Source organism: Lutra lutra, chromosome 16 (genome assembly GCF_902655055.1).
Source record: "Lutra lutra chromosome 16, mLutLut1.2, whole genome shotgun sequence".
NCBI classification, from domain to species: domain Eukaryota; kingdom Metazoa; phylum Chordata; class Mammalia; order Carnivora; family Mustelidae; genus Lutra; species Lutra lutra.
In genome coordinates this window covers 26,019,458-26,138,023 of record NC_062293.1, presented here as the reverse complement: position 1 = coordinate 26,138,023, position 118,566 = coordinate 26,019,458, and the positions used below count along the sequence as shown (strand labels likewise).

The window sequence follows — 118,566 nt, the reverse complement described above, 5'->3', positions numbered from 1 at the left end:
AATATACATTAGCCCGTGCTTACTGGTTTGATGTCTGTCTCCACTGGACCACAGGCAGCATGGCCCCTTCCTAGCCAGTCTCCAGAGACAGGCTGCCTGGATTCAAGTGTCTGTTCCTCCCATTTAAACCTGTGTGAATTTGCAAACGCCACTGAACCAACCGGCCTCAGTTTCCTCCTTGAAAACATGGCAACAACTTCAAGGGCGAGACCAATGAGATCATTGACATAAAGCACTGAGCTCGGTGCCCAGGCCTTCGTTCCACAAACGTTAGTTATTCTGCTAGCCATGGAAAGGAGCCTATTGTAAGAATTATCTAGAAGCACGTAGTCTTGTTTACATGATTTAACTATATTTGGCAAGCTCTCTGAGCGGCATAAACAAGCAGCACTCCAGGTACAGACTGCCTAGATGAGGCAGGTTTGAAATTGCCTCTTGGCAAATTCCCATTTGGGGAAATGAGAGAGATGTATGTCATTTGTTGTTTTCGGTTGCTTAGCATCCAAATACCCGTGTGGGGAGTGGGGCACGAATCCCTAGAGGGGCAGGAGGCAGGGTTCCCCTACGGAAGCCCAGTGAGGCCGGACTCCCTCTCCCAGATCACTGCAGAGAGAGTGTGGGGCACTTAACCTGGGCTCATCCCACCCAGGATATTGTCACTGACTGAGGGTCATGGAGAAGCTCGGACCATTGAGATGTCATTCCTCTGGTGTCCGGGCACCAAGGGGCAGGGGGTGGCTGTCATTCTCATTAGTCCTTCCCCGTGCTTCTGCCTCCCGGCCTCCTGCGTTCCTGCCCAGATGATGAGCCTGGCTCTCCAGCCTGCCCTATGATTCGATGGGCCACCCATCATCCTTCCAGAGAATTCCTTTCAGGCCGTCATTCACTTGAGTTGTTTTCTATTGTTGCAAGTAGGAATTCTGACTCGTCCACCCTCCCCAAAGGGGCTGAGCACCAACCCTCAGAAAACCTCCACCGTCCCCCTGGACTCCACCCCACACATTACCAGGAGCACAAGACTCCCCGGGAGGGCTCCAGGCCGTGAGTCAGTCTGTACAGTACTCAGAGTCCCCAGAACACAGGGGAAGGGGTGTGGCAGGCTGATATTTGGAAATATCCATCAGACTTCTTTCCTGGTACATGAACCCACCCTGGCCGGCTGCAGATGGTAGCGAGGATGTCTCCAGGGCAGGGCTGTTCCCAGGAGACGTAGAGAGAAGCGCAAGCAGCTAGGTCTTGAACCTTGAGCTTCAAAACCAAGGTCCCGGCCTCAGGAACAATAGCAACCCTGCAAAAGCATTCTCTTCCCACCCCACTCCATCCTGTCCTCTAGGCCAGAGTGGGGGGCACACAGAACTCAGGCAGGAGAGGGGCCTGCTGCCTGGGTGAGGGCGTAGAGCTGTCACCCTCTTCAAATGCCCGACATGTATTTACAAGTAAAGCAGACGTGGTAGCGTGGCTTGCCTGGGCAGAGAAGGCCCGAGGCGGCCCCCTCCCCCGTTTCCCACAGAAGTGGCTGAGAGAGGGTTCTGGGGCAAGAAGAGGCCGGGAGTCTGCAGGATACGATGACAAAGGGGGCTGGAGAGAGCACGGGCCTTCTTGGTGAATGCTGGCAGCTGTGGGCACCAACGGGGATGGACACCAGCATGGACAGACACCAGCTCATACAGGCCAGTGGGGCCAAAGCCCAACCGGTTAAACCAACCGGTTAAACCAACCAAACCTGGTTTTGGCTCAGGTCATGGTATCAGGGTCCTGGGATCGAGCCTGGCGTGGGGTTCTGCCCTCATTATGGGGGGAGGGTCTGCTGGAGATTCTCTCTCTTCCTCTGGCCCTCGCCCTCCTCGTGCATGCTCTCTTTCTCTCAAATAAATTAACTAAAATCTTAAAAAAATAATAAAAATAAAGTCAGTTATGGGAAACAAAAGGGTCCACACATTTGACTGCAAAGTCCCCCCGCCACGGAACCTCACCACAGTCACTGCCCACAAGAACAAAGGGAGAACAGATCTTCCCGTGGGCTGTTTAAGGAGAGCTGTGGAGACATTCGACAGACTTTGAAGCCTTGATATAAAGACCTCGCTTTTATTAAGCTCTTACTGTATGCCAGGCACCATGCTAAGACTGTCCATGTTATTTCTGAACAAGGTGGGAAATCATTCCCATTCCACAGATGAGAAAACCATTGGCACACAGGTATTGCATGAGAGAGACAAGATGCAGCGGGCTGATCTCCCACAGGACGGTTTTCATCGTGGCAGCTGCAAAAGTGGGCTCCGGGGGTAACCGGGAAAACTGCTCTGGGGCTTTAAACCCGAAGGTGTTGCTGGGAGATGGGAGGCCTGGGAGGGGCGAGGTAAATTACAGCGCAGGGTCTCGGAAGGAACTCTGGCAGGAGCGGGGCGGCCCCTGGCGGACGTGACGAGAACAGCAGCCCGGTGGCTCTGACCGTGCCCAGGACCCTGAGCGGGGAGTAGAGGGGTGGCTTGGAAGAGGAGCGGAGACAGGCCACATGTTGGGTGCTTGTGGGGTCTGGACATAGTGGCTACTCCAGGAGGGCCCGGTCTGGGGAGGGGCATTCTCTGAGGGCAGACAGGAGGAAGGAAAACCACCTTCACTGAGCACTGACCGAAGGCTTCGATACACAGGCGCAAGAGAACCAGAAGAAAACCAAGGTCACGACCCGAAGATCCAAGTTGAATTCAACTCAGAAAAAATTACATGTGACAAAGTAGATCTCTTTATAATGCTGAGGGGGGGATAAGACCCCCGAGGATGCACTGTGCACCAAATAACATAACATAAAAACATACGTCCATCAAGATAGCAAATGCCAACCCACAGGATGGGAGAAAATATTTGCAAATCATATACCTGGATAAGGGACTTGTGTTCATGATGCATCCAAAAATCTCTCAAGACTCAACCATGGAAGGACAACCCAATTTAAAAATGAGCAAAGGATTTGGATGGCCATTTCTCCCAAGAAGATATATGATGGCCAAGAATGCGAAGTGATGCTCAAAGTCATTTGTCATTAGGGAAAAGCAAAACCACAAAGAGGACAACCACTTCACACCCACTAGGATGTCTCAGACAGGTATGCACAAGTATGAGCGAGGATGTGGATAAATTGGAACCCTTTTACATTGTTAGTAGCCGTGCAAGATGGAGTGGATACTGGGAGAACAGGCTGGAAGGTCCTCAAAATGTTAAACATTCAGTGATCTAATGATCGGGCACTTCCACTGCTGTATATACACTCAAGAGAGATTTTTTTTTTTTAAGATTTTGTTTATTTATTTGACAGACAGAGATCAGAAGTAGGCAGAGAGGCAGGCTGGCGGGGGGGCATTGGTTTGCGGGAAGGAGGCTCCCCGATGAGCAGAGAGCCCAATGCAGGGCTCAATCCCAGGAACCTGGGATCATGACCTGAGCCGAAGGCAGAGGCTTAACCCCCTAAGAGAGATTTTTTTTTCTTTTTCTGAGAGAGAGCGCATGCCCATGAATGCACAGATGGAAGAGAGGGACAGGAAGAGAGAGAATCTCAAGCAGGCTCCATGCCCAGCACAGGGCCCTGAGATCATGACCCAAGCCCAAATCAAGAGTCGGTGTTCAACCGACTGAGTCAGCTAGATGCCCATGTTTTGTTTTGTTTTGTTTTTTAAATTAAAAAAAAAATGTTCTGGGGGGTCACCTCAATGGCTCAGTCAGTTAGGCCTGCTTCGGATTCTCTCCCTGACCCTCTGCCCGCCCCCCGCCCCATTTGCACATGCACAAAGGCACTAAACAAACAAATAAAACCTTTTTTAAAAAATTAAAATAACACAAAATAAACACATCCACACAAAAACTTGCGCAGGAACGTTCACAGCAGCATGAATTCATAATAGCCGAAACCTCACACACATCCGTGGTGCGCTGGTGAGCACGAGTGCCTTCTGCAATAGCTGAAAAGTGGAAGCACCCAAACGCCCGTCAACTGATGAATAAAATGTGTCATCTCCACCCAATGCAAAATTACTCAGCAATAAAAAGGAATGAAGGGCTGATACATTCTATAATATGGATGAACTCTGAGAATATTGTGCTAAGTGCAAGAGGCCAGACGCGAAACACCACATATCTCGTAGCTCCACTTAAAAGAAATGTCCAGAACAGGTACAACCATAGAGATAGATAGAAAGTAGCTTAGTGGTTGCCAGGGGCTGGGAGAGCGAGGAGCGACTGCTAATGGGTCCCGGGTCTCTTTTTGTAGGATGGAAATGCTCTGAAATAAGACTGTGGTGATGGCTGCACAGCCCTGGGAATTTAAAAAAAAAAAACAAAAAACCCTGAATTATACACTTTGAAGTAAGTAAATATTATGGTGTGTGGATTATCTTTTAATAAAGCTGTTACTAAAAAACATATGTGGGGCACCTGGGTGGCTCAGTGGGTTAAGCCTCTGCCTTTGGCTCAGGTCATGGTCTCAGGGTCCTGGGATCGAGCTCCACATCGGGCTCTGCTCGGCAGGGAGCCTGCTTCTCTCTCTCCTTCTGTCTACTTGTGATCTCTCTCTGTGTCAAATAAGTAAATAAAATCTTTTTTAAAAATAGGCAAAGAAAAACTATAGAAAAAGCATGGAAAAATTAATAAATGGAGACACCTCTCAGCCCTTAACAGATCGGGTATTTGAAAAACAAAGAAAAGAACCATGCTTCTCAGAAGTTAGATGTTGCAAAACCCATCCACTCTTTTTTTTAGTTTATTTATTTCTTAGTAATACAACCAACCAATTACTTAGTAATACGACCAATTACTAAGAAATACAACTAAGTTGTATTACAATTACTTAGTAATACAACTTAGTAATACAACCCAACGTGGGGCTCGAACTCACAACCCAGAGATCAAGGGTTCCCCATTCTTCCAACTGAGCTGGCCAGGCGCCCCTCATCCAGTCCTTTATTCAAAAAAATTATATTGACCATCGATCAGGTACCATTCAAAGCCCTGGGGATACAGCTGTGGGGGGGGCAGTGTGGGGGCAGGGAGGGGGGGTCACTGCTCTGGTGTTGTTTACATTCCAGAGGTAACATAATATTTATAAACATGTACAAAAATTGACTTGGGCTGCAAAGGAAATCTCAATTGAATCCAGAAGAAATAGTAGAGACATGCCCCATTGTTTATCACTGCAATTGACTACATGGGGAATAAATAATCACAGTAGAAATAAAATCCTTCAACTGCTTAGAAACGTTAATGCTCTCTTGTAAACAATCTTATGTTCAAAGAGAACATTAAGACCCCATTACAGAGCACTTGAAAAATGAGTTTATATAAAAAACATGCACATACATATCTGTGGGATAACAGTTTTTCTAAGGACACAGCCAATGTCAGAGCCAAAAGGGGGCTCCTGGTGATTGCTGCTGTTAACATTTTCCTGGAAGGAACGAGCCGTACGATTTTAGAAGAGAATGAAGTCAGAAGGGCTGTGGCTCACAAACAGCATCAGACTGGCAAAGACTGGAAAGCTGAATCCCACTGCTGCTGAGCACAGAGTGAAGTGAGCTCCAGCTCCGGAAAGGGCAGTTCCCTGCAAGTGTGCCCTGGCTTCAGATCAGCAATCCCACTTCTGAAAAGCTTCCTGCAGAAACACACAAGTTCAGGTGGGCCTCTTGCAAGGGACTGAAAACAACTCAGCATTGCTGACAAATCAGCCAAAAAATTCCACAGCCCCGCTCTAGAAGACTCTGAGACCCAGCCAAGAAAAGAAGTGAGGTATATAAATCTGTTGTTCTCTGGTGGAGGCAATTTTGCCCACCAGGGGACAGCTGATAACACCTGGAAGCCTTTATTATCATCAGATAGTGGAAGGTGTGGTTCTCCAGTCTTGTGGGCGGAAACCAGGGACGCTGCTCTCCCTGGGGAGCACAGGACTGCCCCCCACAAGGACTTACTCCTGAATATCCATAGGGCCAAAACTGAGAAAGCCTGGTATAAAGTCACAGGGAGAAATACCCACAAGGAATTGTTTCAGTTTTTTTTAAAGTTCAGAACCGCACTTCTACCATGATCCCATATTTTTTTCTAAGTATATTTATGCAGGTACGCACATGGAAAGAATATTGGAAAATTCATCCCTAACTTCTCATTCATTCATAATTCTGTCATTCATTCAACAAACACTGGGCACCGAGAGGGCTCCCAGGCACCGGTCTGTCCTATGGCCTGGGCACGCATCAGGGAATAAGGCAGAGGAAATGTCTTCATGCAAACCCCGGGGTTTCTGGGAGGTGCCCGGGGAAGACTGAATTTTCTACTTTCCAGGCTTTTGAGGTTTTCACTTTTTTTTTTTCTCTTAAAAACCAGGAGCATTATATTACTTTGTCAGTGAAAAAAAACAAATACTATAGCAACCAGCACACACACAGATGCGTAGGGGAAGATAGGAGTCGGGCAGGACGAGTCCTAAATTCAGAACAGCAGGTGGGCTGGGCAGGTGCCGGGACGCTCACCCCCCAGCTCTTCAGGCTGCCTCTCCGAACCTCCTGGGAGGAGGGAGACACCCACAAGCCGAGAGAAATGCAGCCGGGGCCACACCATGAGGAGGGGCCACGCCGTGGGGAGAAGCCCGCAGAGGGTCTGGAGTTCTCTTCCGACCCGCTTAAAAGTTATCTTGTGCTGGCGCTGATCGAAAATCCCGCCACCCCAATGAGCTAAACTCTTGGACTGGCCCTTGTTCCCTTTGCCCTAAATTCAAATCCCCATGTCCTGCAACCCCCCGCCCCGGATGACTCCGCTCTTCCACCCTTGGGGTTCAAGCACTGCAAGGTAGTTAAACAGCCCGCATGTCTGTCCCATATGAAGTCAGCTTCTTGCTGATTCCAAGACTAAAGAAAAAACCCATACGGCCTCAACAGTGCCCCTTTTCCCCCAAGAAGACAAAACCAAAGAGCTGAGGGGAGGTGGGGCCTGCAGGTCAAGGGTTGTTGGAAACAAACAGGTCCCTGGACAAACAAAGGCCCCTGTGGCCTCCTGTCCACTGGTGGGTACCCCAGGCCTTCGCAGGAATTGGCTTAGGGCCACCAGGACTCCAGCCAGCGGTGACAATAGACAACAACAGGTATGGAAAGTATGTTTGCATATTCTATCCTTGAGTTGTCCCTACAAGCACAACAGATGGAACCATGATTGATGCCCATGGTATAAATGAAGAAACTGAGGCTCGGGGAGAAGTTAATTGTCTATGGCCCCCCCATTCCCAAGTAACAATGACTCCTCCTCCCACCGCCCCCTCGGCCCTCCCTTCCCAGTGCCCAGGCCCTTTTTAGAGAGCCAAAATGAATTTTTAGCTGGGTCTCCAATCCTACTAGCCAGCATGGATTTTTCCTCGTTGATTTGACAGATGCTTATGAGGGCCTACTAAAGGCCAAGTGCTACTTAGTGGGGCCACAGTCTTATCTGCCAGGAGCAGGCATGTCCCAGAGCGAGCAGCCGAAGGGCATGGGCCTGGGCCCTGGATCGGTGAGCACAGAACGTGGGCGTGCTTCCAGCCTCCCGCTGCCTTGCAGCCTCCAATCTGTGCAGGCCCGGGGGTGACACAATAGCCCTGGGTCTTCTGAGGGTCCCAGGAGCCCCCCACTGTCTTCTCCATGGCACACAGGTGTTGGGGGGGCCGGGAGAAGCCGCATGAGGCTGCCTTCTGCAATGCCTACCTCCGTACCTTCCTCAGCCACTAAACGTCTTTCTTCTTGTTTTTCAAAGTAATATACACAAATAATAATAATAGAAACAGCTTGCAAAGGAGGATCTCCAACCTCAGGAAACCAGAATTTTTTACAGTAGCCCCGCCTGACCTCAGCTGCCGAAGGCGTCCTTACCTTTATTATACTGGGCAGTAAAGAAAGCCGCCCCTTGATGTGGAGAAGCGCTGTCCCTGCCTTCCAAGATCCTTCCCTATACAAACAGCCTTGAAAAGTCCAAAGGCAGCCCACACCTGTGCTCTACTCACAGCATGCAAGAGGGCTGTGAAGTCTCTCCCAACAGTGAGAAAGGCCTAGAAAATGATAAAGCCCAGACAGTAGAAGAACGCAGGCCTGGCAAGGTAGCAAGCTCCCACACTCGGGGCCACTCTCCACCTGCCCTAATCAACCCCGGGCTGGGGAGCAGATAATCAGGCCGCCCCACCCTCCACCCCGGAGCCCAGTGAAATACTAGCCCATCCTAAACCTGTTAGCCTTTGCTTCCCATGCAGTAAAGGCTCTTGTCTACATTTCCCGCTCACCGCCTCTGCCCCCGGACCCTGGTGCTCCTTTGTGTGGCTTCTTCGGCACATCCTGCCCCTCCCCTTCCTCTTGGGAACTCTCAGTAACTCCGTTCTTCAGGTGTTAGTGGTCTCCTGATCTCTTGGCCACCCCTCAATAATCATAAAACCTACGTCCCAAGAGTCCATCTCTCACTGTCCAATTGGCAGAAGGAGCAAAGCTGGACAGCACCCTGTTTGGGAGGCCCTGGGGAAGCAAGTGCTCGTACAGGTGGCTGGGGGTTGAAACGCGAAAGGGTTAAATATTAGTGGGGGAATATGTGGTCGTGTCTAACAAAAGTACGTGTGCATTTACTTTTTGACCCACCAATCCTGCTTCTGGGAATCTAGCCAGAATATATACCTTCACCAATAAAACATACATAGGCAGATTACTAATCATGGCATTGGTGGTAATTACAAAATATTGGACATAAGCTAAATACCTGTATCCAAGAATTTGTTCTACAGACTACAGAATACCCACCCAGAGAGGGGGATCTCTATGAGCTGATATCAAATGCTTTCCAGGGGTGCCAGTCCAGCTCAGTCAGAAGAGCACATGACCGTTGGTCTTGGGGCTGTGAGTTCGAGCCCCATGTTGGGTGGGTGTAGAGATTACTTGAGAATGAAATATTTAAAAATAAACAGATGGGGGCACCTGGGTGGCTCAGTCGGTTAATCATCTGCCTTCAGCTCAGGGTCCTGGGATTGAGCCCCACATTGGGCTCCCTGTTCAGCAGGGAGCCTGCTTCTCCCTCTCCTTCCCCTTATGCTCTCTCTCTGGCTCACTCTCTCTCTCTCACTCAAGTAAATAAATAAAATCTTAAAGAATAAAAATAAACAAATAAATAATTTCCAGATGGAGCGTTTAGGGAATTAAAAGCAAAGTAAAAATAAATAAAAACACAACAAAATAATTTTTAAAAAGATTTTATTTATATATTTGACAGAGAGATCACAAGTAGGCAGAGAGGCAGGCAGAGAGAGAGGGGGAAGCAGGCTCCCTCCCGATGCGGGGCTTGATCCCAGGACCCCGAGATCATGACCTGAGCTGAAGGCAGAGGCTTTAACCCACTGAGCCACCCAGGCGCCCCAATAAAATAATTTATTTAAAAAAGCAAAGTAGAAAAGAATATATGTGCTACCTTTTCTGCAAGAAAAAGAAATAGTAATAAAATAGACATCCATCTGGTTAATTCTGCAAAAAGAAACCTAGAAAGGATAGCTCAGAAACTAAGGAGATTAGTTTCCTACAGGAAATAGATGAGAGCAAAATGGAAGGAGTGGGAATGTTGGATGACACTTCTATGAATATAAATTTCTGCATAATTTTAACTCTTAGAACCATGTCCATGGTGGGTTTTTTTTAAAGCTTTTATTTATTTTATTTTAAAGAGAGGGAGGAAGAGCTGGAGTAAGCGCAGAGAGAGGGAGAATCCCAAGCAGATGCCCCACTAAATGCGGAACGCAACATGGGGTTCGATTTCACGACCCTGAGATCACGACCTGAGCCAAAACCAAGAGTCGGATGCTATACCCACTGAGCCACCCAGGCGCCCTGAACCATGTTCAAATTTTACATACTCAAAAAGTATAAATGAGGATTGGGAAGAACTCTTAAGACGCACACACAAACAATGAACCCGTGTTTCAAATGAGTGGTGCTGGGACCATTTTCTGCGTACCATAGGATTAGCAGAGGAGTAAATATTTGTGAGGGGTCAGGAGCCATATCTCCCACTGTTGAAGAGAGTTGTCACATGGAACTGAAGAAAGCCGAGAAAGCCGGGAAAGCCCTGTGGTTGGGGGAAGAGAGCTGGAAGTCTCAGTCATGAACTTGTGGTCTGAGACATACAGATGTCTGTGCATCTGCGTGTATGTGCGGTTCCAGTTCTGACCACTCAAAGGGCTCTGAAGCATTCTTCTTGGCCTCCCCATAGGAATGAGAACACCTCTTCCCCCAACTAGAAGGAACCTGGCTCCTCAGAGAAGTGGCGGATGCCAGGGCTGGGATGGGGAAAGTGACGAGTTGAGCCCAGAACTTCTGAATGTGCCAAAAATCAAGAAAATGCCCATAGGGTGCCTGGGTGGCTCAGTGGGTTAAAGCCTCTGCTTTCGGCTCAGGTCATGATCCCAGGGTCCTGGGATGGAGGTGCGCATCGGGCTCTCTGCTCAGCAGGGAGCCTGTTTCCTTGCTCTCTCTCTCTGCCTGCCTCTCTGCCTACTTGTGATCTCTGTCTGTCAAATAAATAAAGTCTTTAAAAAAAAAAAAAAGAAAGAAAATGCCCATAAAAGAATGGAGATACGTCACAGGATATGGGAAACAGCAGGAAGCACATACTGTATGAAGTTGGATCATTTGAACACCAAAATAAATAATGAGAGGGTGCCTGGCCAGCTCAGTCAGTGGAGTGTGCAACGCTTGATCTCAGGTTGGGAGTTCAAACCCCACACTGGGTGTAGAAATTATTTAATAAAATCTCCACTCACTTGGATGACTCGGTTAAGCATCTGATTCTTTCTTTTCTTTTTAAAGATTTTATTTATTTATTTGACAGAGAGAGACACAGCAAGAGAGGGAATACAAACAGGGGGAGTGGGAGAGGGAGAAGCAGGCTTCCCACTGAGCAGGGAGCCCGATGCGGGGCTCGATCCCAGGGTCCTAGGATCATGACCTGAGCCAAAGGCAGCCGATTAACGAATGAGCCACCCAGGCGTCCCTAAGCACCTGATTCTTGATTTCAACTCAGGTCATGATCTCAGGATCGTGAGACCAATCACTGAGTCAGGTTCTACAACCAGCACTTAAGATTCTCTCTCTCTCTCGGGGCGCCTGGGTGGCTCTGTGTCTTTCTCTGTCAAATAAATAAATAAAATCTTTAAAGAATAAAATAAAATAAAAAATAAACTAGGCCATGTAATACTTTGGTTTTTTAAAAAGGTTAAAAAATAAAAGGGGCGGGGCTTGCTCCACTGGTGGGCACGGTCAGTATCAGTCTCACGGTTACAGATTTGAGCTCCACATTGGATGCAGAGACAACTTAAAAAGTTAAAATCTGGGGCGCCTGGGTGGCTCAGTGGGTTAAAGCCTCTGCCTTCGGCTCAGGTCATGATCCCGGGGTCCTGGGATCGAGCCCCGCATCGGGCTCTCTGCTCAGCAGGGAGCCTGCTTCCCTTCCTCTCTCTGCCTGCCTCTCTGCCTACCTGTGATCTCTGTCTGTCAAATAAATAAAATCTTAAAAAAAAAAAAGTTAAAATCTTTTAAAATAAATTAATTAAAGTAAATTAAAAGGGAAAAAAGAAGAGAAGAGAGAGACCCCAAAATGAGAAGAAAACCTGAGTGTCGTTGAAGGGCTCCGTGAATGAATGAATCTGTGAATGGGGGATGAGTGAGTGAATGGGCAGAGAGGTGAGTGAATGGAAATAGACGGAGCCCTCGGTCCATCCCCGGCCCCGCTCCTGCAGGTGAGGAGGGGCTGGTTGGCTCTTTCCATGGCTGACCACACCCAGGCCAAAGTGCATTTTCCTCCCCATTCGCAGGAGCTGAGGCCAGGCAGATCCTTTCGGCTTCCTCCTCCGAGGCAGCACACCTTCCTCCATTCCTGGCAGAAAGGGCACCAGGGAGGCAGCGTCAGGCTGGCAACCTGGGGGCCCCAGGTCTGCGGCGGCTCAGGAACCCATTGGTGAACATTTCCCTTCCTTGGCTGGGTTCCATTTCCTCATCTGCCCTTAAGCAGTTTGGCCCAAATTGGTGGTTCTCAACTTGGGCCACGCTTTCGAATCAGCTGGGGACCTTTTAAAAATTCCAGGGCCCAGACAGCACCCCAAGGCAACTATGTGGGACCCAGGCACCCATGGCTTTTAGCGTTTCCCAAGTGGTTCCAATGCACTAAAGTTTGAGGATCTGTGAGCTGTGACCTCCTGGGCCCCCTCCACCTTTCTGATCCTCTGTCCATTTGTCCTGTCTTCTGTCACTGGAGGGTTAAATGAAATGTGAGAGTCCTCCCCTGGTTCCTAACCTCGGCACCCCCCTGGAGGCAGCAGCAGCCCTTTCCCGGGCTTTGCCCAGCCCCATGCACTCTTCACCAAACCTCCTGTTCCAGTGCTCCCAGCCCCCACCATCTCCATTTTTATGTTTGAAATCAAGGGATATGAGATCATGGGCAAGGCAGAGTCTCCCAGGTATGGGCTGGGGTCTTCCTGTTTTCTTGGCACTCGCAGCTGTGAGGAAGGGCCTGGGAGAAAAGGGAGAGAGAACTGGGTAGGACAGAGAGCCTGCTCGATCCAAGAACCTAAGTGTTTGGCTTTTCCCATCCTTGATGTAGAAGCTGCTAACCTTTTCCAAGGAAACATCTAGCTAGACACCAGTGGCTGAGCCTCCTGGGGGCGTGTTCCCTTGGGTAAGCACTCTTAGCCACCAGGGTCCCCTGCTGGACACAGCTTGAGAAGGGAGGAGGGAGCCTTGAACTTCCCTTGCATCATTCCCAGCACATGCCACGGCAGCCCCGAGAGTCTTAATTTGCCCATCTAAAAAATAGGCACCCCTGCCCCATCTCACAGGGCCAGTGACCACATCGTTGTTTCACTGCACACAGATGCACGGAGCTTTCAGAGGTGCTTCCTACGTGGTTGGAGCTTTGTGTCCATTCGAGAGGGAGTACTGATCTGACGAACAACAGAGCTGACCCATGGCTGAACCCCAACAGGACAGGAAGGAGGAGCCGGCAGGTGAGTCAGGAAGACCTGTTTTCCACGTGGTCCTCAAGGATTTGGGTAGGTACCTGAGGAAGGTACAGGGGGATGCTGCCGTGGGTAGAGGCAGTAGCCCTTCCCAGCTCTGCTGCCCGTGAAGTCAGGACAGAGCAAGTAGACTGAGTGTCCTTGAGGGGGAAGCAAGTATCGGCACCTGTACTAACAGTAGTGGCCAGTCAGATCAGTGCTCACTTCTTTGCTTCTTAATACCTTTCAAGGTAGAGATTATTAATCCCATTTTCCAGATCCGAAAACTGAAGCTCAGAGAGCTTAAGTAGCTTGTCTAATGAGTCACGGCTACTGTGGCAAAGGAAAACTTAGACCCAAATAGGCCTGACTTCAAAGGGCGTGCTTTCTGACTTCTCCAAGACCTGGTCCGCACACACGGGATCTTAATCCAAAAGGTTCATCCAAGAAAATGCTATTTTCTGTGCCAGGCCAGGCTGGCGGGATGGGAGGGGCGGTCCTGTGCTCTGTCTCTGTGGGGTGAGTGGTGGAGGGGTGGGGAAAGCATCATTTCAGGTTGGGTGCCAGAGACTCTGAGGGGCCTCCAGGGAGGGGTTTGCTCCGGGGCGCAGGGCGCAGGCGCAGAGGGGACCGCAGATCTTGCCACCTTGGGAGGGGCTGGGGAGGGACTGGGCAGTGTGCAGAGAGCACTTGAGCCAGAAGCAGGGCTGGCTTCTTGGGCCTGTCATCCCAGCAGCTGTGCAGAACCCCACATTCAGAAAATGTCCCACACTTCGGATTAAATGCTCTGTGGTCGCTGGCTTGACTTTTAAATAATTTAAGATTTATTTGAAGTCAGTCAGAGAAAGACAATTATCACATGATCTCCCTGATATGAGTAAGTTGAGAGGCAACGTGGGGGGGTTGGGGGTAGGAAAAGAATAAATGAAACAAGATGGGATCGGAGGGAGACAAACCACAGGAGACTCTTAATCTCACAAAACAAACTGAGGGTTGCAGGGGACAGGGAGGTGGGGAGGGAAAGGGTGGTTGGGTTATGGACATTGGGGAGGGTATGTGCTATGGTGAGTGCAGTGAAGTGTAAACCTGGAGATTCACTGACCCTTACCCCTGGGGCTAATAATATATGTTAATAAAAATTTTAAAAAATAGGGGCGCCTGGGTGGCTCAGTGGGTTAAGCCGCTGCCTTCGGCTCAGGTCATGATCCCAGGTCCTGGGTTCGAGCCCCACATCGGGTTTTCTGCTCAGCGGGGAGCCTGCTTCCTCCTCTCTCTCTGCCTGCCTCTCTGCCTACTTGTGATTTCTCTCTGTCAAATAAATAAATAAAATCTTTAAAAAAAAAAAATTTTATGGGGCGCCTGGGTGGCTCAGTGGGTTAAGCCGCTGCCTTCGGCTCAGGTCATGATCTCGGGGTCCTGGGATCGAGCCCCGCGTCGGGCTCTCTGCTCAGCAGGGAGCCTGCTTCCTCCTCTCTCTCTCTGCCTGCCTCTCTGCCTACTTGTGATTTCTCTCGGTCAGATAAATAAATAAAATCTTTAAAAATAAATAAATAAATAAAATAAAATAAATAAAATAAAATAAAATAAAAATTTTTTTAAATATATTTTATTTATTTGAGGGAGAGAGAGCCCACATGAGCAGGAGGGACGGGCAGGAGGGAGCAGATTCCCCACTGAGCAGGGAGCCCAATGAGGGGCTCGATCCCAGGACCCCAGGATCATGACCTGAGCCAAAGGCAGATGCTTAACTGACTGAGCCACCCAGACGTCCCCATTTTAAATAATTTTATCTTGGAGTCTGTTTTGTAAGTGAAGTCATCCAGGACGATGGAGCATGTGCCGGGGAGAGCCTTGACCCCCGTGTGTGCGTGGCCCCACTCCCAGCCCACCGCCCCTTCCCCACCAGAGTTCCACTGTCCCCTTCTGCCCCTGGCTGGGACTCAAGAAAGAGCTGGAGATGAGGCAGGCAAGGCAGGGGATGTTCCGAGGGCGACAGACAGGGCAGAGGCAGGAAGCTCTCCCTGCCCCCATCCAGGTACAGATGGGTGCAGGTGGGAGGTTGTGATTCCTGGGGGGTCACCCATCTGCTGTGGGTTAGGGGTGCGGCTTGAGGAAGCCGTTTTGCACACCTTCCTTTTGCTCTGGGCTCCACTGATGGAGCTGGCTCTGGTCACATCCCAGTCCTTCCATTTACTCATGCAGCAAGCTCAAGCAAGTTACTTCACCTCTCAGCCTCAATTTTCTTGTCTGAAAATGGGAATGTCAACACCCCATGGATTTTTTTGAGAACAGTGAGGCTTCCCTCCCCCCAAAATGCAAATCTGATTGTGACAGCCTTGGGCTAAGATCTGTCTAGAGGCTTGGTGTTGTTCTAGAATAAAAACCAAAACCTTTCACCTGGGCCAGTGCTTTCCAATAAAAATATTGGATTTTTAAAACCACATATTTAAAAATTTCCTCAGGATGCCTAGGTGGCTCAGTCAGTTGGGCATCTGCCTCCGGCTCACGTCATGATACCAGAGTCCTAGGATCGAGCCCCAGGACTCAATCCGTGTTCGGTGGGGAAACTGCTTCTCCCTCTGCCTTCTCCTCTCCCTGCTTGTGTGCGCTCTCTGACAAATAAAATATATATTTTTTTAAAGATTTTATTTATTTATTTGACAGAGAGATCACAAGTAGACAGAGAGGCAGGCAGAGAGAGAGAGGGAAGCAAGCTCCCTGCTGAGCAGAGAGCCCGATGCGGGGCTCAATCCCAGGACCCTGAGATCATGACATGAGCCGAAGGCAGCGGCCTAACCCACTGAGCCACCCAGGCGCCCACAAATAAAATATTTTAAAAAACAAAAAAAATAAAAATAAAAATGTCCCAACCACATTTTAAAAAGTAGACAGGTGAAAATAATTTTAATATATTTACTTTGCTCAATATATCAAAATTATTCCAACATACAACCAATATTAAAAAAAATAAATTCTTCACATTTTTTTCCTGCCTTTGAAATTGTATTTTATGTATTTTAGTGAAATGAGTGTATCTCATTTCACATGACTGGCGGCTACCGAATTGGACGGCAGAGGCTGTTCGGCCCTAATCCCACCATCTGACAGCTGCCTGACCCACCTCACGCCATCCCTCCATGCTCTCTGCCCAGCAGCCATGTTGGATGGTTGCCTTTCCTTCCTCAGAAGCTCTGCTCCATCCACACATAGGTTCCTTTTGCTATTTCTAGCCCTGGGAACCTCATCTTCCTCTTTTCCCCCTGGATCGGGTTAAGCCTACTCAGCCTTTCCTTCAGAATTTGACCCCCATTGTGTCTGGCTCTCGCCAGCCCCATGATTTAACTTCACATTTTCTTGAGGTCCGTTGATCAGGATCTCTCTCTCCTCTAGCTTGCCAGCTCTAGGACAGCGACCACTCTGGGTTTTTGTGGTGGTGGCTTGAACCGCATCCCCAGGGCTTAGCAAGGCACCTGGTGCAGAGCAGGGTCTCAGGGAGCAGGGCCTGTGAGACTGGGAAGGGCCTGGCCCCCAGAAAGGATGCTAATACTCACTCTCGTCTCCCTTCCCTCTGGTGGAGAATATTCCTTATAAAGGACTCTCCTGGAGAATTGGGGACACGAAGCCCTCAGTGCCCAAAATATTTAAGTCGAAACTTGAGTTAAGCACGCAGATTATAAATATTTCTTCCCCAGATTACATACCGCTTAAAAATAGCGTCCTGGCTCCTTTTCATGATTTGGACCGTGATGAGGGAAAATGACACTTCAAGTCTGAACATAAGTACTGCCCTTTTCGTGACTTGGCTTTTCCCTTGAAGGGGCGGAACTGGGGAGCAGGAAGTGGAGAGGGGGCATCACTGTCCCTGTTCAACTGGCAGATCTGGAAGAGAGACAAACGCTGAGGTGCTGCCATTTCTCGCTTTTTAAGATTTGAGAAAGAGAGAGAGTGCGCTGAGAGAGCATGAGTGGGGAGGGGCAGAGGGAGAGAGAAGCAGACTCCCCACTGAGCAGGGAGCCTGATGCGGGGATCCATCCCAGGACGCTGGAATCATGACCTGAGCCAAAGGTAGACGCTTAACCGACTGAGCTACCCAGGCACCCCAACGCTTTCTTTTTCTATCTTTCCCAGATGAATGTAAACAAGGCTCCAATCCACAGATGCCAGCTGACCCCGGGGATGCCAAACCTGAGGACACCCGTGTAGGTGAGGACTCAGCCCCGAGGCCCTGTGGCAAAGCCAAACACACCGCTTGGGTTCTTCTCCCTTCAGTAAATACCCGTCCTTCTCAGGACAGTGTGAAGCCTCACTCCACACCATTGCCCACCCCCCGACCACCACACAAAAGATGGTACAATTATCCTGACACTCGGGGCCTGTCACCTTGCAGTCCTGGGAAGGGATGCAGTAGGAATTACAGAATCATCTGCACGTCTACACAACAGTTTCCTGAGGACACAGAGCCCCACGGCTCAACAGTTCCCTGAAGCTTTTCAAATAAGTTCCAACACCTACCAGGTACTGCTTGAGGGTGAAATATTTAAATATTTATTTTTTCAGTCCTAGCACGACTTCAAATTGCAAGCTTCTGGGTGAGTATAATGGGGTTTACATCGCAGAGCGTACAAGCACCCCAAGAAAAGACTCAGATAATTTGAAGCTCCTATACCCGTAAAAACTGCTGCGTGTGTACCTGTTACACAGTTCTGTGCTGTGAGAATGGATGACGCCGATTGAAAGGCTTTAAATCGGGTACTCTCTCTTTTACAAATGAACTTGCAGGTGGTCTAGAGCTGGTGCTTAAAGTCAGAATTAAGAGTCCCAGAGAAAATGACTTCATTGAGGTTGAACTGAACAGAGGAGAGCTGAGTTATCAGAATCTCCTGAAAGTCAGTTGCTGCGAACTGATTGAGCCGGAGCAAGTGAGGGCGATCAGAAAGCTGCCAAACACACTGCTCAGAAAGGTAGGGTTTGCCAAGGGTCTAAATGCAGACGGGGTTCTAAGTGGGCAAAATTAATGTTCTGTGAAGCTCATCACTTAGCTCTTGCATTTCGAACGTGAAAACAAATTTAAGCCACTGGGAAACTAGGGACTGTAGGACAGCCATGGTAGCTAGGTAATTTTCAATCTGGTGCTTTTACTGACTTGCACACCTAAATTCATGAACCCTTTAACGGTCTGAAATACAACTAAGGCCCAGAGAGAAGACTCAGGTCAATGCACGTGGCCCCTTCCACCTCCGCAGACCTGGCTGGTTCACAGGTGGCATGGTGCCGGGGAAAGGAAAGACTCACCCACCTTCATTTGCTTGCCACAGCTCAGCCTTTGTTATCTCATGAAACAAACTGTTTTGCATTTGTATGGATATTTTGCATTTGTATGGATATTCCCGATTCAAAATACAGTTCTCTAATTTCAGAAGAAAAACTTCATTTCTTTGGGTATTACTATTTTAAAAGCTTTCAAAACGCCTTTACCAATTCTCACTGGTGTCATGGCTAATATATTCTTTGTAAAGAAATGGCAGGATGATCGTTATTTTCTGGGTTTTTTAAAATGCCCTTTTCTGAATTTGAAATAATGTATATACAGTCACTGGTGCATGATAATTTCTTAATGAGAATTATAATTATTACTTTAAAAAAAAAAAGCCCTTTTCTTCACCAGTATTGGTGTGGGACTACAGTCAGTCCCCTTAGGAACCTACAACAGAGACCAAAAAAAGAAAAAAGACTGCTACTTTAGCTTACCACGGCAGAGAAACCAATACAGAAATACCCTGAATTTAGGCAAGAACCAAAGATGCTGGCCATTAAGATTTTTTCATCTTAATAATCTCTTGTGCTATCTATAAACCACCCTATAATTTCTTTTACATATTAAGGACAAAGACATTCAAAGACTACGGGACTTTCAGGAAGTAGAACTCATCTTGGTGAAACACAGCAGCTCTGAATTCGTCGAACACACAACATCCCTGAACGGAGGCGGCCTGCTACAACAGCAATTCCACCAAACTGACCTATTAGAAAACCCCAGAAATGAACCCCCCGGTATCAATGTTTTATAAATAACCAAGTCGGAATGCATGTACCGGTTTGCCAACTTCATGTGCGTACTTTGCAAAATCGTTCCCTCCTCTCAAACTTCTCTGGGCAGGGAGAAATTGTCACATCGTTTCCTTTTTACACTTTGAAACTTGCCTATAAAGTGGCATGACTTGTGTTACTGTTGAGGCCATTTTTAACAAACTACTTGCCGAATAGCCAAGGCACAGCCCACAGCACTCAACTCTGCTAATCAGATGGAAACAACGAAGTTGGCACTCTTACCAACAACTAGCTCAAAGCTAGACTCCTCCTATCCCACTACCAAGAGCTCTTCTGGGTCAACTCACCCAAACTCTTAGGTAAGATCTGCTGGTACTCTGGAAGCAGTCTGGGGGCTGGATCCCATTTACCCACTTAACCCTGTCCACGGTCACTTCTCTTCACAGCCATTACTCCTGGACTTGAATTCATGGAACTGAGCTCTGAAATACCGGAGCTCCTTCTGGCCAAGCAGGATCTTGTCTCCCCCAGCACATAATAGGACCACCGCAGGCTGCCTCTGCAAATGCTCAGCACCTCAGCTTTGATGAGGGGTGGGGGGACACGCAAACACTACACTAACACTTACCTAGCCCAACTGTCCAAAGAGCAAGGTTTTAAATAGTGTGGGTACAGATGTACGGATCATCCCACTCAAAAATGTGAAGGGTGTGTGGGTGGCTCAGTCGACTGAACGTCTGACTCTTGGTTTCAGCTCAGGTCATCTCAGGGTCAAGGTGGAGGCCTGCGTCTGCTTGTCCTTCTCCCTCTGCTCCCTGCCCTGGCCCCCACCGGCCTCTGGCACATGCTCTCAAATATATAAATAAAATCTTTAAATTAAAAAGAAAAATGTGATGAGTACATGAGACTTGAACCTGTAATTTGCTTAGTAGCCCTGGGCCTCTTCGGATGGAAGCACTTCTGCTGGAAATGTAAGCTCCGCATCCACGTCACAGTTCTTTGAGAGACAGGACAGCCCGCTGACAAGCCAATTCAACGCAGTGCCGTTCCAGCGCCACAAGGGCCAATTCCCTAAGGTATTCTCAATTTTGTTTTGAATAAGGAAAACTTGGGGCAAGAGCTGAGGACCGGCTATTAATGGCCCCGAATCACCCTTGTGAGGAAGTGGAGTTTTAGTTGGTATTTTTAGGTGAATATGGTAGAATAAATTTGAAAAAAAATGTTGGGAGGAAACCCTACACTATGACAGTAACAGAACCTATAGTGTTGCCTCATGATCAGTTACAGTAATTGAATGAGGGCAGCAATATATCACCAGGCTGTTGAGCAAATTCTGTATCTGTTCAAATAAACTTAGTACGCACCTTCGAAGAAATCATAAAAACGTATTTCCTATAACATGAATAGTCTTAAGGCTGAAGATGAAGAGTAAAAATTGAAGCTTCAAGAGTAATTTACATTGTAATTTACTTCATGCAGACACTGTGGAAACTAATTTCTGAGGAAGGTGCAATTCCACTGACTTTTATTTTAACTTAATGTCATTTTAAGATTTTTAAGTGGTTGAACTGAATCAGGTACTAGGACGCTTGTCCTGAAAGGTTCCGAAACACATGTAGGTCAAAACAAAAAGGTGGAATGATCTAGAATTCTTAGTTGTTCACAATCTAACACTCATTTACAATGAGGGGACTGGTAACAGCAGCAGGGCCCCTTCTACCCTCAGAGCGGACGTCCTTCCAATACCGCTCACAGGCCTGACAGACTCCACCAGGAGGTGGCGGTGTTCCTATTTTGCTCACTGACCTATCCCATATTATCAGAACAGCAGCTGGCACACCAGCACTCAGGGCTGCAAAGAAAAGTGGGTGGGGGGGGACGCCTGGGTGGCTCAGTGGGTTAGGCCGCTGCCTTGGGCTCGGGTCATGGTCCCGGAGTTCTGGGATCGAGTCCCGCATCGGGCTCCTTGCTCACCGGGGAGCCTGCTTCTCTCTCAACCCTTGCCTGCCTCTCTGCCTGCCTGTGTGTTCTCTCTCTCTTCCTCTCTGACAAATAAATAAATCTTAAAGAAAGTGGGTGGGGGAAGCCCTAAGCTCCCACTGGGGGCCACACTTGGAGATCAAGAGGTCCACTGCGGAGAGAGGTGATTTTTATGCACTTGCAAGTACATTTCTACTTCCAATCACTCCCCCCCCCCTTTTTTAAAGATTTTATTTATTTGACAGAGATCACAAGTAGGCAGAGAGGCAGGCAGACAGGAAGGGGGAGGCAGGCTCCCTACTGAGCAGAGAGCCCGACGAGGGGCACAATCCCAGGACCCTGAGATCATGACGTGAGCCAAAGGCAGAGGCTTTAACCCACTGAGCCACCCAGGTGCCCCCAATCACTTCCCTTTTAAAGAGTGAATATCTAATGCTTCATGGTGTCCCTCATTAAGAGCAGAACAAGGCCAAAATGGAACAGCCCCTCTGATCTGACAATATAATTTGAACAGGGGTAGGATGTGCTGACCATGGGCCAGGAGTACTGCTCTTCTCACCCAGCAGTTCCCTTCCTAGAAGGGCGTGAATCTTCAAGAAACAGAGCAGCACAAAAGCAGCAGCTCCCTGGCTGACACCCAAATCCCAAATTAAAAGTATGTAAAGATAAAAATAAGTGATCTCACAGAGCGCCTAGGTGGCTCAGTGGGTTAAGCCTCTGCCTTTGGCTCGGGTCATGATCTCAGGGTCCTGGGGTTGAGCCCCGCATCAGGCTCTTTGTTCAGCAGGGAGCCTGCTTCCCCCCGCAACCCCACCCCATGCCTATCTGCCTACTTGTGATCTCTGTCAAATAAATAAAACCTTAAAAAAAAAAAGTGATCACAAAGAAGACCTACACTTAAGCCCTGCTTCTATCTTTTAAAGAACAATTAAGTCCCCAAATTTTGCGCTCAAAAACCATACCTTTTACACCTGTCCGTCACTAGGAGAGGGTAAGTTTTTAAAATATGGGTATGCTTATATTTCTATTTTATTAGTTACTACCTACACCAAGACCTTTTCCCATTTTTTAAATTTAAATTTTATTAAGAAATATCATACATACAAAAGCACATGAACATACAGTTTAAAAAAGAAACCGCCCATCCAGCTTTAGCAACAAAGCATCGTCAGCAGTTCCTCTGAAGGCTGTTCCATGCCCTCCACGGTCTCCTCTCCCTCCGTCCCTCCGATGCAAGAGTAACACTGAATTTCATGTTATCATTCCCTTGCTTTTCTTTCATTTACCACAGATTTAACAGCTGGACTCTGACCTTCACAGAAATGGAACCACAGCGGATGTATTCTTCTGCAATTTGCTTTTCCAACCACCAAGATCCATCCGTGTTCACACGTGTAGCTGCAGCTCAGTCTGACTTCCGTGCAATTCCACTGTAGGAATGGGCCATGGAATCTATCCAGTGGACTGCTCAAGGACAGGCAGGGTCTTTCCAGTTTGTTTTTGTTTCCCTTTTCTTCCTATTACAAACAGTGCTGTTATGACATTTTCACATCCACGTCCTGACACACACGTGTAAGAGTTTCGCTAGGGTATGTATCTAGGAGCGGAATAGCCACAGAGAGGTTAGGGCACAGTCACTTAAGCCAAACTACTTCCCAAAGCTGTTGTTCCTAAAAGTTCTTCTATCTGTTGCTGTTGACAACTGAGCTACTTGGGAGGGCTGAGAAGAAACAGATCAACTATGACTCTCAAACTGCATTTTCAAAGTAGGAAATTTAAAAATCTGATACAACAATGAATAACACATTGACTTCTCTGCTTTGGTTTACTTGAAATGTATTTTTAAAAACTACATGTTAAAACTTAAAAGGGCGGTCTCCTAAATCTCAAATGTTTCTAAATATACGGAGTGAAAACAGCAAGATTCAGAACATATGGTGTACTTCATATATAAAAAAAGGTCTATACATATATGCTTATATCCCCCACCACCCACCTCCCTCCAGAAAGAATAACTGTTAACAGTAGCTCCTGGAGAGGAAGAACAGAGGGACAGGAAAGAGAGAGAGACCACTTAACTCTTCTGCTGTTTTTTGAACCACGTACAGGCATTACAATTATAACATAAAATTCTTTAAAAGTAGTCACCTGGGGTTCTTTCATAAACAACTAAAAATCAGTCTGAACTCACACTTGAAAATCAGCCGTGAACGAAGTCCCATCCCACAGAAAATATACACAATATATTCTCAAGTGTTTTCCTTGTTTCATGCACTTTAGAGTAATGTTTAAAATTATCCACACAGCCCATCTAAGATGCATTTTTAAAAGCACGGCATGAAAGCAAGCTCAAAAAACTCCGACCCTAAACTGTTCCGTTGTAACATCCCTAGAGGCGGCTAACAACCTGTATGTAGTCCAAGTTTTCTCAGACCTTGGAAACAGGGTGGTTTGTCCTCTGTGGCAATATATATATATACCAACTATATGTATATATATAGAGAGAGAGAGAAGAAACCAGACCGACTGCCTACAAGTGTAATGTATAAGGAGGGGAGATAAATACCTAAGCTGAAATACTAGCTCATAACCTCAAGAAGGCAAGAGATGGATTTTAATCCAAACTGAAAAATACAGCTGACCCTTGAACATGAATTTGAACTGCATAGGTCCACTTATATATGGATTTTCTACAGCCGAGTATTCTAAATGTATTCTCTCTTCCTTATGATTTTAACACTTTTTCTCTAGCTTACTTTACTGTAAGCATGCATTATGTAATTCACATACAAAATACATATTAATCGACTATGTTATATAGGTAAGGCGTCTGGTCAACAGTACGCTATTCGTTTTGGGAAAGTCAAGTACATGTGGATTTGACTGAATGGGGTGGGAGAGGCAGCACTCCTAACCTCCCTCGTTCCAGGGTCAACTGTAAATATACTGTGATCTGTTTGAAGGAAAAATGTCTTAAAATGGGAGGCGATGCTACAGTCTTCCTATACTGCAGAGGGGAGGATGCCAGAGCAGCAGATGCATTACTTGGTCCTCTTGAGACACACAATGGCAAGTAAGCTACCAGACCAGTACTACAGTTGAGAACTCTGGCCAATTAGGAGTTTATCCCATTTATTTTTGTTAATGAGCTTGTTTAATTTCTTAACTTTTAGAAATACATGCTGAAATATTTACAGACTAAACAGTATGTCTGAGACTTGCTTGAAAATGATAGGAGGCAGGGGATACATACACACATGCACATACACATATAAAATAAGACTGGCCATTGAGTCTTACTAGTGGTGAGTTTTAATAGAGGCTAATTATACTGTTCTACTTTTATGTAAGTCTTAAGTTATCCAAAATAAAAATTTAAAAAAACCTGATTGCTCTGATCCCATTCCACTCTTATTAAGTGATCTTCTGAGTAACAGCATCTGGTGCCCCTGAAAGGCTTATCACAGAGAAAATACACACAGACCATCTGACAACTGTTTGGCCCTCAAGGTAGAAATGTGTATTTCTCATAGTAAATTCAATTAGCACATAGCCTCTGTATTAGGTTCTTATGAATTAGGTAAGAATCATTTCCTCTTGAGCCTGAATGAATTCTGGGTGTTGAGGGCAATCCAACTTGATCTCCAACTTAAACCAGACCTTAGTCATGGCCACACTAAGAGCCAGGCCTCTCCCTCAAATTCTACAGAACTTCAATCATGAAATACATCTAAGTGTCCACAGAATCATGAAGATGATGACTTTTCATGAACTCATTTACTTTACCTCACTGAAATAAGTTGGCTACTGATTTTAGATGAGGCAGAACAAATCTGGCATTTTAATTCCTTAATAATTTATTGCCGTAATAGTTTAGCAACAGTTTTCTGTTCTTGATACCGAGTAACAGAATATGGTAAACTAGCACTTTAAATCCTTTACTCTTAAAACCACAAACTTGTCAAACTACACAAAGCCAGGCTCGATCTTTTGCATTTCATCTTAACCCTGACAGAGCCAGAATAACCCATTCAACTCCTGCTGCAATCTCTAGGAGCAGCTAGTAAGCTAGGAGGGCTCGGTGCTCCTATAATGATCACACAAAGAGCACCTCTGAGGTGGTGGTTTCATCACTTTCCAAAGTTTGGTGGAGGGTACTGTAGTAAATTCTGTGACAGTTCGCCATGCCCGTCAGGATGAGTACAGTGGCATAGTCGTGAGGCACTGGACCAAGAGGCAGAGACCCAGGTTCCGCAGGCTATCTTTAGCAACATGAAGCCATGTGACCTTGCATAAGTCATTTAACCCAATCAACTTGGTTTCACTACCTACAAACGGACAGCAATATTTGAAAACTATAAACCACAAAGAACTGCTATGATACATGTAGCTGGAGATAATACTTTTACACAGTCGCCAAAGCTGGCCATACAGAGAAACATGCTGTCAAATTACCTGGGGGGGGAGGGGGAGAGGGGGGAATCAACTGCTTAAGGATCCGTTTTAAAAATAAATCCTTATTATATGTATTACACACCCCACACACAGAAATGAATACATTTATAATCTGACAAGACCAGGTTAAAAGAAATCTTGATACAGGATTTAAAACAAAGACAAAAACTAGTTAGAAGCTCCTGAATGCTCTTCTACGTCATTATTTCAGAGCTAGAGGAGGATCGTGTTCATCAGAAGGATATTTTGAATTTTCTACTAGTAAAGGAATCTCAGGGATGTAAAAATATATTCTAGTTCACTGTACATCTTTGCTATTAAAAGCAGAATCCAAATTTATTCATAACCACCCAAAATTGAAGCACCATTATTTAAAACATTTAAACTGCGAAAATTCTATAAAAATTAGTCTTAAACAGAACAATCAGATAAAACTGTACACCAACACCTCTAGTAACAGTGCACCTCATATTTAAAACAAGGGACTAGTTCAGAGTCAATAGCTTTATTAGAAAAAGATTAATACTAAAACTTTTCAATGACAGAGACAATCAAATTTGTAACAGAAAGTCAGAGATACTTTATTTTCACTTCTAAATCCAAAGGCTAGATAATAGCAGAGTTGTAAAAATGGAATCCCACTTAGTCTGATTCACACAAATACTAACGTTTAATCCTGTTTTCAAAGTCCAAGAATGAAAACTTGCAATTAAACACTGAGCAAGCCACATGTTTAGGTAATATTTCTTAAAAAGTCTTAAAGAAAAAAAATATGATACAGGACCTAAGTTTTCAGTGGCATATATATACTATCAACACATGTTTCTGAAATCTGGTAAGGTCACATCAGTCCTGAATTAATTTTTAATAAAAAAACAAAACAAAACAAAACAAAACAAAAAAACAACTAACTGAGCTTTATACTTTTTCTATGCCACTATAGTTTTCTTTCACCTCATTTTAATGTCGATCTTCACTTTATGCTGTTTTCAGTTTTCTTCCAAAAATCTTCGAACAGTAGTCCTACAATGCAAAATTTGGGGGAAAATGATAATTAGGCAACATGTAAAAGGCAAATTTTTATGACTAAGTGTTGGCCCAGTCACTAACTGCTAATTAATATATGTATATGGAATGTTTGTATTCTTTTTAATTCTCAAGGCATCAGTGTGGACTTAAAAGCCTTTGCCTGTGTATGCTTCCCTATATGTGGGTGGCTCACACACGGAACACTATATGGCTGTCCTAGAGGAAGAAAGCCATCGACAAACCAACTAATTGGTACTCCCTTTCACGTACTGATTTTATCCCAAGCCACTAGACTAGCCCAAAGAATGAATAGTTTATAGGTTTTAAGAACTCATAAAACCTAACTTTTAATCGTTCTTTAAAAACCCAAATTCACTCTATACGATTCATCAGTTCTTTGTGTTTCAGAGATTGAAGGTGTCTGTCCTTGCTACTCACTGCTGCTTTATATGTTATCAGCCAGTGACTACGCCTACGTACCTATGGCTGACTGCAAATGCTCCTACACCGTAGGAAATATTAAACACATACCTCTTAAAGACTTGAGAATTGCATTGAATGTAACAAGGCGAATAATATGAAGTGTTTATTGTATTTAAAATTCTTTAAAGATATCTAATTCTGGGCACCACTGCATCCCTACATACAGTTGAAAAAAAATTCCATTCTGTTAACATTTGATTTTTAAGTTTTCACGCAATACACAAAAAACCCCTCTGTGCTTCTTGTAAAGAACAAAAAAGATACACAACAGTTAAGCGTAAAGATCACAGGCAATAGCATTCAAACATGGATGTGGGTAGAGAAAGGAGTACCTGGCATGAGTACCTGCTTAGTTTGACTGAATCCTTGATTTTTAATTTGGCTTTTCATGGGCCGCTCACAACACCAACGCTGTGTGAGGTATGGTAGTCAGCTGCAATAATTCATAAACCCTACACTTCCATCAATCCAATGCTACTGGCTCTCGAGTTACAGAACAAACTGCATTAGAATGCAAGGCAATAAAGCAAAAAACTAGAAACATCCTTGACAAAGAAATACTAGCAGTTTAATTAAAACAAAGTCGTCCAACATGTGCCTCCGAAATATTTAAGTTTTTAAAGCATATGTCTCTGCCAATGTATCAACACAAGATGGACTTAATACCAAAAAGAAAAAAAAAAAAAAAAACAGTTCAACCTTTTTATTAAAAAAAAGAAAAAAAAAAGAAATGACAGCAAAATCCCTAAAAAAAGGATAATTAACTTTTCAATGGCGACTATATTACAAACGTGGGCAATAATTTCCAAAGAGGCACACTAATGGGGGCACGAGTCTGCTACAAAATAGCTGAGACAAAACAATGTACCTCAAAATGTTTTGCAGGACTACACTGTCTTTTCCTTCAGAAGATGCTTTTGTATGTCTTCTTACTCGGCTTAGCTCCATCTTCATCTGTGCATACTTACGCTGCACTGTCAAACAGTAACAAAAAGCCCTAATCAAAGTGAGAAACAATACACTTACCTCTGTCTGATCTGAGGTCTTATCAGATCAGTTTTAATTGGACTGAGTGTCACCTTCAGATTTAATGTCTTCACTGGTCCCATTGACCTCATTCTTAGTATCACTTTCCTTTGATTCAGTGTTTGTGTCTTCACTCTGTTTTTCTCGACTACTGGACTTCACACTACTTTTTTTATCATCAGATCCCCTCTTTTCTGCCATAAAAGAAGACATTGATCGTGGATTTTAAAGTAAAATACAATACATACATGACATTTTGAAAAGTGAAACAACTGAGAGATGAAAAAACAATTATTTCCCACAGACTGCAAGTAACACAGTTTGGTGAAATCTACTAAAGGGATAAAATTTGTCATTTATGAGGGAGGGGGAGGGCCGTACTGGGAATCAGGAGAAAGCAAACAGTAAAACAGTAGCCAGTTCCCTCCAACTGCTGAGAAGCTACTAAGTACGGGCAACTTCAAATCACTGCAGGCTCTAAGACTCAAGTCTGATTTTGAGGAAGAAACATCAGAAAGCAATGGGAAAGGTAGGAAGGTAATACACAAAAAAACCTGTGTTCACATGAAGTAAATTATGCAGGTAAAAAGTAAAAGCAGTAACTGCAAAAGATGAAAAAAAGGTGAACACTTAATAGGCATGTTTCTCCAGCTATAGCTTTTTTAATGCAAAAGCTTCCCCACGCAGGTACATATCTGAGTACCTACAATGAACAAGCCCAGTGAAAGAAAGCAGATTTCGGATCTCAGATCTCAAACCAAGTACTGAACTTTGGTGCTTTGCTAAGAAAATATATATGCCATCTCAAGAGCTGTTTCTCCAAAAGGAGAAAATTAAAATTCAACTCAACTACGCATAAAAAATGGAAAAAGTAAATCTCAACCTTTTCTCCTACTGTTTTCCCTGGAATGGTAAAACTCAGACTAGGGGCAGAGAGTGGTAAAGGGACCAAGTGTATTCTAGCTTTTTTAGTTCCAAGTATTGCCTAACAAAAGATTTCTACAGAAAATGTTAATGCAAACTACAAACTCTGGGGAAAAATTATTTTTCCCCGTAAAACTACATTAAGAATAACTAGTCTAGCAGAGTGGTTCATAAGACAGACGTTTTAAGAGAAACACAACCCTCTACAGATTCTGGACAAAGTTAAGACACAACAGCAAGTGGAAGAGGGATGGTAATGAAAACAAAACATGGCAGTGGCAGGGGCACTCATTCAAATGGAGGAACTGAAGACTGTATGTGAAGGAGCATATTCAGTCCATAAGACTTGCAAAATGCACGCAAGCAACGTCCGAGTAGCTGACTGCAGGGCTTGCGCCAGGTCTGTCCGTCGACTTATGAGAACTGGGCCAGTACAGTGCGCTCTAACTGACCTTGTGGGAAAGTCCTCCCTTTGTGCCTTATGGGCTTCGCCGGTGCACAGGTAGCTTCAATGAAGAAGAGTCGTCTTGTTGCCCCGCAGAGGACTAATAGTCAGTCCAATAATCTTATCTTCTGTCCTATGTAAATATGGTAGATCTTAATAGTCCTAAGGACATCCACAAAGCGTGGAGGATTTCAGGGCTATGGATTAAAAAAGGAAACTCTCTTGACAAAGAGAGAAACCTAAATGGGCTGGTGTTAAGAACTACACGTCCTTCCACTGTGGAGCCAAATTATTTCCACGGTAGCATGTGGCGCAGTAAACTCCTTACTCGCGCCATTATCAAATGCTATTCCTGCTCAGAGTTCAGGCCTTCAGTCACCTACATACCTAGGACTGCCTGAATGGCTACGTGGCATTTTCAAAAGCCAATAAATCATTTCACTTCTAAAAGAGATCCCTAAGCTTAAGAAAAATCTGTAATGCATTCCCCATCTTTCAAGATGGGACTGATGCAGAGCTTTATCCAAAAACGAATCTTCTCTCCTTCCTCCATACTTCACTAGGAAAATCCTGTTTGTCCATAATCCAAACACAATGCAGCTTATTTACTTAAGCAAAAGCTTTATTAAATTCTATGATGTCATTATCACAATTAGGATTTTTTTTTAATAGTTAAGCAATTCAGGACATCTTTTTGCTCTACCCAGAAATTACACAAACATGTCGTGTTTTTATAGTCAGGCCATTGTTCACTGTTGATCCCAGACAGTTAGGAAGGCTAGCTAGCTTTTATCCCCAAGAACCAATCCAACTGGGTGCCTGGACGGCTCAGTGGGTTAAAGCATCTGCCTTCGGCTCAGGTCATGGTCTCAGGGTCCTGAGACTGTGTTGGACTGAGTCCAACTATTTTAAGTGACGTGAAGTATGATATAGCAAAGAACTTTAATTCTTAAAGAGAAGTGATTAATTTGATCTCTGACATCCATTATCTGGCTCTTGAGATTGGACCCATGCCCAAAAAGATACATTCCACAAAAAGTCTTACAAAAAAGGTTGGGTGAAAGCTTAAAGCTAATGCAAAATCAGGTTACAATACTTTGTAGCAACTGCCTGTTGAATCACAAAAGTAATTTCTGAACTTAAGCTTGCGACAGTAAATTTAAAAAACTGTCCTTATTTCCTACTTTTTAACATTTGCTCCATGTTGTAGGAAAAAAACAATGTATGTGAATTTTTTTAGAAGAAAAGGTACACCTATTTGAGGAAAAATGAAAGCCTAAGACTAAAAAAAAATGTCCACTGTTTGCGCTGCTAGTTCTCTAACTCAGTCTAACAAAAACCCATGTCCGGCCCCCAGAAAACCCCCCAAAAAACCAAATACCACAGAATAGTTCCAAAAAAGAAATGAAGAAATGAATGTCACACAGAAGTCCAGTTTAATCAACTCAAACACAGCAGCACACATGTCGGGTGATCAAACATGGACACAGATGGGCAGAACAGGATCGAACAAGCAGAGCCAAGAAAACGAGAAATAGGCCCTTGCTCTCATTCCCAAAACCCATGCAAAGCAGAACGGCCCAGTCAATACAAAATGAAAGACGCTCAAAGAATCTAAAGAAAATACAGAAAGGAGACCCTGATGATTTAAAAGAATTATCTTTCAATGAAGACTAAGCTAAAAGATGAAAATAGCCACGTGAAAACATGCCAAAGACAAAATTAAAAAGTCCATTAATAGTGCTGTGAATGTGCGTTCCAGCCACTGGAACACCACCAAAAACCAAAGGGAAAAGTACAAAGGAAAATGCATGTTGTTTCAATAGAAAACATGGTTAAATTAAGACAAGGTAAGGTATTCAACTTCCACAAACTTAGAACTTCATTACACAGGTAAATGAAGGCTGCACACGAGGACCAATGCAACACAACACACTGACTCTGCAAGATATACTATGGAACACACAGCAGATAAAAAGTTGCCAATAAATAAGCTAATAAATTCTACAGCCTAATAACCCTGAAAGGTAATGCAATACTTGGAAGAATCGAGATGACAAACCTTTAGATGAACAACTGAAGGATGTGTTTTTAACATGTTCTAAGAAAACACCAGGTCAATTGCCTTTCTCACAAACCAGACAAGGGGAAAATACTGCCCCCATCTCCTACTGAATGATGCTGGAGGTAAGTAAAAAAAGAACAGAGCTTAAAATGGAACTCTGCCTATGTCCAAAGAAATGTGAGGGGGAGAAGAGACTGAAAATAGTCTCCAATTAATGAATCAAATTCTCACATAAACTAACCTTTCTCCTTGGATTTTCTATCTTGTTCTCTGTCCCGACTTTTGCTCCTGTGCTTATAGGACTTTCGATCCCGGCTTTTTGATCTTCTTCGATCCCGACTACGAGATCTATGCTTTCTTTCTGATCTATCATGGCTTCTGCTTCTTCGTCGATCTCTACTTCTTCACAGTGGAAAACAAAAAGGAAAGCAACTTCAGCCGACATTACAATGAGAAAAAACCTTGCAAAGATTATACACTGTTCAATAATTAACAAGTTAAGTAAAACTTACCCTTAAAAGGCAAATGAGCAGAATCCATTACTAATACAGTAGAAAACTAAAACTACAGTTGAAAACTTAAGAATTGGAAACTACTGAAAATCTAACTTCGGGGTGCCTGGGTGGCTCAGTCATTAAGCGTCTGCCTTCAGCTCAGGTCATGATCCCAGAGTCCTGGGATCGAGCCCCCCGTATCAGGCTCCCTGCTCGGTGGGAAGCCTGCTTCTTCCTCTCCCAGTCCCCCTGCTTGTGTTCCCTCTCTCCCTTTGTCTCTCTGTCAAATAAATGAATAAAAATCTTAAAAATTTTTTTAAGAAAAAAAAATCTAACTTCAAATTTTCAAATAGTGCTAAGATAATCACCATCATGCCTTTTTTTTTGAGGATGGGTGAGCAAAAACAGGGTTGGGGGGCGGTGGGTGTTATGCAGGCTCCACACCCAGCATAGAACCCACTGCAGGGCTCAATCTCATGACCCTGAGCTCATGACCTGAGCTGAAATCAAGATTCGGATGCTTAACCGACTGAGCCATTCATGTGCCCCATCACCACATTCTTTAAGACTCTTCAATCCCAACTCTAAAACAGTAAAAGGGGGGGGTGGGGAGGCACGCCTGGGTGGCTCAGTGGGTTAAGGCTCTGCCTTTGGCTCAGGTCATGAGCTCAGGGTCCTGGATCAAGCCCTGCATCGGGCTCTCTGTTCAGCGGAGCCTGCTTCCCCCCTCCCTCTGCCAGCTGCTCTGCCTACTTGTGATCGCTGTCAAATAAATAAATAAACAAACAAACAAACAAACAAACCATAAAATGGATTTCATTTTTCACATTTTTAAAGAATTGGTTATAGAGGCACCTGGATGGCTCAGTGGGTTAAAGCCTCTGCCTTCGGCTTAAGTCATGATCTCAGGGTCCTGTGATGGAGCCCCACATCAGGCTCTCTGCTCAGCAGGGAGCCTGCTTCCCCACCCCCCACCCCACTCTGCCTGCCTCTCTGCCTACTTGTGGTCTCTGTGTGTCAAATAAATAAAATCTTAAAAAAAAAAAAAAAAAAGAATTGGTTATAAAGCACTTTAGTTCTTATGTTCTGTGTGATGTCATCCAAAGCAAAAGTAGGTAATTTTACCAAAATAACTTATAATTTAAATGTCTTCTTAGATCAGTGAGAAGAGATGCGCTTAAAGAGACCATATGATAACATGGACTTCCTAGAAGAGTGCATCAAACCTCCTTAGACTGGTGGGAAATAGCAAAAAGGTTGCCTTGAAGGTGGCCTGCTCACTGATTCCTCTCATAATCCATCCTAGTGCCGGACAATACTTAAGGACTAGCAACTGCTACTGCATACTGCACACTCGCTACGTGCAAGGCGCCGTCTCGTGTGTTCCACGTACCTGCTTCGCCTTCTTTCTCTACTTCGTGATCTTTTGTGGTCCCGAGACCTGCTGCATCTTCGGTCTGAGGTCCGGCTTGAATGCCGACTTCGTGAACGACTTCTCTTTCTTCTTTCTCTGTCTCTAGCCCTTTCTTTCTCTCTTTCTTCCTCTTCTCTCCGTCTTTTCCTTTCTCTTTCTTCTCTTTCTCTCTCCCGTTCTTTTTCTCTTTCTTCCCGTTCTTGCTTCTCCTTTTTTAAACGCTCATCACGATCAGGTTCTTCAGTTCTTTTTCTTAACTTTTCCTAAAACAAATCAAGTTTGATTTTTATAGAACTATACTCTTAAAGACACTATCAAACAATGGTTACTGAATGCAAAGCATGTGTAGATCAATGTATGAAACTTCATGCCCTGAAAGAAAAATGCAGAAATTCCAAAACCATGTCTGTATGTAAGATACTGTTACTTGGCTAAGACCTCAGGGATCGTTTTCTCCCAAATTCCTGGCACAAAAAACGTGAAGAAAATAAAGCCCTATCTGATGAATAGCAAAATTTTATAGGGATTATCATACTTTCAAATAACACAAACAAGCAAAGTATCAACAAGAGGCTTATGTGTCTATGTGATCAATTTCTGGCCATACTAAAATGAGAGTATTAGCTGTGGCTAAAGCGCACGCTTGCAAAAAGCTTACTTTTAATTCTTCTACAGTAGCTTTAATTTTGGCATAGCCCATGTGCTGCTTTCCCATCAAATGGTCATCTACTCGGGACTGGGCATCTCCTACTATCAAAAAGGCTCCACACACTTCACAAACTTCCATTTGTTTTTCTTGGGCAGCAAAACTTTCAATTGTCTGAAATGATAAATCAGTTATTTTAAGAGTATTTGAGAAAAAGAAGAAACAAAATCCAACAAAGTACTTACAATCTAAAATAGTTTTCAAATTTTGTGAATTTCCCCAAAGCCCTAAGAAGTAACTGGTAAACTTTTAGAGCAGGGAAACAAAGGCAACAGCAAGAAATTTTCCATATCCCAAGGATGGACTGAGATCCCATCACTCAACTATAACCAATGAAATGCGCACACCACCTTGAAAAATGTTAACTACCTTTCAGAAAGCTGCCTATTCTAGTCCCAATTCATTCCTTAGTTTCAACAGGTTAAAGGTGTGGCCTCCACATTAAAAATATTTTTCAAGGCGTGCCTAGCTAGCGAGTCAGTAGAGCATGTAACTCTTGATCTCAGTTGTGAATTCAAGCCTAAAATGGGAACAGAACTTACTTTAAAAAAATTCTGTCTGGGGAACCTGGGTGGCTCAATCAGTTAAGCATCTGCCTTTGGCTCAGGCCATGATCCCAGGGTCCTGGAACTGAACCCCACATCAGGCTCCCTGCTCAGCGGGAAGCCTGCTTCTCCCTCTCCCACCCCCCAACCCCCGCTTGTGCTCCCTCTCTTAGTGTCTCTGTCAATAAATAAATAAAATCTATAAAAAAAATTTTTTTTGGTTTAACCCTAAAATGCTTAAGAGAACAGAACTTACTGAGCATAATCTGTATATATCCTATTCGATATCTGGGAACCAATGGCCAATTACATTCTACCATCAATATCCAAAACGTGAGGGAGTGCCTGGGTGGCTCAGTGGGTTAAAGCCTCTGCCTTCGGCTCAGGTCACAATCCCAGAGTCCTGGGATCAAGCCCCGAATCAGGCTCTCTGCTCACCAGGGAGCCTGCTTCTCCCTCTCCCCTCTCTCTGCCTGCCTACTTGTAATCTCTGTCAAATAAATAAAAATAAAAATATTTTTTTAAAAAATCCAAAACCTGAGTATCACATTCTCTAATTAATACAAAAAAGTAGAAGAGTATACCAATTTTGAGCTAAGGTAAGTATGTATGGGTTAATTTATCATAATAAGAAAGTTAAGGGGCGCCTGGGTGGCTCAGTCAGTCGTGTCTAACTTTTGATTTCCATGATCTCAGGGTCATGGGATTGAGCCACAAGCTGGGCTCCCCACTCCAAGGTATCTGCTTCTCTCCCTCTTTCCCCACTTACACCCATGGTCTCTCTCTAAAAATAAATAAATCTAGGGGCACCTGGGTAGACTCAGTGTCTACCTTCGGCTCAGGTCATGATCCCAGGGTCCTAAGAGAGCCCCATGTTGAGCTCCCTGCTCAGCAGGGAATCTGCTTCTCCCTCTCCTCCTCTCTCCACTCGTGTTCTCTCTCCCTCTCAAATAATAAAACTTTAAAAAAATAAGAAAGGAAGAGAGAAAGGAGAAAGAGAGAGAGAGAAAGAAAGACGAACTGACCGACCCAGGCCCCAGTGAAAACTCATGATCTAAGGCATGGGTTGGCATGCAGCAGCTAGAAGCTTGTTTTTGTAAATAAAGTTTTATTGGAACACAGCCACATCCTTTTGTTTATGCATTATCCAAAGCTGCTTTCGTAATATAAAGGCAGAGCTTGGTATCGGCCAGGGGACCTTGTGGCCTACAAACCTTAAGTATTTACTGTGTATCCTTTAAGATACAGTTTGCAGACTCTTGATTTAGGACATTAGAAAACTATTCACTACAATTCTCAACTAGGAATAGGTCCTAGTATTCACAGTGAACAGCCTGGATAAATCAAAATGAGGTTGCTACTCACCGAGGTTGTGGACCTAAGCAATTCCCTCTCTTCTTTTAGCTGTTCAACTAACTTCATCATCCCCTGGGCTTCTTCTACTTTTCCTTCAGATCCTAATTCTTCAATCTAAGGCGGATTAAAAAAAAAAAAAAGAAGGCAAAGCAGTCAAGACTCCTTTTTAACCAAACCATTCTTCTGTTCTTCCCCAAGCTTCATTACCATTTCATGGTTGTTTTGGGTCTTTTGGTTTTGTTTATTGGACTCCTTGGATTAAATTTACCCTTTTGATTTTTTTACAACATTAATAGAGTAGATCTCACATGCAATGAACTGCATATTTTTAAGGTTTAAAATCTGAGGAAGTTTTGACAACCATGAAACTAACACCCTCATCTAGATAACACAGCTATTACCCCAAATTTCCTTCGTAGTACCTCCGCCCAGATCATGGATCTGCTGTCCCTACAGATCAGTTTACATTTTCTAGAATTGTACAGAGATCAGTTTACATTTTCTAGGACTCTATATAAATGGAATTATGTACTTATTTTAGTCTGGCTTCTTTCATTCAGCCTAATTATCTTAAGATTCGCCCACAGTGTTCCATGTTGTTGATTCATTTTATTACTGAGCAGTACTCTACTGCACGGACACATCACAGCATTTACCCATTCACTTAACTGATAGATGTTTGAGCTGGTTCCAGTTTAGGGATTTTGCCAATTACGAACAAAGCCGTTATGAACACTGGTAATACAACTCTGTAAACATATGCTTTTGTTTCTCTTGGGTCACTATCTAGGACTGGAGAGACTCGTGGTGGATCTTTTTTTAACTTTTTAAGAAACCTACGGTATGCCTGGGTGGCTCAGTGCGTTAAGCCTCTGCCTTCAGCTCAGGTCATGATCTCAGGGGCCTGGGATCAAGCCCTACATCAGGCTCCCTGCAGGGAGCCTGCTTCCCCCCTCTCTCTCTGCCTACTTGTGATTTCTGTCAAATAAATAAATAAAATCTTAATTAAAAAAAAAAGAAGAAAGAAACCTACAATTTTCCAAAGTGGTTATACCATTTTACATTCCACCAGCAGTGTAGGTTAGTTCCAGTTTGCCCACATCGTCATTAACACCTGGTATGTAGTCTGTTTAATTGTAGCCATTCTCACAGACATACAATAAATATCTCATTGTGGTTTTAACTTGTGTTTCCCTAATGACTAATGACTTTGAGCACCTTTACATATACATATTTGCCACCTTTTATCTTTGGTTAAGTGTCTATGCCAAATACTTTGTTATTAATGTACACAACTCTTACCTGCTGTAGGAGTACATCAATTTTATCTGTCAGAACCTGAATTTTTTCTTCATTTTTGCCTGTTGGGCCAGCCGCCTATTAAGAGATAACAAACTGTATTATCAGTGGGGCCCGGGGGAGGCTCAGTGGGTGGGGCCTCTGCCTTCGGCTCAGGTCATGACCCTGGGGTCCTGTCATACCCCCTATTGGGCTCTCTGCTCGGTGGGGGGCCTGCTTCCCCCTCCCCCTCTGCCTGCCTCTCTGCCTACTTGCGATCTATCAAATAAATTAAATAAATAAATAAAATGTATTATCAGTAAGTAAAAAATATTCAAGCTCTCACATACCATACATAGTATCTGTATTTAACAGTTAAAATATTGAGTCACAAGAATAATTACCTTCAATTACTGCTACTCAATTACATATTTTGTCAGTTATGGATAATGAGAAAAATCTTAACGAGTAGCAAAATGATTATTATTAATAAAGACTGAAAAAGGGGCGCCTAGGTGGTTCAGTGGGTTAAAGCCTCTGCCTTTGGCTCAGGTCATGATCCCAGAGTCCTGGGATCGAGCCCCGCATTGGGCTCTCTGCTAGGCGGGGAGCCTGCTTCCTCCTCTCTCTCTGCCTGCCTCCTCTCTCTCTGCCTGCCTCTCTGCCTACTTGTGATCTCTGTCAAATAAATAAATAAAATCTTTAAAAAAAAAAAAAACTTAATAAAGACTGAAAAAAATGAATGCCCTTTAAGTTTATATCATTCTAAAAGAATACAAATTAGAGGTGCCTGGGTGGCTCAGTGGGTTGAGCCTCTGCCTTCAGCTCAGGTGATGATCTCGGGGTCCTGGGATCAAGCCCTGCATCGGGCTCTCTGCTCGGCGGGAAGCCTGCATATCCCCCTCTCTCTCTGCTTGCCTCTCTGCCTATTTGTGATCTCTGTCTGTCAAATAAATAAAATCTTAATTTAAAAAAAAAGAATACAAATTAATGAACTTGACCACAAGTTTCAATACTAGGGAGGTCTGTGGGTGTCAAGAGTAAGGACACTTAACAAAGACTACAAATTAACTTCATACGCACCCCAGAGGACTGCTGGTTTTGAGATAATGCCAAACGAGCATGGCCTCGTCTAATTCTACGTTCTACTTCCGCAAGTAAGCTCTGTAGGTATCGCAGAAAATCTCTCTCATAGCCAACCTTCATAAAACGAGAACTCTTCTCATACCTGGTTAAGGATAAAAATTAATAAGCATTATTTTCTTTCCAAATCTTTATCTGTTACAACTCACATATTCTATCTTAACTAATCTTATAAACTGTTGCATTTACTCTGAAGAGTAAACCCATATGTAAGAAGTCAATTTCTAGGGGCACCTGGGTGGCTCAGTGGTTAAGCATCTGTCTTCAGCTCAGGTCATGATCCCAGGGTCCGAGGATCAAGCCCCACCCACGTCAGGCTCCCTGCTCTGTGGAAAGCCTGCTTCTCCCCTTCCCACTCCCCCTGCTTGTGCTCCCTCTCCTGCTGTGTTTCTATCAAATAAATAAATAAAATCTTAAAAAAAGAAAGAAAGAAAAAGTCATTTTCTAGTCTCTCATCCTGGTGAAGAGAAGACAAGTACTTAGCATCATGTCTGGTTAAGAGCATGGACTTTACAATAAGGCAAAGCTAGGTGCTTCAACACCAGTTCTATCACAATACTGGATCTGTGACCCTGGCCCCAGGACAAGTCTCATTTATAAAATCAGGACTATAAGGGGAAAAAAAAAAACAAAAAACAAAAAACTAACATGATACAGAAAAAAGCTTAGGATACAGTAGTACTTAAGCGTAAAATATGCAATCATAAGGTAGCTAATCATATCATTTTTGAAGCTATGACTTTCTACCATCCCAACTAATGAACAGAACCTCGGCAAGACATTCATTTTATACCAATTTCAATACTTCTTCAATCCTTGTCCCCTAAACCAAAGAATGATGAAGAAGGGAGAAATGACCAAAAAAGATAACTTACTGTTTTCGAAGGTTTTCATCGTGAATTTTTTCACATGGACCTGAAAAAAAAGATGAGAAATATGAATGTATAAATTATTGGTGATGTTAACCAACTTTTCTCTTGCCAAAACTAAAGGAAGTTCTTAAAAAAAAAGGAAAACAAGACCGATTTCATCACAAAATAGTCTGTACACACCTAAACTGAGCCTAATGTATCACAAAGTAATGTGCCCAAGTAAACACATGAAAATTATTCTCCTTAATCTTCAAGATCAGTATAAAAGAGAGCAACTATACGGTAAGGAAAGAGAAGAAAAAAGAAGAGGAAGTTGAAGAAAAGAGAAATTGTATCCTCTGCCACCCAGTGAAACTGTGAGGAGGGTGAACCACTCATCTTTTACTAATCTGGGGTGTCTGCAAATGAAGCCAGATAGTACAAGAATGCTTAAGGACCTACTCCTTCCTAACTCCAGAAGGCAACCAATTTCAACCATGTCACCTATGCCTTCTGGAATTTATTTCCATATTTCTAAACTATTTTGCTTTTTCTTAATTTATCTTAGACATCAAAATTTTAGGTCAAAAAATTTTTAAGTTAAATAAAAACTTTACATTTTGACTATGCAAGTACTGTTACCCACTGAGCCAAACAAAAGGGGCATTATGATGACTTAAGATATGCTTCACATTTCTGTTGAAATTCTTTTCATTTGTTTAGATTTCTGTATTTCTGAACCCTTCTCAAACACTTTAAGTCAGCTACAGAAATTCTCTCAAGATTCCAAATCTATCAGATAATCAGCTTCAGTTTTGCCCCTGAGCTTTCTTTCTGCTTCAATCTAGGCTACTGGTTTTCTAAGCTCACTAATTACGGTTGTCACCCTGAGGTTCTTTTTCTGTCTGTATTGAATGCAGTTTACTGGATCTCTTGTTTTTCTCCTTGGTTTTATACCCATGTGTTGGTAGCATTTCCAGAGAAAAGAATCATGGGAGATAAATTTTTTGAGATCTTACATGTCTGAAAATGTCTTTTTTCTCTCTCATACTTTGGAGTTTGGTTATAAAGCTAACCTAGGAAAATTATTTTTTCACGCAGAATCCTGAAGGTTTATATCCCAAAGTCTTCAAGCTTCTGGTGGTGTTACTGACAAATCTGAGGCCATTCTGATTCATAATCCTGTGTGTCCCTGCCCCACTCCCACCATTCTGAAACTTCAGTGGTTTTTGAATGGTGCCTTTGAATGGATCTTTTTTCATCCAGTGTGCTGTGAGCATTTGAAGGACCCACTCAATCTACAGACTACCGCCCTTCAGTATTGCAAAATCTTTAATTTCCTCCCTTCTGCTTTCTCTAGAACTCCTAATTAGTGTTGTACTGATGTAATTTTTTCAAATTTTAATCTTTTCTGTTTGATCACCCAACATTCCAGCAAATTTCCTTGATTTTATTCTCAAACCTTTACACTGATTTTTATTTCACATTTCTTCAGTCCTAATTTCCAAGAGCTCTTTTTGGTTTTTCGAAAGTTCCCTTTTTATACAGCATCCTATTCCTTATATCCGCTTTTATTTCTCTGAGGATACTAAATTTAGTTAAGACTTTTAGTATTTTAGGGCACCGGGCTGGCTCAGTCGATAGAACATGCAACTCCTGATCTCAGGGTTATGAGTTCCCCTATTGGGTATAAAGCTTACTTAAAACAACAACAAAGTATCTTTTCTTCTGCTTTCCCCATTATCTCTAATTCCACTAAACTCCCCCAGCCCCAGTTGGTTTCATTAATCTGTTGTGTTGAAGGTTTTCTTCGTGTCTAACTGGTATTCCTTGGCTGGCAAACACTTCCAAAATCTAACTGGCAGTTGGTATGCACAGGCAGGGTTCGCCAACTAATGGGCTTCACCACAGGAAAATCAGGCAGCAAAATTCTTTTAGGAGATTCCCAAGGGTCAGTACCTTAGATCATTTCTCTGGAACTGTTCACTTTCTCTAAAGAATCCTCTTCTCTTCTGCCTGGGGAAAAACATCTGGCTGTATCCTTCTAGGAACAGGGCAGAGGAAGGGAATGGGAAAACCCCACTATTAAGAATATAGACTTAATTCTCTTAATAAGTCTCATTTTTACTCATTACTGCCCTGTGCTGTGTCTGGAATCCCAACAGCTAGATTCATCCAGCCCTAATGTGCTTCTAAGGCTCTAGGGCAAGCACTGTGCTTCAAATAATTAACTTCTCTTTTGTTTCTAGAATGATACTAATTACGTATCATCCTTGGGAGAAGAACGTCACTGGTTTTTGTTTCATTTTGCATTCTGTGGTTCAAATGGAACTACAGTCTTACAGGTCCAATTTCTCCAGAAAAGAACCCCCTAGTGTCTCCTGGTGGGAGAAAGAAAATCACGAGATGCACAGGTTTTAAGAGTCCCTCCAGGGACACATGGCAATGTCTTTTTAGTTGAAGACGTTTTAGCTGTCACAGTTGAGGGGTGCCACCGGCATCTAGTGGGTAGAGGCCAGGACTACTACTAAACATTCTACAATGCACAGGATACCCCCTAAAACAAAAATATCCAGGTCAAAATATCAAAATATCTCACAGGTGAGAGACCCTAACTAGACTAATCTTTCATTTTTAGCCCATGACTCAACTCTGCTATGATACCTGGTGCCTCCAAATGCTGAACCTGTCCAGGGTTCTGCTGATCAAACACTTCCTTTTAATATACCATTCTGCAGGCTTTTAGGGTAGAGGTTGTTCTGCTCTGTTGAGTTTGCTGCTACTCTTCCATCCACTTGTCATCTTCCAAAAATTCGATGATATCGCTAATTGTTATCTCCTCTTCTGTTTACACCTTTTTTGTTTTTAAATTTTCATTTTAGTGGAGGGTTTTGGGAGGGAGTAGAAATAGACATGTATGTTCACTTAAGCCACCATGTTTAACTACAATGGCATTTATTAAAATACGTTCAAAAATCTAAGCCAAGAAAAAAATTATTTTATCAACAAACCTTATTTAAGAGAAAACTTTTTGGAATTTATAAAGTACCAGTTTTTATTTTAAATCATAATTTGATAAAAGCTACAAAGAAAATTCACTTACCTAGATCAGAACGAGTGTTTGTGAACAATTCCGCAGGACAAAAACCACAGAGATAATATTTACAAACCTAGTGAAGAAAAACAAAGGTACTTAACTTTTAAAAATTGTTCAGCTTTAAAACTGTATTGGAAAAGGGTGCCAAACTACTATTTTTTTATTTCTTAACCTTTATCTTTCAGCCAAATAAGAACAATTTTTTGTTGTTGTTAAACCACATTAGTTAAATTAATGACTTTCCAACTCCCAAAGTTCAGTAAAAAATGCAGGCAGGACACAGGCACCAGTATTTCCTACTATCTACTTTTAATCGCCACTCTCCCCACATAGCAACAATATGGGAAAGAGAACCAGAAGAACAAATTTTACTATTGTGCATCTTTTTTGTTTTTAATAGAATTTCTATTTATCGGGGCGCCTGGGTGGCTCAGTGGGTTAAGCCGCTGCCTTCGGCTCAGGTCATGATCCCAGGTCCTGGGTTCGAGCCCCACATCGGGCTTTCTGCTCAGCAGGGAGCCTGCTTCCTCCTCTCTCTCTGCCTGCCTCTCTGCTTACTTGTGATTTCTCTCTGTCAAATAAATAAATAAAATCTTTAAAAAAAAAAAAAAGAATTTCTATTTATCATCATAACTAATAAAACATAAGACTACTGTTCTTTCTTTAAACCGAGTCAATCTCTATGATCCTCAAAAAAGGCTCATCATTAAAACAAAGTAAGGGCGCCTAGCTGGCTCCGTCTGTAGAACATGCAACTCTTGATTCTCAGGGTTGTGAGTTCCAATCCCATATTGGCTGCAGACGTTACTTAAAGAAAAATAAAATAAAATCTTTAAAAAAAACAAGAGGGACGCATGGGTGCCAGGCTCAGTTGTTAGGCGTCTGCCTTTGACTTAGGTCATGAGTCCAGGGTCCTGGGATCAAGCCCTACATGGGTTCTTGCTCAGCAGGAGGCCTGTTTCTCCCCCCACACACTCTTCCTGCTTGTGGATAAAATCTTAAAAAGATAAAATATAAAAAAATAAAAAATAAAATAAAATAACAAAAAGAGCAAACACCTCCATGGTCCCTCTCCTGACTCTAAAATATAAGCCAATACAAACTTTTTCTAGGAAGGAAATCATATAATTCTTTTGGAATTCATGTAATTCTTAAAATTATCAGTATAGTACTTATTGAAGCTTAGTTTTAATAATATTTTTCACTGAAATCAAACTGACCAGATCTGAGTTTGCACTTTACAATATAATGTAGTGGTTTTTCTGGAACACTTATGATTACTACTAGCTACAAGATTTGTCATAAACTGATACTTGTTTTTTAAAACTAAAATACTTTTGATTTCCCACAGCTATGTAGTTTTAATATAAAACCTAAGCCTTATTCATACAAATAAGACTTTCTAAAAAAAAAAAAAAAAAAACCAGCAGATTCTTAGGGGCACCTGGCTGACTCAGTTGGTAGAGCATGGGACTCCTTATTTCAGGACCAAGAGTTCAAGCCCCACGTTAAAAAAAAATGGACAAACGTAGATTCTAACTGGTCAAAACTTCAAATGTACTATATCAGTTTTTAAATGAAATATAATTTCAAAAAAAATTGAAATGAACACACTCTCAAATCTAGTAAGTACCACATGTGATTTTAATTTAAAGTGGCCCTTAGGGGAGGCCTGGGTGGCTCAGTCAGTTAAGCATCTGCCTTGGACTCAGGTCATGATCTCAGGGTCCTGGGATGGAGTCCTGAATGGGGCTCCCTGCTCAGCGGGGAGCCAGTTTCTCCCTCTCCCTCTGCCCCTCCCCCTTGCTCATTCTCTCTCTAGTAAATAAAAAATAATTTAAATAAATAATAAATATACATAGAGAGTGGCACTTATGGGCACCTGGTTGGCTCAGTCCGCGGAGCATGCAACTGTTTCTTGATCTTGCAGTGGTGAATTTGAGTCTTATACTGGGTGTAGTGATTAAATGAAAAATTTTTTTTAAAGATTTTTATTTATTTATTTGACAGGCAAAGATTGCAAGTAGGCAGAGAGGAAGGGAAGCAGGCTCCCTGCTGAGCAGAGAGCCCGATCCCGAGATCATGACCTGAGCCAGATCAAGACCTGAGCCGAAGGCAGAGGCTTAATCCATTGAGCCACCCAGGCGCCCCTGATTAAATGAATTTTTAAAATAACCTTAAAAAATAAAGTGGCATTTAATTTTAAGTGACATTTTAATTTTAAAAGGTAGAAAACGGGGGCGCCTGGGTGGCCCAGTGGGTTAAGCCTCTGCCTTCAGCTCAGGTCATGATCCCAGGGTCCTGAGATCGAGCCCCACATCTGGCTCTCTGCTCAGCGGGGAGCCTGCTTCCTCCTCTCTCTCTCTCTCTGCCTGCCTCTCTGCCTACTTGTGATCTCTGTCAAATAAATAAATAAAATCTTAAAAAAAAAAAAAAAGAAGAAGAAGAAGAAGAAGACCACAGTCTAATAGAAGTCAAGAACAAAAACCAAGAGTGTTAGAATACACATCCAACACTAGATATAGAAGTGATTTTAGTCAGGAATGCCAGGTCATCACAGGTGATGAAGCTTGAACTGCTTCTTAAATTCAGAACTAGAAAGACTGCAAGACATTCTAGGCATAAGGAAAACATGTGAAAAAGACCTAACCCAGTATGAAATGGCCAAGTGTAAAACAGGTATGCTTGGAGAGACAACACAGCGCAGAGTTTTAATCTTGGCTGACACCCACTGTGAACTACAGACTTTAACTGCCTTAGTTTCTGTGTATGGGGAAAAAAAAAAAAAGACAATATTTCACAGTGAGATTTTTTTTTTTTTTAAGATTTTATTTATTTGTCAGAGAGAGAGGGAGAGAGAGCAAGCACAGGCAGACAGAATGGCAGGCAGAGGCAGAGGGAGAAGCAGGCTCCTGCTGAGCAAGGAGCCCGATGTGGGACTCGATCCCAGGACGCCGGAACCATGACCTGAGCCGAAGGCAGCTGCTTAACCAACTGAGCCACCCAGGTGTCCCTCACAGTGAGATTTTAACACAAATTATGTTTGTTACACTGGGAGAGAGGGGAAAATTTGTCTGATTTTTACACTACTATTCAAGCTACTTTTTAAAAAATGGTTTTAGTCAGTATACACACCAAGTAAGACATGACTGCCCATGGGCTAAACATGTGCTTCTTAAAATTTAGTCCAATCACCCCATTTGAGGTAAGGGAGAACAAATGACCTGCCCTAAAGATATCTAGCTATTTACAGAATCCAGATTAGAACCCCCCTTAATCAATCTGGATCTATATCCCCTTTCCACTCTTCAACTCTCCTTAAAATACTACTGTAACACAATGGCACATCAAAATATTACTCTACCCATTGAACTCTAGCTATTTAGACTGCTTCTTTAACTCTCCCCAGGGACTAAGGATCTTTTAAACTGTCTTTTAGGGGCGCCTGGGTGGCTCTGCCCTCTGCCTACCTCTCTGCCTACTTGTGATCTGTCAAATAAATATATAAAATCTTTAAAAAAAAAAAAAACAAACACTACTGTCTTTTACTCAGCAAGTCTTCACGAAATAGCCATCATGGAGTTAATAGTCTGATAACCAAAGGTGGGAGGGGCAGATACCTAGGGAGTGCGGTAGGGCCCGTATTCTTGAGATTTATCCTCTTGATAAATCTAAGGCAACGCTACTGACAAGAGTTCCATCTCAACAGCATCCTTTAGTGAATCCACTACCAGTGAAGAGAAAGCAGAAATACAATCAACCTTAGAAATCTGACTCAAGGGGCGCCTGGGTGGCTCAGTGGGTTAAAGCGTCTGCCTTCGGCTCAGGTTGTGATCTCAGGGTCCTGGGATCGAGCCCTGCATCCGGCTCTCTGCTCACCAAGAAGCCTACTAACCGCCCCCCCCCCCCCGCCTGCCTCTCTGCCTACTTGTGATCTGTCAAATAAATAAAATCTTAAAAAAAAAAAAAAAAAAAAAAAAAAAAAAGAACACGGGCTCCAGCTATAATAATGTTCACAATTTTTCAGGCCTAAGATTTTTTCCAGCCCCTGGTAACTAACATCTGTCTTCTCTCCCACTCCCTGAGGCCAATTCCTATTAATCCTTCAGGTCCCAGTATTGAAGGGCCACTTGAAGAGGCCTTTCCCAAGTACCCCAGTCTAGCTTATTAGATGTCCCTCTCATGTGCTCTTTTCTAGACCCTACACATGTCCTACTATGGCACGTACCAAATTATGTTACAAAAGCATGTTTAGTCCTTACATTTGCCACCAGACTAATGGTTCTCTCAGGCCAAGTGCCATATCCATACTGTTACAGTGCTACATGTTTGTTGAATAAATGAATACATGAAATTCCCCCAAGTTACAAATAAGAAATAATGAGAAAACTGGGGCACCTGGATGGTGCAGTCAGTTACACAGCTGACTCTTGGTTTCCACTCAGGTGGTGATCTTAGGGTCATGAGATGGAGCCCAGTGCTGTGCTCAGCATGGGGTCTGCTTTAAGACTGTCCCTGTCCCCAAAATAAATAAATCTTTTTTTAAAAAGGAGAGAGAAAACATGAGAAAATTAAGCATATTTCATAAAACAAAGAAGCACTATTACTAAAACTACTTTCTCCCCTTGTGAAGAAATCAACTCTAATGATACATTTTTCCTAAAGCGATCAAATAAATATTATAAAAATACCTTAATATTTTCAAAGTGATAGTAATATTGTGGTTATGCCTTCTTGAGGTTCTATTTTAAAGATACATAATAATGTACTTAAAGCTTAAATGATAGAACTGCTTCAAAATAAAGAAAAGGATAGGGAATACAGAAACAATAACACTGGCAACGTTTTGATAACGTTCCATTAGGTGTGGGTACATAGAGAATTCATTCTACTTCTGTATATATTTTGGGAAGAAGAAGGAAACAGCAGTTATCTACACATACAAACAAACACACAGATTGCTGCTTGGAGAAGCCCAACACTTACCAGTACTACGGAGTAGGACCAGAAATGCCTACATTTCTGTCACAAAGAACATTTGGGTGACTCTAAACACTATCCAATAAAATACCTAGATTAGATGTCATGCACTATAATTACTAATTTTTGTTTCCCAAGTTTTACTTGTAAAGTATGGACAGAGCTTTAACTTTTCTTTTCCAAACAGCTTTCAGGGTCAGTGAAAATACCTGTTAACATTCTGAAGATTTTAGAAAAGAACATTTAGTTCAATTCCCTTCATAAATTATTAAACCGTCACTGAACAGTTGGCATACTTGGATTTGATAAATTATGAAAGAAATCCCATTTTGGATATTATTAGAATCAGTTAAATAATCTCATTTCTGGGTTCCGATCTACATGTAAAAACCTCAATTTGAACTATAAAATTCCTGTTATATAATATAAAAGATAATGAAAACTCTAGACCAAACTTTAAAATCTCCCACAAAAAAGTTTAAAGAACAGGGGGCACCTGCGTGGCTTAGTTAGTTAAGCATCAGGCTGTTGACGTTAGCACAGGCCATGCTCTTAGGGTTCTGAGATGGAGTTCTGTGCTGTGTTCAATGCCGGCCTCTGCGCTGGGAGTGGAAAGATTTTCTCTGTCAGCCCCTCCCCTTCTCTTAACTAAATAAATTGGGGGAGGGGGGATCCCCCACAATCTAAATTATTCAGATAAGGAGACGGCATTTCATGCCTTCTCTAGCAAAGAGTGGAATCTCCCCATGTGGACACTAACTGAAGGTGCTCATGCTAGGCAGTTAAAAATCAGATGCTTTCCTTATTACTGTTGTTTAGAATTAATGGGGTAGAGCAAACAAACTGCTTAATGCGAAATACTAACTTCAAGAAATTGTAAAATATTAATAGGCGAGGCAGTAGGATATATGAATGAATCCTTGGGATGGTATTAAAACTAATCTGACTTTAGCTGAAAACTACTTTCTCTCACCTCAAGATAACAATCTACAAAAGTTGGAAATGCTGTAAAACCCCAGTGCAGCACTTTCCAAGATTCACCAGGGATAGTGATTACATAAAAACCATTACAAACAAAGGAAAGGTCAGTAATTTACATCACTGGTGCATACTTCACTTAAAAATGAGCTTCAAGGGCTATGAGCTAACAATTAAAAACCCAAGAGTAATGAGGTGGGTCAGAAAGCTACAGTTCACAAGTTTTAGAATGTGTAAGAGGCCATTTAAAGAAAACCCAGATTTCTGGGGCCGTCCCACAGGTCTACAGATTGGAATCTCTTCAGGCAAAGAAGAGAAATCTGCATGTAAAACAAATCCCACAGGTTGGTCAAATACAGACAACCAAGAACTACCATTACCAGTATGGTAAAGTTTCCATTTCAATTGTTAAACAAAAGGACTCCACCCTGCTGAAATAGCTTTTCCCATCCAGTGCAAAGGTAGCAAAGAAAAATTTCCACATAGAACAGGAATGTAAAAATATTTGAAACATCAGGTTCAATGATCCTGAAACCTTTACAGTATATGTTGGGGTTGTCCATTTTTTCCCAGGATTTTACCACTACTAACCAACAGCCTAAGAATATGCAAATAACCCGGAAGTGATGTCACGAGCTTCCACAGCTTTATTTTACCCTGGAGTAATTCAGTCTTATTTAGAAGAGGCCATGTGCTTTGTTCCAGGTCAACATCAACCTTCTCCCTGAACCCCAGCAGACATGAATCTGAAATAGCAGTAATCTGACTTTTTCAAATCCCTGGATTGGGAATGAAGTAAATCTGTCATTCAGGCATAAAGAATCTTGGTGACAGCGCCGAGATTTAAAATCAATGAGAAACACCTTAAGCCAAAGATTAGGGCTGAGATGACAGAAGACTTAAGCTGCAATTCCCAGAGCCCCACTGCCAACTATAAACCCACTGTATACAAAGCAATGTGGCAATTTAATAGTATCAGGAAAACAAAGTTTCTTCACAACATATGTTCAAAACCAAGGAGGCACAGATTTTAGACTGTTCCAGTTGATAAGCAGGCAGTCAAAAGCAATTTTCTTTTTAACCCCAAATGCTTTATGTCCAAAATGTCCTATCTGCACATCAACTAAATCATGTTCTTTGTTTTGCAAGACAAGATGGAAAGATCCCTAAGTAGTAAAAGAAAAACAGACTTCACAGTGACAAATGCCTAGACAAAAAGAGGATCAAAACAAGCAACAAAGTTACTCAGCTTCCTATTTAACAAACAGGGGAAAAACCCCCAATATCAGAAAAGAAAGAAAGGGGGGGGAAGGCTTTCAAAAAGCTTCCCCTCTCTTAAAGTCAACGACAAACTTGTGAATTTGACCCCACACAATAAATTCTACCATTACCCTTCATACTACTTTGCAATCAACCAACAACCCAATGCAGCTTAGGCACTTAAGATACTGAAAGGACTCATCTAGCACCGCTTATTTGCCTGAATTACAAAAGAGAAATTTTACTCTGACCAAAACCTACATTAAAAAACAAAACACAACTTTTTTAGAAGACCTACTGTCCAACTATACCTATTTTGATTAGTAACTGCCTTTAAATTACCACGTTGTTTGACTGCAACTGCAAGCTACGTATGATTCGAATCTACATCTCTTCTTCAGGTTAAGACCTAACATAAACCTAACACTGCCATGTTCAAAACACTTGGAATGCACGGGTATCTGCAGAGACGTCGGTCTGACAGAATTGTGGTGACTGAACAGGACTACAAAGATTAGGTTTAGTTTTGCCGCTTAACTTGCCAAGAGACCTTGGGTGGCCTCTCAAGTCTTATCTGTGAAACGAGGGTTATAGTTACCCTTTACTCATAAGGTAAAAAGGACCAAGTGAGTTTTGTTTCATTCAAATATAATTGTTTTATTAGTTTCCGGAGTACCAGATAATGATTCAACAATTCTACACGTTTCTCAGTGCTCATCAAGATACCTGTACTCTTATCAAAGGAGTCTTGTAGTGAAGAAAAAAACAGGACAACCATCTACAAGAAGAGCTAGCTTAACTAAAACGTGCGGCTATCAAACGGTATCTGTAAATCACCACGGGAAACCCTACCAAGTTATGACCTCTTGGAATTTTATTTCCTCACGTAAGCATCGAAATGGACCCTTTCTTGAAGTAATACAATGCCACGATTTTTATCACTAACCCTCCCCAGAAATTTCGGTCTAAATACGACGCTCAACCCAAATAACGGAAGAATTTGCCTTCTTCTCTACCTCATAATAAGGTTAAAAACTCCAGAGCCGCTAGATATAGTAAAATCTTTTCCCGCGTTTCCCTGCCTTTTTAAGGTGTTTTTCAATTCTGCCAAGGGCCCTCTCAGACTTCCACAATACTAAAACAACAACAAAAACAAATCATCCCTCATCCCCGGACCCCGGCGGGCTCCTCCCTCCCGCCACAGATCAGACACTCGACCCCGTGCGGCCCGCGTCCCAAATCGCGCCGACCGCCGGACGGGCCCCAGCCCGCGCCGCTCCCCTCCCCCACGGCGCCCGGGCACAGACCCAAGGCCCGCGGGACTTACGCTCTCGTGGTCCCACCGCACGTTGCTGCGCTTCTCGTCCGGGGCGAGGTTTCGGTCCCGGCCCATTAACTCATCCAACAATTGCGCGGCCGAAATCATGGTGCTTTTCTCGGGCGGCTGCTCCCACCTGCCCTGGCACCCGCCAAAAAAAAACGCCGGCGACACAGTCGCCAACCCCTTTGGCCCTCTCGCAGGCCGAAAAGCCTCCTCTAAAGAGGAGCCGATAAGACAAAATGGCCGCCGCGCGGGCGCCTTCCCAGCATGCCGTGCGCGCGCGTGCGCCCGCGGGGACACGCCCAGATCTGGGAGGTGAGGACGGGTCCGCTTCCACCGCCCCGGGGGCGGGGCTTGCGGAGACCGGGCTCGGATTCCGCCCCTGCTGGTGGCAGCGCTCTACTCCGCGCCCGGCGTAACGAAGGGCCACGGGGCTCCGTAACGCTGCGTCCCTGCCTCCCCAGGCTCGGGTCTTCCCCGAGCTCTTTCACTGGGAGCCTCCGTGTGGAACCTTGGACTCCGCTCGGAAAATGAACCCTTCGCACCACAGGGTGCAGTCGGTACCATCTTCCAGTGGAGGAGGCTGAAGATCTGCCCTCCCAATTCCGGGTTCCGACCTCCTGTTCCTAGTCACTTGCGCTCGCCTCCTCCTCTACCCCGCTGTCCTCCCACCCCAATTCCCCTGATTCACTGGGTGGGAAATCAAGCTGGGAGAAAGTGAGATAACACGGTTTCTACAAGGTCAAACAGAGTGAGGAGTTTTTCGTTTTTTTTTTTTAATTACTCGAATTAGTCGAATTTATTTTTAAATGCGTCTATTCAATAACTGAGTATTTACCGTGTTCCCGGTAAGCCCTTGAAGTTTGACGGTCACTAAAGAAATAAAATGAAATCTGTCAACATGAATTGCGTTAAATTCTCCATCACAGTGAAGGGGATGGAGTCTAAAGCCAGATCAACCTGGTTTGGTAATCCTGGCTCTGCCACCCTGTGCCTTATTTTTCCCCATTCGAAAAAATGGGATTTATGGTAACGGTCCTGTTAAAAAGAGTTAACAGGCTCAAATCGGGGTCACTGTTGATAGATAAACCCCACTAAGACTTAATATGTGACCTAATTGCAGTTTTAGCCTCTAAAGTAATTAGAATTTAAACCAATAAATCTGAAATTTTCTGATCAGTTCTAGTGAGGTCATCTGCATGATAAGACCCTTCCCCTATGGGAAGGTAACTTTGCCTGAAACAATCCACTCTTACCTTCCTTGTCCAGGGTCCTTCTACCTATAAAATCCTTCCATTATGTACAGCTCTTCAGAGCTCCTGTCTACTTGCTGGATAGGATGCTGCCCATTCATGAATCCTTGTCATACAGCCAATTAGATCTTCAAATTTTTTAGTTAAATTTTGGGTTTTTTTTTCCATAGTCCCCTATACACAGGATGTTATTGTGAACGTTAAATGGATTGATACAACACAAGACAGGTAGAACAGGCCCAACACATTTTAAGTTCCTTTAATCATTAGCTGTTATAATGATAAGGGGAAAAAGGAGGTATGGGTCAAGGGATGCTTTTTTAACATGGGAAATTAGGATATGTTTAACATCAGAGGAAGAGGTGGGAGATAAAGTTTGTAAGTTCTTTTTTGTTTGTTTGTTTTGTTTTTATTTAAAGAATCTCTACACCCAGTGTGGGGCTTGAACGCACAACCCTAAGATCAAGAGTCACATGTTTTTCCAACTGAGCCAGCCAGGGGCCCCAAAAGTTAAGTTCTTAAGAAGGTGGTAGTAGACTTCATCTCTGTCAGCCAGTTGGGATGCTGCCCAATTCATGAATCATTTAATAAAGCCGATTAGATCTTCAAACTTAAAAAAGAAGGATGTGAGGGTGATCTGACCGTGACATCTGTCACCCCATTGAGTGCCAGGGTTGATTCAGCTCATCTGGCTGGCTAAGCGGATGTCCCCTACCACACTTACCACTCCATGGGCACCCACCTCCCCCAACCCTGAAGTTAGGTATTTGGTTCAAGAGGACGACCTTGGGGCACCTGGGTGGCTCAGTGGGTTAAAGCCTCTGCCTTCGGCTCGGGTCATGATCCCAGGGTCCTGGGATCGAGCCCCACACCGGGCCCTCTGCTCCGAGAAAAGCCTGCTTCCTCCTCTCTCTTTCTGTCTGCCTCTCTGCCCACTTGTGATCTCTGTCTGTCAAATAAAGAAATAAAATCTTAAAAAAAAAGAGGACGACCTTCCCTGATAGAGAAGGACCTGAAGGACCTTGCTTTGGTCAAGGTTATACAAGTAGCTGTGCTCCCCAGTTAGAACCTCCAAACAAGCTCCCAAGGTCCATTTGCAGGAGAACATAGGGTAACCAAGCTTTAGTATTATTATTTAAGATTTTATTTATTTGAGAGCAAGAGGAAGAGAGTATGAGCAGACGATCGGGGGAGCAGCAGAGGGAGAAGGGGAAGCAGACTCTTACAGAGAAGGGATCCCGATTTGGGGCTTGATCCCAGGACCCCAAGATCATGGGCTGAGCCGAAGGCAGACACTTAACCGACTGAGCCATCCAGGCGCCCCAAGCTTTATGTTTTAAAGAAGCAAAAATTTAAAAAGAAGAGGAAGATAACGGTGGTACAGGCTTCAGGGCATACTTGTAGCTATTGGCCTTTGCTACAAGAAAGGACCTCTCTCCACTGAAAGGAGAAAGAGAAAAAGACATATCAGTTTGTTGATGTAGCAGTGAGCTGGAGGAGTTCTCAGCTGATGGCTAGACTACTCTTTGCTCAATGAAGCATTTTTTTGAAGGTTCACCAGTGCCACTATACTACTAAAAAGGGAAAAAAAATTATACGCTTGAACCGCCAAGAGTTATAAAAGCTGAATGCAAAGTTACAGCTTCTACTCACTAAAACTTTTAAATCTAATCCCCTCATTCATTCCACAAACTTCACTGGTATCACGTGCTCCATGCCAGGCTCTGTGCTCTGGGCCAGGAACTGGATTAGTGGCTGGGAATGCTCAGACAGTTGTGTAAGACCCTTTCCCAGGGAACTCCTGATCAACAGAAGACAGACAAAATGGAACAGTGACTTGAAATGAAATGTAAATGAAAATACTAAGTGCCTTTGGATCTTATCCAGTCACACCCTCAGTAAGTCTTAACACTACAACTCTCCTTTCCCTAGACTCTAAGAGCAGACACAATTCCATGTGTTTACAAGTGCAGATAACAGATTCATTCATCTCTCCTACATTAATTCAGTGAGCACCAGTATCATCTGTTTCACACTCTGCTGGACATCAGAGACTCAGAAATAAAAGTAGTCTTTATTAACATCATAATATCCAATTTACTGTTAACACAGATTATATGAATTTGTTGTTTCCCAATGATGAGAAGGGAAGCGACTTAATCTTATCAAGCAGGGGTCTCCAGACCCCATTCCTTACATGTTACTAATGGAAAATATTAATGGACTGAATTGTGTCCCCTCCCCCCTCAAATTCATATGTTGAAATTCTAATCCCCAGTATCTCAGAATGTGACTATATTTGGAGATAGGGCCTTTAAAAGAGGTGATTAATCACCTGTGTGTCTCAGTTGGTTAAGCATCCAATTCTTGATCTCAGCTCAGATCTTGATCTCAAGTCTACTGGGCGTAGAGCTTACTTTAAAAAAATCGGATATTACTGGTGTCCTTCTAAGAAAAGGAGATTTGAACACAAAGAGACACTGGGGAGGCTCATACACAGAGGGGAGACCATGCGAGGACACAGAGAGAAGACAGACATCTGCAAGCCAAGGAGAGGCCTCAGGAGAAACCAAACCTGATGAAACCTTGATCGTGGACTTTTTGCCTCCAGAACTATAAGAAAATAAAGTTCTGTTGTTTAAACCACCCAGTCTATGATATTTCGTTATGGCAGCTCTAGCGAGCTAATACAGGAAAGAAACCATAGGTATTACAGGTCTCCTAACTACTTCCCAGTTTCCAGCATGGCCCCCATTACGCCGTCCTCCATCTGCTTGGCTGCCTTGACCAACCAGCTTGATAAATGTAAATCTGGCCGTGTCTCTTTCCTGCTTGAAACCCTTCAATGGCTGCCCATCACCCCTCACTCTAAAATTAAAAAACCAGGGGTGGCTGGGTGACTCAGTCATTAAGCGTCTGCCTTTGGCTCAGGTCATGATCCCAGGGTCCTGGGATCGAGCTCCACATCCCCACATTGGGCTCTCCGCTCAGCAGGAAGCCTGCTTCTCCCTCTCCCACTTCCCCTGCTTGTATTCCCTCTCTCTCACGGTCTCTCTCTGTCAAATAAATAAATAAAATCTTTTAAAAAATAAAATTGAATTAAATTAAAAAATGACAAGGTTACTCACAATCTGACCTGCCTCTCTAACTTCATCTGCTACTGGTCCCCTACACCCTCTAATTGCCAGTTTCCTACTACATTACACTATGTCCCGCTGCTCCAGGCATGCAATATGCTCTTCCCTCACTCCAGCAACGATCACCCCCACCTCAAGCATCACCAGCTCTATAAAGCCAACCTGGACCCTCACTGCCCGCTGGCCACACACAACTGATCACCCTCTCTCTGGACCACAATTTTACCTTAAACAAACATGCACAATATTGTAAATATGAGTCTTTCCCTTCATTTAAAATGAAAGTTCCTGGGGTGCCTGGTTGGCTCAGCTGGTAAAGTGTCTGCCTTTGGCTCAGGTCATGATCCCTGGGTTCTGGGATCAAGCCCCGCATCAGGCTCCTTACTCAGGGAAGAGTCTGCTTCCTTTTCTCCCTCTCCCCTTGTCCCCACTGCTCGTGTTCTCTCTCTTGTGCTCTTTCTCATGCATGCTCTCGCTCTCTCTTTCTCAAATAAATAAATAAAATCTTTAAAAATAAATAAATAGGGGCGCTTGGGTGGCTCAGTTAGTTGAGTGTCTGCCTTTGACTCGGGTCATGAGCCCAGCGTCCTGGGATCGAGTCCCACGTCGGGCTCCCTGCTTGGCTGGGAGCCTACTTCTTGCTCTCCCTCTGTCCCTCCCACTGCTTGTTCTCTCTCTCTAATTAAAAAAAATTTTTTTTAAATAAATAAAATGAAAGTTCTTTTCAGTCATATGCCATTTCTTATTCATCCCTGTACTCCCAGATTCCCACACAGTATATTAATACACAGGAGGTAGCTCGTATTCTCTCCTAACCCCATGACAGTCTGGCCGCCATCGTTAAAGCTCCACAGCAACTTCCTTCTCCCACAAGGTCCCCAGCACCACCACCACCATCCATTCTACACTTTTCAGTCCTCTCTTGTCCTTTCTGCACCATTTGACTCTGTGCGTCATTCTCTTCTCTCCAAACTTTCCCATTCCTTTGCTTTTCCTCGTACTCTTCCAGCGGCTCCCCTTCAATCTCATTTATGGATTTCTCTTCTGTCCATCATTAAAACATTGGGTGTTTTGAGGGTTCGGTATTTGGCTGTCTTCTCTCGACACTCAACACACTCCGTTGGGGCTATCCCTGCTATTCCCATGACTTCAGCTAGCACCTTTTACTGACGACTACCAAATCCCAGTCACCAGCCCAGAACTCCTTTCTAAACGCCACACCCATATACACAACTCTTTGCGGGCATCTCTTCTTACATGAAAATCAGAAAAGAAAGCACGGGCTCTGGAGTTAAGCTGCTTGAGTTCAAAGCCTTGCTCTATCATTGACTAAGCTATAGGATGTTGGGCAAGTTATTTACCTCTCTGTGCCTCAGATAGTAATGAGGGTTTTACCTTAAGGGTTTGCTGTGAGAATCAAATGAGATCATCCAGGTACAGCACTTAGGGTAGTGCCTGGAAATGAATAAATGTTGGTAGAAGCAGTAATGAGAGCTCTTCCAAAGGCTCAACTCAGCAGATTCAGAAGTCAATCATCCCCATAACTGAAACCTTTTCTTTCTTCTTTGACTCAAATCCCTGTAAACGGCACCACTATCTCCCCAGCCGGAAACCTGGGTGTTATCCTTTCCTGACCACCGCTGCCTTCCTATCCTATCAGGGGCTCATCCTTGACTCGACTTTCCTTCCACATACCTAGGATCTCCTGAACCTTTCTGATGTCCAGACTTTAGACATTCATCCAGTCCGTAGAATAGTCCTGCAAAGTAGGTGCTATTATTACCCCCTCTGTTTTGCAGATGCAGAATTTGAGGCACAGAAAGGTTAAGTAACTCATCTAAGATTATATGAGTGGCAAAGGCTGGGACGCAAATCTGTGCAGTCTGCTTTTAACCTTCATGCTCACAAACCCGGAGCCGGGTGCCCTACTGCTTCTATTGTTAAGACTTACACATTCTTTTTTTTTTTTTTAAAGATTTTATTTATTTATTTGTCAGAGAGAGCGAGGGAGAGAGAGCGAGCACAGGCAGACAGAATGGCAGGCAGAGACAGAGGGAGAAGCAGGCTCCCCGACGAGCAAGGAGCCCGATGCGGGACTCGATCCCAGGACGCCGGGATCATGACCTGAGCCGAAGGCAGCTGCTTAACCAACTGAGCCACCCAGGCGTCCCAAGACTTACACATTCTGTGGTTGGTCTCATCTCCCCTGCCAGACTCTGTTCTTTGAAATCAGGGATTCTTGATTTGTTTGCAGCATCACCTTCGGTGACCAGAATAGTGCCTGGCAAACAATGCGCGCTTAATACACCCAGTGAGTTAGAGACAAAGTATAAACAAAAGAAGAGCCATCAGGTCGCGTTCAGTTATGGCCGGAGATTTTTGTTTGTGGACTAAGTTGTTTTTTTCTTCTCTATTCTTTTTTTTAATGTGAGGATAACAAGGAGAAGATTGAAGTCAAAGATGAGCAGAGGTTGCTGTTAAGAAGATATTAATAGCCACTGATTTAACAGTTGTTGTAGGGCACGTGCTATAATCCTTTTAAGGAAGGATTCACAGACTGTGGCACAGTCACTACCCATTTCTTAAAACTGCTTTAAAAAAAAAAAGAGGCCACTACCTACGCTCATGTCACTCAAATGATGTTTAAAGGACCCGATTTGGGGCGCCTGGGTGGCTCAGTGGGTTAAGCCTCTGCCTTGGGCTCAGGTCATGGTCCAGGGTCCTGGGATTGAGCCCCTGGCATCTGGCTCTCTGCTCAGCAGGAAGCCTGCTTCCCCCTCTCTTTCTGCCTGCCTCTATGCCTACTTGTGATCTCTCTCTGTCAAATAAATAAATATTTTTTAAAAGGACCCAATTCCAGTGCTGCGCATGTCAGCTTCAGATGGAGTATCATGCTGGATCTGAGAATTAAAATTTAAATTGGGGGACAAATAAAAACTGTAAGCCCAAACTGGGCTCCAATTTGCCCCAGGGGGTCAATTGAAGTGAGCAGTCAGTTTATAATCAGCAATGCCTGGTGTGCGGTGAGTGCTGTGTGAATTACTGTGTCATAATAAGCCGACAGACATGGCTTTTTCTCAAACAGTAGCAAGAAAAATGCTTGCTGTGCAGACCCTGGGCAGCCCCAAGAGAGGAAAATGAAAACTCCGTGCCTACATTTGTCTCTTTCCTTTTCATCTCCTCTCTTTGTTCAGGCCTTTCTCCTTTCCACCCCAGGGTTATTTCCTTAATCTTCCTGACCCCATTTGCTCGGTTCCGACCCGTGCCGCTTTGGAAGATTTCTCCGAGGCACCTGGGCTCAGCAAAACCATGTTCTGTGTTTCTCCCACTGGGTAGTAAACCAGTGCCAACCCAGGCTCTGAGCCTCGTTGCATTGATCAGGCAGGAGTCAGGCAAAATGCTGCGCGTCTACACACCCCACCTCTCCCCAGAGATCCCGGCATCAGGGCCAGATAAAAAAAAAAGAGCCTTCCTCGCTCTCTTTTATCCTTACATGGCCTTCATGGAGAATAATTAATCATTATTTATAATTGGTAATAAATTACAGTTTAGAGACTCCGGGCACAATATAAATATTTTCCCTGCAAGCCAAGTTAAAAGAAATCTCTGTCTAAAACGAGATGGAAAACAGCAGCGATTGAAAGAAATAGTCGAACCGGATGGTCCCAAGCACTGTCGGGAGAAGAAAGAACAGCGTAATCTACGTCTGCAATTATGGGCCTATAATAGTAGGATCGTTTTCAGCCCGTTTCCACGTCCTGCTGGGCAGGCGTTGGCTCAGATAAGGAAAAAGAGCCAAACAGACCTGGGGGGTGGTGGCGAAGAAACACCAATTATTTTTGATGCCTGGTAAACAGCCTGCGCCAGAGGATAAGGCTTTTCTGGCTCTCAGCTATGCTTTCTTCCCTTTCCATGTGTCTGTCCTCCTCCCCTGAAGTTGCGGGGCGGGGAGGTCTAAAAATAGTCCATGAATCACGGCGGGTAATGTTGTGCAGCGGTTACATAAACAGCCGGCCGGGCGCCCGGGCCGAGGGTAGGAACGGAAATTATCTGGGTCAGGGTTGTCACTCCGAATAGGGTCCCCCGCAGTCCGCCCGCGGGAGGCGCGGCCGGGGCGGAGGCTAGGGCCTGTGGCCGGCCGGGAGCTGCGTGGGGAGCGGCGGGCGGCGGCGGGCGGGAGCAGCAGCCCCGGGCCGGGCGCGAGCAGGGCGGGCGAGCCCCGCGCTCTCCCCATGGCGGGGAGCGGGCCGCGGCGGCGGCGGCGCTGACGGGCCCGGGGCGGGGCGGGCGGGGGCTTGGGCCCGAGGGGGAAGATGAGCGCTCTCCTAGAGCAGAAGGAGCAGCAGGAGAGGCTGCGGGAGGCCGCGGCCTTGGGGGACATTCGGGAGGTGCAGAAACTGGTGGAAAGCGGGGTGGATGTGAACTCCCAAAATGAGGTCAACGGCTGGTAAGTGGGGAGCGGGGGAGGCCTAGGTCCCAGCAGCCGGCCGGGGCCCGGGGCGCTGGGCGGGCGACCAAGGTCCGGCGCTGCCCGCGGACGCCCATCAAGGCGTGGCCCGGCGCCGGGGCCTTTGAGGCCGGGCACTCGCGAGGCCCGCCGGGGCCCCCCGACCTGCGCGGTGCGATGGGGAGCGCGGCCTGCCCCAATCCACGCCCACGTGGTCCTCGCGGGGCAGCGCCCACCCGAGCCCTGCCCGCCCCTCCACCCCGCCCCGCCGAGCCCCCGCACCCCACCCGCGCTCCCCTGGCTCGCTGGGCCGGAACCCTGGCGGCCACTATTCCAATGATTCGCACGCTCCTATGGAGCTCACCCCGGTTCGAGTGTTGAATTATTTTGCCCTAGGAGTTTCTGGAGAACACACCTGTACAGAGCAAAACGCATAAGCAACCGAGCAAATACGAATCTTATAAATTAGCACGATTTCTTTTCCCAAGACCGGAGAAACAAAAGCAAAAACCCCAATCACTTCCATCACTATTCTGTGTCTCTGTTGTCTCACTGCACCAGTGGTTTGCTGCTGCCTACGGCTGCCTGTTGAGGAAAGACTTACTCGTTTATCCCATGGAGTGTTTAGCTTTATTTAATGACAATCATAAATACAGAATTTGAATCAAGACTCTAGATGGCTGCCTGTAGACTGAGTCCTTCCCAGTCTAAAAGGAGTGTCATTTTAGGATGTGCTGGTCAAATTTTTAGTGTTAAGTTCCTGAGTGTGGTGTCATTCTGTCCTCTTCACACTTAAATTTTAAATTTTTATTTGATTCAAGTATCACTTAACCACCCTGTTTTGCTAGCTTAGAGTTAAAGTGACCTTGGAAAGACTTTATTTTTTATTTTATTTTTTTAAGGCTTTATTTTTTTTCTAAGATTTTACTTATATATGTTTGTGTGTGTATGTGTGTGTGTGTGTGTATATATATATATATATATATATATATATATATATATACAGAGACCACAAGCAGGCTGAGAGAGAGCTTGCAGGGGCTCAGTCCCAGGACCCTGAGATCCTGACCCTAGCTGAAGGCAGAGGCTTAACCCACTGAGCCGTCCAGGCGCCCCAAGGCTTTGTTTTTTAAAGTGGAATCATACAGTTTGGAACTGAGAGGGACATTAGAGATGGGTGGTTGAGTCCAACCGCAGAAAATAACCTGCCCTAGGTCACACAGCTATTAATAAGATAGCGGGGACCACAACCATTGTCTCCTGACTCCCTCACAAAGTTACCTACCTCCTAAGGAGAACAGCCGTGATAGCCCACCAGAAGGCCAGGAAACATTAGCTATTCTCATTGTGTTTTGTTTTCTTTAAAAGTGTTTGCAAACAAGCCTGCTGTTCTATGTGTACCTTTTCTGTGGCTCTGTGGTTCGCAAGCTGTGACTCACTGTTTTGGCAGTGGGAGGCAGTGTTGTGTAGAAGAAGGAGCCTGGTCTTTCCCGCAGGTTCTTCTCCCTTTCCTGCTTTAGCTAATACAACCTTGCCTGAGTCACTTCATTTTCCAGCTGAGAAGAGTGTTGTGACCACTGAAGGGGAGGAAGCATCGTAGGAATCACTAACATTTACTGAGTTTGTGACATAAACAAGGCTCTGAGAGCTTTGCCTCATTATCTCATTCACAACTACTCAAGAACATAGATGTTACTCTCTCCATTTTACAGATGAGGAAACTGAGGCCCAGAAAGATTAAGTAATTTCCCCCAAGGTCATAGAATTTTCTAGGAAGGAAGCCAGCATCTGACTCCAGACCCTACTTTCCTAATCATGATGCCTGCCCCATATACAAGAGCACCCTATACAAGAGGGTGTGTGTGTGTGTGTATATATATATATATATATATATATATATATAACATATACTGAGCACCGCCTACAAGCGGTGCTCAGTATATGTAAGCTGAATTTGAGGAAGCTCCTCATCCATCTGGGAAGGTGTCTGTTAGGCACCTCATGTTGGAGGTTCAAGGTTGCATTCCTGATCTCCCCTCCTCCCCCTACCACCCCAGCCCTGCTCCTCGAGTCCTACTCATCTTGGTGTCTGAAGTGCTCGGGCCAGAGCCTTCTTGCCTCCTGTCTTTCCCTCATATTCCACATCCGGCTAGTCGGCTAATTCTGCCAGCTTTACCTACAGTGGTGGTCAGAATTGGACCACTTCTCACTAGCTCTACCTCTACACCTCTGGTACACGGCCACCATCATCCTGTTGCCCGGATTCTCGCGGCCGCCCCCCAACTCGTTTCCTTGCGTCTACCCTTAATACCCTGCAGTCTTTTCTCAGCACAGCAGCCAGAGGGAGCCTGACGTAAAACGTAAGTTGTAAGTCGGATTGTTTCACTCGGCTCGGAACCCTCTCATGGCTGCCCTTCCGCTCAGGAAAAGCCCGCAATCCTAGAGTTTCCGCCTCCTGTCTGCACTGTCCTCCCTCCTTACCTCTATGCCTCATCTCTGAATTTGACCCTTGCTTCCCTCATTCTGCTCCCCTGCCCCCCAGCTTTTCCCAGAACACCAGGCATGGCCCTGATTTAAGGCCTTTGTGTTTTTTCTTCCCTCTAAGTCTAAAATGCTTTTGTTCCCTCATCTCCTTCAGGTATCAGCGCAGATGTTACCTTGGTGAGCCTCTCCTCGGCCCTTGATTTAAAACGGCACCGTGCCCCTCCCCTGCCTCTGGCACTCCCTAGTCCCTTCTTTTGTTTTATCGTCCCTGTAAAGCTTAATCACCACCTAGGGTACTGTTCAGCTCCCTTATTTGCTGACTACCTCTGTTTCCTCTTCTGGAAAATGAGGGGAATGTTGATAACTGCACTTAACTCAGGGGTTGTTCAGAGATCGAATGAATTAATAGATGTGAAGCCTTTAGAACAGTGTCCTCCGTGTAAAAAGCATTAGATCTGTGTTAACTGTTGTTTTCTTCTTATTAAGCAGTGTGCTGAGTAATGGGATATAAAGGTTACCCTCAAAAAACATAGCCTCTAGCATGTCTAGAAAAACAGAATGGTAACTGCTTTCAATTTGTAGTTGCTCAGTAACCACAATTTCAGCATCGATGAATGATGGCCAGTGCCTCTGGTCTGAAATACTTTCCCCGGACTAACCGGATAGTCTGACTGCAAATTTAAAGCCCAAAGAGTTGAAGTTCAGAGAGAGGGTTCCCACAGCAGTTGTAATTCAAGGGTGTGCATACCCCCTTGGCTTTAAGGAACAAGTATAATGGCTCCTGAAAAAGTGGAAAGTGCTCCCTGGCTGAGTTATGGCTGCCCAGAGCCACGCAAGTCTGGGCTGTAAATGATGATCACTCAGGGCATGGGGTTGTGGGGAATCACGCCACATTGACTTAACCCCACTTTACATGGTGATGCTTTAGTTAGTTGGTTTTCCCAGAGGGTCTCAGACCCGCTGGCAGTAAATTAGCTTCTTTAGTCTCAAGCTTGTCATGGACAAGTGATTTACTACCAGCAAGTGAGTACTTTATTTTTAAAAGGGAATGTATTTTTCTCATCATGCTCCATTCATTTTTGAATGGTCACTTATTATCATTATTCACTCTTCAAGCCTGTGCCACAGATACACACGCATACACACACACACACACACTCACTCACTCACTCACTCACTCACTCAGCTGCAGTTTGCCCACAATCAAGGATGTATTGGCTCCTTCCACTCGGAGCAATCTCCACCTTATTCTTGGTTCATGTGTTCAGTGGTGAAGTGCCTGTATGTCCAGGCAGACACTTTCTTGTCTTCATGAGCTTATATTTCAGAAGCTGAGATCAAGCCTCTTCCCTTATTTCTCCCAAAATGGCAATCTTTTCTTCATAGAGTATATCTTAAAGGTACCCAGATAATCTAATTCTAATGAATAATAGCGCAGGCTATCCCTCTGAAATATCAGTGGAGTGGCTGGCTTTCTGTAAGTCAGAAATGTTTAGCAGGCCAGGGCAAATCAATGTCTCTCTGGAACCCAAGGAACTGTCTGGATAGTTAAACTTCCAGGTTAGTGACCTGCCCCTCACTACTGAACATATTGTTCTGTTCTTTACAATATTTGCTTATTTGGCTGTAAGCTCTGAAGATATTTACCTCTGTCCAATTAGAGAATTGGTGAGTGAGGACATTTCAGAACAGGGGAAAAATATTTTCCTTCTTTAATATCATTCAGCTTTTGGCAACTGGGGATGAACTTAGTAACTTTGAATCCTTTCATTTCTGTTAAGATGGAGTTTTTTTTTTTTTTTTAAAGATTTTATTTATTTATTTGACAGAGAGAAATCACAAGTAGGCAGAGAGGCAGGCAGAGAGAGAGAGGAGGAAGCAGGCTCCCCGCTGAGCAGAAAGCCCGATGTGGGGCTCGATCCCAGGACCTGGGATCATGACCTGAGCCGAAGGCAGCGGCTTAACCCACTGAGCCACCCAGGCGCCCTAAGATGGAGTTTTTAACTGGCATGCTAATTATATTTCTATGCAGTGTTAATAGCCCTTCAGAGTATGCATAAACCCTATGTGTACAATAGTAAATAATTAGTTTTACTTAAATGAGTCTAATATGTTAGAAGAGTTTGTTCTTTTTTCTTCTTCTTTTTTTAATCTTTAAAAAGATTTTATTTATTTGATAGAGACAGATCACAATTAGGCAGAGAGGCAGGCACAGAGAGAGGGGGAAGCAGGCTCTCTGCTGAGCAGAGAGCCTGATGCTGGGCTCAATCCCGGGACCCTGAGACCATGACCTGAGCTGAAGGCAGAGGCTTAACCCACTGAACCACCCAGGCACCCCAGAAGAGTTTGTTCTTCAAAATTTTGGTCGTTGATGTACATTTTTAAAATGCCATAGGAATTAAAGTCTGAGTGCGGTGCTGTACGTTTAAGCAGATGAGCCTTCTGGAGAGAACTAGAGAAGCCAACTTTTTCAGAAATGGAGATTTCAAAACCTTGTGTGTGTGTGTGTGTGTGTGTGTGTGTGTGTGTGTGTAGGAAAGAAAAGGAAAAGAGTGAGCAACCGAGATTTGGCTGGGAATATCTACTGTAGCAATAATAATTTTAGCAGCCGAGCAAGCTGTAGATGTTTATTAGCCTGATAATATTTAATCTTCATGTGTCATTTGGTGCATATGAAGCAAGTTGCCATTGTCCCTAAAAAGGAATGGGGCCCTATAAAAACATTGTAAAGAGACTGGGATAGTCTAATGAGCGTCACTGATAGAAGACCACTCAGCAGTACCATCAGAGTTCGCTGGCCAGCCAGCCTCGTGGAAGCCATTGACATGAAAGCTCCCAGGATAAATTGGTTTTTCCCAAGGGCCCAGAATGAAATTTAGAAATAAATTTCAAGCACCTGCTTTCTGGAAAGAAAAGCTGAGGTTGCCAGCCTGGTTTCCTGGTTCTATCTGAACTCTTTATTGGGCTTCCATATATTTCTTGACAAGCAGATGGGATTTGAAATCCCGAATCACCTCTCGCCTTTTACCTCACTCTTTTTTCCCTTTCCTTGGGACAGGACCTGTTTACACTGGGCATGTAAACGCAATCACGGTCAGGTGGTCTCCTACTTATTACAATCAGGAGCTGACAAGGAGATTCTTACGACAAAAGGAGAAATGCCAGTACAATTGACATCAAGGAGAGAAATCAGGAAGATCATGGGAGGTGAGTCTGTGTTGGGGGCAACCTCTGATTTTGTCAAACTAATTTAAGACTCACAGTGTTGTTGGCCGTGATCCTGAGGCCACTCAAACCGCAAATCTGTTTTTAAAAGCAAAGGTAATATTACCGTGCCAAGATAGCAATTCCGTGTGGTTTCCAGACAAGTTGGCACTACCAGGTTTTATTTTTTTAATCAGTAAAATTTAAGGTGATAAAAATGGTGATCATAAACCTGATGAGGGGCGCCTGGGTGGCTCAGTGGGTTAGGCCGCTGCCTTCGGCTCAGGTCATGATCTCAGGGTCCTGGGATCGAGTCCCGCATCGGGCTCTCTGCTCAGCAAGAAGCCTGCTTCCCTCTCTCTCTCTGCCTGCCTCTCTGTCTACTTGTGATCTCTCTCTGTCAAATAAATAAATAAAATCTTTAAAAAAAAAAAAAAAACCTGATGAAACGCTTTTTTTCTCTTCTGATTTGAAGAGGCGGTAAACATTGAACAAAATATGTCACAGACCACTAGCTTTCACAAGACACTCCTTCCCTGGTGATTTTTAAAGGGCTGTGTAAATGTTACGCATTTTCTTCTTTGTAAGTGGAAGAAGATGATGGTGCTGACAGCCTCCCCCAGCTGAAGAAGGAGTCAGAACTGCCCTTTGTTCCCAACTATTTGGCCAACCCAGCCTTCCCTTTCATCTACACCCCTGCGGCAGAGGATCCAGGCCAGCTACAGAACGGGGGTCCCTCCACACCACCGGCATCGCCCGCTGCAGATGGCTCTGCTCCATTGCTCCCCACGGGGGAGCCTCCCCTGGCCGGGGCCTTTCCACGGGACCACACCTCTTTGGCACTGGTTCAGAACCGGGACGTGTCTGCCCCCTCTGCCATACTCAGAACACCAGAAAGCACAAAACCGGGTCCTGTCTGTCAGCCACCAGTGAGTCAGAGCCGCTCGTTGTTCTCTTCTGTCCCGTCCAAGCCACCAGTGTCTCTGGAGCCTCAAAATGGGACATATGCAGGCCCGACGCCAGCATTCCAGCCGTTCTTCTTCACGGGGGCATTTCCATTTAATATGCAAGGTAAGCCTGCGGCGGGAAGCAGCCGTCGCTGCGGGCCAGCCGGTGTCCAGAGGTCTAGTGATGCACTTCTTGGTTGGGGGCGGGAGGGTGGAAGGGGCAGTAGGGGGTGAGATTTATGTAGGTATTGAGAATCTAATCGCAGAGTTACAGAAATTTTGCAAGACTAGTTTAAGGAGCTCTCTTTACCCAGATTCACAAGTTGTTTATATTGAAATAGTTAAGTATGTATTTTCCAAGAACAAGGGTGGTCTCTTACATAAGCACCATCCAGTGATCGAGTTCAGGAAATGTAACCTTGCTACATTACCATTCTCTAATCCAGGCCGTATTCAGATGTTGTCAGTTATCTCCACGGTGCCCTCTGGCGGCTCTGTGCTCTCCCTCCACTTCTGCCCCCTGCCCAGAGTCACCCGTTGCATTTAGTTATCCTGTTGTTCCATTTTCCTTTCACCTAAAAGGTTCCTCAGCCTTTCTCTGTCATTTTGACCCTCAGTATTTTTGAAGAATCCAGGCCCGGTATTGTGTAATATGATCCCCTATCATCTTTCTCTACATACTAGTCGCTATTCTACTGTAAAGAAGGACCTTCCCTTAGCCTCCATATTTTATATCAGTATGAACTCGTAGTTTCTTTACATTAGGTTATAATTCATTACTAGCATTATCTTGATGTTCAAATTACACCAAATCTGTCCAGAGGGAGCCCCTTCAAGCCAGTTCTCATGTTGCATGGACATGTCCCATCATTCTTGGAATGTGTCCTTTCTGGTGTAGCAAGAAGGTCCAGGCTTCCAGTGTAACTTTCCCTACCCCAGCCCCAGAAGCATCTGTTTCTCCAAGGAGCCCTGGTTCCTTCTGGCGGAGAGTGGTGTTCAGATATGAGGCTGTGCATGCCGGGTGCACTTAGACTCCAGCTATGTCATGCCTTCTAGGTCTACACGGAGGACAGAGCTAGAAAAGAAGTACATTCAGGTGCTGATAGGCCTGGCCTAGGGCTGCCATGAGGGATTCATACGTAAAGAGCAAAGCAGAACTCACAGACCCATGTAGGTGCTTGGCGTGGGCCATCTTGGCAGCCAGGCTCAGAATTTTAGGGACGGAGGGCTTAGATCCCAGACCCTTGAATAATAGTGCTTATTCACTCCCAAAGCCCAGATTCTTTCCATGCTGAGGTATACTGCATTCAGATCACAGTTAGACTGTCTTTCTTATTAGTAGCTTATCTTTCCGCTGTCTTACTGTGTTTGTTGCAAGGAATGTCATCATTCATAGATACCTTTATATTCACACGTATTAAGTCCTTTTAGAGTCACTCCTCTCCCATACCCTGCCTGTGCCTTCCTTTCAGCTCTCTTCCCCTGCCCTGCTCCTGTGTGGTTTGATACCCAAAGCCACCTGTACACCTTCACCTCCTGTGCTCCAGCAGCAAAAGTAAATTGTCCTTCCGCACACTGGATGGTTGTCTCCCCCTGCAACGCTCCCCCCTTTTGCTCGGTGAACTGCAGTCTTCCACGTAGGGCAGGCAGCGCAGAAGAGTGGCGGCGGAGCCGGAAGTGGGGCTGAGCTGACCCTGCCAACGGGGCTGGCTTCTCTCACGGGGTGGTGCAGGCCTTTGGCAAGGGACATAGTTATGTAGAACCGTCTTCTGGGGAAGATCTTAAATTACATGGGCTGAGGTGCAGGCCTCATCTGTGAACATTTCTCTCTCTCTTTTTTTTAGAGCTGGTACTCAAGGTGAGGATTCAGAACCCATCTCTTCGAGAAAATGATTTCATTGAAATTGAACTGGACCGACAGGAGCTCACCTATCAAGAATTACTCAGAGTGAGTTGCTGTGAGCTGGGTGTTAATCCAGATCAGGTGGAGAAGATCAGAAAGTTACCCAATACTCTGGTAAGAAAGGTAAGGAAGGTCTCTTAAGCACGAGTGGTTGGTGGCTTTTTGCATTTGGAAAATACCCAGCTTCCTCCTTGGCTGTGTGAATCATAGTTGAGAACTGAAAAGAGACTAGTCAAGGAGCAAAGGGTGGTTTTCCAGCCGCTGTCATTGAGCTTTCTTTCCCTTTACTGCGTCTACAGAGACGTGACATTTTTGAAAGTTGTAGGATACCAGAGAGAATGTTCTGAATTACAATTCCCATGTACCAATTTTTGGTTGGTTGTGGAGTGATAGGTAAGGGTCACTCTACTGCACTATCAGATACGGCCTGTGTTAAGAACCAGGTTAGATGATAACACAAATCCACATGGACACGTGTGTGGTCCTCCCAGCATCCATGGCGTCTCAGGGCACCTGGGGAGAACAGATCTGAATGGCCTCTCGCTTCAGGAGGTGCTCATCCTGGAGCAGTTGCTGGTAAGGGCTTCTGCCTCCACGCCAACCCAGCTCATACCCCTAGGGACTCTCTTGCACTGTCACCCACAGCCGGCCACTGGGATCTTCCTCTTCTCCTCCCCCACCTCCTCTTCCTGATCCTCCTCCTCCTCTTCCTCCTCTTCTTTCTCTTCCTCCTCCTCTTCTTCCTCCTCCTCCTCCTCCCACTCCTCCTCTTCCCAGTCCTCCTCATCTTCTTCCTCCTCCTCCCACTTCTCTTCCCAAGCCTCCTCCTCCTCTTCCTCTTTGTCCTCCTCCCCCTCTTCTCCTCCTCCCCCTGTTTCTCCCCCTCCCCCTGCTTCTCCCCCTCCTCCTTTTTTTGCCTGGCTTTAAAATGAGTGGAGAGCCCAGCTAGCTCAGTCGGTAGAGCATGAGCCTCTTAAAATGAGCTGAGATACTGGTATTGACGCAACACACCAAACATATAGAGACAAGTGACTGCTCTTAACATGCCCAACCTATTTTGTTTTAGGATAAAGACGTTGCTCGACTCCAAGACTTCCAGGAGCTGGAACTGGTTCTAATGATAAGTGAGAACAATTTTCTGTTCAGAAATGCTGCATCCACACTGACTGAAAGACCTTGCTACAACAGGAGAGCTTCCAAACTGACTTACTAATGCAGCAGGGACTTTCCCCGCTGAGTATTGTGACAGTGCGCGTCCCCTCTGGGCCAAGGACCAGCCATGGATGGAAATGCCTTGGGCGCCACTGTGTAGCATACACTAACATCATTCTGCCAAGGTAGGAGGCCCCGCCCCCCCCCCAGCAGCGGTGCCACTCTTCCAAGCCTCTTGGTGCACAATAAACCTATTGCTTGAAGCTGTGAACAGCTGAGAAGTGGCCTGGAGAGGCAGCAGCCGGCAGTCCCGAGTCCACAGTTTCGTGTGCCCTGTGGCAGTGAGCTGTCCACGCAGATACCGAGAGAGCGCGGAGCCTGTTCGCAGGGGCACCTGCAGGGCAGACATGCTCTCTTGGTGTCGCCTCCTCCCGCCTCTCTGCAAGGAGGAGCTGGCCAGAGAGGAAACTGGGGAAAGCACAGGTACTGGGCAAAAGAATTTTAGTGTGACTAGTGGCTGTGAGGTTTCACATACCCTACTTATAAATGTTACTCAGGTTCAAAGTCTTTAAGAATTCAGTTTCCTAGTTGTAAGTATGCTGTTAACCAAAAGAGCTGCCCTTCCCCGGCCCCTCCTTTGTGAGCCCTCAAGACTGCTTCCCCATCTCTAGGCCGCCATTGCCTGGACCGCCCTTGCTGCATTAACTCTGTGGCCGCTAGAGGGCTCTCTGATGCTTTCCAAAAAAGCGACCACTTCTCCCCCCTCCCACCCCTTTTCAATCTCTAAAGCGGTTCCTGTCCTCTCCGTGTTTAATTGCACCGTCTGAGAAGAGCACAAACATGGCCGGCCCGTGTTCTCCACTTCCATTTCCCACTAGAAATGAAAAAGCAATTTTTGAAACTGAATCTGTTGCTATTTTAAAGGTTACCGTGGGAAACTGAGCTAAAGGAGTTAGCATCTTTATTTTTGTATCAAAGATAAAGGTTATTTTGAAATTATTAGGATTTTTACACAACTCTGAAACCTGTTGCTTTTTGTAAACAAATTGTTTGCTCTTAGGGCTCCCCCACTACCACCACCAGTCCACTTAACAAAGCCAGTCGAGAGCTTCCTGGGCTTTGTTCTGGAAGACACCTGATTAAACTCTGGAGCATGGCATATGAATGTTTCTTTAAAGAGCGCATTCAAGAATTCTTTTCCTCTCCTTCAGTGTCATTAATGGTAAAAGAGCCACTGTCTTGTTGAGACAAACAGCTTACCTTTAGAAGCAAGAACGAGCACACTTGGACAAGCAGGAGGGCAGGGGTTCGAAGCCAGCTGAAGAGCATCCCTGCTGTCTTAAGAAGCTTTTTCCCCATAGTGCCTATAGTTTCCAAAGAAACTGAACTTCCTAACTGTGTTAATTTTATTGGAACACTGCGACTAATTGAGCAAGAACGTGCAGAAGATGTCAACGGAAGAGAATGTTGTGCTAAGCGAATGGCCTCCCGCTGCTGCCTCAGGGCCGAGCTGAGGCCGAGGTGTTTTGAAGGCCAGCTTCATGGAGTCACTGTGTCCGGTGACTTACCCGTATTCCACTAGTTACTGATGTGACTTAATCACCCTTGTACAGTGTTTGCATCACTGAGTAAAGGTTACTTACTATACCTTCTCTGAAGTGCTTTAAAGAAGAAACCTCCCTTGTGTTTCAACCAATCAGAAGCTAGTTTACCTAGACCTACTAACCTTTTTTTCCTTCCTGTTGGGAAAAGTTACAATTTACTGATAACATGAAGGCTAGTTCTGTCAGAGGAAATAATCCAGTATTAATTTATGTTTAAATCACTGGGGTAAAAACTCTTCTAGCCATCTAGATCAGTTAGAGACTCAGAGGCAGTGGAGGTCCCTGGCCCGGAGGTGGCCCCTACAGAGGAGTCTGTCCAGGGGCATTTCCCCTGAAACAGAAGTGAGAGTGAGGGAGGGGCTTGGCATCTCAGGGGTGGGCTGAGTTCTCCCCTGGCCTCCCTTCTCCTTCATCAAGTCTTCTGTAGTCAGCTGATTCCTGCGTCTGGCGGTGGGATGAGACTGCACAGTTGATGGTAGGTGAGTTTAAAGTCTTAATCTATGCATTCAGAGAAATATTTTTATATGCTTTGTGTAATTTATAACAAGGACTTTTTTTTTTAGCTTTGTTAACTGTGAATTCACCCCTCTTCCACCGCATATTTAAAGCATGTGTTCACACTATGTGTAAACATTCACTGAAAACTTTTTTCTTTGTGCATTGCCGACTGTTCAAACATAACAAGTATTATTAAAATCAAATATTAACGGACTGAGCCCATATTCTTTCATTTCGGCCTCCTAAACAGCACGGCACTTCTCAGCCCAGGGGGTTCAAATTTCTGGACAGTCCCAGGGGCACGGCGCTCTGGAGGAAAACTAGAGGGGAGCGTTCCCTCCACCTGAGCCGCCTCCCTCCCTCCCGCGGCTGCTGTGGTGCTCGTGGCCTGTCAGTGGCAGCTGGAGATGGGTGTTTTGTGCAGCGCCCTTCCTCCCAGTTCACAGCAGTGAGCTTCATTTCCCCGGAGTGGCTGAGCTAGATAGATGGAGGTCATCCTCTGTTAACCACAGGTTTTGATTATGCTATTTACTTTATACAACTGAGCCTCTCCTCTGGGCTGTCAGCACCTGTCAGGACCTCCGAGAGCTCAGAAGCAAACTCCCAAGGCAGGAGAGGAAATACAGCCTTACACCTTCAGAGCCTCAGCTGAGCCTGCTGTCCGAGTGAATCCGCGTTCCTGTTGGTTTAGGGCGGCTGGAGCCTCACAAAGCAGACGTCATGCCAAATTGGCCTAATAAATCCAGGAACACAGCAGAGACCTTTTCTTAGCACCAAGGAGAGGCGGAATAATTTGGGCATTTGTGCTTTCATACTCGCTTTATCACAAGGATGGAAGTCTTCTTCCGTACACTCATAAACATCCTGGGCAGAAACAGGCTGCCAAAAAAAATGTGATTAACCTTTAACAAATGGTCCCGCAGCACAGGCCGACCCGAAAGGTAGAGGAGAACCAGATCAAAGGAGCCATCTCTGCACCTACCACAAACCATTTAGGGAAGAAAGATAAACCATCACCTCCAACCAGTCCCATCAGACAGCAGAAAGGTCAAAGGAGTGAGAGAGTCAGAGAAAACTCTAAGGTAACAAAGAAGAGAGATCCATTCCAAATAGGAGGCCTTATGCCAGATGGACTCTGACCTGCAGAAAATGAGTCCTCTGTTGGCTTGCTCGGACCAAATTTAATTTACCCCCTCAAGATGTATTTACCAGCCTGGGATTGGCGGGGGCGGTGGGGTGTGTGTGTGTGTGTGTGATGCGGCCCCCAGGCTGCTGTTTGCTCCCATATTCAGCTTTGGCCAGACAGAGGAAGAGGAGTGGCTTGGAGGCCTTGCTGCTTATGGGGACCTGTCTGGAACATTCTAAAGGAGCAAGAAAATGAAGCCCCATGCCCATCTCAGCCCCTAGAGGAGCAGGCTTGGAGGTCTGAGGGATGACATAAACGTGAAGGTGTTCACAGCAGCCTTCCCAGGAGGCCTTGGGTCAGATTTCAGGGGCTTTATTTCTTGCCTTTTTACAGTATCTGCAGAGCAGAGCAGGAATTCCTGGCAATTACCCTGTGAATTTTGGCTGTGAAGACGATATATCTAGCCAAAAGCTCTCGAGTCTGAAGTTTTCAGATAATTCCAGCCATGTGAATGTATGTAAAGTCTACCTCTACCACCTCTCCCCCTACCTCCCTGCCTCCCTCAAAGGTCCTAAGTCCCAAACTTTGTGAACAGGCAGAGGAAGGCAATGTTGGGGCATACGTATTGTTGACCACGTAGCTTTATTTCGTCAGTGCCCCGGTTTTAATGGATTCAGGCCAGCACCCCAGAGTACAGGACTCTGTTCCTGAGGACGGCCTGACCCGGCAGTCTGGTGTTCCAGGAGGAAAAAGCTTTACTTTAAAAAAAAAAAAAAAAAAAAAAGAAAACTACTTCAGAGTAGAAAATATGAAAAATCATACAGAGTAGAGAGGTCATTCCATGAGATGATTGAGAACAGCACAGCGTGGAAATAACACCAGGTTGGGAATCAGGAGACCCGGGCACCCATCTGGGCTCTGCCTTCAGCCAGCTGTGACCTCAGGCACATCAGTCACCTCTAGGGCCCTGCTTTCTGCATTTAAAGCATTTAAGCACAATTATTCTGGGAGGCACCTGACAGGGCAAAACTCCCAATGGATGCCCCCAGCCTCTGCTGTCAGAGTCCATCCTGCAGACGTACTCGGAAAACCAGGAATGGCCAGGAGGAGGCCCCGGGAATGTATTCTAAGCAAGTCCAGCGTCTCTGGCCATCCCATAGAAGATGCCTCTGGCTGCAATGAGGTTGGCCGGAGAGTCGAATTCTGCTATCGTCCCTTTGTCCAGGACCAGGACCCTAGCCAAAGAGAAGAAGTGGTCAGGGCTCCATCAGCCTAGGCCTGGCCGTCGAGTCCACCCCACCCCATCCGGGGACCGCCCAGGCCCTGCAGTGACAGGCCAAGCCTGCTTCAGGCGACCCACCCAACACAGCTGCGAAGCCACACGTGCAGGTTTGCAAGGCTGGTTATTTTAGCCGCTCCCTTTGCTCTCCTGGCAGATGAGGTGGTTTCTGGGATCAAACACGAGGTTGCTATTCATCTCTGCTAGTCGGGGCTCCAAAAAGCTTCCTTAATGAGCCCTTCCCTCACCGGGGTCGCAGGACCGTGCTCAGGGAGCCATGGGCCTGTGTGCTAGCCCCTGCGCAGTTCCATCTGCTTTGTGCCAAGTCACAAAGGCACACGGCAGGGGATCAGGCTGTGCTGAGGCTGACCCTGGAATCTGGGACTTTGGCTGCAAATCTGGTTGCTGCTGATGGGTGGATCTATATGCACGCGATTGCGCGTGCGCGCGCGCACACACACACACACACATACAGAGTCAGGCCTGGGCTTGGGATTCCAATCCCCTGCCAAGGAAGCACAGGATGCACCTGGGGTGGGATCAGCAGCCTGGCTCCCAGGGAGGGGCAGGTGCAGAAAGGGCTCTCTTGAGCCCCAGGGAGATGCCCCTCGATGGGAGGGGATGGCCAAACTCTGCTTCCTTACCTATATGGCTCCCGGAGACTTGTTCTGGGAGGAGTGTGTCTGAGCACATCTCTGCCTGGCCACTGCCTGAACTAGAGCCTGCAGACTGCCCCTCCCCGCTTCAGTGGTTTCTCACTGTTCTTAGGGTGAGGACGGATGGCTCTACCACAGTTCCCGAAGTGTGGCCTAGTGGGACCTGTCCCTCTCACCTCCTCTGCTTGGTTCTAATGCCCCCTTCACCCTGCACGCTCCAGCCTCACGTGCCTTCCTACCCCAGGGCCTTTGCATGTGTTGCATCCTTTGCCTGACATTTGTGTCCATACCCCATTTCATCCACTCCCTAACTCTTACTCATCCTTTAGGGCCTGGCGGACACTTCCTCTTCTTAGGAGAGTTAGTGTTCTGGCTGCCCTTGCAGACTGGCTTCCTCCCATCTACACACATGGACCCCTACTTCCTTCCTCCAACCTCTAGTTATACATTCAATAGCATGATTGTCGGATTCATTTCCATCTGTCCCAGCAGAATGAACTCCCAACCTCCCAGGCTGGTTTGAGCCATCTACCCTCAAGGCTGCTGGTGAGCACCATTTTCAGTTAGGCCTGGGGACAGACTCTCTCAGCCCCTCCTTGTCCCTTGTCTGGACCCAGGGCCTAGCACCTCCTGTCTACCCTTTCCTTTCTCAGTGGGGTGCCGGATGAGAGTGGGGGAGGGATGGCAGCATCCGGCATTCTCAGCTTGGTTCTCAAGCCCCTGAGGGCTGTGTGGGGACACATCCGAGACAGGGACAAGGTCTGCCCCATCATCCAGTCTGTGGCATCTTCCCGTGTCCCCCTGCTGTGAAGGTTTATGTTGTGAATGGACGCCTGTAGCTGTGCTCCCCCCACACTCCTTCAACACAGATTGGCTGCAGCTTCCTCCCCTTCATCCCCCGGAACTCCCACGTCTCCGAGGCGGCCAGTCTGCCAGGCCAGCGCCGGGTCACTTCCCTGACACTTCTGACCCCTCAGCCCCTCATGCTGTCCTCCAGCAGCGAACCTTAGCACTGGACACAATGAGGGAATAGGTTTTCCTTTCCCAGGTTTTCCTTTTGGCTGAGCGGCTGCCTCCCCAGGGAAGGCGTAAGATCTAGAGGGCAAGGCCCCGTCCCTAATCCTTAGATGCCCTGGTGCCAGGGAGGGTTAAAGAAAGGGAGAAAGGGGCTCATTGACTCCCTACAACAACCCCGAGACAGAGAGAGAGAAAGAGAGAGAGAGAGAGAAAGAGATTGGTTTGGCCCCTTGGCCAAGGTCACAGGGGCCCAGCAGCTGCAGGGGCTGGAACTCAGCCTCCCCCGCCCCGCTCCCTGAGTTCTCACCACAGAGCGTCTACCTCCCACAGTGCTGTCAGGTCCAGCCCCCCAAGGCAGGGACCTAAGCATCATGAACTTCTCTCAGTGGCTTCCTCATCTGTATGCCCCACTCAGATTGCAGGAGTGAGGTACGAACGAGCGGTGCGGGCCCTAAACCCTGGGGCCCAGGGAGTGAGAGTGTGGCCAGGAAGGAGCCAGCCCCACCTCACAGGCTGGAGGGAGGTGGCCTAGGCACAATTTGGAATGCCTAGGGAGCCCCAGTGTGCCCCTTCCTTACACGCTGGGAAACTGATGAAAGTGTCCTGTCTCAGAAAACGTCCCTAGGCCCCCAAGTGCCATTGACTCCACTCTGTCCCGCCCCTTACCCATAACTTGGGAAGCCCTGCCTTTCCTCCCTCCCCACTCCCGGGTCCTAGACAATCCCATGAGCTCTCCTGTGTCCAGACCACCTTCATCTGCCTTCCCAGTAGACCAGATGACTCCACCAGACTCCCCTCCGGCTGGGTTCTGGTGTCCCACCTGGTGTAGTCCATGATGGTGTTGAGCCGGTGGGCGATGGTCAGCACCGTGCAGCTCTCAAACTGGGTGCGGATGATGGCCTGGATGAAGTCGTCCGTCTCCAGGTCGATGGCTGCCGTGGCCTCGTCTAAAACCAGGATTCGGCTCTTGCGGAGCAGGGCTCGGGCCAGGCACACAAGCTGGCGCTGGCCCACGCTGGCAACGGAGAAGGCAGGGGTCTTGAGTCCGACGGCCCCACCTGCCCCCACCCCACCCAGGCCTCGATCCCTGAACTGCTTCCGTCTCTATTCCTTCCCAATGGCCCAGGACCTGCTTTCTTCTAACCTCTCCCATTCCTGCCTCAGCCCAGTCCTCCTGGAACATGGAGTCATCGGGGTCTGGACCCCACAGGGATGATGAGGGGTCTGGGGTAGAGCCAGTGCTCGACAATGTTGTGAAGTCCAGTCTGTCTCTGGGACCCTTGGCCTCCTCTCTCTGTGCCTTTCTCCCCTCTCCTCGCTCCTCAGCTAGTTCCAAGATCTTTCTTTGCTTTACTCTATCAGTCATTCACACTCTAGACAGAATACACTGAAATGGCGCTTCCTGGATATGTGCACATCATGCCATCTCGCTGAGCTTAATGTCACACAATTCAGACCATCATCTCCCAGCCCCATGGGGGAATGCAGGTCAGGGCTCTGTTGTGGGAACAGGAAGGGGCAGGGGAGGACATGGGGTCTGGTCACTGGGGAGATGGAGGAGGGGAGGGACGCATACCTTCCACCTCTTGCCTTGGAAGCCAGAGCCAGCGAACAAAGCAAGGCTGTGTTCCCAAGCTCAGAGGCGGCTGTGCCCCCACACCCAAGGACAAATACCTCAGCCTTTCCCAAAGGGGTGAGTCACCACAGCACAAGTGAAGGCCAGGCTCTCTCCCTGGCCCATTCCCGCAGCTAATGAAGGTTCTGGCAATGGAGGGAGCCTCTAGCTAGAACTCAGGGCTGATTTATGGTAGGACTGGCATAAATGCAGGTTATGCTTATTAAAGTGGCTCCAAGGGGTGCCTGGGTGGCTCAGTTATTAAGCATCTACCTTCGGCTCAGGTCATGATCCTGGGGTCCTGGGATCGAGCCCCACATCAGACTCCCTGCTGAGCAGGGAGCCTGCTTCTCCCTCTCCGACTCCCCCTGCTTGTGTTCCCTCTCTCACTGTGTCTCTCTCTGTCAAATAAATAAATAAAATCTTTTAAAAAAATTGTTAAAGTGGCTCTAAGCTCAGGGAGGGAGGAGGGGAGCCGACCCGACTCAGACCCTGGCCTCTATGGCAATGGAGGAAATGTTCTCCGAGAGGTGTGGCTAGCAAGCAGGGGTAGGAAAATGGAGCAAAACCCGCTATGGAGTGCAGAGTCTGGGAGCTTGTGCATGTCCACCAGCCACCCCAATTCAGCTGTGGAAGGGAAATCCAGTTGAAGGGCATAGACAGGACTGCCTAAGGTAGTGGGGGATGGTGGCAGTTTGGCGGGCGTCCCACCCAAGTCTGTGATGCAGCAATGAAGGATTTAGGGCAAAACCCCCTGCTCCCCTGAGCCCCTGCCCCTCCCTCTGCCAGCTGAGCAGCTTTGGACAATAATTTTATATTTTGGAGCCTCATTACTGGCCCACAGGACTGCAGCAAAGATTAAACAAGATCGCGGATACCAAAGTGCTTTGAACACTATAAAGTGCTGAGCAAATGTAAAGGTTTTGTTTTTGTTTCTGAGGCTTGGAGAGAGTCCATGGGTGTGGACCGAGCAGAATAATACAAATATGAATAAGAATAGCTAAATACCGCAGAAGCCCGTCCAGGCCAAGCGCTATTTCATCACAATGACCTAAAGACTGTCCTGTCCAAATGCTAGCCACTGGCCACATGTGGCTACTAAACACTTGAGATATGGCTAGTCTAAATCGGGAAGTGCCGTAAATGTGAAAATACACACGGGACTTCAAACTTAGTATGAAAAAACCTGCAAAATATCTCTAATAATTTTTGTATCAACTACTTGTAGAAAGAATACTATCTCAGGTATATTGGGATAAATAAAATATACTATTCAAGTTTATTTCACCTGTCTCTTTTTCTTTTTTTAATGTGGCTACTGGAAAACACTTTGATTACATACATGTGGCTCCTGTTGTATTTTTAGTGGGCAGCATGGTGCAAAGAGGTAGAGGACTGTTACTGCTCCCACTTACAGTGAAGGCAGAGGCAGAACAGAGAGGTTAAGCAACTTACCCCAAGTCACACAGCTAACACAGGTAGCAGAATCTCAAGCACTTAGACTTAGTAAGAAGTGACCTCTGGTCCTCCCCGTTGCACAGCCGAGTGGCTGGGGATATAACATGGGGGCAAAGAAGGGCCTGGAGCAGGGCTTGGGCCAGGCACATGAGCTGGAGCGCTTTGCTCAGTCCTAAACTACAGAGGAGACTGCAGCACCATCTTGGGAAATATCTGTGATCTCCCTAATGCACAGTAGACTTCCTCTTACCTGATCCATAGGCTTCGTACTGATCCCCCACCCCAGGCCAAGCCCAGCACTGACAACCTCACAGGACAGGATGGAATTGGGGATTGGAATCTCCCCGATGGCTCAAATACCAGGCATGCCTTCTCCCAGCTAGGTGACTTTGGCTCTGCCTCAGTTTCCTCATCTGCAAAATAGGGCCATCACCACATCTGGGGCTTGTGCGAGGAGTCAGTGTGACAGTGCACCACGCCTGGCACACAGTGTATGTTCAGTATGAAACGACATGCCCTAAGCACACCCAGGCTGAGATGGGAGTTTGGAGGCCCGGAGGGCACTGCCCTGGACTCTGTGTCATCTGAGGCCAGATCTTCTGGCTCCTCAAGGTGCTGTTCCTGACCCACCCAATCCCAGCCATTACCTGAGATTCTCCCCTCCCTCGGAGCACTGGAATTCCAGGCCTGCTGGCTGTGAGCTCACGAAGGTGTGCAGGTGGGACAGCTCCAAGGCTCGCCATATATCTTCCTCGGAGTAATGTCCAAAGGGGTCCAGGTTCGTACGCAGGGATGCGGAGAACAGGATGGGGTCCTGGGAACAGGACAAGGCCTCAGAGGAGGGCAACTCAGGCCCCATGAGGAACCATGGGCCCCAGGGCCAGGGAGAAAGCTGGGGATTAGGTAGCAGCACTCCCATTCTGCCCCCCGCCCTCCAGGTGGGAGGCCATGGGCTGATATATGCCCACTTCCTGTGGGGAAGTGATAAACCTCAGCTTTGCCAATCACAAAGTCCTTCACCAAAGCAGAAAGCGGAGCCGCTAATCTGACTCCAAAGTGCCCAGTCAGCAGGGAAAAAAAAAAAAAAGCCTTCCAGAAGAGCCAGAAAGAGTCATATGTGATTCTGAGCCATAGAATAGGGAGACCAGGGCAGAGCCTCTCAGAGGGTGGGGTGCTTGAAGGGTCCTAAGATCCTGGTCTCGACTGGTGGCCCAGGGGGTTGGAGGGCAGAGGCAGACTGACCCAGGACCCGTCAGACCCTTTCGGATCCATGACAGGGAGCCGCTCTGTGGCTCCGCACCTGCTGGGGGTCAGGGGTCCCAGGCCTGGACCCCAAGCTACAGAGCAGAGTGGGGCCTGTCCCCCCCACCCCAGGACTGTGGGTCAACCTCGGTCTATAACAGGCTCGGACCTGGGGAATGATGGTCAGCTGAGAGCGGAGGTCGTGGAGGCCGATGTCTGCCACGTTGAGGCCGTCGATGCGGATTTCACCCTCCGCTGCCTCCAGGATGCGGAACAGGCACAAGGTCATGGATGATTTGCCAGCCCCCGTGCGGCCCACGATCCCCACCTGGAGGGAGTGAGTGAGGCCGTAAGGCGGGTGGAGAGGAGTCTGCGGGGGCATCGCACCTGCTCGCCCATAGGTTCCGACCACGTGCCACGCACACCCCTGGCCCTCGCGCACCTTCTCACCGCCGCGCACGCGCACACTCAGGTTCTTCAGCACCAGCTCCAGGCCAGGCCGGTAGCGCACGGAGTAATTGCGGAACTCCACCTCGCCCTTTGAGGGCCAGCCTGCGGGAGGACGGCTGCCCTCCACCAACCAGGGGGCCTGGCCGGGAAGGGAAAATGGGTCTGCATTAGGGTGGCCCCTTCTCCCCAGCCTGGCCCTCTTCCTCTTCAGTCTGCCTCTCTCCCGAGGCCCCCTCCGTCCTCCCCCATCAGGGTCCCTGGGGGAGAGTCCCTGGTGTCCCCCGGGGCCCAACCATGTGGTCCAACGAATCCTTTATCTCTCTACCTTTATTCCGTGCAGAGCTCCAAAACCTTCCTACTGAATGGCTACTGGGATCACCGTGGTGAACGAGACAAAGTCATTGCCTCCTTGTGAGGCTTACATTTAGTATGGGGGGGGGGGGTGCCTACCATCAACAAAAAAGCAAATGTATCTAATGTAGGAAAGTGATAAGTTCTGAGAAATGCTTGGTGGTGTAGCAGTACAGGGTGCTCAGTGAAGGCTTCCTGGAGGAGGCAATATTTAAATAAAGACCCGAAGGAAGTGAGGCAATAAGCCAAGTAAATGCCTGGGGGGAACAGCATGCCAGGCAAAATAACAGAAACTGCAAATGCCCGCCCAGGTGTGCTCTGGAGCATGGGGACAAAGGTGAGAGGTAGGAGAGAGATAGTGGGTGGCCCCATCACAAAGGGCTTTGCAGGCCATTTTAAGGACTATGGTTTTTTACTCTAAGATGCAGAGCCCTCAGAGGGCCGTGCCCAAAGCAATGATATGGTTTGGTGTGTTTTTAAAGGATTCCTCTGGCTGCTAAGAGAAGGGAGACAGGATGATGGGAAATAGGGAAGCTAGTGAGGAGGTACTTAAAATAAATTGGGCATGAGATGATGGTGGCTTTGAGACAGGACGAGCTACCATTTGGGAGGCCCCGTACAAAATGGAAAGGTGGGGATTCTTGTTCAGTAATTATGAAGAATGTCCAAGCGGTGACAGCAGAACATTAAATCCAATGTAAGGTCCTTCTAAGTATGGGGACCTATGTGACTGTGTGGTTCGGGGAAGGCGGCCCTGCTTTGTGACAGGGGAAGGCAGACTGCCAACAGTCAAAAAGCAAAATGGCCAGTCTCGAGATGGTGTCAAAAGAATGGGCAGGAGGGTTCGGGGCAGAACTGCCCAGGCTGCGGAGACAAGATCATGGGTATGGATGGGGGAAATGGGAATGCTAGATGCAAAGAGGAAGAATTTGAAGATCCCAGACAGTGGGGGATGAGGGGGGTGACAGGAGATGCCTGGGGAAGGCCGGGGGAGGGAGGGGAGCCAGACTGGGAGGAAGAGGCAGGCCAGGGGCTCAATGGAGACTGACAGAGCGAGAGCCTGGGTCACAGAAGCCAGGAAGGAGAGCCTTCCAAGAAGAAGGCAGGGGTCAGTGTGTCTGAATGTCACTGAGAGGCTGAATTAGATGAGAACAGAAATGTGTCCCCTGGGTTTGGAACCAGGCAGGTCATCAGTGGAATGACAGGGCCAGAAACAAGACTGTGGGAGGCAGATGTGATAAAGGGTGATAGGGAAGCGGTGAGAGCATGTGGGTTTTAAAACAAGCTTCATGACAAAGGAGAGCAGAGAAACACAGGGGGAAGGGAGGTTGGTTTGTATGTCTAGGATGGAAGCTACAAGAGCTTATGTTTGCCTGTGGATGGGAGGCATCTAACACAAGAAGCAGGCTGTAGGAGCAGGAGGATGTAATTAGGGAGGTGAAGTCTGAAGGCGTGGATTTTGATCGGAGGGGGGACGCTTCCTGCTAAAAGAGGAAGGAAAAGGTGAACAGACCACAAGCATGATGGAAAGTCTGGGGGCAGGAAGGTTGAGGGAGTTTGTATCTCATACTGTTTTCTCACTGGCAAGTCACGCAAGGTCCATGGCTGAGCAAAGGGGAGGAGATGGGGGGTTAGAGGAAAGAAGGTTCACAACAGATCTTTCTGGAAGTGGGAACACGGGCTTCTTGGGGAAGCAAAATGGGAATATGCAGTGGTGGTGTCTGGTCATAAGATTGAAGTAAAATCAGTGATTTTTCTCCAGGAATGTCTTAGCTGCTGAGTGCTAGTATGTAGAAGGCAGACAGAGGGGCTCAACCAGGGAGGGGTTTTGTAGGTGAGAAGCCCTGAGAGAGAGGAGGACAAGGGAGGGACAGGCTGGTACCTATGGAGCAAGGAATCCAGGCTAGATGAGCTAGTGGACAGAGGGACAAAGGTAGAAGGACAAAGTTCTGAGACAGCAGAGGGTTTGGGGCAAGAGAGCTGGGAGGGCTGGGAAGGGTGGTCTAAAAGCTTGACTTAAGATCTCAGAGATGGTGCAGCTTCTGAGCATGAAGAGGTCTGGGGTGTGGCCATGGGAAGACGTAAGTGGACAAACGTCCACATCCCCCCCCTCCCCAAGTAGGGGACACTCCCTTTCCCCAACAAAGGGCATGCTACCCTGCCCCTGCCCCTTCAACTAGGCTGATCTCTGGCTGGAATTCTCACCCTCCAGCTGACCACCTCCAGCTGAATGATTCTCCAATCTGCTTTCTTTGGATGTATCTCCCCAGAGCTCCTGTCTTCCAGGGCAGAGCCCTGTCCTACTTTGAACACGGCATCAGAATCTGCTTGAGGATAGACCCTGTCTTGCTCAACTCTGGACCCTCCATACCTGCTGGGACCTCTGGCTGATGCTCAATAGGCCATGAGTGGATGGATGAATGAATGAATGAAGAGCCCTCCAAATGAAGAGCTGGCCTTGAAATGTAGGGATGATGGGTCACCAAGCACCCCTCCCCAGCTATTCCAGAATCACCCTGCCCCAGGCTCATCCCAGTACTCACCTCAGTCTCCGTCTTGGAGTACTCCTTGACTCTCTCTACGGCCACAATGTTAGCTTCCAAGTCGGACATCATTCGGATCATCCAATTCAGAGTCAATGTTATCTGGCCAAAGGGACTGGGTCATGGATACAGTAATCTTTCCTTTCCCCACAACAGCTGTGGGAGGAGTTCTGACTCCCTAATGATGCTCCTTGCCTTTACAAAGTGGGTAGGTCTGGGCAACCCCATAGGTGGGCCACCTGGGGCTCTAATCACAACTGTATCTCAGGCAGTGACCTCGAAGACTTGACCCAGGGCCCCCTAGCTCCCATGTGTCTCAAATGTTGGTATATTTAAGGAAGACCTCCCAGGGAATCAGGGAAATTTGAGGGAATTAAGGGAATCTGTTAAAATGTGGCTTCTGATTCAGTAGGTCTGCGATGGGACTTGAGATTCGGCATCATTTAATTGTTTTATTTTTATTTTTTTGATTCTGCAGCTTTTAAAAAAGATTTTATTTGTCAGAGAGACAGAAAGAGAGAGAGCATAAGCAGGGAGAATGGCAGGCAGAAGGAGAAGCAGGCTCTCCGCTGAGCAAGGACCCTGATGTGGGGCTCGATCCCAGGACCCTGGGATCATGACCTGAGCTGAAGGCAGGCGCTTAACCGACTGAGCCACCCAGGTATCCTGGAGATTCTGCACTTTTAACAAACTTCCAGGTGATGTTGATATAACCAGTCCCTGGACCACACTGTGTACCAAGGGGTCTTGGTAGACATGCAGAACTCTGCGCCCCATCCTAGCCCTGCCATATCAGAAACCACATTTTCACAAGATCTCCAGCTGACTCAGCAGCATGAGAAAGTTTGAGAAGGCTCATTTGTCTAGATTGTCTTTTGTTCCAAAGCATTCAAGGCTTGAGCTCTCTGTGGCCTTGAAAATCCGATCTGAGTCACAAAAATGCCATGTGTGGTTATTTAAGCCTCTGACAATATAGGCTGATATTGGGGTGACAGCCCGCCCTCCAGCCCTGGCTTTTCTGTGTACTTTCTCCGGAGGCCCGGGAAATGGGGTGTACTCGGGCCCTACACATCCCTGGCCCAGAACCACTGGTAGAGCTGACCCCTTCAATCCTGCACACAGACAGGACGAGTTCTCTTTGTCTTTTGGGGCCAAGCACTAAGATAATTTCTCCAGCACCAAAACCCAAGGTAGAGACTCTCTTCCGGGTTCTCACCATGTTTGGGTCCTTCCTCCTCAAAGACCTATTCACCCTGCGTTACAGTCCCCTGTTGCTGGGACTGTCTTCTCTGTGCTCCACGGAGCTCACAATCCTGGGGAGCAGAACCTGTGGCTGGTTCCCATACCAGGCAGAGCAAAGGCCCAGGAGATGCTTGTGACACCTGGGTGGCCTCTGCCTCAGTGTGGCCTTGCCCTGGGGCCCTGACCCCTGCGTACCTGTAGGGCATAGGACACGGATAGGCCCACCAGCCCCGGACTCAGGCTGTTTCTGCCGATCACAGCAAAGAGTGCAGCAAAGAACACAACACAGTTGCCCACGAACTCCACTTGGACTCCCAGCCACCTGTGGGGACAAGACGAGCAGGAGGTGGGGCAGGTGGAGGAAGGAGGCAATTTCCTGTATGGGGGAAGGCAGAAGGGGGACCCTGAACTTCAAGGTCTCTCCTGCAGGGATCCTGGTGGGGACTTCTGGAGGGGCAGGGGGTGAGGGAGGAGGCTTCTGACCTGTTGGAGGCAAGGTGGGCATAGCAGCTCCTCTGGTTGGCGTCCACCTTAGCGTCACTGATAGCCTGGAAGTCTTGGCTGCGGCCATAGGCCCGGATGACGCTGGAGCCGGTCACTGTCTCCGAAAAGTGGGAGTAAATGGGCGAGCGGCTGATGGACTCCAGCCTCTTTAGCTGCCGCGACGTCGCCACATAGAAGCGCTGGCAGAGGATGGAGAAAGAGCTTGAGGTCAGCACCGTGAGACCCCCTGACTCAGTCCTGCATGTCCTCTGAACCCATCTGGGCTTCCTCTCAGCCAGCCCCACTCCCTAGTTAAGACTCGGCTTCCTTTCTCTACCTGATGTGTGTCCACGAACTCATTCCACCCTTTCCCCCTGGTCCCCTCCTGCTTCCTCCATGGCCGCTTCCTCCATGAAGCCCTTCCTGATTCCCTCTCAGCTCCTGACCCCCTCGCCCCGTGTAGGAGCCTTGATTACAGGACCCACTTCGCTTGGCCTCCTCAATCAGTGACTATGTCTGTCTCCTCTGAGGTGCCCCAGTGATGTGCCTACATAGTCAGAATATCACAAACTTTGCAAAAGTAAGATAATTTTGTATTCTTTTTCTTAAAGAGCCTCTCCCCACCTCACCCTGTTTTTTTTTTTTTTTAAGATTTTTATTTATTTATTTGATAGACAGAGATCACAAGTAGGTAGAAAGGCAGGCAGAGAGAGAGGAGGAAGCAGGCTCCCTGCTGAGCAGAGAGCCCGATGTGGGGCTCCATCCCAGGACCCTGGAATCATGACCTGAGCCAAAGGCAGAGGCTTTAACCCACTGAGCCACCCAGGCACCCCTCACCCTGTGTTTTTGAACTTCAGCCCCCCAAAAAACACAGTTTTGTCTCCAGCTTCCATCCTCTAGCCTGTGGGCCCCAACATGGCCAGGACCTTAAAGGATGGGTATCTGAGAGCCCCCTGTCCCTGCACAGAGCACAGCCCACATCACCTGAGCTTCCAGCATCTCATGGGTTACCTTCAGCAACTGATTAAACTCATGGCAGTATAGGGGCTCAGCAACACAAGCAGGGGGAATGGCAGATGCCCCGCTGAGCCTCTGACCTGTATCTGAACGTTACCAAGTCATCTATGTTAAAAACATAAATGCACATATATGTTTAGATATGTATAAAGGAGGGGAAGGATAATGCATCTCACACTGTTAACAGCATTTTAGTTAAAAATAGGCAGCAAGGGGTGCCTGGGTGGCTCAGTCGGTTAAGCGTCTGCCTTCGGCTCAGGTCATGATCCCAGGGGCCTGGAATCAATCCCTGCATCAGGTTCCCTGCTCAGCAGGAAGCCTGCTTCTCCCTCTCCCTCTGCCATTACCCCCGCTTGTGCTCTCTGGCTCTCTCTTTCTGTCAAATAAATAAATAGATAAATTCTTAAAAGAAAAAAATAGGCAGCAAGAAGGAGTTCCAGGGTCAGCCACAATTTACAAGGATTTTATTTTATCCTAGCAACAACCCTACGAAGTAGGTTCTATGATGCTGTTTTACAGGTGAGGAAAATGAGTTTCAAAGACGTGAAGTAACTACTGTCCCTATCCGACCCTCAGTCTGACCTCCCGAAGTCTGAACCCAGGTTGACTGTTAGTTAACAGGAGAGTCCAGCTGGCATTAGCGCCTGGTCTACAGGGAGCCCCGCCCACAGGGGGAGTCCCGGCCAACACCAGCACCTCGCCCACACACTGGCTGCGAACCTGCATCAAGATATAGAAGACCCCCAGGGGCAGGGTGACCACGGTGAAGAGCGGCGTGCTGGCCACGATGACCACGAGGGTGGCGAGAGAGTTGTAGAAGGAATTCAGCAGCATGAGGATAGTGGGGGCCAGAACCTCATCGATGACGTAGATATCTTTGGAGAAGCGGTTGAGGATACGGCCGGAGGGCGTCGTGTCGAAGAAGGACTGTGGCGAGCGCATCTTGTTGTGCAGCAGCGCCTGGTGAAGTGAGCGTGCCGCGTGGACGCTGCCCACCGTCAGCGTGACGGCTGCCAGAATCACCAGGATTCCTGTTGGAGGAGGCAGAGGAGTGTTCACTGGGGCTGGTGTGGGGCACGTAGGGCGTGGAGTGGGCACGTAAGGAGATATGGGATGGCTGCTGTGGCCAGCAGGCTCAGAGAGGCAGTGCCGCCGCTGGGATGAGTTCAAGATGGCCCAGGGAGGCACTAGGGCAGGGCCATGGCCGTGATGATTGAGGAAGAGGCAAGGGCATGGTTTGGGGGATCTGGCCACCCAGATGTGAGGAAAATATCTCCCAGCGATCTCTGCCGCTCACCTTGCAGAACTCCCAAGGCAGCATAGACACCCAGCCTCATGGAGGTGTTATTCTGTCGGCTGTCCACCATAGCCTCATTGGTCCAGGCGCTGAGCCATACGCTGGCCCCAATGGAAGCCGCAGTTTGACACAGGTATAGGACACAGATAGCCACTGTGGTATAGAGCCCCATGGCCTTGGCATAATCCCAGAACACACTCAGCTTCACCTGCATGGCATAGCAGTCAAGGGCAGAGGACTCTCGTGAGCCCCGGGATGGCTGGGGGCCTGCCCACCCTCTCCAGCCTCCCTTGTCCATCCTACTCACAGTGCCCATCGCCGCCTTCTCCTCCTGGATCAGTGCTCCCCTCGCCTTCGCCTCTGCTGCCTGCACTGCCTTCTCTACTGAACACAGACGTCTCCGGGGCACAGGCCGGCCCTGGCCCTCGCCTTCCGAGGACATGACACTCAGCTGTCTATGGAGGCAGCTGGTCAGGCCCAGGGAGGTGGTCTCTAACACACCCACAGGCCAGAGCCCCAGGGGGTTCAGGCTGTAGCAGGAGGCCCAGGCTGTGAGCAGCAGGGAGATTGCCCACCCGCGTCCCACCTGGCGGGGCTTAGGGATGGCGCCGGGAGCTCTCGGGGGCTCACCTCATAAACTGCTTCTGGACCTCATATAGGACCGGCTCGTTGTCTATCAGGTCTGTGTGATTGCTCAGCGTGTCTTCAATCAGCAGCAGCTCCTCATCCTCTGTGTTCTCCAAGGCTGCAGCAGGTTGGGGGAAAGGAGAAGCACCAGGCTAGCTCGCCCTGCAGGCCGCCGGTGTGCTCCAGTCCCCAGGCCAGAGAAGACGCCCCAGGGGACACGCAGGAGAGAACACAAGAGGCATGAAAGAACAGCAAGGACAAGGACAAAAATAAATGACCAATTTTGAGCTGGGGAAAGAAAAAAAGAGGCAGCAAGAAAGACTTAGGTTAGACAAGGAGAAAAACTTCCCATCGGGGACTGTGGAGAAGGTCTCAAATATAAGGGTCAGGAGCTTGGGCTCTAGGGGCACACTGGCTGAGCTCAAATGCCACTTCCTCCCCGCATGACTTTAGGCGGGCATGTAAAGTGGGGATAATAATAGTACCCGCTTCATGGTGTCATTGTCATTGTGAGGATTAAAGGGAAGAATGTGTGTCAAATGCTTAGCAAGGGGCGCAGCCCTTGGCACATGTTCAACACATGACAGCTGTCTATGCAGCAGTAGGCAAGAAGACTCAGGAAGAGGTCTGGGAGGTTGAGGAGTCAGGACTGGACAAAAAGTGGGGGGGGGGGGGTCTTAGGGGTCCAGACACTTCAAAGCACTCCATGAGGACACAGAATTTTCCATTTGTTCGCTGCCATCTCTCAGTGCCAAGAGTAGTGCTAGGACATAGTAATTACTCAATCTTTGTTGATAACGAAATGACCCTTCCAACCACTTGTCCATTTACTGAATTACTTATCTGTGAGACAGTCTTGCCTACAGACTTATGCCCTTTGGACACACAGGAAGTGTGGGCCCTGAGTCCTGAGCTGCCCATAAGGTCAGCTTCTGGTTAGGGGAGAGGAGGGGGAGGCACTTGGCGATGTTGGACTCTCACACAGATGGCCCAAGTTCCTTGGACCTCCCTTGTAGGACACCGGGCCCATCCAGAGACACTCAGAGATCCCCAAGACAGGGGAGATGGTGGGAGGGCACAGGAATGCGGAGGGTCAGGGATGGCAGATACCGGTCCTGCTGTTCTTCTTCAGGCTCTCCATGTCCTCCTCAGGCGCGTAGTTGCAGAGAAAGTTGGCAAAGGAGCCATTGCGTCCCAGCAGGTCTGGATAGGAGCCCACCTCGGACACCTGCCCATCAGCCAGCACTATGATGATGTCCATCTGGGGCAGGAAGCTGATGCTGTGTGTCACCAGCACCCGTGTCTGGGGAGAGGACAGCAAGCTACCATTTCCACCATCCTTAGCACACACCCCTGGCACAGGTACAGGGCCATAGAGAGGGTGTGAGGTGCCCATATGCCAGGGAGCAAGGACAAGCACATCAGTGGCTGACCCCATGCTCACTGCCATGGGCTCAGTGCCTCCAGGGTGGGTCCCCCGCCACCCAACCAACATTCCGGCTTCTCAGGCCTCCTGTTCTTCCAGGTCTCCTCAAAACCCCGGGGCCTCCCACCAGCTCTCTCCTAGGGTCCTAAATCTTACCCTAGGGATGCCCCCCGCAACCTCCCGGAGGCCTCACCTTGCCTGCCAGCACACCTTCTGGCCCAATGACTTGGTCAAAGATATGCTTGGCCACATGAGAGTCCACGGCTGACAGTGGGTCATCCAGCAAAAAAAGATCAGCTTCACTGTAAACAGCTCGGGCCAGACTGACCCGCTGTCGCTGGCCCCCAGACAGGTTAATGCCCTGGATGGAGGAGAGAGGTGGGAGGTGTGTATCGGATAGAAGGGAGTCAGACAGGTGGAAGGAGACAAGGGCCTTGTCACGGAAGGAGACAAGGGCCTTGTCACCGTTATTCAACAAGGCCGACCTCAAATTTCGCATTTGATATGCCTGGTCTTGTCCCTGGGAAGGTCTGAGGCCACAGAGGAAGAGGTGGTGGCTCTCAAAAGTCCTCCAGGGGCAGGTGAGGACAACCTGCTCCCTTTGCCCCACTACCCTGCCCAGCTGGTTTTCCTGCCTACTGCCTTTATATTCTGAAAGGCTGGAAATCCCCAGGGGATCCGTAATAGGCCTTTTAATCTCCCATCGCCCAACCAGTTTGCAGATGACTTTCATAACACGGATCCCATTTGATTCTTACGTCAGTCCTTTCAGGGAGGTACCATCAGCCCCACTTTCTAGGTGAAGAAATCAAGAGCCCAAGATGTTAATGGCTTTGTCCAAGGTCCTGAACTATTCAGGGCAGAAGCAAGAACAGAAAGCCAGCTCCAATCCCAAAATTTGACCCTGAGATGGTTCAGGAGCTAGAGGAGAGGTAAGATCTCTCTTTAAACCCATCATGGGAAACTGAGGCACCTTGCAGCAGGGCTGGGCCCAGAAAGCAGACCCCAGAGATAGAGCCTGCTTTCCTACCTCCAGCTTTCCTCATTCCCTCTGGAATAGGGCCCAGCTTTTTCAGGTACCCTGAGCAACTGAGCCTAGCATGAGGTGGGTGGGGTAGCAAGTGTAGGATGGGAGAGGAGCTGTTGGGGAGAAGCAGGTGGGTGTGCGGCTGTAGTGACTGAGGCATGTGAGTGTGTCTTCATTCAACCAACCAGTCTTCAGTGCCTACTATGTGCTGAGCACTAAACTATGTTCAAATTGAGAGATATTCTACAAAATAGCTGGCCTGTACTTTTCCAAAGTGTCAAGGTCTTGAAAGACAAAGACTGAGGAATTATCCAGATTGACAGAGAATAAAGAACTGTGACAAGTAACTGCAACTCATGATTCTGGATTGGATCCTCGCCCAGGAATGAAAATAACGAAAAAAAGACATTTACTGGAACAAATGATGACATGTGAATACAAACAGTGAAGTAAATAATATTGTATCGATGTTAAATTTCCTGATTTTGATAATTTGACTATAGTCACAATAGAGAATGCCTGTCTTGAGGGAATATGCACCAAAGTCATTAGTTTTGTTTTTTTTTTACAAAAATTTTTAAAAGACTTTTTATTTATTTGTTTGACAGACAGAGATCACAAGTAGGCAGAGAGGTAGGCAAAGAGAGAAAGAAAGGGAAGCAGGCTCCATGCTGAGCAGAGAGCCCAATGGGGGGTCGATCCCAGGACCCTGAGATCATGACCTGAGCCAAAGGCAGTGGCTTTAAACCACTGAACCACTCAGGCACCCACCAAAGTCATTAGTATTAAAAAACCCAAATACCCCAAAGAGCTAAAACTATAAAAATCTTAGAAGAAAACACTGGGGGAAACTTTCCATCAGATTTGGCAATGATTTTTCAGATATGATATTAAATGCATAGGCAACAAAAGTATAAAGAAAAAGATATACTGGATTACATCAAAATTGAAAGTGGTTTTTTTTTTAAGATTTTATTTTTGGGGTGCCGGGGTGGCTCAGTCATTGAGTGTCTGCCTTTGGCTCTGGTCATGATCCCAGGATCCTGGGATCAAGCCCCATGTTGGGCTCCCTGTTCTACAGGAAGCCTGCTTCTCCCTCTCCCACTCCCTATGCTTGTGTTCCCACTCTTGATGTCTTTGTCAAATCAATTAAAAAAAAAAACTTTAAAAAATAAAGATTTTATTTTTAAGTAATCTGTACACCCAATACGGGGTTTGAACTCAAAACCCCGAGATCAAGTGTCACATGCTCTTCTGACTGAGCCAGCCAGGTGCACCAAATTTGAAAACTTTTGAGCATCAAAGGACACTATCAACAGGGTGAAAAGGCAACCTTCAGAATAGGAGCAAATATTTGCAACTTGTATATTTGATAAGGGGTTAATATCTGGGATATATAAGGAATGCCTATAAATCAACAACAAAAAAACCAAACATTAAAAAATGAGCAAAGACTTGGCTAGACATTTCTCCAAAGAAAATACATAAATGGCCAATAAACCTAAGAAAAGGTGCTCAGCATCATTTCATCAGGGAAATGCAAACCAAACCCTCAACGAAATATCACCTGACACCCATTGGAATGGTTGCTATCAAAACCCAAAGGCCCCTCCCCAAGAAAAGAACCGTGTTGGCAAGGATGTGTAGATGGTGGAAGTCTTGTGCACTGTCGGTGGGAACTTAAAACGGTGCAGCCATTATGGAAAAGAGCATAGCATTTCCTAGCATGGCAATTTCCTCAAAAAAAAAAAAAAAAAAAGAATTACCATGTGATTGAGAAATTCTGTTTCCGAGTATATGTTCAAAAGACATGAAAGTAGAGTCTTTAAGAGATATTTGCCCACCCATGTTCACAGCAGTCTTTTTTTAATCTATTTTTTTAAATTTATTTTTTATTAACATATACTGTATTATTAGCCCCAGGGGTATAGGTCTGTGAATCATAAGGCTTACACACTTCATAGCACTCACCATAGCGCATACCTTCCCCAATGTCCATAACCCAACCACCCTCTCCCTATCCCCCTCCCCCTGGCAACCCTCAGCACAGCAGTCTTTTTTTTTTTTTTTTTAGCTTTTTTTTTCTTTTTAAGATTTTATTCATTTATTTGACAGACAGAGATCACAAGTAGGCAGAGAGGCAGGCAGAGAGAGAGAGGGAGAAGCAGGCTCGCCGCTGAGCAGAGAGCCGGATGCGGGGCTCAATCCCAGGACCCTAAGATCATGACCTGAGCTGAAGGCAGAGGCTTTAACCCACTGAGCCACCCCGGGGCCCCTCAGCACAGCAGTCTTATTCATAATAGCTAACATGTTGGAAACAACCCAAGTGTCCCCTGACAAGTGAGTAGATAAACAAAATGTGATCTACACACATAATAAAATGTTATTCAACTTTAAAAAAGAAAGAAATTCTGACACATGCGAGAACATGGATGAACCTTAAAGATATGATACTAAGTGAAATGAGCCAGTCTCAAAATAACCCAGATACTGTCTGATTCCATTTATATGATGTACCTGGAGTAGGTCAACTTCCTAGGGACAGGAAAGAGAGTGGCAGTTGCCACGGGCTAGGGGGAGCAGGGGGGGAATGGGGTGTTGTTTAACTGGGTACAGGGTTTCAGTTTTGCAAGATGAAAAGAGTTCTGGAGATTGGCCACACGACACTGTGAATATTCTTAACACTACTGACCTTACAATTACAAATGGTCAAGGTGATAAATTTTATGGCATGTGCGTTTGGCAACAATTAAAAATAAGTTAATTTAAAAACAAAAACTTTCACTGATGCCCCATGGTTTTTAGGGCAAAGGCCAAAACTTTTTTTTTTTTTTAAGATGTTATTTATTTGACAGACAGAGATCATAAGTAGGCAGAGAAGCAGGCAGACAGAGAGGAGGAAACAGGCTCCCTGCTGAGCAGAGAGCCAGATTCGGGGCTTGATCTCAGGACCCTGAGATCATGACCTGAGCCAAAGGCAGAGGCTTTAACCCACCCAGGTACCCCCAAAGGCTAAAACTTTAACCAAGGTCTTTAAGGATCTGCTTTGCCCTGTACCCACCTCTTCCTAATCTCCAGTTACACCAAATTACACCAGAATGCTGGTCTACTCACCATTCCTTGGCTCACACCTTTAAAGACTTTCTATCACTGGATGGAAGCTGAGTGATTCACATGGATGTGGGAAGGCAGGAAGGGGGGGGGAGGGGAGGAAGGAAGGGCGCATATATAGACCCGAGCTGGGCTGAGCTGGGCAGCTGTATGGGCTGACCCCCTAGAGGATGGGAGAGAGCCCTGTACCTTTTCTCCGATCTCTGTCTGGTCCCCGCCAGGCAGCATCTCCAGGTCAGCTAGCAAGGCACAGGCTTCCAGAGCCCGATGGTACCTCTTGGGGTCCAGGGCTCGGCCAAACAGTACGTTTTCCTGAAGCGTGCAATTCTGGATCCATGCCTGCTGGGGCACGTAGGCCACGGAGCCCTGGCCAGAGAAGTTATCTCAGGGTCCACACGAGGCCTGGCCTAGCAGCCCTTGCCAGGAGTTCTGCCCTCTCTCTTACCTTCACACACACCGTGCCTTCCAGTTTCTCCATCTCTCCCAGCAGGGCAGACACCAGGGAAGACTTCCCACAGCCCACGGGCCCCACCACGGCCACCAGTGCCCCTTTTGGCACCTGGATGTCTAGGCTGAGGGCAAGGAGGCCAGGAGCCCAGTTAGAGGTAGGGATTAGGATTTTGGTCTCCCGACCTTCCACCTACAGACCCAAGCCCTCCTCCTTTTCAGACGCCACCCTGACAAGTGGAGGCTCTCCTTGCTTTCCAGCCCACAGATGGGGGCTGGAGGGGTGTGACGGGGGCTTACTGGGTTCTGCTACTGATCTGAACTTTGGCTCACTTCAGGTAGCTGGGAAGGGACAGGAGATGCTGGTACCTGTGCAGTGTAGGGGGCAGGTCCTGGGCCCAGGTGAAGGTGCCATTGTGTATGGTGACAGCATATCCTGGGAGGACCAAGACGTACAGGGCCAGGGTCGGGGGTGCAGGCAAGGTGGGGCGGATCCCTGGGGGGGAGGGACTCAAGGGGAAGGGCAGGAAGTCCAGGGGCTGGGAGCCCTAGGAAAAGAAGAAAAGTGGGGGAGGCCTGGGGGAGGGATGAGGTAGACTGAGGAAGAGCCCAGAAGAGGGAGAAAGTGGCGCTGATGGGAAAAGGGGAAGAGGAAATGGCAGTCACAAGAAACAAGTCAGAAGCTTAGAACAAAAGACTTTCTGAAGCAGGGGCTGGGGTAAGGGCAGCCCAGGGAAAGGGTGTCTGGACCTGGGGTGATGGTCTTTCTTTCCACACACTGGGGGTCAAGTTCATCTTGGCTCAGGAAATGCTGGATCCGTTTCAGAGACACACTGGTCTGCAGAAGAGTGAGTCAGCCTTGGAAGCTGGCTCCTTCCCCGCCCCTCACTTCCTATAGCCTCTCTCACCCCTTCCCGACTTCCTGGGAGAGGCAGGGCGTCCTAAGGGCCCAGATGGGGTGAGGGGCCCCTCCCATGACTGAGACTTCTCTGGTTCCCACTGCCAAAGTCAGGGTCCATGATGGTAAGAGGAGGTTGTCTTCAGAGCTTCAGGTTTCTGGGGACCTCACCTGTCCCCCTCTGACTCCAAATGACCTTTGATTCTGATGGCCTCATGCGAAATACCCACCCCCTCAATTCCAGGAGTACTCCTTGATTATCTCCTGACCCTAACAACCTGCCCAAACTCCAGCAGAAGGCCCAGCCCTGCCCTGGCTCACCTGGATCAGGCTGCTGATTAACTGAGGCAACATGTTGAGGGGAATCTTTAAAATATTGAACAGGGACACAGACACAAAGGCCTTCTCAGCGTCCAGCACGTTGTTTGGGTCCACAGACACATACACCCCAAGCGTGGTCAGGGTCACCTGGGAAGGGGGTGGAAGTTGGGTATCAGAATGGAGTCTGTTGGGCCCAGAGGGCTGGGCTGGCCAGGCGGCAGGTGGGAGACTGGCCCCGGGGGGGAGAGCCTCACCAGGACAGGGGTGCAGACCCAGGTGAAGGTGGAGATGGCTTGGAGGTAGGCGGACTTGCGCAGCAGCCGGAGCTCGTCCTCCCGGATGCCTTCTACCTTCTCCAAGAAACTCGGCTCCCAGGCATACAGCTTTAGCACCTTGATGCCAGCAAGGATCTCACTCATCAGCTTGATACGTGAGTCCTTGAACTTCATTTGCTCTGCCTGTGGAAAGAGTGGCAGTGGGGTGCCTTGCTCCCCTTCCCAGACCTCCGCCCCCAGGGACTCCCACCTTCCATGCACTCACAATGCCCAGCAGCCATTAGGACGGCTCCCATGCTTCCTCCCTCCTCCTGCAGGGCCCGGGCTGTCCCTCAGCCCCCAGGTGCCGGGCCCAGCCCAGCTTCCCCTTCTCCTCTGTGCACAGAGCCCAGCTCCAGCCTTCTGTGCCTCCATCCCTGACCTCCCCACCACTACTCCCCAGGCTGAATTCTCTGCCACCTTTCCTGGGTTTCTAAGCCATGTTGTTCTTTCCTATCATTCCCGTGGAGGTCTTTGTGCATGCATGACTCCACCATTAGACTGCGAGCCTGCTGGGGGCACAGATCACTTCCTTCTTTCTGTTTCCCCAGACCCTCACCCAGAGCACAGCACACCGAATTGATGACTTATTCAACACGACTTAGTGAACGCCTACTCTGTGCCAGGCTGTTGTTGGACACCCAGATCAAACATGGTCCCAGCCAGCCTGAAGCTGACAGTCTGATGGGGGAGGCAGATAGATAGCAGTTACCTGAGTAAATGCTTAATAAATCAGTGCGTGTATTCCTTTTTTTTTTTTTTTTTTAAGATTTATTTATTTGAGAGAGTGTGTGCACGCAGCAGGGGTGGGGTGGTGGAGACAGAGGGAGAGGGAGAAGGAGAATCTCCAGCAGACTTCCTGCTGAGTGAGCAAGGAGCCCTATGGGGGGGCTCCATCCACGACCCTGAGATTCTGACCTGAGCTGAAATCAAGAATCAGACACTTAGCCATGAGCCACCCAGGTGCCCCAGTAGGCACATTCTGAAGGGAAACAACAAGATTCTGTGAGAGAGTAATGGGGTGGGGACTGGGAAGCCAGAGGTCATGCTGGGGAAGAAAGGGGTGGAGTGAGCAGGGAAGGAAGGGATGAGGTAGGTCCCAGGAAACAGTGGGTGGGGTGGCCCAGAGATACGCAGAGCTTGGTGCTTTGGAGAAAAGAAAGAAGCCCAGAGTGGCTGCCACTGGGCCATTCCCCAGGGGGCGAGGGCTGGCAGTGAGCAGGGGCCTGGTGGGTAGGTGGTCAGAGGGCATTTGTCATTTATTCTACATGCACTGGAGATTCAAATAAAGGACTGGATGACTGGCTCTTCACACTGGGCACAGCGTGGGAGAGAGAAGGCTCTCATTAGACCCAAAGACCCAGGTTTGAGTCCCCACGGCCCTGATTTCTGTTTCTCTCTGGGCTTTGGCCGCTCTACAAACTGAGAATGTTGCTAAGACCCTCTCGGGGTGCTGTGAGGATAGAGTGAGCTGAGGCTTGTGGAAGTGGCTTATGGTCATCCCCCACTCAGTAATCAAGGCGACCGAGGGGCCCCAGGCTAGTGAGGGTCTCCCCCCAGGCAGCGGCCAGGTGCTCAGGGCAGGAGCCGCAGACCCACCAGAGCCCTTACCTGGAAAGCACGCATCTTCATGGCCACAGCTCCGTTGAGCGGGATCAGCAAGACCATGAGAGCGACCCCAGCCAGGATGGAGGGACCCAGGTTCTGAGGAGGCACGGGCAGATGGATAAAACAGATAACTAAAGTATGCGCACGGAATCCCACAGACAAAACCCTATTGATCAGAGACATGGGGCTGGGCAGGAAGCAAAAGATGGCAGTCAGCCAAATGGATAGCGAAAAGCAGATATACAGAGAAAGCCCAATTGCTGAGAACATGGGCAGAAGCTGCCAGCCATCAGATAATGACAGCAGACGGGGACAAAGAGGCAAACATAGAAGGGTGTCCGGACACATGGGAAGGCAAGTACAGCTGACCAACAACGACGGCCAGACTCTCACCCACCCCACCTCCAAGTCTCTGTTCCCTCCCCTGGGATCTGTGAGAAGGCTAACAGCAGAGGCTGGAAAGGCTCAGTTGCAGACACCGGCGTCCTCACCATCCTGTCCCTGACTCAAATAGCTAGGGAAGTCCTTGTGTTCATTAAGCAGCCCTCCGCTGACCCAGACTTGCCCTCTCTTGTCCCTTCTCAGCAGGGTCAAGGTCAGAGGAAGGGGGCGGAGGCCGGAGCTTAAGAGTCACCTGCCAGAGGAAGTACATTGCCAGAATGATCTGCAGGGGTACGGACACCACCAGGTTGAGGAAGGGAGCGAGATCCATGAAGCGCTGGGCATCTGTAGACATGAGGTTGACAATTTCTCCCACCGGGGACTCCCGTTTGGCTGAATTGCTGATAAGCAGAGCCTGCAGGTAGACAGCAGGGTGATGGACTGGGCCCCAGGGCTCTCCAATGCTCCCCAAGCTGGCCCCTAGAGCCCCCCGCTACCCTGTCCAGCTGACCTTCCTATAGATGACACCAATGATCGCCAAACGAAGTTTCAGCGCCTTCGCGAAGACGAAGTGATAAAACTGCTGTAAAATCAGGGTCTGCATCATGGAGCACGCAAACATCAGCCCGGCCACCAGGAAACCCCACCAGGTGGGTGCCGTGGGGTTGGAGATAAAACTGATCAGGATGCTGCAGGGACGGAAGTGGGGCATGAGAGTGGGAGGCTCCCCAGGCTGCTCGGTCTACGGCCACCCTTCCCTTCCGCCCTCAGCCTCCACTCAGGGCTGCCTCTGAAACCTCCTGGGGAGGGGGGGCTTCTAGCCCCCCACGCCCCCACCCAGACCATCCCCACAGCCAGACTCAGCCCTGGGCTGCCTCAAGACCATGACCCTCCAACTTTCCTCCCTTCTGTCCTCCCCGATTTCCCTAGCTGCCATGGCTCGGCCGCCCGCCCCTTCCATCACGCTCACTGCCAGCCTACCCACCCGCCTTTCTTGCCTCTTGGACCACAGAGCAGGAAGAAATGCCCCATGTCCACAGATTAGACTTTCCTGCATCTTTTCCTTGGCTGCTGAGGGCCCGAGAGCCTACCACGTGACCCTACAGGGTCTCCCCTCCAAATCCAAAATCCACCCTCTCCAACATCAGCGGCCCATCCGGTGCTGCTCAGTGACCTTCCCCGGAGCTCTAAGCTACTTCTTGTCCCCCAGCTCCCTTCACCTCTGCTCTCTTACCTTCTCCCTGTCCCCAGTCCCCGCCCTGCTCAGTAGCTACCCATTTATGTCTTGTCTCTTAACCACCCAGTGAGAACTCCCTGCCAACGGCAGCCTTCCCTCCGAGCACTGGCTCTCTTTTTCCTCTGCCTCAGGACAGCAGGTGTCCCTCTGGCTTTCTGAGCCCTGTCCCACTGAGCCCTGACACCTGCCCAGGACCATGTTCCACCATTGTTCTCCTTTCTCCTGATTGCCAATATAACTCTCTCTGCTGGTCACTCTGTACCTTCACCTATTGGCATGACCAAGTCTCTCCCGTGTTGGGATGAAACTTCCCTCAACCCCTGGAGCTACTCCCATAGCCATACGCCTCTCCTCCTGCTGTGTGTTGATTGCAGAAAGTGCTAACTTCTAGCACCTGTGAATGTGACCTTATTTGAAGACAGGCTCTTTGCAGATGTAATCAAGTTAAAATGCGGTTATCCTGGGGGCACCTGGGTGGCTCAGTGGGTTAAGCCTCTGCCCTTCGGCTCAGGTCATGGTCTCAGGGTCCTAGGATCAAGCCCCGCATTGGGCTCTCTGCTCAGCAGGGAGCCTGCTTCCCCCTCTCTCTCTGCCTGCTTGTGATCTCTCCCTCTCTGTCAAATAAATAAATAAATAAAATCTTTTTAAAAATTAATTAAAAAATACGGTTATCCTGGAGTAGGGTGGGCTCTAATCCAGGGACTAGTGTCTTAATGAGAGAAGAAAGGGATTTGCACACAGAGACACAGATGGGAGTGTGCACACACACACGCACACGGGAGAATGCTGGAGGCAGAGATTAGAGTGATGTGTCTACAGGCCTAGGAATGCCAAGGATTGCCAGCAACCACCAGGAACTAGGAGGCCTGGTACAGATTCTCATTCAGAACCTCCAGAAGGAGCCAACCCTCCAACAACTTGATTTCAGACTTCTGTTGTTCAGAACTGTGAAAGAATAAATTCCTGCTGTTTTAAGCCCCTTAGTTTGTGGCAATTTGTTCCGGCAGCCACAGAAAATGAATACGTGTTCTTTACAGGAAGTTTCTAGATCTCCATGGTCCCTCCTCTCCAAGACAGGCCCCCTGCTCTAGGCGCTTCCCCTCTGTCTCAGCCTCCATTCTTGGTGCGCGCTAACAAATCCAGGTTGCCTGCCTCGGGCTCTGTTTTTCTGGTCAACTTGCTGTCCTGAAGGCCATACCTTGTCCCAGAAGCATTCTCTGCACTCTGCACCACGATCTGCTCTTTCCCGAGCTCTGGCCCTTCCAAGCCAGTTTTTTGCCCACCCCTTAACTGTCATTGTTCCCTAGGACTCTGTCTGGGGCCCCCTACATGAGCCCTCTGGGAGAGCCCAGCCACAAGGCTGTAGGCTTCTACCCAATGGCCCTGAAAACATGGTCTCCAGTGAGCTGGGACTGTCCCCTTGGGCCCTCCCCACTGTAGGGGCCCCCCCACTGTAAGGCCCCCCCCCATTGTAGCCCCAATGTAACCCAGACTCAACTCACCACCCTGCCCGGTGCCCAGACCCTTCCTTCCAAGACATTCATCATCCCAGTGAAAGAGATTCATCGCCCTCCACTTATCCTTGTCAGAGCCCAGGTAGTATCTGACCCCTCCCTCACCCCAGGACACACCCACTCCCCAGGCGCACCTGAGTCCTAGCTCATTCCAGGCCTGAACCGACCAGTCCTCCTCTGACCTGATTAGCCCCCTTCCATCGATCCAGCCACCCCCCCCAACACCCCCCCACCATGACTGGCAGGGAGATCCTTCTGAAACGCACACCAGATGCTCCTCCTGGGCATCAACTCTTCCAAGGATTTCCTCGGCTCTCCCTCTCTCCCCGCTGCCTCTGGTCACACTTTCCTCCAGAATTCAGAAATACCTGGGGTTCTTGAGTCATGCCGGTGGAGACCTTTGATTTAGAATAGGTGCTTGCCCTCCCCCTCCTTCCCTACCTAGTCAACTAACACCTCCCTGTCCTTCCAAGCTTGATGGCCTCCCCGGCTGGCAGGGACGTCCCGACTCCTGCTCCTCCCCAGGCTGGCTTCCCCACTCCTCCTGGGAATTTCCAGACACCTGACTACACCTCGGCCTGTACTCCACTCTAACGGGTTTACACGTTGGTTTCTCCTGCAAGACTTTGAGATCCTGTCTTATTTATCCCTGTATCCCTCATGGCTGGCACCGTTCAGGTATACTGGGGGCTCAATAAATATTTTTTGAGTGAGAATGCAGACATGCACGAATGGAGGGACAAGGTGTTGGGGGCTCAGCTGCTAGGCGGCTCTCCTTCTTACCCCCTCATTTGAGAGCTCCTCCCAGTCCAAGCCACCCACGCAACAGACGACAGAGCCTATCAACGGGAAACAGCACCGCAGCTGGAGTTCAGAGCCCCAGACTCCAATCCATCCTGACCAGCTGTGTGCCCTGGGGCTGGTTCGCCTCTCTGATTTTCTGCTTCCTCATGTGTTTGTTTTGCTTTGAGTTTTCCTGCTTCCTCTCTTGCAAAATGGGAAGAGGGCCACCTGTCTGTAGGATCCTTGGAGGGATTTAAAGACAGGCTTTTTTTTTTTTTTTTTAATGTGAATCAGGAAACTGCACTTGCCAAAGGTCACTCAGGGAGTGGGGATAGGCCCTTCGGTCCTGCTCTAGGACTCACTTCACTTCGTGTGGTCCCTCTGGGCTCAGTCCTCAGGGACATCCAGCCAGCCCCCACTACCCATGGGAGGGTGGCCACCAGAGCGCGTGTGGTCAGACCTGAGCAGCTGTGGATTGACGAAGGAGAGCAGGTCCTGGGCCACCTTGAGGCATATGCTGATGAGGAGGCTGGAACGGAAGGTGACCAGCAGGGCCCACAGGAAGGAGGGCTGCTGGGGCCTGCGCCGGCCCCCCAGCAGCATCTCGTCCTCACCAGACGCTCTCTTCCCGGATGACGCCGCAGTCTTGTGTCTGGTTCCGGGAGGAAGGAGCCGTGGGTAGAAACGGGCACACGTGCCCCAGGAGCCAAGCATAGCTGGGGCTAGCGAGCAAAGCTGCCAGTGGGAGCTCCTTCAGCCAGAGGGTCCTCTCCTCCAGCCCCTGCCTCCAAACAGGAGGAGGCAGGATTGAGAGGAGAGACTGTCCTCAACCTTCTTCCCCTGGCCCCTTCCCCTTCCGAGGGAAGTCCCTGGAAACCAGCCTTCAGGCCAGGCAGGGGAAGCCCGGACACCTGGGTGTGAGGGCAGCTCTGCCACCAGCCACTAGGGGGCGCGGGGGGCACTGTCCTATCTTCACTCTGGCGCCTCCCCATCTGTAACCTGGAGACCACAGAGCGTCCCCTGCAGGGCTATTGGAGATTGGGCTCATCTACACATTTGGGCCCTCCGGAGTCAGTAGGGCTGGGGAGAGCTGGCACCACTCTGGGCTGAGTGTCCCAGCCCAGGATCCCCCTGCGCCTGCTCTTCTCCCCACCCCGACCCCTGTGATCACCTCAGTCCCCTGCAGGAGACTTGGGGCAAGTGTAGTGGGGTGGGGTGGGGGGATGTGGGGACCCCAGGGAGGGCCTCACCGCGCAGCGGTCTTCTGAAGCTTCTTCCAGGCCTCCAGCAGCCCGTGCACCACGTTCTGCGAACAGTCCTCCTCCTTCAGGGACCAGAGGTCCTGCTGCTCCAGTGGGCGCCGGTAGCCAAGGATGGCCATCCTGGGGTGGGCAGCAACCCCACACAGGGGCAGAGCTGAGCAGCCTCAAGCTGGGGACCAGGGTCTCCAGAGCCCCTAGACCTCCAGAGGAGGGCATCCCTAAGGTGTTATAGCCAAGGGTGGTGTGTCCTTTATTCCCCCAGGGAGCAGGCTGGAGGTCACTGCCTCTCATGTCAAGTTCTGAGCTCGGCCTCTTCCCCCCCTCCTCCCCAGATGCTCCATTGACCCTGGGAGCCTGGTAATGAACTTCATGCTGACTGGGGCCCCAGAAGAGGACAAGGCCAGGTGGATGGAGTCCCAGACCCAGGTGTCTCCTCAGTGCGGTGTGGCTAATGAGCTGTCACCCAGGTCACAGACACAATTATCCTGCTCAAACCACTAGGAGGGGCGGCCAAGGAAATGACAATCTGCAAGCTTATCCTGGACCCAAGAGCTGGGAACTAATTACAGGTCCTCTCCAGGCCCCTGGGCCTGTTCCTATGCTGTGACAGATGAAGGGCTGGCCTATGGCCTGGGATCAGAGCTGGGCCAGCCCGGCCTCCGCACTCAGCCCCCAGCCCAAACAGACAGGTTTCCCCACCCTCACCTGCCCACAGGGCCCTCTGGGGTTAGGGTTTGGGATAGAGGAAAGAGCCTCAACTTCTGGCCCACTTCCCTTCCTCTCCACCTCCTGTCTCCTTCTCCCTCTGGCCCAGGCTGGAAGAAGAGCCAACTCACTTTGTGAACCACCAGAAACACAGGCGGGAGAGGAAGCCAGCACTGAGTTCCGGGCAGGGATTCTAGAAGATGAGAGGGTAGGATGGGAAGAATCCTCTCAAACCAGAGCAGAGGGAGCAGGAACCGTTGTTCCTTCCTGCCCCCAGCCTCAGGGGTGCAGATGACATGGGGATGGAAAGAACTAGAAGGGTCGGGGGCTGCTGGTAATGGGCTGAGCTGAGATGTGGGCCATGGAACCCCCCATTACCACCCAGCCTCCATGGAAAACTCACAGGGTTGACATTCCTTGGGGAGAAAAATGGCGGCTTCTCCCTGAAGCAGGACAGGATGAGAGCAAAGAGCACCAGGGCGAAGTAGATGTAGAAAGTGGTGAAGCGGAAGGGGTCCAAGATCTTTCCCTAGGGGGAGAGTGCAGAGGGACCTCAGAGGCACGGGGAGCTCTGGATCTCCAGTCCTGCCCTGAGGGGTCCTCTAGGGCATCAGGTGCCTCGGGGGTAGGAGGCAGCTCCCAGGCGGCCCCTGGGTCTCCCACCCAGAGAGTTCTGAGAGATGGGGAAAGGTCATAGGGGGACCACTGTTCAGTGACAGCTGGCCAAGCACCTCACCTCCATCACCTTGTCCAACCCTCCCTACGAGGTACGAAATCTTATGATATCCTGTTTGCAGTCGAGGAAATGAGCTTCCAAAAGGCTGAGCAACTTGCCCAGGGTCACACAGACAGTAAGCAGAGCAGCCCAAGCCTGCCCTTCTGACTGCCACATTTGACTGCCTCCCCTCAACATGGAGAAAGAACCCACCCCATCACTGCAGTGAAGGTCAAGATGAAGCCCACACAACGGAGGCGGAAGGGAAGAAAGGCGAGAGCAGGATAATGGGACTTCCAGGTAGGACGAAACTACTCATGCATGTCTGCCCCCATGTGCTCCTTACCCAGACACTGGCCGATACCGCATCCCACACTGTACTCGGTGGTGGCGGTCGTAGCTAAGAACGGCCCCTTGTATGCCCGTGAACATCCCACAAGGGCTGTGTCCGGCCCCATTCCCCCGTGCTACATGGGCCTCACCCTCAGGCCCCCAGCCTGCTTCCTGGCAGAGATGCAGCAAGTAGGGGACAACATGGAAAGGCCTGAACAGAAGGGGAGGTCCTGGGAGCAGGGGAGAGGCAGCCCAGGACCCAGCAGGGACCTTGAGCCAGGGTTGCCCCTGGCAGGTTCCCCTCCTTCCCCTTACCTTTGCCATGGCCAACAAGATCCTGGAGCGGAAGGGGACGATGGCACAGACCACACACAGAAACCAGAAGATGATGAGGACCCCCGAGGACTGTACCCCCCGCAGCCGGTCATACTGGATTAGCAGGGTGGCCAGCAGCTGTGTAGGGAGGGCGAGGAAGGCTGGGCCAGAGCACATCTGGACCTGCCTCCGTCCTCCCCAACCCACATGGCCAGATGTTTTGTGGTCACCCCATCCTCTTCCCACTGCTACAGTGTCTAGCCCTCTCCCGAGAGCCCACTGTTTCCCCAGCACAGCCCCACAACCCACTGGAGAACCCCCTGCATCCCCTTCCTGGGCCCCACACTGACCATGGTGATCCCCACCACCAAGGGGGTGACAAAGAAGATTGGGGCGGGGGCCCTTCCGTGAACCAGGCCATGGAAGGAGTAGAAGAGGTCAGCCCAGGAGACACACCACAGCAGGACACCCGAGACCTACAAACAGGGCACACATTGGGGACTCCATCTCCAAAAGGAGGGACGTTTCCCCCCAGAGAAGGGCCTTTAATTCTGAAATGGTCAGACCTGCCCTGGGTCCGGCCCCCGAAAGCTAGGCTGGGCATGGCCAGAAGCTTTCCAAGTGTGGGGAGAACATTGCCAGAGAACTTTCCTGAACTTCCGCAAACAGACTGTCTCGTTTCACTGCAGACCCAGCTGGCAGGCTGCCATGGCCCTGAGCAGCTGGCTGGGCAGGTGTCTCTAGGAAACCCTGTCCAGCCACCGATGGTTGTTTGGCAGGGCGGAGAGGAGAACCTTGAAATGGAGAACCTTCCAAGTGCCAGCCCCGCCCCCCAGAGATCCCTGGGCCCCTGACCGTCTTGAGCCTGGAGAGGCAGGAGAGGACGATGTAGCCTCCGCAGTGGTATTCCCGATAGAGCAGGTAGCCGGGCAGGGCGGCCCACAGGTAGAAGCAGGGCGCCCAGGCCAGCAGAGAGTTCTGGAAGCAGGGAGTGAGGTCCGGGCTGTCAGTGTGCACGGACAGATTGGAATCCTGGGGACAGAGAGAACAGGACAGCGCTGTAGCAGCTGCGGCTGCAGAATGGGGCCCCTCCCTCAAGGAAGGGGATGGGGTCTGGGAGGCGCTCCCCAAGCTCTGGGGATCAGAAGGCGGGGAGATGGTGATGGATGGTCAGCGTGCAAATGAGCAGGAGCTGGTGGCCTGCACACTTGCCCGCGAGGCCCCGGATGCCCCTGTGTCCCCATTTTCCTCCCTTTCTGATTGAGGTATAATTTAAGTACAATAAACTGCACCCATGCAAAGGGCACGATCTGAGGGCTTTGGTGTTGTACGCACCGCAAAGTCACCGCCACAGGTCAGATACAGAATATTTCCATCATCCCACGAGGTACCTTGTAGCCCTCTGCAGTCCATCCCTCCCAGGCGACCACTGCTCTGCTTTCTGTCATTCTAAATTTCCACTCTTTTTTTTTTTCTTTTAAATCAGTGTTTTATTTTATCCACGTAATCATTTGGTGAATATGGTTGAAGAGCCCACTTCCCTAAGCCTTTCCCAGGAAGGGTTAGGGAGCTTCTCTGAGCTTTATTTCCTTCTCCTTTAAATTCAGGAAGGTCATCCATCACCCCACCTACCTCACTGGCTCAAAGGAGCAAAGATTAAAGGGAGAGCTTTGCAAATCACAAAGCCCCAGGTGACCAACCGCCCAACCCTTGGCACTGTCCTGGATTGAGCACAGAAAGTCTCTTGTCCTGGGGAGCCCCTAAGTCCCCATAAGACCCCCTCCCATCTCTGAATATAACTCCACCTACCGAACCTTTCAGAAGGAGATGGGGGAATGCATCAAACACGCATTTTAGGGGCGCCTGGGTGGCTCTGTGTTAAGCCTCTGCCTTGGGCTCAGGTCATGATCCCAGGGTTCTGGAATCGAGCCCCGCATAGGGCTCTCTGCTCAGCGGGGAGCCTGCTTCCGCCTCTCTCTCTGCCTGCCTCTCTGCCTACTTGTGATCTTTGTCAAATAAATAAAAATCTTAAAAAAAAAAAAAAAAAGAAAACGGTATCCTGCCTCATCACTCCCCACCCTAAGTGCATCTTCCAGCAGCAAATACGTCCAACTTGCTAACTTTGTCCTGGCATCTACTTCCATAGTTTAAAGAAATTTATTCTTACCATTTTTGTTGGATTTACTAATTGTTTGATAATGAAGCTGCATCTGTCTTGTGCTTTCCATTGGAGTGTCATCCTTCCAGTGTAGAAACACCACAGGTTTTTGTTAAACAAATATTCAGAACTGACACTTTTTCTTTTTATTTAGCAGGTTTTTTTTTTTAAGATTTTATTTATTTGACAGACAGAGATCACAAGTAGGCAGAGAGGCAGGGAGAGAGAGAGAGAGGAGGAAGTAGGCTTCCCGCTGAGCAGAGAACCCGATGCGGGACTCCATCCCAGGACCTCGGGATCATGACCTGAGCCGAAGGCAGAGGCTTAACCCACTGAGCCACCCAGGCGCCCCAAGAGCTGACACTTTTTTTGACTCTGTCAATGTTTGCTACAACAAACTCTATATCTTTCAAGCTGGGCAACATGCTTTACCTTGCCTCGGTTTCTTTGAGAGTAATCTTGGGATGATACCATCTCCGCCTTTGTCCCTCCGATCCAGCTGGCACGCTAGCCCTGGCCCTCATTTCTTCCTGAGCACTTTCCATGGAGTTCTAATCCCTTCCCTTCTGTGTCCTAGGAGCCCAGATCCCTGCCCACACAAGGAGTCTTTCCCTTTTTCCTGGCTGGCCCCGCTCTTGGTGTGGGAGTGCCCCAGGGCTGTTCCTCCCCCTTTCTCCTCTCCCCCCCATCAGCCATCCCATCCAGTCCCTTCCACATGCCAGTGACTCTCCTTACCTTCTCTCTGCTCTTTCTTTTCTCTATAGCACCCGTCACCTCTAACATGTGACATGAGTCACTGGCCTATTATGCTTTCTCTCATCTCTTCCTGCTAGCATGTAATCTTTCCTTCATTTATTGATGTGTCTTAGTACTTAGAACAAGGCCAAGTACGTAGCAGGTGCTCGGAACAAATTATGGTTAAATAAGTTAAATGAAATATTTGTTGAATTAATGAATGAACAAAAGGCTATTCTGATATTTTCCCCTTGACTTTCAGTGGTGCCCTAAAGCCTAGAAGACAAAGTCTGACCCTGTTACTATGGCCCTCGAGGCTCCCAGCTGGCCTTGACTCATCTGTTCACGTGAACTACTGAACTATCTAGGGGCTTCAGTTCTCCCACCTTACGAAAATATTCACAGGGTGTTCTGCACATCCTGCCTCCCCCTTTTCAGCTCCCCTTCTACTCTTGGGTTCCACCTGGGTCAGCCTTCTGAGCTCTGATGCCCCTGCTTATAGCTGAGAGAGGACTTTTCCTGAAAGGCTGCTTTGTGCCCCTTGCTTTATGCCCATGAAGCTGCACCGCTTCCTGCTGCTCACGGAGCCAAGTCTGAGCACCCCACGGGCTTTTCTTCCTGACCCCCCTTTCTCCTGCTGCCAGCTCACTTGACTCTCAATTTGCTCCAAGGGGCCCATGCCCACACCTTGGTTCAACCCCCAACTCTCTCCCACCTGTCAAAATCCCAATAACTCCAGGGAAGGGGTGAGGGGGCCGGGCTTAGAAGCCTGTGTCTCCCATCGGGAACCCTCTTCTTCTGAAGTCAGCCCGTAGGGAGGGACCCATGTTTCTGGACCATCAGTTTTCCACTCGTTGAGGCTTTGTCGAGAGTGTGCTATGAGTCAGACGCAGGGCTAGGCGTACCTATGCGGACTGGTTCCTGCTTTTGGAGAACATGAGGTCCAGGGACACACTGCCTGGGGGTATGACATTCAAGCCCCGGCGGACAACTTCATCCCACATACATCTTGTCCTCTAGAGCTCTGTAGTCCATAGTCCCTCAAGCTACGTGAACTAAGTACCCACGAACTCTTGCTGAGCAGCAGGTATGCTGGTCCAGGGCTGGGCCCCCTGTTAGGCCTGGTCAGGCACCCCAGGGGATGGGGAGTCAGACACATCTAATCCATCCCTTTTCTTTTTAAAACACTTCTTGGGGTGCCTCCGTGGCTCAGTCGTTTAAGGGTCCGACTCTTGATTTTGGCTCAGGTCATGATCTCAGGGTCTCGAGATCCAGCCCTGCGTTCAGGCTCTGTGCTCAGCAGGGAGCCTGCCTCTTTCCCCGATTCTCTCCCTCTGCCCCCTCCCCTGCTTGTGTGTGTACATGCTCGCTTGCTCTCAAATAAATACATCTTTAAAAACACTTATTCAGGGACGCCTGGGTGGCTCAGTGGGTTAAGCCGCTGCCTTCGGCTCAGGTCATGATCCCAGGTCCTGGGTTCGAGCCCCACATCGGGCTTTCTGCTCAGCAGGGAGCCTGCTTCCTCCTCTCTCTCTGCCTGCCTCTCTGCTTACTTGTGATTTCTCTCTGTCAAATAAATAAATAAAATCTTTAAAAAATAAAAAATAAAAAAAAAAATAAAAACACTTATTCAGGGGCGCCTGGGTCGCTCAGTTGGTTAAGCATCTCCCTTCGGTTCAGGTCATGATCCCAGAGTCCTGGGATGGGGTCCTGCATTGTCAGGCTCTCTGCTCAGCAGGGACCCTGCTTCTCCCTCTGCCTGCAGCTCTCTCTGTCTCTCTGACAAATAAATAAATAAAATCTTAAAAAAAAAAACAAAACACACCATACTTATTCAACTTACAGAACACTCATTACAAAATTACAGAAAAGTGCATGCATTTAAGCATGTACTTCGATGGAGTTTCATACACGGAACACACGTGGGCAACCAGCTCCCAAATCAACAAACAAGACACTGCTGGCACCGAGCAGCCCCCTCCTTGGCCTCCCTCCTGGCCGCAGCTGTCGCCAGGGGAATGCTGTCCTGGCTTCTAACAACATGGACTGCTTTTACCCATTTGGGGTCGTCCTATAAAGGAAATGATACAGTATGGATCTTTCACATCTAGCCTCACTGTGAGTGTCAGCCTTGGGGTGGAGCGTGAGTTGGGGCTCTCCCTCCTCATCTCTGCCTGGTGGTCTGTTCATACGATGGATTTATCCATTCTGTGGCCCATGGGCAGCCCCACCCTGTTTTAAACTTAGCAAATCCTTTAAACCCCTCCCATCAGTCACCATCCAGACAGTCTCGGGGCCTGGAGCGCAGTTCCCACCTGGCTGGGTCCAGCCTGAGCTTCCCCTCCTACAGGAAGGCTTTCGGGGAGCACACCTGCCTCTGACAAGGTGTTCCCTTGCTGTCTTCTGCATGGGCTTAGCACCCAAGTGAGTGTTACCTGAGAGTGACAAAGGCCCCTTATGTCCCGGCAGCTTTTTATTACAGCTCTTACACGATCTTACACGATCCATTACAGCTCTTACACTGCCATTATCTAATCGTTGTTTCAGAACAACTTCCAGAAGCGGAGAGGAGGAACAATATCGAGGCTGGCTCACAAAAGAGAAAGCAGGCTTCTGGCGACAGGTCCAAGGACCTGGCAGTTGAGAGCTGGGACAGACACCCAGGTTTCATGACTCCCAGCCTGGGTTTCCCCCGACCTCAGCCATCTGCACTGTGAACACATCCCATCTTCTATTCTTCTCCTTGCTGGCCCCGGGCCCCCCGGCCCCCAGCGCAAGGCTGGGTATCCAGGAGCAGCCAGGATCCAGGCTGGGCGATGACTAACCAGGGAGGGTGTATGTAGCCAGGATGGAGCCCAAGTTCAAAGCCACGACAGGGAATCGCCATAGGAATGTGCAGGGTCCTGGAATGTCTCATAGGAATGTCTCAGGGTCCTGGGATCGAGCCCCATGTTGGGCTCTCTGCTCAGCAGGGAGCCTGCTTCCCCCTCTCTTCTCTATGCCTGCCTCTCTGCCTACTTGTGATCTCTGTCAAATAAATAAATAAATTCTTAAAAAAAAAAAAAAAAAGGAATGTGCAAGTGGGTGACCTGGCTTCCCGAGGCAGGAGGGGAGAGGCCACCAACCCGGATGCAGAGAACCAGGTATGAGCTGTTTCTCCTGAGCCATGAAAGCGGGGACAGGCTCCTTCATCTCTCTGGAGCTCAGCCTCAGCATGAGTGCTGGGAGTGACAACAGCATTTCAGCCGGCTCCCCACGGAAGGGGGAGAAGGAACAGCAGATTGCCCTGTCCCTCACAGGTGCTAGAGAAAGAGGCTGCTGGGACCCTGTTTGGGTTTCACAGACAAGCGGCACCGTGGCGATGATAATGATTGAGAGATCTCGGGGGCGTGAAGTCCCAGAGGGCTGCTCTGACCCACCAGGAGATCCAGCCTGAGCTCCTGCCCCTTTTTCCCACCTTGGCAGAGACCTCTGCAGGGTCAGCAGGCATCTTTCATGCCCGTGTCCCTAGACCATTCACCCCAGAGCCCTTGCCACCAGGACACTGAAGGGTCCAGAATTGAACTCCTGCCCATCCCCTCCTCGGCAGCCTGCCCGCCTCATGGATGGCCACTGCTTCCCTTTCCCAGGTCGAAATCCTTGGGGTCCTCCTTGATTCTTCTCTTCCCCTCACACCCCACACCCAACCCTTGAGCAAATCCTGTCCACTCCACCTGCAATCACTAGGCTGAACTAAATGGAAATGCTCTATTCAATTTTTTCTAGTTACAAAACGGCAGCTTCATTTGGCTCCCCCTGATAGATCCAGAATCCAACCACTTGTCTCCACCCCACTCTCTCTCGTCTCGATTACTGTCTTAGCCCCTCTCTGGTCATCCTGCTCCCACCCCTGCCACCTGCCCCGGCAGAATTTTCCAGAAACCCAAGTCAGACCATGCTACCAAGTCACTCTCACAGTGCAACCCTGCCGAAGGCTCTCCATTTCCCTCAGAGTGAAAGCCAGAGTCCTACGTGGCTCTCAGGACCCTCTTGTCTGCCTCCCCATGTCTCTGACTTCCTGTCCCCCACTGCCCTCTGTCACTCTGCCCTCAAGGTGGCAGTCCAATGCCTCATGCTCTCAACACCTGTGAGCACTCCTTCTCATGGAGGTTCACCCTGACCTTCCCAAGGAGGGCTGGAACTCACCCCCATCCCCACACTGTCCCCACACCCCATCCCTCTTAGCCCATCCCATTTCCCCCGTAGCCCTGATCCCTGTCCAGCATACTCTAGAAGTGAGTGATCTATCGTGTCTATTGCTTCTCTGTCTGCTCCCCCTGGAACACGGACTCCACGAGGACCAGGGTGTCCCCACAGCCCGGAACAGTGCTTGGCACACAGAAGGCGCTCGTACGCCTTTGGGGAACACGAGAATGAGTGAGCGGACAAAGGAATGAAGGGCGTCCTCTGAAGTCAGATGCTGCTGCTGAATGCCCAGGAGCACCGTCCTCTCTCTCTCTGGCACCAAGGCCACAGCTCTTGGCACCCAAACAATGTCAAGTGCAAAGGACAGGGCCGGGGGAGGCCATTCCTGGACTCCATGATGCTCCTTGCAGTCCTACTGGGCGGGATGGATGACCCCCTCTCAAACCACTACCACTCGGCCGTTGCCTTTGGGACGATGAGCACTGGCTGGGCTGGGCCAGGCTGGGCCGGGCTAGGCTGGGAGCACAGCCCCACCGCCCCTCCCTTGCTGTCACCACACAGTTTCCACGGTGACAATAGCTTCCTTAATAATGCGATGCGACAGCTGGATGGGGCTGATAAGGTCTGACACCCGGAATGGACCGCACAGGGGAAGGCCTCTTCATGGGCGCAGTGGCTGAAATCCCTAGAGACCCAAGCAGGGGACAGGTGGGAGGGAGGATGGCCCCAGCTGGGTCACAGCACTGTCAGGGACTTTCCAGCACACCACCCCCCGGCCCCCTCCCCCACACCCCCACCTGGGGGGGGGCAGGATTGCTGACAGTCTCCGTGGTGAGAAGAGTAATTACTTCCTTAATCCCGTGCAGGAGGGAGAAGTGGGAGAGAAGGGATCAACTGACAAGTTCATTTATCTCCGTGGAAATGGAGGTGCGGAAGGGGCAAGGGCCTGTTCTGATCCCAGTTCTCAATCACTGTCCTACTGCGGCTGCAAAGGAGGCTTTGCAAGGGCCTCGGGGTGGGGGTGAAGCCCGCCGCGGCGGGGGGGGGGGGGGCTTGGGGGGGCCCATGCCCTGCCGCTGCTGAAGAGGGGGCCGTGGCTGTGACCAGCGACTTTGGTTATTTGAGTGCCCCTGGGCCCGGGGATTATGTTCACGACAGCTGAGGCCCACCGCCGGCGGGGGAGTGACTGCACCGGTTCCCACGGGCTGGCCCCAGCGCTTGGACTCGGGCAGCCCAGCTCTAGAGTCCTTGTCCCAGCTCTATGGTGGTTCATCTACACCCTCTAGGGCTCCGACATGACATCCCACAGGCGTCCAGATCCACTGGAACGTTAAAAATCTCCTTTCCGCTAGTGCAGCCCACCCCCCACGTCACCCCCTTGCTGCGGTTCTTCTCACCAAACTGAGGGGGAGGGGCTGTGGTTCTGGGAGCCAGTGGGCTGGAAACCTGAACACCCAGTGAGACGGAGAGTGATCCAGGCAAAGGGTTGGGCCCTTCTTAGCACCCCCAGTACCATATCCTGGCCCTGGGAACATGAACAGCTCCGGGCAGGGCAGGGAGAGGCCCAGCCCTCCAGCAGGGGCACACCTATGTGTCACCCCTACCCCCCCTCAGGGATCCTGCTCCACCTGCTGTCCCGGGACAGCCCCAGCAGGGAGATAAGACCCAGGCACTCTGATGCTGTCTCCTGCGTGGGTTGGCTGGCAGCCCCTCTCTCCCTGGGGAGGCCAGCCCTGGGCCCTAAGGCCATTTCTGACTGACAGCCAGCAGACAGCGGGGCAAAGTCCACTCCGAAATGTTACCTCTGACTCAATCTCTGCCCCTCAAGACCCAGGTCCAGGGGCTGTCGGGGAATAGCAGGGCTGGGAAGAATCCAACCTAGGGTCACAAGGGACCACAGAGTCTCCCACAGGAGCCAGGAGCTCAGGGGCTCGAAATGGTCCAGCCCCAGCTTTGCTGCCCTGCAGCTGGGATGGAGGGAGGGGAGTCTAGAGGCCCTCACCTGGCAGGGAGGACTGGGTTCTTTTTTTGTTTGTTTTAAGATTTTATTTATTTATTTGACAGAAAGAGATCACAAGTAGGCAGAGAGGCAGGCAGAGAGAGAGAAGGAAACAGGCTTCCTGCTGAGTGGAGAGCCCTATGCGGGGATCCATCCCAGGATCCTGGGATCATGACCTGAGCCAAAGGTAGAGGCTTTAACCCACTGAGCCACCCAGGCACTCTGAGAACTGGGTTCTTAAGAGGAAATGCTGGTGCTCAGTAGGCCGGGGGCAGCGGGGGGGTGGTGCCCACCTCCCACCTACCTGCCTGCCTCCCAACTTTGCAAGTCACTACCCTCATTTGAGAGTCAAAGTTCATTGAAATCAGAGTCCATTTCTCCTGTGCTCTGCTAATCACCTACTCTGCTAGGCAAAGACCCAAAAAGAAGCTGGAGATTCTAATACCGTAATGTTTGGAGGGCTCTAATCCTGGCCATGGCCTTGAGCCTAAGGATCAGCCTCCCCAGTCAGCATTGGGAAACTGGACCTGAAGGGGGCCCTGGATGGAGCTCAGATAGAGCCCAGAGAGGGTGAGCAACTTGCCAAAAGTCACAGAGCTAGTGAGCGGGAGAATGGAAGTAGCTGGACCAGTAGCTGGCAAGAGACACAGGGAGCTGAGCCTCCGTAGAATGAGGGCTTTGCCTCTTCCTCGGGTGGGCAGACAGCCAACGGAGCAGTGAAGGTGCTGGTGCCTGACCAGTGGCAGACTCACAGGTCTTTGCCAAGAGCTGCTGCTATGCAAACTCCCTGTCTGAAGCAGAGAGACAGCCAGAGAAAGAGACCTCAGGAAATCTGAGAAGGAACCCATGAATCCTCACCAGCCACATTGGTCCTCGTCCTAGTTGATCACAGAAATTCAGGGTGGGACCCCAACTCCTTCCTTGGCTTGAATCCTCTCTCCAGCATCCCTACCAAAGTGGTCACTCACCATGTTTTTGCATACGCTCAGTGCTGGGGAGCTCACTATTTTTCAGACCATCAGTGCTACCTTTGAGCTGTTCTTTTTTTTTTTTTTTTAAAGATTTTATTTATTTATTTGACAGAGATAGATCACAAGTAGGCAGAAAGGCAGGCAGAGAGAGAGAGAGAGGGAAGCAGGCTCCCTACTGAGCAGAGAGCTCGATGCGGGACTCGATCCCAGGACCCCGAGATCATGACCTGAGCCGAAGGCAGCAGCTTAACCCACTGAGCCACCCAGGTGCCCCCTTTGGGCTCTTCTTATGGTCAGGACCTTCAGATTCCTGAGCCCACGTCAGCCTCCCCAGAGCTTCCAGGGACAATCAGATCAAGGCTAATTCTGTACACAAGTCAAGACCTCCCAAGGCACTTGTACTCTCTTTATCACTTAAGTGCCCCTCTGTATCCATTGCTCATCACAGAAGGTAATTCTCAATGGGCCAGCAAAGAAAGGGACACTACCCCCTCTTTATTCTAGAGGCATCTTTGCTTTGGCCTCATTAGCTCTGGGCCCTTTGGTTGTAGTTCATTCATTTGGAATTTATTTCCACAAAAACTCCCAAGGCACGCTCAGAGATCTGATGCTCTACCCCAACGTGGCAGACGGGAGAGTGAAAGAGAGAGATCATTCACCCAGTGAATTCGGTGTGTGAGCACCTGGGTCTCTGGGCACAAGTCCAGGGGCTCACGGACCTGCGGGGGGCCTCCTGCCCTCTGACTTAGCTGGGGCTGAGGCTGATGGATTTTGCCACAAGATCCCCAGCAAAGAGCTGAAACAGGACCCCTCACTCCTCGGCCCTGTCAGCCCCTCTTGTCTAGGCCTTCCCAGACCGAACTCCCACTTCGAACCTCCTTTCCCTTTGCTTCCCTCATTTCCAGGAATATCAGGACCTGTCAGTCACCCACAGAAAGTTTGGTCGTTCACCAAATTGTCTCACCTTCCCTACTTCTGTGACCTCCACAGCATTCTTGGGAGGCGCTTAGGAGATGGGTTAGTCCCCCATTTCACAGGTGGAGTAACTGAGGCTGTGCGGGTAAGCTCAGCAAACAAAGGGCCCCTCAGGCCTGAACCATGCCGGGTCCCTCCACCTCCACCTCTTCACTACTGGCTCAGGGACTGCCCGGCTTCCCACAGGGTGGGTCACCCCCAGGCTCCTGAGATAAGAGATTCAGGGACAAGTCTACCCAAATAATATACAATCCAAATGAGATGCAAACTAGCCCACCGTGAATGGTGGCATCTAGAACTCCGGGCCTCAGGCCCTCCCTTGTCTCAGTGCTGCAAACTTCCAGCGAAGGGGCTGGGGGTGGGCTACCCCACCCCCTGACTCCAAGCACATTGGGTTGGGTGCAGCCTGGCACGACTTTCAGGAGCCAGAACGTCATGTGGAAGATGGAAGCTGTTTAGATGGGGAGGAGGAAGAGGAGTGATTTCCTTGTCCTTTGAGGTATCCAAGCAGAGACCACCACAAGGGGTTCATCCCTTGGACCTAAAATAGATAAACTGACTCCCGTGGACCCCGAGGTCCTCAGAAGAAGTACATACAGCTCATGAACCGTGAGGAATCTCAGGACAAGGGGCCTAGAAGCCCAAGAACGTACAGTCAGACAGTGGCCATGTTGGAACCATATCTCAGGGGCCCCGCTTCCCAGTCCAACACTCAGCGGCTTCCTGTTGTGTGACCTTGACAAGTCCATTCCCTCCCTGGCTCTCAGCTTCCCAAGCTCTGCAGTAAGGGCCGGGGCTGGCTGCTTCAAGCCCCAAGTTCTGGGGAATCTCTCAGATTCTGGGAGAGAAGTGTGCAACAAGAAGGGAATCAGGAGTTCCTCACCCCCACTTCCTCAAAGCCTGCTTCTGGGCGGTCCTAGGCTCTGGGGATGTACTGTCCACCCAGGCACAGGGTGGCTTTGCACTTGAGGCTTGGGACTATTCACCCCTTTGATTTGCACGTGCCCTGTCTGGCTAACTGAGACACCCTGACCTTGCGGTGGCCATGCCAGCCAGGCTCCAGTGAGTTATGAAACAAAGTAGACTCCTGAGCCACAGGCACAACCTCTGGACTTGGCAGTCAGTGATGAGTCCAAGATAGATGACGGATGGGGGTGTCTGTGCGGGTGGGCAAGGTGGTGGTACCATCTTTGACTAGTGACCCAAAGGGAGAAAGAGATCCTCAAAAATACTATTTTAGAGGGACTCCATTTTACACGTCCCCATTTTCAAACAGCCCGAGAAAAGGGTTCCTAGGGGCTACATACACTGGGTACACACACAGGCATGTGCACCCACACAGCACACCCATGGATCATACCCACTGGGCACACAAACATGGGGCACATAGGTACAGATACTTGAAATGGGAAAAAGATTTAGAAACTGGAAAATCAGAGGCCCACAGGGCACCTGGGTGGCTCAGTTGGTTAAGTGTCTGCCTTCAGCTCAGGTTGTAATCCCTGGTGTCCTGGGAAAGAGCCCCACATTGGACTCCCTGCTCAACTGGGAGCCTGCTTCTTCCTCTCTCTCTGCCCCTCCCCCACCCACCCCACTCTCTTGTGTTCTCTCTCTGATAAACAAAATCTTAAAAAAAAAAAAAAAAAAATCAGAGGCCCTGGATTTGAGGTCAGCCTAGGCTGGGAGTCCCTTGCTTGACCATGAACAAGCCCCTTGAATCTGAGACCATCTGTTTTCTGAGCTCTGTTTTCTTCTAACTGGGTGACTTTGAGCAAGTCTCTTCCTCTCTCTGGGCCTCCCTTTCCCCATCTATAAAAGGAGAGCATTGGAGACCCAGGTGGCTCAGCAGGTTAGGCGTCAGCTTTCCAGCTCAGGTCATGGTCCCAGGGTCCTGGGATCCAGTCCTGCATGGGGCTCCCAGCTCAGCAGGAAGTCTGCTTCTCCCTCTGCCCCCCACTCTTTTACTTTCTCTCCCTCTCTTTCTCTCTCAAATAAATAACATCCTAAAAAAAAAAAAAAAAAAAAAAAAAAAAAAAAAAGGAGGGCTGGAGGGGGACTCCCTGCTTCCTAGCAGTTCTTAACACCAGAGAAAAGAAGGTGGCAGGATTGCTTTCCAGAAGAGCAGAGCCAGCTTCCCAAACTACCCGCCCGGTAGAACTGGTTGAACCGGCAGGCACGCTGGCTGCGGGAGAGAGGGAGGGGACAGGTCTAAAGGTGGACTACGAGCCCTAGTCCATGTGGGGGCATCTTCTGATTCGTGCCCCGCTTTCCCAGGCACTTTCTGGGTCGGGGAGGGCAGGACAGGTCCCGGAGGTCCCCAGGACCCCAGCTCAGGGCGCCTACGGCCAGACCTCCTCCCGGCGTCGCGTGGCGTCGCCCCCTCCCCAGGGCCCTCACAGGGGGCTCGCCGACGCGCGCCCTCAGTCCCGGGACACCTCCTTACCCAGAACTTGGAGCCGCACAGGGCGTCCATGGGGCCGAGGCGCGGCGGCCAGGAAGGCGAGTGTGGCAGCCTTCCCGCCCAGGCGGGAGCCACAGCGCCCGGAGCCGCCTCCGCCCCCAATCCCCGCCAACGCTGCGCTCCGCCCCCACCTCCAACAAACCCCCCCCGGCGCTCCGCCCCTCCCCCCACTCTGCCCCGCCCGCCGCGCCAGGCCCAGCCTATGGCTCTTTGGGTGGAATCTCAAGTCTTGGCGAATTGCGACAGAGCCTCCCCAGACTGCGGCTCGCCGGGAGGGACTCTGGGTCAGGGGAGTGGCGAGCCATTGATACAGTGACAACTCCTTCGAGCGGCCAGTGGGCTGCGCCAGAGAGATGCCCCTCCAGATACTGAGGCTGATGGGGTTGGAGCAGGGTCTGTGTCCAAGGGGCATAACTCTGCCAGGCCAGGTAAGTCATAGAGACGTTGAAAGTGACTTAGCAAGACGTCCTCCGTGAATATAACCCCGATGAGGTCAAGGTCATCTCTGGCCCTCAGTCTTCTCATCCCTGAAATGGGAACACTTACATGCCCAGCCAATCAGGAAGTCTACCTCTCTGCCTTCCAGTTACCTGGGAACTGGCAGAAACCAGCACATAAAGAGCTGGTGTGTGCGGGGTGCCTAAGGACAGGGGGTGGGAGGCTTAGCATCATACAGATGGTGGCTTCTCATAGTTCTCTTAAATTGTGGCCTTCCTGAGGTTCTGTGGCTCCCTGATCGTCTGCCTGTGGCCACCGTGCT

The 118,566-nt window shown here is 48.4% G+C and overlaps 4 protein-coding genes and 1 long non-coding RNA gene across 19 annotated transcripts; 3 read left to right on the top strand and 2 right to left on the bottom strand.

Annotated features, from left to right (window-relative positions):
* The first annotated feature begins 11,857 nt into the window (after positions 1-11,857).
* On the top strand, positions 11,858-20,504 carry ANKRD40CL (ANKRD40 C-terminal like). The gene is given in 7 exon segments (XM_047706774.1): positions 11,858-11,979; positions 12,643-12,696; positions 12,892-13,024; positions 17,144-17,218; positions 17,795-17,976; positions 18,898-18,993; positions 18,995-20,504. Coding segments are annotated over 5 exon segments (441 nt in total). The 5' UTR covers positions 11,858-11,979; positions 12,643-12,696; positions 12,892-12,984; the 3' UTR covers positions 19,043-20,504.
* A 207-nt stretch (positions 20,505-20,711) lies between these two features.
* Positions 20,712-23,339, top strand: LOC125086991 (uncharacterized). Its single transcript, XR_007123326.1, has 3 exons — positions 20,712-20,927; positions 21,137-21,227; positions 22,335-23,339. It is a non-coding gene; the product is annotated as an uncharacterized LOC125086991 (long non-coding RNA).
* A 2,648-nt stretch (positions 23,340-25,987) lies between these two features.
* LUC7L3 (LUC7 like 3 pre-mRNA splicing factor) lies at positions 25,988-51,152 on the bottom strand. 11 transcript variants are annotated; one of them, XM_047706766.1, is made up of 13 exons: positions 50,900-51,152; positions 42,361-42,427; positions 39,282-39,321; positions 38,347-38,491; positions 37,288-37,362; positions 35,995-36,099; positions 34,037-34,198; positions 33,358-33,641; positions 31,712-31,872; positions 28,090-28,230; positions 27,879-27,984; positions 27,356-27,421; positions 25,988-26,521 (listed from the first exon to the last, which is right to left on the bottom strand). In XM_047706766.1, the coding sequence occupies exons 1-12, from the start codon at positions 50,996-50,998 to the stop codon at positions 27,397-27,399; spliced, it is 1,410 nt and encodes a 469-aa protein (XP_047562722.1). In that variant the 5' UTR covers positions 50,999-51,152; the 3' UTR covers positions 25,988-26,521; positions 27,356-27,396. The 11 variants fall into 11 exon arrangements, 10 of the variants coding, with proteins under 10 accessions (XP_047562722.1, XP_047562721.1, XP_047562720.1 ...); XR_007123325.1 differs by having other exon boundaries at positions 27,356-27,984; XM_047706765.1 differs by having other exon boundaries at positions 25,988-27,421.
* An 8,294-nt stretch (positions 51,153-59,446) lies between these two features.
* Positions 59,447-71,735, top strand: ANKRD40 (ankyrin repeat domain 40). 3 transcript variants are annotated; one of them, XR_007123348.1, is made up of 6 exons: positions 59,452-59,730; positions 65,273-65,421; positions 66,007-66,489; positions 68,210-68,391; positions 69,335-69,605; positions 70,481-71,735. XR_007123348.1 is itself a non-coding variant. In XM_047706969.1 (5 exons), exons 1-5 carry the CDS (start codon positions 59,597-59,599, stop codon positions 69,479-69,481), a joined length of 1,017 nt encoding a protein of 338 aa, XP_047562925.1. In that variant the 5' UTR covers positions 59,447-59,596; the 3' UTR covers positions 69,482-71,735. The 3 variants fall into 3 exon arrangements, 2 of the variants coding, with proteins under 2 accessions (XP_047562925.1, XP_047562924.1); XM_047706969.1 differs by having other exon boundaries at positions 59,447-59,730; positions 68,210-68,313; positions 69,335-71,735; XM_047706968.1 differs by having other exon boundaries at positions 59,453-59,730; positions 69,335-71,735.
* Positions 71,736-73,271: 1,536 nt separating this feature from the next.
* ABCC3 (ATP binding cassette subfamily C member 3) lies at positions 73,272-117,918 on the bottom strand. Of its 3 annotated transcripts, XM_047706966.1 has the most exons (32): positions 117,789-117,918; positions 105,178-105,354; positions 104,673-104,798; positions 104,323-104,460; positions 103,363-103,488; positions 103,091-103,152; positions 102,243-102,374; positions 101,453-101,644; positions 97,970-98,147; positions 97,712-97,873; positions 97,081-97,173; positions 95,410-95,613; positions 95,156-95,302; positions 94,687-94,774; positions 94,306-94,372; positions 93,935-94,061; positions 93,679-93,855; positions 89,545-89,712; positions 89,036-89,228; positions 87,929-88,049; positions 87,606-87,753; positions 87,299-87,506; positions 86,722-87,032; positions 84,985-85,184; positions 84,697-84,823; positions 83,260-83,361; positions 80,358-80,504; positions 80,085-80,243; positions 79,321-79,487; positions 76,421-76,615; positions 73,731-73,883; positions 73,272-73,406 (listed from the first exon to the last, which is right to left on the bottom strand). In XM_047706966.1, exons 1-31 carry the CDS (start codon positions 117,816-117,818, stop codon positions 73,775-73,777), a joined length of 4,581 nt encoding a protein of 1,526 aa, XP_047562922.1. In that variant the 5' UTR covers positions 117,819-117,918; the 3' UTR covers positions 73,272-73,406; positions 73,731-73,774. The 3 variants fall into 3 exon arrangements, with proteins under 3 accessions (XP_047562922.1, XP_047562921.1, XP_047562923.1); XM_047706965.1 differs by having other exon boundaries at positions 73,272-73,883; XM_047706967.1 differs by having other exon boundaries at positions 73,272-73,883; positions 87,929-88,043.
* Between the last annotated feature and the right edge of the window lie 648 nt (positions 117,919-118,566).

Excerpts from the sequence above, each read along its gene's own strand:
- LUC7L3 (XM_047706763.1), bottom strand. The coding sequence starts at position 50,998 with ATGATTTCGGCCGCGCAATTGTTGGATGAGTTAATGGGCCGGGACCGA. Across the intron at positions 38,492-39,281 it reads GATGAAAACCTTCGAAAACA|GTATGAGAAGAGTTCTCGTT; the intron begins GTAAGTTATCTT and ends ATCCTTAACCAG. Across the intron at positions 31,873-33,357 it reads AGAGAAAGAAGGCGAAGCAG|AAGTAGAGATCGACGAAGAA; the intron begins GTACGTGGAACA and ends TCCACTGTGAAG.
- ANKRD40 (XM_047706968.1), top strand. The coding sequence starts at position 59,597 with ATGAGCGCTCTCCTAGAGCAGAAGGAGCAGCAGGAGAGGCTGCGGGAG. Across the intron at positions 59,731-65,272 it reads CAAAATGAGGTCAACGGCTG|GACCTGTTTACACTGGGCAT; the intron begins GTAAGTGGGGAG and ends TCCTTGGGACAG. Across the intron at positions 68,392-69,334 it reads CCAATACTCTGGTAAGAAAG|GATAAAGACGTTGCTCGACT; the intron begins GTAAGGAAGGTC and ends ATTTTGTTTTAG.
- ABCC3 (XM_047706965.1), bottom strand. The coding sequence starts at position 117,818 with ATGGACGCCCTGTGCGGCTCCAAGTTCTGG. Across the intron at positions 89,229-89,544 it reads AAGGTGTGCTGGCAGGCAAG|ACACGGGTGCTGGTGACACA; the intron begins GTGAGGCCTCCG and ends TCCTCTCCCCAG. Across the intron at positions 73,884-76,420 it reads ACCATCATGGACTACACCAG|GGTCCTGGTCCTGGACAAAG; the intron begins GTGGGACACCAG and ends CTCTTTGGCTAG.